Source organism: Medicago truncatula, chromosome 4 (genome assembly GCF_003473485.1).
Source record: "Medicago truncatula cultivar Jemalong A17 chromosome 4, MtrunA17r5.0-ANR, whole genome shotgun sequence".
In the NCBI taxonomy this organism is placed as follows: Eukaryota; Viridiplantae; Streptophyta; class Magnoliopsida; order Fabales; family Fabaceae; genus Medicago; species Medicago truncatula.
In genome coordinates, this window is record NC_053045.1 from 25,808,769 (window position 1) to 25,952,947 (window position 144,179).

The following is a 144,179-nucleotide window of genomic DNA, read 5'->3' on the forward strand; positions in this document are numbered from 1 at the left end:
GTATTTCAATATTTGAAAATAATGATATGCATATTATTGTCATTTACTCCCCCGTTTCAAAATACATGTCCAAGTCAACTACTTCACATATGTCAATGCACAATTTTGACCGTTAATATCTTTAATTATATAAAGTAAAAAATTATAAAAATTTAATATTTTAAAAATATTTGTCGAGACAAATCAAACAACATCTTACATGTTAATATTTGTATTTATACATTAGTTAAAATGTATGGTCAAAGTTAGTCAAATGAATAGTGCACATTGTAAAAATTGGACATATATTTTAAAATGGAGGGAATACAGTTTATCAACTGATGCGTTTATTTAGATGATTCCTAGTGAAGCATTTTTTGTATTTTCTGTTGTTACCAAGTACGAAGTTTTCAAGACCGTTTTCTTCAAAAAAAAAAAAGTTTTCAAGACCGTTTGATAGAAAAATTTACGGGACACATGAATCAGGTTCTTCCTTCTCAATATAATTTTTATTTCAATTCCTATATGTTTTGTGTTGTATTTTAATTTTACTAATTTTTTGATTTGGTCAAGTAGCCTAGTGGCTAGAACTCACACAATTTAATTGTGAAGAAATGGAGTGTCCAGAGTTCGAACCCCAACTCCTGCATATAAAGTGTGATATCCCTACCAACCGAGCTAAGCTCACGAGGATTATTTTACTAATTTATTTATTTCATATTGTTATTTTGTAGCCAAAAAAAATTCTTTTGACATGTTTCTTTTATTGCTACTTGCTCAATCAAAAACTTTTTTGTTTTTCTGAGAGGGCTTCGATATGTGACAAAAACTTGTTGCCATTTCATTATTTAATTTAACGCCGAGTCAAATCCTAACTAGTAGGATTTATAGTCTTAAACGTTGAAACAAAAAGTCTACAATTGATTGTGTATATACAAATCTACTATTAATATTAGACAAACCCATTTAATAAAATTAATGTCCACCATTTTTACTAATACTTCCTCAATTAATCTCATTAATTTAAAGGATAACATGGTCATTTTGTAAATCTTCTCAACTCTTATATTTGAGAGGAATAGTTAGAGCAATTTTAAGCAAATTCTTAACAAACACAAACTGTTGGTTGTCTAAAATCTATATTGTTCGTTGACACCAAATATTAACCGTTGATCTCTTTTAATCTAAGGGTTTATATTTGTTCATTTAAAATACCACGTGAACTACTCTCACAGGATTATCCTTCCGTATTTCCATTCTACCCATTCTTTCTCTATTAATCAGGAACAATACCATCCCACCAGAAGTTCACGATTCAGATTAATGTAATTTGTTTTTGAAGGAAGATTAATGTAATTTAAATTCATACGAATTAGGAATTAGCAGTCAATTAGGTTCAAGAATTTGGCTTTAAATTAGGTCAAATTGCTTCTCATGCTATTAATTATTTTAAAAATGTTTTTTGTACTAACACTGTTTAGCAGGATCATGCTTTGATGGATGAATCTATTCCTGAACTTCTGGATGATAATGTGAATAACCTTCTAACTATGACTCCAACTTCTGAAGAAATAAAAAATGCAGTCTTTGCTCTTAACATTGACAGTGCACCAGGGCCAGATGGTTTTGGAGCTAGTTTATACCAGACTTATTGGGAGATGTCAAAATAGATGTCATCAATGCAGTGTTGCAGTTCTTCAATACTGGCTGGATTTTACCAAATTACAATGCAAATACCATGGTGCTTATTCCAAAAATTTCTAGTGCTGACACAATGGATCAGTTTAGACCAATTGCTATGGAAAATTTCAAATTTAAAATCATTTCAAAGATAATAGCTAACAGATTAGCTCAGGTTGTGCCAAACATCATCTCTGAGGAGCAAAGAGGGTTCTTAAAGGGTAGAAATCTTAAGGGTTGTGTTTGTTTAGCTTCAAAAGCAGTCAATATAATGGATAACAGGGCTTATGGTGGTAATCTAGCATTAAAAGTTTACATTAACAGGGCTTATAGAGTTCTCAAGAAATTTGGATTTAATGATACATTCTGCAGTTGGATTGAGGCCATCCTTTATTCTGCTACTATCTCAATTAACATCAATGGCAACCAACAAGGCTACTTTAAATGCAACATGAGGGGTGAGGCAAGGTGACCCTTTGTCTCCTCTCTTATTCTGCATAGCAGAATATGTTCTTAGTAGGTTTGTCCAAACTTGTAGAGCAAGGCAACCTGGATCAGATGGCTGGAACAAGAAACACTAAGGTACCTTGCCACATTTTGTATGCTGATGATATAATGATTTTCTGTAAAGGAAAGATACATTGTGTGGAAGCTTTAATTGATTTGTTCACTAAGTATGCTGAAGAATCAAGTCAGAAGGTGAATCACAACAAATCCACAATTTTTGCTGGTTCAATTTCATCCACAAGATTGAATCAACTCATTGAGATTATTGGATTTAACCTTGACACTTTTTAATGATGCGGTATCAATCTCACTTGTATGGTCTATCCTAACTTAATGTGGTGTTCCAACCCAACGTAGTCTTCATCAGAACTCCAAAGACTATGATTAACTATTTTGTTAGTTTTTGAATGTTATTTATTTCATTTTTATATTAAATGTAAGTTTTTGGATGTTGTGTGCTTTCATACACTATTTTTTTTAATCAATCTCTATTATTTCAAGTCCTTCACTTTCGATCTTTGGTTGGATTTAACTATAGAAAAATGATCATTAGATTGTTGAGTTAACATAATTTGTGTTTATTAAAAAGATTTAAATTGTGTGGTGTTTTTTAATGAGTATAAATTTTTGGTAAATTAATTACCCAAAAATCTTCAACTTTTTCAACACACATATATAAACAACTCACTCCATTCCTTATGACGTCGTCGACAGACACACAATTCTTTTTTTACCTTTATCATTTATCTAAATCTTAAAAAAAAAAAAAAATCATCTTCTTTCTTTTTCAATTTACTTTGTCTGTTTTAGTGAAAGAAAGAAATATGTATCTCCCTCTATTAAATTACCACCATCACGCCTTTTTTACTATGTTGTGCCTTCATTTGATCTTATTTGGCTATGTCAAGACAATATATATTTTTATTCAACATCTATTATTTGAAATTGCTTCACTTTTGGTCTTTGATGGAATCGGAAAAGGGAAAATTGTAGATGCATTATGCTAAGTTGACAAAATACACGTTAATTAGACATTTTAAATTGACGTGGAATATTTTAATGAGTTTAATATTTTGGTAGCATAATTACCCAATTATATATGTCCATTTTCTTCAACAAACCCATAAAATTACCAATAATTCACTATGTTTCCTTACCTTTTCTCTCATGATCAAATTCCCTTTTCATCTGATTTCTTTTTCTAATTTATTTTCTCTTTTCTCATTAAATAAATAAGTGAAACCACCCGTCTATGAAATGCCGCCAACCCACATTTTCCTTACCACTTTGTGCCTATGGCCTTATTTGGTTATTTCACCATATCATAGATACAAAGAGTTTCACGTTTAAAGAATATATGTTAATGTGTCATGTGTGAGTTAAACTTCTACACATTAGATGCAAGAATAGATATTGAGTACTAGGTAAGTAAGATGACCAATATACATAATGTCTTAAACTTGTTTACGAATATGTGGTGTCAATCTGATTTATGGAGTATCTCTTAATCAAGTACGATGATCCAATCCATTGTAGCTCCCTCAGAACTACAAACGATATGATGAAGTATTTTGTTAATTTTTTAATATCATTTGCTTATTTTTTTTATATTAAATATAATTTTTTTTGTTATTTCAAATTCCTTCTTTTTTGTTCTTTGGAAGAATCTAACAATGGAAAAACATGACAATATTATGATTAATAAATTAGGGAAATAATTTTATGAGTTACATATGTATGCAAAAAAAAAAAAAAAAAAAAAAGCACCAATTTTTGTCCATGGTAGATGAAATACTTGAGAATACAAACAAATGAAATAATGGTTAAGGTTTCAATTATTCTATTTTGGGTGTTTAAGTGGGTCCCACATGTACACATCATTCATTTTATAATTTTTTAATGTCAATATCAAATAACCACTCAATTCCTCCAACCCAGCACTACAATAAAATTTATTAATAGGTTCCACTAATAACTCTATATTATTACATTTTTAAAACACTCATTTATTTCATTAAAAAATATTAATTCAAATTCACACATAAAATGAAGAGAGAGAAGGTGCTTATATAGGGACCCTTCTCTATAAGCACCAATAAATATCACTCCACAATAGGGATGCCTATTTAGCCCGATGCTGAATAGGTGAAGCACCCACCATTGCGTATGGTCTAACTTTCTAAATCTGACCCAGATCTATTGAGATCTGCATGATCCAAAGATTATGGGTTTGCTTCCATTGTGTCAGAGTAATCAATAATGGTCTTAAAGTTATCTCAATTCCTTCATGATTGAATTCAGTAGATTGGTTACTGTTTTCAAGGTCCAGTTTCGAGGTGGGTTACGGTTTATGTCACGACGTCGTGTTCTAAGAAATCTGTTTCAGATTGTTTGGCTCGAAAGGGGCAATTATAGCTTGCTGTTGTTTTGCAGAGGGTTGATGGATCATTAATGAATGAGAGAATCGAGGACAACAAATGTACTCATTGCTCTTTAGAGTTTATATTATTAACGAAGCTATTAAAAGTTACAAAACATGTATGCATGAATTATTTTCTAAATAATAAAAACATGAACTTTTCCTTAAAAAATCTTGAATTTTTTTTTTCTTTCTATTAACATTTTTGCATTAAACTACCTTGTAATTGTTTTCGTCGTTTTCGTCAAATAAAATATATGTCTGGCTAAAAGAAGGTAACACTTTCGTCAAATAAACATTACTATCCCTCTTTTTACTGATCAAAACAATAGAGAGGAAAAAAAGGAAGAAAGAGAATAAAAATATAATGTAACTATGAGAGAGAGAGAGAGAGAGAGAGAGAGAGAGAGAATAAAATATAAACAAAAAAGATAAACTTTTCTTCTCCTAAGGTCCCTATCTCTCTTGTTTGTCCTTTGTGAGATTTTGTTGCCGATTGATTATCCTTAATCTAATCGCTTGGTGGATCTTTTGTTTCCCTTCGCCAGCATTCAATTCACCCAGATCTGGTTACGAGATTTGCGATTTTGCTTTGATTATGATTAACCCTATCTTCGATTGTACCAGTATGTTCCTGATTTGGCTTTCAAGGCAGAATCCAGCGAATCACTCATGGGATTCATTGCTCCTCTTCTTAGCTTTTTCGGAAAAATCTTGTCCAAAGTCAATGGTCTCAATATGTTTGTATCTGGGTCTTTATGGCTCTCAATCAACTCTATTTATACCAGAGTTATTGAGTAAGATTTGTTTCTACGTAGTATTTGTTTTCAGAATGTCCTATAAGTCTGTCACACTAAAGCCTTCCATCGCTCATTACCTTTTTCTCTTGATTCAATACTCTATGAGATACAACCTTATTATTTTCACATATATCACACTCCTAATCCTTAACCCAATTATCCAAATGGAAAACATCAACCTTAACAGTGACAGCAGCGCTGCAACTAAGAGACCAATCTCACCCAAGCTGAACTGCTTGATCTTTGTCCGGTTGGCCGAGTAATGGTGAACAAACCTATCCATCTTTCCACGCTCGAGGCACGGCTTGCTCCTATATGGGAACCAAAGTATCAGATGACGCTAATTCTGATGGAGGGTAACAAATTCATGGTCCAGCTCTACTCAAAGGCGGATCTCGCCAGAATCCTTGATAGAAGCCCGTGGTTACTCAACAATAACATGCTAATCCTGAAAAAAGTTGCTATTAGGGAAGATCATTTGACGTTAGCTATGGACACCACAGAGATATGGGCACAAATACATCAACTGCCGTTTGGGTTCATGGACGAGAAGGTCGGTGCGCTTGTTGGAAGCCATATTGGTAAGATGATTAAGTTCGATGAGGAAAACAATTATGGGCCATGGCGTAAGTACATGAGGGTCCGTGTTGAAATTGCGGTGGATGCTCCGCTGCAACAAGAGCTGATCATCGAGCGGGAGGAAGGAGATAATATTAAACTTGTCTTTAAGTTTAAGAAACTAGGTAAGTTTTGTTTTGTCTGTGGTGTCATAGGCCATTTTGAAAATTTTTGCAGCGACAAATTTGAGTCAAGCATGACAAACAACGAGAAGAAGTGGGGTGCCTACCTTCGAGCTGAGAACAATTCCGTGGGGAATGGAAGCAAAGAAGTCATCAAATGGATTATCGGTGGTCGGAGCAAGACTTCCGGCAATCGGAATGAAAATGGCGCAGCTATCAATGACATTAATTGTCATTCAAAAGTAATTACTAGTTACGGCGTTTCAAACCACATAGTCTATGGCCGCATTAAGGTTGGCATAAATGCGGAGACAAGATCCTTAACTTTCTTTAAGTACACAGAGTGTGAACGGTCAGACGGAACCGGGTTAGTGCGATGGTGGACCTACTGAAGTTAACAATGGTGGGATTAATCAAAAGGAAGTCAGAACTAATACAAAATTATTTGCTCCGAACCTTACCAAATCAGATCAAGTTAATAAAGTATTAGCGGAGGGGATGACGGAAAAGGATGAATTTCTGTATGCTAATGGTGGGGGTGCAGAAGCACTTTGGAAATTAATTGATTTGGAAGCCCAACAAAGGACCAGCCCACAATTGTCAAGGACTGGAGAGGAAGGAGCGCGTGCAGGCGCTGGTGGTAAGTTCCTAGCCGACAGCTGGGTCCCACAAGGGGACGGTCAACAGGCAAAACAGGGTCAACAACAACAAGTTGTCCCCTTTAAGGCTATTCAACAGCAAGGGGTCCCATGGATCAGTTAACCGACCCAGCCATCATTGCAGCAATCATTACCAATAAAGAAAATGTCTGCACAAGTTTATAGGCAACTTTTTGCAAAGGAGACAGCACCAATTAATGTCTCTTTTAACACTAATAATGTTGTTTTTCAGGTCCAAAAAGTGGATAAAGTTCATCATTTAATGACTGCAGGTCAATCATCAGTGTTGGTCCCCACTCTCAACACCACTGATTACCGTGCTGAATTTGCCTCTACAAGAGACAAGACAAGCCAGCCGAGCCAGAAGAGCCGAGCCCAAGCCGCCAGGAATGGTAAAGGACCGGCTGCCATTCAAAATCATGGGAAGCCAGCCATTGCACGCAACCCGGTGCAGCCAGATTCCTTCATGGCTTCTGCACGTGGGGCCAACAGAGCTGGTGGGCCTCAAGAAGATTCTGGGCCTAAAAAAAGGTCTAGAACAGATATTACTGAAGAGGGTGATCGTGGAAAAGAGGTGCGGAAAGAAATGTCTGTTGTTAACAACCCAGTGTACGAAAAAAATGAAACGGCAGGCCTGCCGAGACCGATGAGTATTATAGCATGGAATTGCCGAGGCCTGGGAAACCTGCGAGTAATTCCTAAAATCAAATTCCTTGTCCGGTATTATAAACCGGATATCCTTTTTCTTTGTGAAACAATGATTGAAATTAATAAAATAGAGGAATTTCGTTATCTTTTGGATTATGATTTTTGCTTTGCACCTACTAGAAATAATGGAGGCGGAGGTGTTGCTTTATTTTGGCAGAATACGGTTAATTGTAGCATTGTTAATTACTTGGCTAACCATATTAGCGCTAAAATTGAAGAAGGTAGTCACAGGGCGTGGATCTTTACAGGCTTTTACGGTTACCCAGAAATTGCCAGAAGAAGAGACTCTTGGAATTTTATTCGGAGTATTGCTAATTAAATTAATCTACCTTGGTGTCTAATGGGAGATTTTAATGATATCCTTCACTCCGATGAGAAGAAAGGAAGAGCCACTAGACCAAATTGGCTTATCAGGGGATTCCGTCAAGCTATACAAGATGTAGGGCTCATTGATGTTCATATGGAAGGTTATCCTTTCACTTGGCTTAAAAGTCTGGGTACTACACGTGCGGTGGAAGTAAAGTTAGACGGCCTTTAGCAACCAACTCCTGGATGCAGCTTTTTCCTAATGCAAAACTAGAAAATCTGGTTGCTCCATCATCAGATCATTTCCCTATCTTGCTAGATAGAACTCCAAAGACAAGAAGTCATAGAGTTGAAAGGTCGTTCAAATTTGAAAATGCATGGAGAATTGAGGAAGGAGTAAATGATGTTGTTCAAGGTAGTTGGCTTGGTAGTACAGGAAGTAATGTTATTAACAAATTAGCAAATTGTGCAGAAGACCTCACACATTGGAATAAAACTCATTGCAACAAACTTCAAACAAATATTGAACATTGCAGAAAGCAACTCAGCAGATGTCGTACTATCCACGGTATCCAGGATGAGGCTTACTTTGATAATCTCAGGCAGAAACTTAATCATTTGCTGCTTCAAGAGGATATGTTTTGGCGACAAAGAGCTAAAAATCATTGGTACCGAGACGGAGACCTGAATACAAAGTTCTTCCATGCTGCAGCAACCTCCAGGAAAAAAGTAAACAAAATTCTTTCTATTGAAAACAATGAAGGAATCTGCACCACTGATGAAGGTGGAATGCGTTCTATTGCGAAAGACTATTTCGAAGAGCTATTTGAAAGTCATGAAAGTATTCGTTCTCCTATCATCAATATGTTGAATCAAGTAATTGATAATGAGGACAATGTGCAATTAAGATCCCCGTTTTGCAGAGAAGAATTCAAAGAAGCAATGTTCTCTATGCAGCCTGATAAATGCCCATGTCCTGATGGCTTTAATCCAGGTTTTTATCAACACTTCTGGTCTATCTGCAGTGATGACATCTTCAATGAGTGCTGTCAGTGGATGAATGAAGGGAATTTCCCGCCATCTCTAAATTCCACAAACATAGCATTGATACCAAAAGGAGCAGAACAAAAAACCATGAAGGATTGGCGGCCTATAGCTCTCTGTAATGTATTATACAAACTCTTGTCGAAGGTCATGGCAAATCATTTGAAGAAAATTCTACACAAATGCATTGCTGATTCACAGTCTGCTTTTGTTCCTGATAGATCCATCTTGGACAATGCTTTAGTTGCCATCGAACTAGTTCATTATATGAAGACTAAAACGAAAGGCAAAGAGAAAAGTGTGGCGTTAAAGTTGGACATAAGCAAAGCATATGATAGAATTGATTGGGCATATCTCAGAGATGTTATGAGCAAGATGGGTTTTTCAGAAAAGTGGATCCAGTGGATCATGATGTGTGTGGAAACAGTTGATTATTCTGTCATCTTAAATAAAGAGAAGGTTGGTCCTATCATTCCAGGTCATGGATTACGACAAGGTGATCCGTTGTCACCTTACTTATTCATTCTTTGCGCCGAAGGACTCTCGGCGTTAATCAGAAATGCCGAAAGTAGGGAAGATCTTGAAGGCGTTCGAGTTTGTCGTATCGCACCAAGAGTATCCCATCTCTTGTTCGCTGATGACTGTTTCTTATTCTTCCAAGCGGATGTGAATAAGGCGACTGTCATGAAGCAGATATTGATGCAGTATGAGGAAGCTTCAGGTCAAGCTATCAGCCTTCCTAAGTCTGAGATTTTCTACAGCAGGAATGTGGAGGTCCCAATAAACATTCCATCACCAACATTCTGGGAGTTCGAGCGGTTTTAGGGACTGGTAAATACCTTGGGTTTACCTTCCATGGTAGGACGTAGCAAAAAAGCAACTTTCAGTTTCATCAAGGATAAGGTTTGGCAAAAAATAAGTAGCTGGAGTAGTAAATGTTTATCCAAAGCAGGTAGAGAGGTTATGATCAAGTCTGTTTTTCAAGCTATCCCATCTTATGTTATGAGTATTTTCAGGCTACCTAATACTCTCCTGGATGAAATATAGAAGATGATGAATGCCTTTTGGTGGGGACATGGTGGTTCAAGCAATAGAGGCTTGAATTGGCTTTCTTGGGAAAAACTTTCTGTTCATAAAAATGATGGAGGTATGGGCTTCAAGGATTTAGCAGCCTTTAATGTAGCTATGCTTGGTAAACAAGGGTGGCAATTACAAACTAACTTCGATAGCCTTGTTTCAAAGATCTTCAAAGCTAGATACTACCCAAATAGTAGTTATCTAGATGCTAAATTGGGACATAATCCCAGTTTTGTTTGGAGAAGCATCCTCAGCGCCAAGGTGGTGGTTAGTGATGTAGTATTTTTGCATCAAACAATTGTAAGTATTTATATCGTCTCCTCAGGGACTAGTGCGATATCGCGGACCGTTCGACACCAAATACCATTCCAAGTTGAAAAGATAATTGGTTGTTTGTTTTAGTAACTCATTTGCAAACGACAAAATTGAGATTAATAGGGCGTGAAACTTGTTAGGATTAGAGTTCCTTGATCAAGCGTCGCACGTAACCTAATGATCATACATGGATTCTAGCTTTTCTTTGATATTATCACGTATCCCTCGACAACACTATTCATGTCCAAACAATATTGTGAAATCAATTGTATCATTCAATCGTCGATGTCTCAAACTATTGAATGATTCAAGAGTCGATCTTATCGTCCAATCGATGATTTCTCGATCTATTGAATGCTAAGAAAGCTTTAGGTTTGGATACACAAAGTGATTATCAAAACATCGATTCCATGTCTAGAACCTATGTTTTGATAGATGATTATTCTAAACCTAGATTCAAAAGTATTTCTCAATCACAATTAAATCAAAGATAAAGATTAAAGTGCAAGAATAACATCAATATCAAATCAAATGCTAGAACCATATATTTATAGATCAAAAGATTACATGTTAAGCTAAGATCAAGTACCTCTAATCCCAACAAAGGAGATTTAGCTACTCATTGTCATGGAAGCCTTGCAAGAATGAATTGAAGGAGAAAGATTCATTTACAACTTGTGATTTCTCAACAAAGAATGAAGAATCCACTCTCTATCACTCTCACTCTATGAAGAACAAGCCCTATCTCTCTCTCTAGAAATATTCCAAGTGAAAAACTCAGAGAAAAACTAAGTAAAAAACTATATTTCAATGAAATGGTTGAGTGGGCTATTTATACAATTCTGACTCTGCATCAACTCGCCTCGCGAGCTCATTCATTCGCCATGGCGAGTTGAGGTTCCTTCGCCATTGGGTTTGTGCCACGTCAGCTGTGAGAGGCTAAACCGCCCTACTCGCCTCGCGAGTCATTCCACTCGCCATGGCGAGTGTTCTCGCCTTCCACTCGCCATTGCGAGTTGGTGGCGAAAGATCTTTGATGCTTACTGGAATTGCTCGCCTTTGATGCTTGCCATGGCGAGTTGGAGGCGAAGGATCTTTGATGCTTTCTGGAATTGCTCGCCTTTAATGCTTGCCATGGCGAGTTGGAGGCGAGTGATCTCATTTTTCTACCTTTTTGTACTCTTCTCCATTTTCTTCTCTTTGCTTGATGTCTTGAGTTCGAATCCTGCACAAATGGGTGAAGTAAGATAGATAAAGCGTAAAAGGGCAATAATCACTTATTTCTCGGCTTTTCCCTCAATAACTTGCAAAACAAGTAACAAAAGTGCCTAAAATATATCACTTAAAATACAACTTTCTAGCACTTATCAGTTAGACAAGGAGCTCATTGGAAAATTGGTGTGGGATTCGATGTCCCTATTATTAATGAACCATGGATTGGATCAGGATCTAGCATCCCACCCGTTGGTGATGACATGTTGGCTCTCCAACCTTATTCAGTTGGAAATCTAATTGACCAAGAGCGAAAAATCTAGAATGAACCGTTGATCTGTCAGCTTTTTGCAACAGAAACAGTACAGAATATCCTGAATACTCCTCTTCATCATCAGATCCAGAGGGATAAACTGCTCTGGAAGGCGGAGAAAAATGGCCACTATTCAGTTAGAAGTGCCTACCGGATCTGCAGAGAGGAAGTCATCAATAATGATCATTTGCGCAAACCAGGGTATTGGAGTGGTATCTGGAGACTAAAAGTTCCCCCCAAAGTAAAGAATTTGGTATGGAGAATATGCAGAGATTGTTTCCCGACTCGTATGAAGCTACGAAGCAAGGGCATCAACTGTCCTCCAGAGTGTGTCAGGTGTGAAGATCCCCATGAAGATAGCTACCATATCTTGTTTCATTGTCCGATAGCAATTGATGCTTGGCAGTCTGCAAATCTGTGGCACTTGATCTCCCCTTCTATAAACCAGTTTGATAATGCCCCCGATATTATTTTTAACTTACTACAAAGCTTGTCTATTGTCCATATCGAGAATATTGTTACCATAATGTGGAGTATATGGAAAGCGAGGAATTTGAAACTATGGCAACAAGTGTCAGACTCAACCTTCACAATTCTGGAAAGAGCAAAACATTTGCTACAAGGTTGGAGAAGTGCCAATTACAAGAAAACTCTTTTAAGGCATGACAATTCATCTTCCAATCCGAGTTCTTCTCACCAAAATAGGGATACGCCCGTCCGATGGAGTAAACCGAGTGTTGGAAGATATAAGTGTAATGTTGATGCATCCTTTCCAAATAATTCAAACAAAGTAGGGCTTGGAATGTGTATCCGAGACCCAGATGGGAATCATGTACGCTCTAAAATTATGAGTTTCTCTCCAGTTTGTTTGGTAGATGTAGGAGAGGCTTTGGGTTTATACCATGCACTTCGGTGGATACAAGAACTTCAATTAACAAATGTTGATTTCGAGGTTGACTCTAAAAGAGTAGTTGATTATTTCAACAAAGGTCATGGAGATATCACCGAATTTGGTTCTATTATGGATAGTAATATCCACTTTTGTAACACTTACTTAACAAACTCTCATGTCGAGTTTATTAGGAGGCAAGCGAATGAGGTTGCACATGTTCTAGCAAAGGCAGCCACATCTAGTACTAGCTTCCGGGTCTTTGATGATATTCCTACGTGTATTAGTACTCGTGATCTTTAATGAAATGATATAATTTTTTCTCTCTAAAAATAAAATAAAAATAAATAAATATTACTAATTATTTAGCATTTTAAGTAATGTCGTCTGATCAGACTATCCATAATTCATAAGGGCTATTCCTAAAAGATATCAGACTATATATATTGGGTCAGGATAAAAAGTGCTAAAAAAGTTGGGTTTCAATTTTAAGGTCTCAACCCCACATTTTATTCGGTTTGGTAGAACGACCCATATAGACTGAATTATTTTGATGACTTTAATTGATTTGGATCAATGAATTCTTATTAGGATTGATTTTTTTTTTTTTTCATTCTAAATTTATTTCAATTAAGAGACTGTGAAAATGGATCTGACCTATTTTCATGATTTAATAGATAAGAATATTTTAAATTTTAAATAATTAAATATATAGTTTTCGATATAGTATTTATAATTTTTTATTTCGTGATGTATTTTCTTTAGAAAAAAGTTTCTTAAATATTCTTTGATGATTTGAGCAAATATGATTGAACTTTCTTCCTTCCAATTGAGTAATATTTATTAATTAAGTTTTTTATGGGAGATTTATTATTTAGTTGCTTAATATAGATTTCCATAATTTGTGCATATTTGAGTAGCCTATAGTGATTCAAGATATGGACTGGTCCAAAGGTGGACCTTAATCATTAGTATTTTTTAAAATATTTTCAATTATTATTATTATCAATATAAAAATTAAATTAAAATTTTTGATAAAGCTATCTTAGACCATTTATTTAGAGATTTATCGATCACCTATACGAATTAAAAAAAATAAAAAAAAAAAAAAAACAAAGAGGATAACGATGTAACAAAAATATCAACACATGAAAACTTGCAAAACATGGTCCGAAAAACTTACTATATAATAACAAAAGTTATATTTGACTTTATCTTGACATTGTGGTCAACTTACTTACCTATGGTTTTGATTTAAAATTGTAATAACAACAACGATAATCGATTCCCTAAAAAAATTAATGAGAATTGATTTTTTTTAATTAACTTTTTATATGTTAATATGACAATTAATGTTTTTATATGCTATATCAATCACATTTATCGTGTTACCAACTTTTTGTATATGTTAATAGCGCGACAATTAATGTTTTATATGCTATCAATCACATTTATCGTGTTATCAAATATAACAGAGTTTTCCCTAAAAAAACGTATCAGAGTTTATTGTAATTTATGTTAACTATTTGGCCTCATAAATAGAATTTAGATACCTTTGTTGACAGAAAACAAAAGTTCATGTTTACAATTTTGAGCTAGAGATTTATAAATAAAATAATATTATATAGTTTAATTATTAATTCTTGTGAATCTTGCAACAATAAAAAGTTTATTTGCACATTAATATTAACCTAAAAAACAATATGATCATAATAATATTTCATAACAAAATAAATCGAATTTTCTTATATATAGGTTAACAATACATTTTTTGAAGGAAGGTTAATGAATACAAAAAATGGCACAATATAATTTATAAAAAAAAACCCACAATTCATAGATAGATAAATCCATAAAAAAAAATATCATTCTCCAATAATGATGTATATAAATAAAAATAACACAAAATAATTTTTTTTTTATAGAATGAGTGAAAACGGTAATCAAATTCGGAGACATTGCAAAATCTTTAACAAAAATCCAAAGAGGAATGAGCAAAAATCTAAAGAAAAAACTCTAATAGAATATATAATTGGTCGTTACAATCAGTTTAGATGAAAAGAAACGCCTACAGTAGACTTATCAAATACACATTATCAATTTTTTTTCTTGGTACATAAATCTTCTTCAAGTTACGTGATTAGATCTAGTGATAAGTCGTTAGAAAAAACGCCTACAATAGACTTATCAAATACACATTATCAATTTTTTCTTGGTACATTAACATTCTTCAAGTTACGTGATTAGATCTATGTGATAAGTCGTTAGAACATGAGTTTCTTAGGATAAACTTGTGTATTTGAACAACATACATGAAGATATACAATATATAGTAGATTAATATGAGAAATTGAATCAATTTTCAAAATTTGGAGCCACATGTTCTCCAAGGGAACCCTAAAAAGGTAGACTTAGCAATAAGTTACGAATAAAATAAAAAAAAATCAACCCCATAATTTACAATCATGCAATTTTCAAAATTTGGAGCCACATGTTCTTCAAAGGAACCTTAAAAGAGTAGACTTAGCAATAAGTTACAAATAAAAAAATAAAAAAATCAACCACATAATCTACAATCATGCAAATAAAAACACACTGAACCTTTTTTATGGGAGAAAGATGAAAATGATGAAAAATGAATTGTTGATATAAAGGGAAAAAACATGTATTAATTTACAAATGACTCGTTGATCCATTTTGATTGGTTCATAAAACACAAATGAGTCATAATCTTCTTTTATTGGTTGATATAAAATAAATGTATCATAATCCATTTTGATTGGTTGATAAAAAAACACTAAATGAGATATAAAATAATAGAGTGACACCTATACTTCAAAATTTTAACAACCCAAATATTTATAACAAAGATAAAGATTCTGTCTCTCATTTCACTTGGTGGGATAGCATGCCAAATTCTATTAAGGATTATTTTCATCGTAATAAATTAGTTTTACTTTTGTATAGATTTGTTGTTGTTGATTTCTGCTATTATATAATATGTATTCTTTTTTTTTTTTTTTTTTCCATTATCAAGGTTTTACCCGTGGAATTTTTTTTTGGTAAAGTTTTTAATGATGTAGAATGTTTTTAACACCTTATGTTTCTTTGATATTGGTCTCGTCCCCAGAGTTGTACTGTTTAATTTTGTTTATTAATAAAAAAATTAAAGTAAGGATGGAATGAGAGAGTAAGTTTAGGGTCTCAACCTAGTAGAGTTGTCATAACATTCACTTTGATGTTTTTGCACACTAAATTTAATGGAAAAAGATACATTGACACCCTTTAAAGGATATACCTTCCATACACACGCTGACATGGCAAAAAAAAAACTATTATTAAAAACTAATAAAACAAAAGAAAAAGGAAAAGATCCGGAAGAAGAAGAAGGTCGGAGTTCCAATCTCTCTTCCTCCAACCACTTTCTCATCCAAATCCTCTGACCGCTGCCGCCGCCTACCGTTCTCACCTCAGATTTTCTCTGCAACACGCCGGCGACCTCATCTTTCCCATCGCATATATGCGCCCACCGTCCACCACCCCACCGTCGTAGCAAAAAAAATCATGTTGTCTGCTAGCTCACGTCGTCGATGAGAACATAATTTATATCTGCACTGCCCCACCGCCGTCGCTTTAAAAGAATGGTAAGAGCCCCACCGCCGTCGCTTAAAAAGAGTGGTAAGAGCCCCACCGCTGTCGCCTAAATGAGTGGTGCGAGAAAGACAGAAACGGTGGTGAGAGAAGGAAAGAGAGAAGAGTGGTGTTGAGGACGGCGGAGAGAAGGAGGAGGGAGCGGCGGAAGGTGACGGTGGAGGAGGGAGGGGACGCTGAGGGGAGAAGAAGAGAAAACGTTCTGATTTTTTTCAATTTCTTTTTACACAGTTGTTATGAGTTTTGACAAAATTGCCCTCAATTAAGTATTGAAATATCAAAATTACCATGCCACCTAGGGGGTGTATAAGGATGGTTGGCAGCTATGTATGTCTACCTATGAGGACTCAAATTTAATAGATTCTAAAGTGTTACCCATGCTTTTTGTTAAAAAAATATTTTTTATCTTAAAAATAAGTCTACATGAATCTATAACCCAATCATAAAAACTATTTATATCCCTTTTTTATTTACGCCAAAATTTAACCACAAAATTAATTTCAAAGCTTTTTTTTTTTTGTGTGTGGAATCACGTTTGCAATAAAAACACAACTTCGGATTTCTGACTGTGTATCCAAACAACACAAAGTAGATTCCATTGTAGGTGTACTATATTGATAAATTACATATACAGTTTACCTATTTTACCTTTTAGTCGTGGAATTCCTCTATTCAAACGATCGAATCTTACAAGAAATGCAATGAAATGTGGTTACATACACCTACAGCTCAACCCATTACTCTAAATGGAAATTAATGTACTCTAGTTGGCCCTATGGTCTTGATTGTACATAATTCACTTATTTGAGAAAGTAACTCATATCTCTTGTGCATGCATCTGAATACTTTTTGCAAGAAAGAGATGTGTGCATGATGATGGAATGTAAGTGGATGTTACATTTGTTTGTGGGGGCAAGAATAAGTGTATGATAGGAACTTCATTAATTACCTCTATTAGACTTCTTGATCTACTTAATAAATGCTTGTTTATTTTTTTATAAGCTCATTTTCCATTTTGACATGTACTAAAAGAAGTTTATAGTGACTAGCAATGGTTGAGTTTAGCATAATGACTTAGTGCGTGTTTGATATTATGGTTAATGTGTTAGAATCACGGTGATCCAACGTGATTTTTCAAAAACTTCACTTCTTAGCTTCTGCAAATTCACGTTGGGTGTACTTAGACTCCCATAACGTATCAAAATTGGCTCCTCGATTGAAAGAGATACTTACATTTTAATTCCAAGTTCTATGTGTTAATTATTTACACTGTATAACCTTGATTAATATTGATAGGTTTGATGTTTAAGTCTCTTCAAAGACTAAGTTTTTCATGAGTTTTGAAAATCGTTGTGGAGAATTGTTAGTTCTTGGATATTCTGAGTTTGTTAATTAGTTAGGTATAGTCAGTTGTTTTTAGCATTTTAATTTAATAAGATTTTGTAATTTTAGTTGTATTTTTTGAGCTACTTTACTACAAAAATATATGATTTTCATCTCAGGTTGAAAAGCAAGATGGTTTGGTGGAAGCTTAGGCAAGAAAAGATCAAGAATCAAGGATGAAAAGGAGCAAAACAAGAGGAAAAACCAAACCGTGCGTTTTAGCATGCTGCATGACCAATCCGTGCGTATCAAAAACGCACGTTCCAGAAAAAAGAGCACATGACCGTGCGTTTTAGCACATGACTATGCGTTTTGGCGTGCTGCTGGGAAAGGGAACGTGCGTGCCCTGTAATGTGAAGCTGAAAAGTACACGATCTAGACTTCAGACCATGCGTTTTTGCTATCAGCTGAAACTGTTACAAAACTCTTAGTTTTCCTTGATTTTAAAGGTTGTAAATTCGTGGTTAATGCCTTGTCTTGAGACTTTAGACCATAAATAAGTCCTCTATCAGACTTGTAAACCATCTTGGATCATTGGAAACTTGCTTTTTATTGAAATACAAAGTTACTTTTGTTCTAAGTTCTTGTTATTCTAATTTTCTGCAATTTTACATTCTTACTATTTATTTTTCTGTTCTTTACATTCAGTCATTTACAATTATGCAATTTATTTTCTATTTTAATCTTATGTCTACTGTGATAATGAGTGAGTAGACCGTCTTGGGATTGTTGGAATAGTCTAATGACTTAATCTTATTCAAACCAAGTCTAAATATCTATTTGTTTAACTTCTATTTTCTAATCTAATTTCATCGTTTTCAAACTCAATAACAAGTATTTAACGAAGTACCAAAAGGTGAAGTTTAATAGTTGTTATTTCATCATCTCAAATATCAAATGAAGGATTGAAAGATGAAGTTTGATATTGGAATAAATGAAATTAGACAAGACGACACAAAACTTGATGGGAACACCCCAAATGAATAGTTTTGTGAAGTATTGAGGCAACAAGAGTCGCACTTAAAGGGTCTCAATCATAATCAACCATGAGAATATATTTTCTCCTTATTGAGATACATTTATGTATTCTGAAAGGAAACATAAAATACCTAAGTGATTCTTGCTTTTAGAAAAGAATTTAACCTAAAGATAGAGGAATAGACTTGGAATGTTTAGGAATTAACATTTAGATGAAACCAACGATGCCATGACACTTTTTAATCTGAAATTAAACTAAGAACATTGAAATCTTAATCCTTAATCTTTTCAGCTAATCATCACTGAAAACAAGATCGGTAATTACTTTAACTCTCTGTGAACGATAATCTTTTTACTACTCGATAGAACCGTATCCGTACCTTTGCGAATTCGTGTCAATTAGGTTATTAGGAAATATGTGCCCATTATTATATTAGCATCTCCTAACCATATGTTTCCATCCTAACCATCCATAAAATTCAAACTTGAAACCTTGGTCAAAGAATCTGAATCCCTTTCGGTCAAACCAATGTAATATTGATGCAGATATATGCAGTAGAAAATGTAAAGCATTATTGGATTGCAGCTTTAGAGGAAGTGAATCTCTCATGTGTATGTCTTGAATTATTTAAACATTATTGGATCACATCTTTCTCTTGCTGGCTGATCGATCTGGTAGGTGACCACAAGACAAACGTTTGGTTCTGTAGTTTTCAGACTCAGTTTTTTCAAAGGAGGAACATAGAAGCAATATTATATGCATGTTTCAAATCTGGATTTAGAAAATAATGATAAACCAGAATATTATTTGAGATGTTGAAAACTTATGTTTGTTGTCAAAATTCCAACTTAAATCTTAAAATTTAGGATTTTGCGATTTTCTTCATCTTTAAGGACTCAAATCCATAATAGAATCCTAAAATAAGCAAAATCCATCGATTTAGATTGCGATTTTACGATTTCTAATAAACTAAGTCATTTATGACTATATACCATTTATAACATATATTTAATATTATTTTTTTGTTGTAAAATCCATCGATTTTGATTGCAATTTTACAATTTCTTATATCGATTCCACAAAAGTAGTTGAGTATAATCTTTCAATTTTGTTTGCAATTTTACGATTGTCGATTTTGCTCAGCTCTTTCGACTTGAAGCAAAATGCCAGTTTTGACAACCTTATACCAAGTAAGAGGAACACACGGAAACATTTAAAAGTATTATTATTTTTATAAAAAAAAAATTGGTACAAAAGTATTATTTTATTATTATTATTATTAATTAAAATAGTACACTTCAAGAACGTGTATAGTTGTAAAAAGCAAATACAAACAATCAAAAGACCAAAGTCACCTAACAATTCTACTGTCTCATGCTTGAACCCTCCAAGAAACAGAAGGTCGCAAAAGACACCAGAGGTGGGCCAGTCTGCTAAATTCGATTTTCCCCCAAAAAAGGATTTAATAAATTAATTTGTCTAGATCAGAAGAAAAATGTGACTTTGATCTAATATTGAAAAATAAATTTGTCAATGGTTCATGGAAATTGAAGCATATAGTTTGACTTAAATGTTTAGTAAGATTTAAAAATAAAAAAGAATAGATGGAAGCCCGACCCCGGGTGAAAGTAACATACAAAATGAGTTTATTTATATATTAAATGTCTTAATTTTTAGTGAAATTATATTGTCGATACAACATTATATCTCTTAATCTAATGTAATGATCCACTAGTATTTCAATTTTCAAGCCCTTCTTGTCGACTATCATGTATTACGTTAATTTTTTGTTTCAAATTATGCATTAAATCAGGTTTCAAGTGTTTGCGTCCAAAAGGTGAGGCATCCAAGATGGTGCGCAAGGCACCCTAGGCAGCGGTGAAAGCTTGTTCTAGAAGACTGTTAGACATGAGGCGCCGGTTGCATGAGCCACTCTTTTTCGAACGGATCTGATATAAAATTGTTGTCTTTTGGAAGATTTTGACGAGCACACAGGCGCATGGCACAGCCTTGGGGCTGTCCAAAGAAAAAAGAAAATTTAGAAATAATGTGGAGTTTCTCTCATTTAAAAAACTAGGACGGACCACACTAGTTTTATTTCGTATCGCATTCTAAGTTATTTGAGCTTTTTTTTATCAAGCTAATAAAAATTTGGTAAATTAATTATATTATTGATATTTTTAAAATGGAACAATTATTTATTATACAAGTGAAGCAGCCGCGTATTCTTCGTAGTTTTTAATACAATACAATTTTATTTTTTTTGGTAGTGTTTTCATACAATACAATTATTATAAGTGGCAGGTCCTAAAGTACGTGAAAATAGTTGGCTTTTTTATTTTTTTAGAGGTAGAAAATAGTTAGCTTATATTATTTCGAAAATCCAATTTTAATATATGAAACACACACATTTATGGTATTAGGATCGTCCCTATGTTTGATATGCTTTGGTGTTTGACATTCGTAGGATACATAGCAGACAACATAGACATATCTTAGACACTCATTAAACACATCAATGTGAGATGATCATGTAGATACATGATCAATGACATGATTAAAAACATTAAAGTTGATTACATCATTTATACATGGATAATTGGTAATAGATAGATGAATATGGAAAATAGTATCATATACTATATCCGTCTCTAATTATAAGATCTTTTTGAAAAGAAAAAAAATTGTCCCTTTTTATAAGATCCCTTTGGTATTTTCAAGTACATTAATTATTTCTTTACCAACATACCCTTATTTATTTTGAATCTTTTTTTCAATTAACAATAAATATTATGTTGAAAACATAAATTAACTCTCTCTTAAGGATAAAATTGTAAAAACAATAGTAATTATATATAAATTTAATACTACAACCAACTTTCTTAATCTCCGTAATTTTTGAAAAATGCTCCTATATTTAGGGACGGAGGTAGTATTGTTTTAGATTCTTTTATGAAACAAATTGTTTGATTAGATGAACATATATATTTTGATTCTACATTTAAATATTTTATAATTAATGTTCATATTTTATTTAAATATATTATATCTATATTTTTAACAATAACATTATCAATATGTCTTTATTTTGAAAACTTATCTATGGGTGGTCGGTTGATTTTGCTTAAGTTCGTTCTGTCGTCCATTCCGGATTATTTTCTTTCCTTTTTCAAGGCACCCTCAGGTATCATTTCTACTCTTGACTCTTTATTTATTAATTTTTTTTGGGGTGGTAGTGAGGATGTGAGGAAATTGTTTTGGATCAAATGGGATACTGTTTGTTTGAAAAGGGAGAATGGAGGTTTGGGGGTGAAACGGTTGAAGGAATTTAATATTTCTTTATTGGGAAAATGGGTGTGGAGAGTGATGGAGGAAGGGGAGAGTATGTGGAAGGTGGTGTTAAGTGCGAAGTATGGAGAGGTTGGAGGGAGGGTGCGGTTTTGTGAGGGGGTGGGATCGATTTGGTGGCGCCACATAAACCAAATTCGATCCGATGTGGGGTTGATGGATACTAGGTGGTTGTTGGACAATATTGTGCGGAAGGTGGGAGATGGGTGTCACACTCTTTTTTGGGAGGATCCGTGGTTGGATGATGTTCTGTTAGCTGTGTCTTTCCCTAGGCTTTTTGAGTTGTCTAATTTTAAATTATCTACGGTGAGGGAGATGTTTATGTTAGGTTGGGGGCTGAAGGGGGTGCGTGGCGGTGGAGGCGTAGATTATTTGCGTGGGAGGAAGGTTTGGTGGGGGAGTGCGTGGGGCGTTTGGCTAACTTTGCTTTGCAGGTTGATGTTTCTGATAGGTGGGTGTGGAAACTCCACTCGACAAAATGCTATTCGGTGCAATCGGCTTATTCGTTGACGGAGGTGGATTCTAACATTGCTGAAGACTTCAATCATTTTTTATGGTTGAAAGCGGTTCCGTTGAAGGTTAACATTTTTGTTTGGCATCTCTTTCTGAATAGACTTGCTACAAAAGATAACTTGCGCAAAAGAAATGTAATTGATCCCACTCTTACGGCTTGCGCGACTTTGTTTGGTAAGGAAGAGGAAAGGGATCATTTGTTTTTTAATTGTGATCATTATGGGCGACTTTGGCTTTTATTTTCTCAGTGGCTTGGTATTGTTACAACTCTGAATGGTAATTTATACTCTCATGCTACTCAATTTTGTGCTCTTGGAGGTTTCTCAAAAAAGTCTAGGACAGGTTTTATAGTTATTTGAATTTCAGCTTTATTCGTCATTTGGAAAGATAGAAACAGGAGAATTTTTCAGAATCACTTTGATCATCTTGAAGCTCTTCTTGAAAGGATTAAACTTCAAACATTTTGGTGGCTGAAAGCGAATTACATTATGTTCGATTTTGACTACCCATTTTGGAGGAACAATCCTTTACTTTGTATTCAGACTGTGATGTAATGTCTGTTTCTGTTTCTGTTTCTGTTTCTTTGGCTGTTTATCGCCTGTCTCTTTTGTAATTAACATTTTTCAGCTTTCTTAAGCATACCTTGTGCTTGAGGGGCTGGTTGTTTCTATAATATATTTTGCTTAGCTTCTTCAAAAAAAAAAACATTATCAATATGTCCATGTCTTTGTAGGTTTGTGCTTCATACATTTTAACTAATCACCTATAAGAAGAATATAAGGAATTTTTATGCTTAGTTTAAAACCCTTTATATACCGAAAATTACACATGAGTGGAAGGTGCGGACAACAAACTGTACCGCTAAACCTTTTTAAAGGGAAAAATCAATTCTCGTACATCGAATATTCAAGACCCATTAAATAAATCACTATGTTCACACAAACTGCTCTATAAATCTACTTGCACTGCACCTTGTATAGCATCTTTGAAATGGGTGACATTGAAAAACAACCACAACAACACCACATAGTACTACCAATCGATCATCATAATCTTCCATTGACCAAAACTCAATCCAATTTCAACTCTAAAATCAATAACCAATCTTCATTATCTATCATCCTAACAAAAATCCATGCAGGATATTTTAGAATTAGTTTATCCCTCTCAGTTCAAGCCTTATTATGGAAAATCCTAATTGAACCAATCAAAGATGCACATATTCTAAGACACATATTTACAATGATACCCTCAACAGCTTTTACTCTCTTATGGTCCCTAGCCTTATTCACACTACTCACACTCTCTTTTCTCTATCTTCTAAAATGTTTACTTCACTTTGATAAAGTTAAAGAAGAATTCTTCAACCAAATTGGTGTAAACTACATGTTTGCTCCATGGATTTCTTGGTTACTTTTGTTACAATCATCGCCAATTGTACCACCTGCAGCACTTCATTACAAAATCCTCTGGTTATTGTTTGTTGTTCCTGTGGTTATTCTTGATGTGAAAATTTATGGTCAGTGGTTTACTAAAGGGAAGATGTTTTTGTCGATGGTTGCGAATCCGACGAGTCAAATGTCTGTCATTGGTAACTTGGTTGCTGCACTAGCTGCTGCACAAATGGGTTGGAAAGAGAGTGCAATATGCTTTTTTTCTCTTGGTATTGCACATTATTTGGTACTTTTTGTTACATTATATCAAAGATTGCCGGGGAATAATAAGATTCCGGCGATGTTGCGACCGGTGTTCTTCTTGTTCTTTGCTGCTCCTAGTATGGCTAGTTTGGCTTGGCAATCTGTTTGTGGTTACTTTGATACTGCTTCTAAGATGCTGTTCTTTCTCTCCCTCTTCCTTTTCTTGTCCCTGGTAATTTTCTTTTCAAAAATATTTGATGGACATTCACTTTTTCATACATCTGCGACACCTAGTTAATCATATGAAAAAATATTATTAATTTAGTTAAGCAAATGATTAATTCAATTCACGTTAAAATTGTGGTTAATTCATTTAGTTGAATTAACCACTATTATGACCTTGAATTAACCATATTTATTAATGTGATTCATTAAGAGTCGCACGGTGATTAAGAGTTGGTGTTCAATTGGTATGTTGTTTTCATGTAAAAGTAATTTTAAAATTTTTTTAATAGTAATTAGTGCCGTTTGGTTTGATGAATACTTTTTTAGTAGTTATTTTTTTAAAAATTAATAGTTATGTTTGCTATGATAAGCATTTTTTTATTTCACTACCTCTTTTTCTTAAAATTTGAAAACTAACTTTATTAATTCTATAAAACCAGCTTGTAATAAGGTGAGATATGTCTCCCACCTTATGATAAATAGAGTTTTTAAATTATATTTAATTTGACGTGAGACTCTCAACACACTACTTATCATGCCTAAGATTCGATAAGCAGCTCAATAGATTTCGAATAGCCTAAAATTTGAGATGGACTTTTCCCTACAAAATCATTCTTTGTTTGCAATTCCTAAGGAAAATTGATGTTGTCAAATTCCTTACGTTCCATTCTATTGACAAGCTTGATTTGTTTTGTTCATCTTTTGGAGGTATCTAAGTAGAAACTAGGAAGCTGGTCCTTTATGTTGACTATGACCTTTGTTGCAATATAAGTGGATAATTAACTTGGACATTTTCATGTGATTTTGTTTATGAGAAAATGCTATGTAGGAATTTTAATTTGGTGGTCCCTCCTCTTGTGTTGATGCCAACCCAATAGTTTTGTATGGTTGGCAATTCATAGTTCACATGAGGCAATTAGAAATCTAGGATAGATAAGTACTCATGTATTATTTATTAGAGAAGTTGACTTAAAAAAAGTTGATGTATTTAGACTGAATTTTAAATTAGATACATAAGCTTTTATCGATTCAATTTTCTTTTATAAATAGAACGGAAGTAGTATTAAACTGGCATCATGTACAACATCTCTGGTTGAAAGTGTGTCTCATGTCCGATAAATATAACATGAAACCAACATATTTGATTACATTTAATTACATTTATTTTCTCAAATTATTATGAGTTGTGTTTGATATTCAATGTTTGTCATGCTTCATAGATTTTGAATAATAAATAATAGTTTTAGTACTTAACTTTGTTTTGTATTTTTGAACAATAATCAGGTTTCAAGGCCTTTGCTATTTAAGAAATCCATGAGGAAATTTAGTGTGGCATGGTGGGCTTATTCATTTCCTCTAACAGCTTTGGCAATAGCTTCAGCACAATATGCACATGAAGTTAAGGGGATCATGGCTCATGTTATTATGTTATTCTTATCATTGATCTCAGTTTTAGTGTGTATCATGTTAATGATTGTCACTGCTCTCAACATTAGGATGCCTCAAATGTAAAAATAACCATGTGTAATTGTACTAACAAGAGAATTTGGGTTATCTAGATATTGTAATTAAATATTTTGAAATATAATTGATAAAGAAGGAATTTTTTTTTGTAAGGAATTGATAAAGAAGAAATTGTTATTAATAAAGGTAATATTATGACCATTTTACGAGTGGCCTATATGAGATAATTTGATCTACTGAGGTTATAAAGTCAAACTCTTACCATTAAGTTGACATCTTTCGTACTACAATTAAATATTAAACATATATCCATATACAAGAATTTTACCTACTTAATTCAAGAAATATTAATTTGTTGAACTAAGTAGGTGAAGTTGTTGTATATGTGTATATGTTTAATATTTAATTGCAGTACTATATTATAATTCTTAATTTGTATTGGAAAAATTCAAATTCGATGTTAAATAGAGAAAAAGTCTCAAATGAGGTGTAAAATTGAACAATCACTTTACAAGTCGATTTGTAAATATTATGTGATATCAAAGTCTATCGATCGTAAGTACCATTCACAACGAGTTACGCCGAATATAAAAATAGTTGGTGGCAAAGACCATATCATTTCATCTTGGTCTAGCTAGTAACATGGTTTGCTTTTATTTTGTTTTAGGCTACATAAGAGAAGGTTCCAACCTACTTCCTCTTCTGTTAGTATGCTAGCTATCATTGACTCATACCAAGAGGTGCCACGGATATTGATTGATACAACTTGATTAGGTATTAGATAAAACTTAAGGACTCAATATGTCAAAAAAATTCCCCACAAAAAATCAAAGTAGAGTCAATAAAAGATGGTTAAGCTAGTGAGTTTTGGTTACCTTGTGTTTATTTTAGATGGTTATCAGTGTCACCAGCAAAAAAACACATATTTAGGAAGTACTTTTTTAAAGACATAAATTTGTTGCTTTCCTAAAACACCATTTGAGATGAGTCATTAAACATGTCATTTGATATTTCACTTAAAATGTGACTTGGATTCAATTCAATGCCTATCGCTAACAATCATTCTTGGTAGTACTAACGAGCTTTTTGTAGATCCACAAAAATTGTCTACAATTAGAAACTTAATTATGCTAATCTTGAAATGGAAAAACTTCTCTTTATTCCTATACTTTTCACCAAAAATATAAACCACAAAATTAAAAAATTTCATCTATATTTTATTTAAAATAAAAACAACAACATATAATATATCATTCAGAGTGAGCCTGAAGATGACGGCCATGTTGAAACAAAATTGGTTTGTACAAATCTTCTAAAGTTTTGATGATAATAAAAGTATTAAAGAAAAATTAAATATGTTAATATATGTTCAAGTGTGCAGGAACATAAATTAAAATTTAACAAGGTCTGAACATGTATAAGAGTATCAGAAGCACAAGAGAAACTCAAAGACTATGGTAGAAGATTTGAAGAAAGGTCAACCAAAAGTCAACACCTTGGATAAGAAGTAAGGATGCTACTCAGAAATTGAAGATCTACATCAGACTCTGAAGACTACCAGACTCTAAAGACCTCCTGACTCTAGAGTACAGAAAATCTTGAGAGACTCGGACACCACATCAGATTTGTCATCTTCTGTAGTTGTCTCTATCAAAGTCTGATAGTACAGTTTGTCCTCTTCTAACCACGGTAGAAACAAACAAGAAATTTCAAGGACGAAGAAAATGAACAAATAATTTCAGTTTCAACAAAGGAATTTTGAATATCTAATCAATGACATTATCCCTATCCGGCAAAGATCCAACGTCCCTGATTTGAAGCTTTTCAACAAATCTTAATGCGCTGACACTCTTCTTCAACGTCTCTCAAATCCTTGCCTATATAAGAAGCTAAAGACTTGAAGAATAAAACAAGACTCTGCTATTTTAACTGTGCCCTTACTCTGTAAAATCAAAAAGCACAAAGAACACTTACAAATTTCTTATCAAAGTTTGTATCTTGGAAATTCTAAGTCTTAGAGTTTGTTCTACATTGTATCCAAAAGTCTCTTGCTTGTGTGCTTGAGCGTTGGAAGTCTCTTTCAGTTGTGATTGAGCATTGGAAGTCTTTTGTTTGTGTACTTGAGTATTGGAAGTCTTTTGTTTGTCTACTTCAGTATTGGAAGTCTCTTTCAGTTGCTATTGATCATTGGAAGTCTCTTGCTTGTGTACTTGAGTATTTAGAAGTCTCTTGAGAGTGTCCTTGAGCAATTGTAATATTGTGTGATTATAGTGAAATCCTTTGGAATTGTAAGGGGCTAGACTACTCATGTATTGTAGGAGGAACCAATATAAATTGTGGTGTTTGTTTTCTCTCTTTCTCTCTCTTAGTCCTACTGTTTGATATATCCGCTACAATCAAACTCTAACCTTCCCCTTTATGTTTTTCTCACCTTCGTACCGAAGTTGTTTTGATGCGGTGAAAGATATCAACTGCTCCGTGGAAGCGGCAACATGACTGCAAGATTATAGTTCCTTATTAATCATTATTTTGAGAGTCATTTTCATTAAATTTTAGTTTATTGACAGACAAAATTCGTCATTAGAAATCAATTTTTATATACATGATGAATGCCCATGTCAAATAGTATAGTAAAATTAATTTTTAGAAAAGAATTTTGTCTTTCGGTAGAAGACTATTTTTTTTTTCTTCAAATTTCTTTTACGGAATCTTTCAAAAACAAAACTTTGGATGTGAATATTTATAACGATTGAAAGTGGAAGTGGATTCAAACATGTTTTTCGTAGAGCATGATTATCGATTATATTTTGTGGTATCTTAACTGACAACAAAGACATCGTGTCAGAAAAGTATTGATATTTGTCTTTGTAAAGTGATTTTAAAAGAGAAATGATATTTGAACATTCATTTGGTGATAACTTTTTTGACAACTTTCTCTCTCATACTCACATTATTTTTTGGCTTAAATGCTCTTTTGGTCCCTTAACTATTTAATTGGTATCGCTTTGGTCCCTTAACTAAAAAAAAGATTGTTTGAGGATTTTAAGTTTTTTTTTAGTCTCGTTTTGGTCCCTTCTGTTAGGTTTCCGTTAGTTTTAATAAAAAACGTTAAGTGTGGACACGTGTCACCTTGTCATTGGCTCTAAGTTTTTTTTTTTTTTAAAAAAAAAATTAAATATATATTTTATTTTTTGTAAAAAATTCCAGAACCAATGACAAGGTGACACGTGTTAACTCTGGGACACGTGTCACTTTGTCATTGGCTTTGGGATTTTTTTTTTAAAAATAATAATTTTTTTTTGTAAAAAAAAAAAACTCAGAGCCAATGACAAGGTGACACGTGTCCAGGAGTTAACTTTTTTTTAAAACCCTAACGGAAACCTAACAGAAGGGACCAAAACGAGACTAAAAAAAAACTTAAAATCCTCAAACAATCTTTTTTTTAGTTAAGGGACCAAAGCGATACCAATTAAATAGTTAAGGGACCAAAAGAGCATTTAAGCCTTATTTTTTTACTTTATCTCTCTATTGCTATGGTTTCCGTGTCAATACTACTTTTTCTTTGTAAATTATGATTGTCAAATAAGTTGTCACCAAATTGATTGTTCAAATAACACTCCTCATTTTAAAATGGCTACCGTAGCAATCTACTACCACCGTGTCTTAAGCTTGTGTTGGAATAAAATAATATATAAACTAAAAAGAACACATATTTTTTTGGGTTGTGATTGATTATTGTAAAATTAGTGGGATCCATTTTAAAATTTTGGATGAGTGGTATGGATATTTAGAAAATGTAGTTGAGTTGTCTAAATAATTGGAAAATGTGAAGAAATATAATATATCAAGTGGGGTCCATTTATACCACCAAATTGAGTGGTATGGATGTGGGTACTCTTAGGTTCTTATATCAATTACAGGGTTATGTGTCGAATCAACACAATATGCACTATGATACCAACAGGTGACAAATACGAGAAGGGGGATTTGAATTCTGTTTTCTTTTTCTGAAAAATCTTTTTCTAAGTAGTTAAACAAAACAGCTATGATAATCAGAGAGAGTTAGAGAAATGGAGAAAGACACTGCAAGCAATTATTTACGTTCACTCCACAATTTGAGGTTAGCTCTTTCTCATTGCAGGTCAAAAGTATTTTCATTATAATCACACAAGATTACAACTGTTTAAACACAAGTTTGAGACTTCTTTACCTCAGACAAGAGGACTTCTACAATTAGTTTGATTGATACTTTGTACACAGAAAGTGATAAACGAAAATGAAAGTTCAAGTAACTTCTGACACTAAGAAATTTTAAGATATAAAGTTTGTATGATTTTTTTTAGTGTTTGTGCATTTTTGAATTTGACAGAGTTTTGACACTTCTAAAATATTTGAAGTCTATTTATTGAGTTCTTCAAAATGATCAAGTCCTTATATATGAAAGAATAAGAGAGTCGTTGTTTGAAGAGTGTCAACGCATTAAAAACGTTCTTGAGAAGTTTTGATCAAATGTGAAAACTTTTTCTATAATAGATAATGCCGTTGAATAGTACTAGAGGAGTCCCTTATATTAATATACATTAGCACTTTTGATATGTATTCTAACGATATATCAAATTATTTTATAAACAAATCAATGTTTGTGTTGTTTTCGATGTATTTTATCAATTTGAACGAATATATCTTCTTAATTAAAAAAAAAAAAAATCACTCGAAATGGTTTATTTTTTCACCAAGTAAAAGTGAAAACAAGAAACAAGAAAAATATAACGAAATATGCTGCAGCCTAAAGCATCAACACTGGTAATTTAAGCAAGAAAAATATCCCAAATAGGTCTTCACAACGGAAAATAACAGATATATACAATAATTTGAAAATCTTACAAGCATAACAGCTATATATATACAACTTTACACAATTACATCTATGTCTTAACAAAGGAAAATAAACTACCAAGGTTTTGATGATAGCGTGTTATACATTGCGGCGCAAGTCTAGTCCGTAATTAAACAGAATCCAAATTGTCAAATCTAGCTCTTTTAATGGTCGAACTCTTTCGCCAGGATTCAATCACACGTGCGAACGAGTTAGCATCCTTATGAAACTGCAGCAATGCAAGCATAATAATTCATTTATTTGTCATTCACTATCACAATAAGTAATGCAAAAACAATCCCTCAACTGACATTCTACATGGCAGTCTGGAGAACAAGGTTCGATCTGACATGAGAAACAGTAAAAAAAACGGTAAAATCTATGGGAAAGTTGCAGCTTGCAACTAACATAGAGCAACTTTGAATTTCAGTTTTAATTTTCATTTTCCTCACATGAGGTATGGCTGCAATATGAAGTTTTGAAGTGAAGCATGATATTCGATCACACAGGCTTCCATAAGAAGATAAATAGCCACGTACCTCTTCGACTAACTCGGTCCCTTTACTATCTAACTGATCCAATTTAGCTGTTGCAGATTCTTTTTCTGAGGTAATTCTACTATTTGCGGCATCCACCTGTCGATTATATAGCATTGAAGATTTCTCATATAAATCGTAAAATAACATATGTTCTACTTCGGAGAGCAAATAGATTTTCTTTTAGACAATGTATAACAATAATAAAAAGAAGAAAAATAATAATGATAATACATTACTCGAGCATACACGGCATTCGTTTGGAAATGGAGTACCAACATTGCTTGCTTGCACAAGAACCTACCTTTACTTTGCGTTTCAACCTATTTGGCCTCAAGTGACTTCTCCGGTACGTCTTCATCACCAACCTTAGCTTTTAATGCTCTGTGATCCTTTTCAATTGATTTAGCAGAATTGGCCTATAGGAAGAGCCAAATAAATCAAACAAGAGCCTTTGCACAATAACTATCTTTGAAGTAATAAAAAGCACCCAAACCATAGTTAACCATCTCACATCTCTAAGACATACAAAAATAATATTTTTTTCCTTCTCCGATATACCGAGAAATAACCAGAAGACAGGGAATACCTGTTCTTGCATAGCCTGCACTTGTTTGTTGTGCTTTGACATTTTTTTGTATACCTGAAAAGGAATTGATAAACTGATATATATTACCTAGGACAAAAATTCTAAAAACACCATATTTTGAAATGGAGGGAGTACCATCCTGTGATCAAATACCTTGGAAAATACTTCAACGAGGGCAGTCTTCTCGTGGAAATTGTGCATGGCTAATCTTTCAGAATTTCTTGCCACGTCTCGAGCTAATTTCTTTTCCTCTAAAGCCCTCTTTATGCAAGACAAGGAAAGCCACAGCACGAACATCTAAAACAAGCATGCAGTTTTTGTTCATCTTAACATTGATAAAATATGTATGGTTAAAATAAATTTGTCTCTCTAGCATCTACTTGCTTTCAATTTATTATCTTTTCAATTCACAATTGCAAAAAAGGATCATCAATTGAGTGCACGCTGATTAGGAAAAGAGCGATTATTTCAAAGTACCAATGTTTTGGATAGGCTTTTATTTTTTTGAAACAAATAGAATTGGCTAATAACCAACATGAATGTTTTTTATCATAAGCTTATTCTAATTATTGAAGAATCAAATGAAAATACATGTACTTTATCAGGTGATTGAGCAATTTTCGAACGTAAATTTGCATTCTCTTGAACATTTTGGATCAGTCTATATTCAGCATCAGAAATCTGGGGCATCGAGAAGAAAATAAAAGTTAGAACCGTCGACGAGTAAAATAATCTATAACCAAGTACCAGCACATGAATTAGTATAATTATGACCTAATCAAATTAAGCTTTTATTGCTGATTGTTACAAAACAAAAATGAACAATGTATCAGACAAAAAGCTCACCTTTTCATCCATTTCCACATTCTCCTCCTTCAACTTCTTTAAATTAGTCGTCAACGACATCTGTTTGTTGTTCAGGTTTGGAATAGTTTGACGCAGCTCTTTAACTTTTGCATCCACCTCCTGAACAAATGGCATCTCCCTTTCTCTCGCTTCAAAGGATTCAGCAATCGCCAGTTTCAACTATAACCGAATGAAAATCAATCAATGAAACATGCAATTAAAAATTGGAAGAAAAAACATTCAATGTTATAAACCTGCGTAATCTTATTCTCCTTAATCTCCACTATCTTCTGTTCCAAGGCGTTGAATTCATCTACATATTTTTCTATGGAATTCATTCTCCCAGCTCTGATATTTAAAAGAATTTGATGTAAACAGTAAATCATGTGCTTGACTTTAAAATACAGACCAGAAAAGCCTTCTGTCATGTTTGACATTCACACAGTCGACACTTACATGGTTCTTGGATCACAATTGGACCGTTTAGATTACGAGCTCGGTAATTTTCTACTTAAGAATAATACTTAGTAACTACAATGAAATATAGGCTATGTGACTCCGATCTCGATCCAACGACCACAAATGTGTTGAATGCGGCAAATCCTTGACCACAAGCAATCTGATTTCTTAAAATACCTGGTAGGTATGATTGATCAACAATAGAAATAGTTTAACAGCACCGCCATCCAATAAGAATCTATCATATTCCCATTTAAGCATGAATTGTAAACATTTTTAAAATTAACGCGTCGAATTCTCAATTCTTATTGGACATAGTGTAAACTAGTGAGTGTCCCCTTCGTAAGGGGCTCTCAAATAGTTCCCTCAGACTATAAATATTTCCGACTCTATATAACCGTCAAATTGATCTCTATATTAACCACTTACTATCAATCAAATCCTTATAATTTAGCAACTCACTATCAATTCGGTATTTATATTTAACCACTTACTATCAGTTTAGTCTCTAACATATTCTCGTACTAATACGAGTAAAATTCGACAGTTTCATAGACCTTTGTGAAACATTCATAATAACGAACCTGTCCAGACAGAAATTGAGAAGAGCACCGAGAAAGAACTCGGTACGATGAGGATCAGGCTTAACAAGATCAGCCAAGTTAAACGTGTATTTCTTAGGACATTCAAGAGTATTAAGCATTTCCTTGATCTTATTATACACCTTGATAACAGGAACCGATCCAACGTGAAGATCAGGATTTTCGAGATGCTCAACTGCATTGAAATCAAGTTGATGATTGTCTTCATCAAGTAGAAAATCAAGGTGGTTGAGGATGCGGTTGTAGAGATGTAGAATGAAGTTGGGTCTAGGGTTGGAGATTTGGTGATCGGCGACGGTTTCGATTTCGAATTGGGAGAGGGTTAGGATTATTTCTGATCGACCAAGACGTGGGTATTCGTAGTTCGACATCGCAGTCTTCTTCTTCTTCAAAGGGTAATTGAAATATACTACTATATATACTCTGTCCCGCCCAAATTTTGAGCCTTTGATGATGGGTAGGAAGGGGAAGAGGGTGTGAGTGTGTGACAAGCTCTACGGACTGAGAATTTCTTTTTAGACCCCTCGATATTTTTTAGGCCCTCCAAAATTTCATTTTTTTCTCTATTATATATGTCTGAGAGAATCCACAAGTTCTAGCTCAACTGACAAAAATGCCAAAATTGTTAGGCCGAATGCCATGATCAGGGTTCGAACCCCGGTACTTCCACTTATGTATGTGAGTTTATAATGGCTTTGTCATTTCGTCTATCTATTAAAAAAAAAATATATGTCTGAGAGAAACCTTCAAGATGGTTAGAGTGTTATCTTTTGAAGGGTTATAGAGTTATCTTTCAGATGATTGTTTTCTATGACAAACTGTGAGCAAAAATGCCAATTACGTTGTTTTCGTGCTTCAAATTAAGTTTCCAAATCACTTTCTTTGCTCTCTAAACCTACTTTCGGGAAACGGGTTTGGGACGGAACTCCAGGAAGAAGAAAAAAAAGATTTCAATCCAATGTCCGGGAGATACTAACCGAAATGTTCAGGACGTATCTCTCGAATGTGTAGAAAATTTGAGCACTGCAAATGTTCTCTGTGTATCAGAACCTGTGATATGTGAATGTCAACAATATACACTTCAACAACCAAAAAAAAAAAATTAAACGAACAAATTATGTAAACAAAGCATGCACAAATGTTTGTCATAAATTACTTAAACCAAATACATAGGTTCATAACCAAACAAATTACATATCTTAATATCAAGAATGGGGTAAAAAGTAGGTTTGGAGAGCAAATTGTCATAGAAACTTTAAAACATCAAAATAACGTAACTGACAGTTTTGCTCACTGTTTTGTCATATAAAATAGTCTTCTGGAAGATATATAACTCCCTAACCCTCGGGTACGTATCTATTAGATGTAGATATTATAGGTAAAAACAGAATTTTGAAGTGTATAAGAACTCCGCCAACTGTCAAATTGTTTTGTAGAACACATGGGTTCAATTCATGGGTGAAACAATTCTCGCCTAAACTTTATTTACCTCTTAGTTGAACTCCAGATTACCGGAGTTTCTTTCCGTTGAGAATCAGAGGGTTAACTCAAACATAAAAGATATAAATGAATATTGAGTTTTATATACCTAAGAGGACTCTTATACCCCGATATCTTAAAATTTTAAGTAATAATGTGGTATACAAACTACTTAGTTGCTCTTTAACTCAACTAGACGATCCACTGTGCTCCCTTTAACCCATTAGTGTTTGACTAAAGGTTGTGTCTACTCCTTGTAAAATAAAGAGACTCTAAACTTTGGAACAAGTTTTTGTCTCTAACACAAATTATTTAAAAACATTAAAATACCATATTATTTTCTATTCAAAAGATAATTTCTCTCCCACACACACACATATATATGAGTGTAAATAATCAAGTAAGTGTAGGTTGCTAACTTGCACCTTAATAATTTTAGGTGGGTATAGCTTGCTAACGTGCACCTTAGTGTTTTTAGGTAGGTGTAAGTTAGCAGCCCGCTATATATATATAGATATTCAGCTCAAGTGGTTGATGAACTCTATCAAACGATAAATTATTTAAATCAATTTTTTATCATATTTTGTTTACTTTTCGACCGAACTCTCGATTACCAGAACCATTTTTACCGAAAATCAAAAAGTTGGCTAAGAGAAAATTTGATTTTGAGCTTTATATAAATAAGAGGATTCATATGACTAATATTTTAAGATTATAAATAAAGATACGGTGTTAAAATCACTTATGTGTTGCTCATCTTAACTCAATGGGACAGTCCACTGTACTCCCCTCTAATCCATTAGGGTTTGACTAAAGGTTGTCTACTCCTTGTAAAGTAAAGAAGAAAATTGCTCTTCTGACTTCAAAAACGTCATATTGACACAAGAAATTTACGTAAAAGCCCCCAGCGGTAGTTAACTACCGTTAGGCTAACCGGTAGCAGTTAACTGCCGCTAGTAACATTGGTAGTTAACTGTCATTGCTTTTTCCCCCCAAAACCAGAAAACCCTTAGGTCCTATTCACTCATCACCTTACCTCACCATACCATTCCACAAAAAATCTCCATTTCAAAAATCTTTTGTCAAAATCTTGGTTCCAAATCATTTTTGATCAATTGCTAGCACATTTCTACACACAATATGCATCAAAAAACAGGTATTGCAAGTTTTAACTCGTTTACATTTGATTGATTTTGCTGTTTTTTTTTTGTACTGACACGAATTCCAATGGCAGTCAACTACCGCTGGGTGTCAGCGGCTGTTAACTGCCGCCCAACACTTAAATTTTTTTTCAAATTTTCATTTGGCAGTGCTACAACCATTTTTTGTTTTTTTGTTTTTGTTTGTTTATGTTATTATATGATATTAGATACATGTTTATTAATTATTTTAGCAATTATATGTTGTTTATTTATAGATATGGTTGAGAATGCGGGTGATGATCCGGGTGATCGAAAACCTAGTGTTATCGATTCCATTAAGGTTGAAGCTCCCATTAAGGTCGAAGCTTCCGTGAAGGTTGAAGCTTCCGTTAAAGTTGAGGTTTCAAGAGTCAATTCCGATGTGTGAAAACTTCGTGACAACAAAGTGGACACGGCTCATTTCTTTTCTACCCGAGATACATTGAAAGATAAAGATGAATTGCTCGGTAAGGTTCGTCGACAAGCAAATATAGCCAGATTTACGGTTATCATTAGAAGATCTTGTGAAGGTAGAAATGCTATGTTGGAGTTGGTTTGTGAATGGAGTGGCGACCACAAAGTACCGAAGAGAAAAGTGAAGCATGAAGCAACGAGATCAAGAAAATGTGGGTGTTTGTTCAAAGTGCGTGGATATCTCGTCTGGGAAGACAAGGCTTGGAAATTGGCTATTCTTAATGGCATTCACAACCATGCGATGGTGCCGTATCTAGCTGATGGGATAAAACCGTAAGTGTACGGTCTTACCGAAGTAGTAAAATAAGAGTATCGTTCCGACAGGGAGTTGTTAAATTTAATTAACCTTAGTTGATGATTAGAAGAGAATCAAGTTGCAAAGTTGGGGTTTTCAAACGATTGAAAAGATAATAATATATAAGAGCCTTGGGATCATTGATTCATCTTAATGACAAGTCCTTCTCAACCCAAACTGTTAAACCTAAAACGTTATGTTAGACCTAATTTCTAATGACAATTTCTCTTTTGTTCCTCTAGCAACCAAGCCTATTTCGCTGACTTGATTATTATTAGTTCCCTTGAAGATCGAAACTATATGTCTCAAAGATTGCAAAGACTATTTCGCTGCCTTTGCAACCCTTGTCTAAATTCAATTGTTCGAATATCAAAGCTCCATTTTCGTTTTATGAATTGATATTTGGGATGATGGATCAACAATTATCAAACCCTCCACTTTCGTTTCCACAGTTTGATAATGGTTAATTCATGTTAAAACGGTGAATTTAGAATAGAGATTAGGGTTACATAAGATTAGGGTCAATAGCTTGGTTTGATTAGGATTATGTCATTAAGACTTATCCAACAATCCCAAGACAAGAGAAGTCTACTCACTCATGTTCATCGTAAACATGGAGAAGAAGGAGAAAAGCATAAAAGTAAATAACAAGAAAGTAAAGGAAAAGAAAAGAACTTTTATTAGAAAGACAATTGTCACTTATTGAATTCAAGAAATGATGAATATTTGTGATGGCTAGCTACTCTATTTATAGTTTACATTCGACTTAGAATCTAAGCAATTACATCACTAGAATGTTCCACAAGCAAAGGGCTTTTCGGTAAAACTAAAATAGAGTAGCTTAAAATCTAAGCAAAAGCAGCAAAAGGTTGTATGGGAGGTGGCACGACCGTGCCAAGCTTCTGACTTAGGGGAGACATATTTTTGTCTCCGAATCTTCGTATTTTTGCTCCAAATCAACTCCAAACCTCTTTCTTTTGCTCCAAGACTCAATCCATCAAATATTCGTTCCTGAAATATAATAATATGCAATTGAAGTAAAATAGTTCAAAAAGGAAATAATATTAAAATAAAATAAACTTAAATCTAATTAAAACGAGACTAAATATTATATTAAAATAGATAATTATTGACTCATCAAACTCCCCCACACTTGAATCTTTGCTTGTCCTCAAGCAAAAGGCATAAATATGGTAGCATAAAACAAGATTATCACATGACAATTTAATTAAAACTTATGTCTCCTCAGGGGCTTTTATTTCAAGCGTACACTAATCACAAACTCAAGCATTTCTTATAATCCTTATTCAACCCAACAATCAAGTTTCAAGTGAGTGTGTGTGTAGTCCAACCCTTTTCTTGCTCCTGTATAAGATAGATATTATGAGGAAACAGGTTCTAACCTTAAGCCTAAACCAACCGAGAAAAATCCTTTCTTCATTTCATATAAGAGAGATGGGAATTTTTGTGATCATTTGATCTTTGCCATTCATATGTATGGATTTTCAGCATACTTTATTTAAGGAAACAACACCTTCACGTAGGAAGTCGGAGGGCCTACCCCCTTCCCCAATCTAGATTCAATGATGTCCCTTAAAACATCATCTTCACGTAGAAAGTCGGAGGGCCTACCCCCTTCCCCAATCTAGATTAAATGATGCTTTTTAAAGTTTCTTAAGATAACATCACCTTCACGTAGGAAGTCGGAGGGCCTACCCCCTTCCCTAATCTAGATTCAATGATGCAACCTTGAAATTATTTTGGCTTTATAAACTCCCTTACACTAACTTATACTACTTTTACTCTGAGAATTTTTTAGGGTTAATATATCTTCAGAGTCAGAACGTGTTCCTTAAAATACTTATTCATACAATTACTCAAGGGATGCAACTCGTGCTTTTCTCATTGGAAAATTTATTCACAATAAAACATGATGTGGGTATATCAAGAAAACTTAAAACACAAGAGTTCACTTTTCATGTACAAGAAACAACTAATTTAGAGGAGACAACAAAAATTTATGTCATAATTTTTCAATAAAAACAAGCTATTTAATCATGCCTTTCACAATAAAACAAAAGAATAAAGTTCAAGATAGTTTGGAAACACTACGACTCAAGACACTTTATTAAGCCCCCCCCACACTTGGGAGAAGCATTGTCCTCAATGATTTAAAATAAGAAAAATGAAAGAGAAGAAGAAACAAGAAAAGAGGGAGAAAGGATGCAGAAAGCTCACAATTTGCCAAAAGAAGTGAAAAAGTGAACTCTGGAGGCCTGTCAGCTTGGCACGACCGTGCCAATATAGGCACGGGTCGTGCCATATCCCTGCCTTATTTGGATTTTTTTGTGTGTTGGATGCTGGCCTGGCACGGCCGTGCCAGCTTAAGCACGGGCTGTGCCACCTTTCTGGTTCTTGTATCTTCAATTTTTCTTGCATTTTCTCATCATACTCGGACATTTACCTACAAAACAAAGGGAAATAACAGGAAACAAATAAAGCAATTAAATTTGTGAGTTGCCTCCCACGAAGCGCTCTTTTATTGTCACTAGCTTGACAAAAACAAGGATGTAGATCCTCAAGGTGGGTCACTTAGTGTAAAATCAGCTACCACTTCATTTACTTCTCCATTATTATAAACCTTTAGCCTTTGCCCATTAACCTTAAATGATCCGGTTTCTTAAGAAAAAATCTCAATTGCCCCATAAGGATAGACCGTGCGGACTTGAAATGGACCGGACCATCGTGACCTTAATTTACCTAGAAAGAGCTTCAGCCTAGAGTTAAAGAGCAGCACAAGGTCACCACTTTTGAAGTGTTTTTTGAGGATTTTCTTGTCATGCCATTTCTTTGTTCTTTCCTTGTAAATGCGAGCATTCTCATAGGCATCTATCTTAAGTTCTTCTAGCTCACTTAATTGAAGTTTTCTTTTCTCACCAGCTAAATTGTGGTCTAAGTTGAGGCTTCTAATTGCCCAATAAGCCTTGTGCTCAAGCTCAACCGGAAGGTGACAAGATTTCCCATAGATTAGTTTAAAAGGAGTCATTCCAATGGGAGTTTTGTAAGCCATCCGATAGGCCCAAAGAGCATCATCAAGCTTACTTGACCAGTCTTTCCTAGAAGTTGAAACAGTTTTTTCAAGAATAGCCTTGATTTGTCTATTTGAGACCTCAACTTGTCCACTAGTTTGCGGGTGATAGGATGTTGCGATTTTGTGCCTCACTCCAAGCTTTTGTAAAAGTTTTCCAAAATGTTTAGAAATGAAGTGAGACCCTCCATCGCTTATCACAACCCTTGGCACTCCAAACCTTGGAAAAATAATTTTTTTAAACAATTTTATCACAACTTGTGCATCATTAGTGGGGGAAGCAATGGCCTCAACCCATTTGGACACATAGTCAACTGCTACCAATATGTATTGGTTTACAAAAGAGGAAGGAAATGGTCCCATAAAGTCAACACCCCATAAATCAAATACCATCTTCGTATGATAGAAACGAATAAGAAAAAATAAATTTTAGCTAATGTAATGAAGAGATAAATTATAGTTCCAAATACTCCATATGTTTTATTTATTTCAAAAACTCAGATATGTACGGAATAAAGACATTCATCATAAGCTTTATTCTATCACGTTAAAAAATTAAGCTGGGAAGTTGTGATTTAGAGTCACTACTGAGTAATTTGTTTAAGACGTCGCCAAAGCTAAGTATCCCGATGTTTCTCCTCACGGAAGGTGAGCATCAGAGTAGTAGGCATAGGAGTATAAGCCCTACAAGAACCTCTAGTGCACAATCTCCACCGTTTAATAATTTGACTTTTGTCCATGGGTCAGGAACAGTATTGTCTACTCCTGGTGGTGCTTTTAGTGTATCGCATACCTATTCTCCTTTTGTCCATGTGTCAAGATTAGTATGTTCTACTCCTGATGGTGCTGCTACTTTTCCGTATACAGGTTATACCAGTTATCCTTTTTTCCAGATGCCAGGATCAATGTTTGCCACTCCTCCTGTTGCTCCTCTTGCTATTGATCGCCAGGTTTGTTCCGAAATTTTGAAGAAAACAAAAGCAATAAGTAATCAATCCGTCTCTGCCATTGCTAACTATATTACTCCTGAAGATATGCATCAATCGGTATTTGGTACTGCAAAAGGCAGGAAGGAATTTGCGAAACAATTGGAAGGTATTGTTTTTTTTTTGTAGAAAGTATTGTTTCATATAATTCTAAATATGATTTTTAAGGGTATTTTTTCTACTTTGTTCTGTTTTGTGTTTTTTGCTTTTTGTTGATGACTATAGCTAAGTATGTCTATAGTCAGACTTAGAGCTGCAGATGAAGGTGTGGAGGTTGTTGGAATATGCAATTTAGTTTTAAGTTGTGATTTTGTTTTAAATTTAGAAAAGACATTTTATGTTCCAAGTTATGATTTTGTTTTAAATTTTAAATACAAAGATACAAGTTTTGAAACAAAAATTAAATTTTTAAAAAAACTTGGAACATAAAATGTCTTTTGTAAATTTAAAACAAAATCACAACTTAAAACTAAATTGCACATTCCAACAGCCTCCACACCTTCATCTGCAGCTTTAAGTCCGACCATAGACATACTTAGCTATAGTCATCAACAAAAAGCAAAAAATACAAAACAGAACTAATTAGAAAAAATACCCTTAAAAATCATATTTAGAATTATAAGAAACAATACCTTCTCTAAAAAAAAAAAAAAACCTTCCAATTGTTTCGCAAATTCCTTCCAGCGTTTTGCAGTACCAAACACCAATTGATGCATGTCTTCAGGAGTAATATAGTTAGCAATGGCAGAGACAAATTGATTACTTATTGCTTTTGCTTCCTTCAAAATTTCGGAACAAAATTGGCGATCAACAGCAAGAGGAGCAACATGAGGAGTGGCAAACATTGATCCTGGCATCTGGAAAAAAGGATAACCGGTATAAACTATATACGGAAAAGTAGCAGCACCATCAGGATTAGAACATACTGATCTTGACACATTGACAAAAGGAGAATAGGTATACGATACACTAGAAGCACCACCAGGAGTAGACAATATTGATCCTGACCCATGGACAAAAGTCAAATTATTAAACGGTGGAGATTGCGCACTAGAGGTTCTTGTAGGGCTTATACTCCTATGCCTACTACTCTGATGCCCACCTTCCGTGAGGAGAAACACCGGGATACTCAGCTTTGGCGACGTCTTAAACAAATTACTCAGTAGTGGCTCCAAATCCCAACTGCCCAGCTTAATTTTTTAACGTGATAGAATAAAACTTATAATGAATGTCTTTATTCCGTACATATGTGTTTTTGAAATAAATAAAACATATGGAGTATTTGGAACTACAATTTATCTCTTCATGACACGGTGTGGTTCTGGTGAAATTTGTTGTTTCATGACACGGTGTGATTCATTTTGTTGCCTCCATCTTTGGGGGAAGATTTTGCTAGGGTTAGGAATGGGTTATTTACTTCTGTCCCTAGTTTTCTGTATATATTTATGTTTCTTTCGAGGGTATTGGCATAGTCCCCCCTCTTTGTAATTATTTTTTTTCCTTTTTTTAATAAAATTTACGTATTGAAAAGGAGGTAGAGGATGGGGGAATTTGTTGGGTGTCAACCTAGTTGGGATGCTTCTGATTCTCCCGGATACCCAACCTTTCTCTTGGCCTTATCGAAAAAAAAAATCTCTTCATTACATTAGCTAAAATTTATTTTTTCTTATTCGTTTCTATCATACCAAGATGGTATTTGCCTAGACTAAGAATGGATCAATTATTAAATTTATCTCTTCATTACATTAGCTAAAACTTATTTTTTCTTATTCGTTTCTATCATACCAAGATGGTATTTGCCTGGACTAAGAATGGATCAATTATTAAATCTTGGATGGAAATTTATTTTACCTATTTCTCTCAGTAATCTATTATTAACAACTTCGTCTCAATTATTTTCACCGTAAAAGATTGATCTTCTAGATTCATTACTTGTCTCAAATAAGAAAAACAGTGCAAGAACTTAATGCTAAATTCGAGAAATCAGGGTTGTGTCATGTCATGAAGATAAAGGAAAGAAACATAAAAAAGAACCTTACCTTTTCATAATTTTCTTTCAAAAGATCAAGTATACGGCACACATCTTTAGCCGTTTTCAACTCTTCCACATGCACATCAAAGGGATTAATGCCTTTGTTAAAGAGCTCTGCCAGTTTTTGCCACCCATCATTGCAATTCAATGGTTTCAAACCGAAGTTCAAGAACTTTCCTTTTCCAGTATGGGCGTCCACGGTCAACTTTAGAAGTACTATGTCCTGATCAATATTCCATCCCTCTTGTGCCACAGAGATCATAAAATCCTGCACGGCCTATATGATCATGAAATAACCTAGTTTGTATTCTCATCAATATAAAGAAATTTCCAAAAACAATATATTATTTTAACTCTAAGTTATTGGAAAGTCATAAAAGCAGTTGTGCAAAGGTACGAAGATACAAAGATATAGGGGTGGTAAACCATCTCAATAACCTTTTTAATCCGAACCAAACCATCTCAAATTTTTATTTTTATTTTTGAATCTAGAACCATTTCTAGTTCATTCCAGCTAGAATGTAGAACACACTTTCAGTTTTCATCCACCAACATAAGCTATTAGAATTGATTTCACATTTTGATATAAAGATTGTGGTAAACTGATTTTTTCAATTAATGTTTGTATCACAATTTTATGGAAATGATATTACTCAAATACCTTTTCAATTCTTTTAAGTGTTTGGTCACAAACTTTAGACACACATACATAATTGAGAAAAAGATAGAGAGAAAATAATTAAATAATACTTATTTTTCAAATAATTAAATAAAATGTATTTTGTGTGTGAGTGCATAAGTGATGTGTCCAAGCTAGACTTTCTCACCAACTGGGTAGTGTTTGATAGTGAGAAGGGTCTCCTCACAATTCGTTTATATCCTAACAGCTTTTCTAACATCACTGTCTGCAAGAAAATGCTAATATACTACACTGCTTTGTCAGCTCATCAAAACAGTGATACTAACAAAATAGAAAGGGGTCATGAATATCAAATCGCCAAATCTGCTGACCAAATTGATAAAAACTTAGTAAAGGACACCATATAAAAAGCATAACCAATTTCCCGTATACTATATGCTACTATTATTGGTTACAATCTGGACTGTCGTAAAATACTCACTACACCTCGGGTTAGGCCCAAAGAACCTTGACCGAGTTATAACACCTCAAAGATACTTAGCCCATGATCAATACACTCAGTTGGGTGCGAGTTGGGAGAAGAGCATAATTCCACTCGGAATGAACGATATAAAGGAAAAGGAGGCCTAGAAGAAAACCTAAGCCCTTCATTCCACCTAAACCTTAAACACCCCGACCTTTGAGCGCAGATGTCATAAAAGTTTCTACCCTAGAACGCAATATATAGAACAATTCAACACAATATCATAATGTTCAACAACATTTCACTCACCACAATTACCCTATTCTTCTCTAAAAAAAAAATAAAAAAATTACCCTATTCTTAAAAAACTCAAGATAAATTAATGTGCAACTAAGGCTCTGTTTGGCATGACATAGTTTTCATCTTATAAGCTCGTATGAACAAAAAACACCTGTTTATTAAAAGTCATTTTCTCACAGCTTATAGCTTATTTTTCCTAACTTGTAGTAGTGTTTTTTGATAAACTAATTTAAGTAGCTTAAAGCTTATCAAACCAATAATGTGCTGCTATGAACGAATTACATACCAATTCATCACGTTTTTGTGCTTTCTCTGAACGAGCCATTGCAGGAGTACAACACGAAGAGGAAGAGGAAATACTGTGAAATTTGCGCTTCCTCAGAATAAAAAAACAAAAACAAATCAAAATACAACTATATCAAATGAAATCAATTAACCATAAATCAATTACCTTTTTGGAAAATAGAAATAGCAAAACGAAATCAAACTAAGTACCTTTCTGATGGTAGACACAGCTCTCTCCGTCCTTTCGCCAAATCTGTCCATGGAATACAACTACTCAAATCACTTATTTATATAATCACTTAACAATCAAAACAGCTTAAATAATTTGTACAAAAAAAACATCTTAAATAATCAAATCACTTATTTATATAATCACTTAACAATCAAATCACTTATTTATATAATCACTTAATAATTCAAATCACTAGATTCTAGAAACTGAAACATAAAATAGAGTTTGCTTACCTCAAATCAAATATCCATAATACCCAGGAATGTAATTTCTTACCACATTATGCTATATTCAAAATACTTCAAGAACAAACTACTGCAAGGTATCAAATAATAACTCACTTCCTCTATATGCTACACCGCATTATGCTAACAGGAAAATCAATACTATAGCTCTTATTATTTGATACCTTGCAGCAAACTACTACTGCAAAGTATCAAATAATAACTCACCAGTAAAACAAAAAGGTAACTCAGTTACTGAAATCCACAAATGCTATCTGATAACACTTGAAATTGACATCCCTTTACCTTTTCTATACACAATTACTAAAATCTAATTATCCAAAGAGAAATACATAAGTCCAAAATCAGATTCAAATTGAAGATGTATTATTCTATATCTTAGACATTGGATTGAAGTTACGCGAGAAAACCACAAACAAACAAAAAAACACAAACTTTTAGTTTCAAAACTCACCAGTAAAACAAAAAGCATAGTATCAACATTGAATCTTGTTTCCTCCTCTACACTCAAGATTCGTTTCTAATTGAACTAAAAAAAACAATAAATAGATCCAGACAATCGAGGTAGGGTTGAACGGAACTCACCGGAGAGATCTGAACGGAGTTGGGATGAAGTAAATGATACTCCCTCCGTCCCTTAATACTTGACCCATTTGGAATATTTTTAATTTTGACCTAACTGACTTTGACCGTATTTTTCAACTAATATACAAAGATAAATAACATCATAAGATGTTGTTAGATTCGTCTCGATGAGTATTTTCAAAATATCAAATTTTCATAATTTTTTCTAATATATTATTCAAGATATTTAAGCTCAAAGTTATGCATTGATATGTGTAATAAGGTTAACTGTGTCAAGTATTAAGAGACGGAGGGAGTAGTTATCTCCCGGGTAAAGATCCTCTCCATTTATAACTTTTTCCATTTGTTGCAATTTGGAGAGAGATAGACACATAGAAAATAATGATGGTGGAATCCACTTAGTGATAGGACCCACCACTTATTTTTTTGTGTCTATCTCTCTCCAAATTGCAACAAATAGAAAAAGTTATAAATGGAAAGGATGTTGACCCTTATCTCCCATCTAATCTGCCTTGATGATTATTTTCCTTCCCTATGTTACTATGACAGTTCGCTGCCTTGATGAATATTTTCCTTCCCTATGCTACTCTGCCAGTTCGCGAATGAATGTTTGAAGAGACTAGAGAGAGAGTGCAGCATCTAGGAAAATGAATCTTTGTTGAAAATAAGTATTGTGTACAGCTAAGCTAATACTGATAAGGCCATGTTAGGATTGACTTATTTTGAATTTATATGAACATATCTACTCCTATAAGCATTTTTAAGGGCGTTTGAGTAAATCAATAAAAATATCTTATTCTAATTTTATAAGCTGCTTATACCATGTTTTAATAAGCTCAAATTTTGAGCTTAACAATATGCTTATTAATGAGCTTATACAAATAGTAACCTGCTTCGATTCTTGGCTCCAATTTTTTCCAAGCGTATATTTTTATTATTATACTAGTTATCTTTTCCTATGAAGATAGCCATATACTTTTTTTTTTTTTTTTGTCAAAGATAGCCATATACTTATCCTTTTAGAATAATAACACATGTAACTTATCTTTTTAGAGTAACACATGTAAAATCATTAAAATAACAAACGTAACTTGTTTCTTTAGAATAATAACATATGTAACTTACTCCCTCCGTCCCTGAATAAGTGACCTATTTGTAAAAAATATTTGTCTCACAATACTTGATCTTCTCAGATTTCTAAGCAAAATTTGACAGATTTACCCCTTATAAAAACTTTTTGTGGTCCCCATGTTAAAGTTTGTAGTGGAACAAAGAAAATAATTATTACTTAAAAGTGAAAAAGTTTCAAAATAATGACAAGGGCAACTCAATAAAAGTATCACTCTCTTTCTTTCATCTTTACACTTTTCTTAATCTGTGTGAAATGGTCAAATAGGTCACTTATTAAGGGACGGAGGGAGTATCTTTTTAGAGTAACACATGTAACAATCATTATTAACAATGAAAATAACAACCGTAACTTGTTTTTTTGGTTTAATATATCTCCTGATCCATTAATTTATTTTAATTTCTCATTTTGGTCCCTTAACTATTAAGTGTTTTAATTTGGTCTCTTATGTCTTATGCCGTTTACTATATTGGTTATCTCCGTTACTTTTTAACCTTAAATGTCTAACGTGAAACAACGTTAAAAGTAGTCCACCATAGACCTTATTAATTTTATGAATTTTAACCATTTAATATTTTTTTTTAGGGTTAATGATGATTTACCCCCTGTAATATAGGTCATTTCCAGGTTTAGCCCCTGTAAATTTTTTTTTTTTTATTTACCCCCTGTAAAAGTTTTTTTTCCAGAATACCCCCTTAGTAGGCCATACAAAAACCAAAATTTTTGTATGGCCTATTAGGGGGTATTCTGAAAAAAAATATTTTACGGGGGGTAAATACAAAAAAAAAAATTACAGGGGGTAAACCCAGAAATGACCTATATTACAGGGGTTAAAACACTATTAACCATTTTTTTTTAAAAAGAGGACCGTTAAATCATTTAGATCTATTGTATGTTACGGTGAACTATCACCACTTAATTTTGTTTCTTTTTCTTCATCTTCATTCATCATCTCTTCATCATCTTCAACGACAATGTTTAGACTATTTATTTACACATCTAATGTTAATTTTGTCTTATACGAATATTGATAATATTTTTTGGGTTAATAGTGCTTTTCACCTCAGTAATATATGTCATTTCCGGTTTTCGGCCTTATAAATTTTCAGTTTGATTTGCATCCTCGTAATTTTTTTTTTCCAGAATACCCCCCTCCCCCATCCAACTCAGCAAATTCGCTTACGTGGCGCTGATTTGGCTTTTTTTTTTTCATTTTTTAATTGGCCACGTGTAAAAAAAAATTCACATCAGGTTTTATCCAAAATAGAAAAGAACAGGAAAATAGTCGGATTTTTTCCAAATCAGAAAATATAATCATATTTTTTTCAAAATTAAAAAGATTTTACAAAATTCTGGAATTTAAAACAGGAAAAAAAAATTAAAAATTAAAAAAACGTCAGAATTTTTCAAAAATATTATGGAATTTTTTTAAATAGGGTCAGATTTTCTAAATTTGTATACAGATTTTTAAAATAAAATTTTTTCCATAATTATTTTTTAATTTTGAAAATTTTCTTTTTTGTATTTGCAAAATTGAATTCCATAATTTTTAAAATCTTTTTAATTTTGAAAAAGAAATCTGATTGTATTTTCTAATTTTTTAAATTAATTAAAAATCTTATAATTTTTTCCTGACTTTTTAAATTTTTGAAAGAATAACTTTTTTTCTTTTGATTTTTAAACTTTTTGTAAAAATCTGACTATTTTTCTGTTTTTTTATATTTCTGAAATTTTTTTAATATTTTTCCTGAATTTTTAAAATAAAAATTTGATTTTTAAAATTTATGTAAATAAAACTGAATATTTTTAAAATTAATTTTCAAATATTTTTTTTAAAAAATCTGATGTGGATTTTTTTTTTACACATGGCCAATTAAAAAAAATGCCAAATCAGCGCCACATCAACGTATTTGCTGAGTTTGATTGGGGAGGGGGGTATTCTGGAAAAAAAAATACCGATGATGCAAATCAAACTAAAAATTTTATAGGGGCGAAAACCGGAAATAACATATATTACAGGGGTGAAAAGCAACATAAACAACCCAAAAAAAAAAATTTGGCAAGAGCACTGCCAAATGAAAATTTCTAAGTGTTGGGCGCCAGTTAAGAGCCGCTGACATCCAGCGGCAGTTGACTGCCGTTGAAACTCGTGTCAGTACGGAAAAAAAAAAAGAACAGCAAAACCAATAAAATGTAAACGAGTTAAAACTTGCAATACCTGTTTTTTTATGGATATTGTGTGTAGAAATGTCCTAGCAATCGATCAACAATTATTTGGAACCAAGATTTTGACAAAAGATTTTTGAAATGGAGATTTTTTGTGGAATGGTATGGTGAGGTAAGGTGATGAGTGAATAGGGCATAGGGGTTTTCTGATTTTGGGAGGAAAAAAAGCAACGACAGCCAAATTTGTCCATGGAATACAACTACTCAAATCACTTATTTATATAATCACTAACAATCAAAACAACTTAAATAATTTGTACAAAAAAAAAAAAACTTAAATAATCAAATCACTTATTTATATAATCACTTAACAATCAATTCACTTACTTATATAATCACTTAACAATTCAAATCACTAGATTCTAGAAACAGAAACATAAAATAGAGTTTGCTTACCTGAAATCAAATATCCATAATACCCAGGAATGTAATTTATTACCACATTATGCTATATTCAAAATACTTCAAGAATAAACTATTGCAAGGTATCAAATAATAACTCACTTGCTCTATATGCTACAGCACATTATGCTAACAGGATAATCAATATTATAGCTCTTATTATTTGATACCTTGCAGCAAATTACTGCTGCAAGGTATCAAATAATAACTCACCAGTAAAACAAAAAGGTAACTCAGTTACTAAAATCCACAAATGCTACAACACTTGAAATTGACATCCCTTTACCTTTTCTATACACAATTACTGAAATCTAATTATCCAAAGAGAAATACATAAGTCCAAAATCAGATTTAAATTGAAGATGTATTATTCTATCTCTTAGACATTGGATTGAAGTGAGGCGAGAAAACCACAAACAAACAGAAAATTTTAGTTTCAAAACTCACCAGTAAAACAAAAAGCACGGTATCAACATTGAATCTTGTTTCCTCCTCTACACTCACCAATTTTCCGACTATTTTGATAATGGATTCCACGTACAAAACCAATTTGTATAAGATGTCATTGTTTGAAATAGTTGGAGTCACCTCAACCTATTAGACATATTCGGTTGGTTTTGCATTTATGACATCAGAGAAGGATGATAACTTTACCTGGGCTTTGCAAATGTTGCTTAAACTTCTTGAAACAAATGGTGATATGCCTAAGGTGGTAGTGGCCGACAGGGACACGAGTATGATGAATGTCGTAGCAAATGTTCTCCCCGATAGTAGTGCAATACTTTGTTATTTCAATGTTGGCAAAAATGTTAGATAAAAAATCATCACCGATTGCAAAGTTAAACAAAATGTTGTGGTAGTGGATGAGCAAAAGAAGATTGTCGACGAGGCGAAGAATAGTAAGTTAGTTGATACCATATTTGATGCATGGGAAAAATTGGTTGAATCTCCTACTCAAGAGTTATATGCGGGTAATCTATTGGAATTCCAAGATGCTTGTAATGATTATTCAAAGTTTCTTCACTATATTGAAACTACTATTTTGAAGCCTTTTAAGGACGAATTAGTGAGGGCATGGACATACCTTGTGTTACATCTTGGGTGCAGGACCACGAACAGAGTTGAAGGAGCTCATGCTGTGGTGAAGGAATATTTGTCCACCTCCAAGGGTGATTTGGGTACTTGTTGGGAAAAAATAGATGAGATGTTGGCAAACCAATTTGGGGAGATACAATCATCGTTTGGTAGGAGTGTTATGGTCTGGGAACATCGATACAAAGATGTCACTTTGTACTATGGGTTGGGGGGTCACATGTCTAGACAAGCCATGCACTATATTTTTGTGGAAGAAGAGTGTGCAAGGAAAACGTTGTGCATCGAGAAGAAAACTTGCGGTTGGGTTCAAAGGACGTCGTATGGCCTACCTTGTGCATGCTTCATTGCTATGAAAATCCATCACAACAAGCCCATTCAAATGGATGAGATACACCAGCATTGGCATAAGTTGTATATGGGTGAAGAAGAAAATAATGAAAATTTGTTTTCGGTCGCGAAGGAGTGAAGTTGTATTCAAGAACGTCTCTAAAGAGTTTCGTTCCAAATTAAACTAGAAATCAAAGAGGGTTTGTGGTTGTTAGAGTTTCTGGAGACCACAATGTTGTCACCACCTCCAAGAAAGGTGCCAACCAAAAGAGCAAAGAAAAAATCAAATCTACACCAAAAAAGACATGTAGGATCCCATCTTCGTGGGAGACTATTGATTCTCAACAACCGGAAAGTCAATATTCACCACCAAAAAAATCTTCACAACGTAAAACAAAAGGTGTTCGCATTGGCATTTCTCCGGTTCCGGTTCCTAAGCCTAGCTTGATTTCAAGAAATTATGATCCTTCGAGTCCTATGTATCACATGCCAAAATTCATGAGACCATATATTGAGAGAATTGTGGATGTTATTGGCGATGGACATTGTGGGTTTAGGGCTATACCCGAATCCGTGGGTTTGACGGAAGAAAGTCATGTTATGTTGCGGAGAGCACTTATTAAAGAGTTGAAAGAGCATTGGAACAAATACATCGAGATATATGCGAGCGAGCGTCGTTACAACTACATCTTGGATGGATTGTATCCTCCCAAAAATGCTAGTAGTTTTGCACCTCTCGTAAAATGGTTGACATTGCCGGATATGGGACACATCGTTGCGTCTTGTTACAAGGCTGGTGGTAGAGATGACTACCCTTGATATTGTAGTCTCAGAGACTTTTTTTTTCAACTTAGAGATCGGCCTCCGGTTAACCCGAAAAGCAACATGATTTGCCTTGGTTTAATCCCAAATCATTTTGTCCTTCTTTCGTTGAAAGATGGTTGCCCACTACCTCCATCATCCACGGAGTTGAAAAATCAAAGGAGCAATGAGGCGACAACATGGGAGGATGAATTCTTAGATCATCACGATCGTTTTCGTACACTCATGGAGATTGAGCTAAAAGAGAGACCGGTTTCACCAAAAAACCAACAAATCAAGACAATTCTATTATGTTTGATGACACTGCGGTTAAAGCAAACAAAGAATTTGAAGATGTTCTGGAACATTTAAATAATTTATTTTTATTAGATGAAATATGACACTTTTTGGTCGGTGTTAATCCGTTTTTTTGTCGATATACACCGACGTAATTTTTTTGGATATATAATATAATGGCCATTTTTTGTGGCAAAGATGTAACTAACCTTTAATGAATTTTATATATATATATATATATTTGACTTTCGCATTTATTATAAATTAATGGATTTGTAATGTATTGCATAATGTGGAAAATTTGAGGAAGCTTTTGAAGTCAGAAAAGCAATTTTCATTAAAGAGTCTTTCGCTGAGATTTCAGAGAAACAACTTTGCTCATGGTCTAGAAGATTAAGCTTCATATATATTTTGGTTGACTTAGTTTTTGCCTCCAAATATTCTATTCATAGTGGGGGTTGACCAAATACTTCGATTCCAATGCCTTTCAACTTGTCCTGTTGTTTGCGCTGTATTCTAATAATTATGTAGTAGATTGGCAGAAAACCCACCAAACGTAATATCTGCTGCATATTCGTTATATGCTTTAACCGGGGCCCTTTAATTAATCTTTGGTACAATTTAATGAGTTGATGATTTACGTTCTAACCAACATCAACATGTGGGTTTGTGAAATTTATTCATATAAACCTACCAATACAAGACAAATCAAAATCACTAATACTCTCTCCGTTTTAAAATGAGTGTCGTTTTAGTCAATTGCACACAGATTAATGAATGAAATAAAATAGTCAAATGTCATAACAATTTTACTAAAATAACATTACTTTATAAGAAAAAGACAAACTTAAAGTTGCATTGAAAATTGTATGAGAGAGAAAAGTTTGAGTATTTATTGAGGGTAAAGTTGGAAGAAAAAAATTAAAATTGCATTGGAAATGTAAAGCGACATTCATTTTGAAACAATTTTTTTTTTGCTAAATCGACACTCATTTTAAAACGGAGGGAGTAGAAGATAGGGAGAGACATTGCTATGAAAGATGGCCACTTTGGTTCCCTTTGGTTCAAGTCCATTGGAATCAACTAGTCTATATAATAGGTTAGGGGTTGAGGATTTAGTGTTGATGCAACCAATTGGGACCAACCATGCCCACTTTGTTATGTTTCCTTTGTTTTTATCTTATTTGAATTTACTTTTTGACTAAAGAAATTTTATTGATTCTTAAATAATAATGACTACCCCTATAGATGGATTGAAAGGTTGCTTGTGTTTTTTATTGGTGGGTGAATAATTGAGGGATATTGCACTTCTATGATGTGGTTAATGAAAATGAGTACATGATATTCTATGTGTATAGTTTAAGAAGGATTATCTATTAAACTACTTATTAACAACCACTAAGATTTAGTTAATGGCACTAAGATGTACTTAATGGTTGGTTCTAAGTAGTTAGAAAAATTAATCCTTCATGATTTCTATGTGTAGAATATCATAAATTACCCAACAACTAATTAGTTTGTGTATCTTCGACACCAAATATCATTTGTTGATTAACATTTATCAATTTGCATCAAATTTTTCATATGAGAATTTGATGCTTAAGGTCGATCACAAAAGTGTAATGATACATGAATACGAATTTCAATATTTACAAAATAGCCATACCACATAGTAAAATAAAAGAGCTGAAAAATAGAATTTTGAATATTTAATATTGAATTATAAAACATCTAATGTTGATGGAAGTAGCATCTTGACAATGTCTGGCTGAAAATTAACATTACTACCTACAAAACTAGAAACCCTACAAATATGAGTGTGATCATTACAAAAATGCCCACTAATCCTATCTTTCACACTACTTTTTACCAACTCATCACTAGTTGAACCTATCTCTGACCCACAATTGCAAAAACCATCAACTTCCTTCCCTCTAATTGTGATCCAATTTTCATCATCATGATCATCATGCCACCATGCCAAACATGGTTCCCCTGCTAACCTTTTGATCCTATCATCAACCAAAGAATTCTCAAAACTTGTTGTGTGAATCAAACTACAAAAGCTAAGGCTTTGTGATTCTTCCATAGAACTCCAAAAGCATTGATCAAGAATACTAGTTGGTGAAATTGAATTAGATTCCAAAACTTGCTTATCATTAGAACATAATAATTCCCCAAGAAATGGATGCTTCAAAAGTTGACTAGCTGAAAATCTCTCTTTTGGATTCCTCCTTAAACATTTCCCTAAAAAGTCTTTTGCTTGATTTGATAGAAAACATGGAATTTGAGGAACATCATTGGAATATGCTATATGATAAAGTGTTGAAATAGGGTCATCTACATTAGGCCATGGTGAAGAACCAGTTGCCATTTCAATTATAGTGCAACCAAGTGACCAAATATCACTAGAAAACTCTTGTTCTTCTCCACGTGCCACTTCTGGTGCCATGAACACCGGTGTTCCGCGGATTGGCGCCGCGGCTTCATTTACACTTTTAGCACATCCAAAGTCTCCAATTTTAGCCCCATCTTCACCAATCATGATATTGGCACCCTTGATGTCACAATGCACCAACCCTTTTGAATGCAAATGCTCTAACCCCTTTACAACTTGCCTTGTATAGCACATGATGGCTTGCTCGTCGAGCATGCCACCGTGTTGGCTAAGCGTGCCAAACGGCATGTACTCCATGAAGAGATTGTACATGAACTTCTCATTATCCTTGGTAATGTCACACCCTTTATATGAAACCACATGAGGATTCGGATAACATAGAGAAGATAGAATTTTCTCCTCTCTTTGTAGAGGCTCTGATCTCGATAGCTCGGATGACTTGACGGCAAAGATTTCGCCGCTAACGGTGGCTAGGCTGACGGTTGATGTTGAGCCATGGCCTATAGCGTGGCCTCTGTTCCACTTCATATTTAAAATGAGGAACAAACTTTATGTTATTGAATGTTGAGTTTGAGTTGGTTATTGTAGCCTTTTTATACATGTAATATTTTTTGGTGTTAGTTAGGTGATATTTTTATACGTGTATTTGATGAGAAATTGAATGATGGAGACAAAATTGAGTTTGATGAGGCTTTGAAGGATGGTTTTATGAAAAGTGTCCTTTTTATTGGGTTGGCTACTTAATTTGGTTGGCGTTCACTCTCTATCTATTCTTCTCTCTCTTTATAGTTGTCAATGATTTCAACAAGAGTCTTATAGTCAATGATGTGTCCAAATTTGGGTGGTTCAAATTATTCGTCGGCAATGGCTTGGTAGTTAACACGTGGGAATGGTTTTATTAAGAGGGTGTCAAATGCAATCAAACAAGAATTTGGGTGGTTCAAACACAAATTTTGTACAACCCTTTTGAAACGATTTTTGGGACAATATTGTTTTTCTCGCTTCTTATTTGTTAAAATAAATAAATAAATAAAATGTTAATTAATGCTCTGGACATTAGTTAAGGATACAGTGTAAGTATGAGCGAAAAAATTGTTCAAAAGTTATACCAAAATGGTTGTACCTATGAATTACGGACACTCTTCGTATTAGGCTTGAATTATGGATACATTAAATTATATGATTTTTTCTCAAATTATTAACTGCATCGACGTGTTAATGTATGTATCGTGTCCGTATTCGTACTTCATAGATTTGTACAAATATCATTTCACGTAAATTTTGGGTGTGCAAATAAAGAAGAAAAGGGGTTAGAGTATGGATGAGGTAGATGAGATGGCAATCAAGAGTTAGATTCCTTTGTATTGTATTTTAATTAGTTATAGTTAGTTAAAGTTTGAAAAATTAATAGTGGGGGGTGGATGGGTTAAGATGAATTGGGTAGATTAAAGTGTTGAACCACCAAAACGGTTGGACTTTAGTATATCATATATATTTTGATTTGAAGTTAGTATTTTTGGTAGGGAGTTGAATTGTATAATTGTAGAGTGTGAAAATGTATAGCCTTTGACAAATTACAAGTCGTATATGGGACATTAAGGTGAAGAATAGTACAGGTCAACTGGTGCAGGTGCTTTTGGCAGATAAAACCAGAGAGAAAAAAAAAATTCTCTGTTTTGCTATTTCTATGATATTTACGAGTACCTTCAGTATTCCGTCAAAGAAAAAAAGGAGTACTTTCTGTACAAAGATTCTAGAAAATGTTCTGTTAAAAAAAGAAAACATTCTAGAAAATGGTTCACAAATGTATTTGAAGTTAACTTGGTATAACAGTTTAATTAATTTTTAATATAACAATGAGAAGCTTCTGACAGGTATACCGAATCCATATTAGAATGAGAGGGATTATGGGATCATGTAAAGGTTTTACAACTTGAGAGTTTACCTCAACTCATTTTGCTTAGGTAAACTCGACTCGAGAACTCGTATGAGTTTACCTAAAATTAAAATTAAATAAAATTTATTATTTATAGACATTTGTAAACTAATATGATATTGTAAAATATGACTAAATTATAAAGGTTTTCAACCACCATAATAAAGTATTATGTTCAACTAAGCATCAAAATACAAAATAAACTTGCAAAATCGGCGTTGCAACAAACACCACCACCGCAACCCTAACCGGCTTCGCAATCGGAATAGTTTTCCTTCCACCGTAACCCTAATTGGTATGTGCTCCCATGTTCATGGTTTGAGAACTAAAAGAATAATTGTTGAGTACTACTATTTGTCTATATGACATTACGGGAAGGATGCTAGAGGGACTGCATAGCGTTTTCAATTTCAAAATGTTTTACGAAAGTGTGAGTTAAAATAGTTTATGACTATTGAACGCAATCAAAGATTCAAATATGAATTGATAGGTTTAATGTTGAATCATATACAATTCAACAATCAATACACAAATTCAGAGTGCAAAACTAAACTAACACAAATAAAACATATTAACAATAAATCACACTAACAACTAATGAATACAAATATATGAATCAAATGTTTGAACCTTACTTTCAACTTTGATTATGAGAGAACTGAATTGAAAGAATCTCACTTGATGTATTTGAGATTAGGTAATGTAAAATAGTAAACACACAATTAAATTAAGGCTTAATTATACTGTTGGTCCTCGCATTTTGACCATCTCACGAAAATGGTCCTGCCTCTTTCAAATGGAACATAACCGTCCTAAACTATCATGTTTTTTGCAGTTTTAGTCCTACCTCCTATTTTCAACTCCAGAAACGTAGAGAAATGACAGTTTTAGACCTACCCCCTATGCTCAACCATGAAATAAACAAGGAATAAAACATGTGGGTACAAGGAATCTACTCTATTCAGCACACTAACCAAAAAACCTTCATTTGAAACATATCTTAGAAATTAGGGTTTTTTGGTTATGTGTTGAATAAAGTGGATTCCTTGTACCCACATGCTTTATTCCTTGTTTATTTCATGGTTGAGCATAGGGGGTAGGTCTAAAACTGTCATTTCTCTGCGTTTCTAGAGTTGAAAAATAGGAGGTAGTACTAAAATTGCAAAAAACATATAGTTTAAGGACGGTTTTGTTCGATTTAAAAGAGATAGGACCATTTTCGTGAGCTGTTCAAAATGAGAGTATCGAAATCGTAGTTAAACCTTAAATTAATATAACTTCACACAATATATTCATATATAATTATAATGCGGAACTCTAAACGGATAGGGAAGATATAAGAACACCAATATTTATAATATTTATAGAGGGTCACTTTTTTTGTTCTCATTAGAGGTATGTCATCTCTTCATGATAGAAAACGTCTCTATCACGGTCTTCCACTATAATTAGAAAAATGTTTACACATGTATGATAACAGATTCCTTCAATTTTCCAATCTTATATGCTAAACAATAACACAAGTTCAATCTTTAAGACCCCTTAAAATTAGACACCCACGAGTTCTTTGAATTTCAAGCTACTATGCAATCCCTTTAAGATGAATTGGGTGGATTGAAGTGTTGAATTACCAAAACGGTTGGACTTTAGTATCATATATTTTGATTTGAAGTTAGTATTTTTGGTAGGGAGTTGAATTATCTAATTATAGAGTGTGAACAATTAGCCCTTGACAAATTACAAGTTGTATATGGGACATTAAGGTGAGTAATAGTACAAGTCAACTGGTGCAGGTGCTTTTGGCAAATAAAACCGGAGAAAAAAAATTCATTGTTTTTCTATTTCTATGATATTTAGGTGTACCTTCAGTATTCCGTCAGAGAAAAAAAGGAGTACTTTCTGTACAAAGATTCTAGAAAGTGTTCTGTTAAAACAAGAAAACATTCTAGAAAATGGTTCACAAATGTATTTGAAGTTAACTTGGTTGGTATAGCAGTTTAATTAATTGAATAAATGTACGATCAAAATTAAGGTTAATTTAACTAAATGATTAATCAAAAATTTTAGGTGGTCTAAATTTATCATATACTTAATTATAATAATCACAATTTTACATGTAGGTGTAATATTAATCACAATTTTACATGTAGGTGTAAAATCACAATATAGGTGTAATATGTATTGTGAAAATTGTTACATTAGGTAGCATTATCTTATAGTTTTGAGATGACCGCAGTGTGACAACTCAGTCACATGTTATTCCACTATTATTTTTCCCAAATTTTGTAGTTAGTCTTTGTTTCACACGGACATAATTAATAATACTTCACATCGTTATTCAAAAATGTTGAATATGGTTTAGACAGGAAATGAGAATGGATATCTTTTGCAGCTTTCAACGGCGAATCCTATGGAATGCATTGAAAGGTAAAAGTGCTTGAAGAATCTCTATTGGTCCATTTGTTGCAAAGGAATAAGGAGAATTTCGTCCTTCTAATTTAATTTTAAATACACTTATATTGGTATTTTTTTATCAAGTTGTCTAATGACTAAAAAGTCATCTCTTAAGTGAATAAGTGGAGTGTCCGGGTTCGAACCTTGACCTGTGTACTGCCCGAGGCTAATGAGGGCAAGAGTGGTCGCCGGTGCCCAACAATGAGCGGCTCTTGACACCTTCTAGACGAACCAAACCACATCAAAATAAGATAGATCATGAGATCATGCACGTATGAGACTGTATGGTTAAATGAAGTCTTATAAAAATTGTTTAGTACAGTCTATACGGATAAGATGTATCTTCTTTCAGCCAGCCATTCCCTAAACAACACCACAATTAAGCGTGTTTGACGTGAATCAATTTTGGGATGGGTGAAATTTTGAGAAGTTTTTCGAAAAGCGTGCGAGGACAAAACACATTGAAAAGAATATTGTTGTTTTGTAGGGCCAGTCGACAATGTTTAATGACGTATGCAGTGTTATAAGTGGTATTAGAGTAGACCTCTCCCAATACGATGTTGTTCGAGGATGAACATAGTGAAATCCGGTGGACATGTAAACGTCTGAGGTTGACGAGGACGCAGGCTAGTTGTTAGTGCACAAGGCATGACTATGACCGGTTTCTGTTAGCTTCTAGACGAACTAAATCTACATCAGAATGAGAGGGATCATGAGGTCATGCATGTATGAGAGTGCATGATTAAAAGAAGACTTATAAGAATTGTATAGTACTACCTATATCAACATATCCATATTTTTTTTTTGTAGCTATTCCATAAGGAACTCCACCGTGGAGCGTGTTTGACTTGGAACAAATTTAAGATAGATGACCTTCTAAAATGTTTCTAAAAAAGTGTGCAAGTAAAAATAAAACACGCTAAAAAAACATGTGTTGGTTTGTAAAATCAATCGACAATACTTATGTGTAAATGGAGGGGTTACCAAAGAGACTGTGTATAAAATTAAATTGTATGAAAATTATTTCAGTAATTTTCTCCATTGTAAGAAACTCAAAACATTCCTCAGAAAAATATGCATAAAGCGATAAAAATGGTAGTATACTGGTGGTACATAGTTCATGTTGGTTCAATACCTCAACATTGGCCACACAAGAGAAAAGCACGTGCCAATTATCTTTATCATTACTCTCGCAACAATGTACATGATGATAGCGCAGCAATAATAACTTTTAAAAGATATCTGTTTTTAAAGAGAGAATTGAGAAATTGAGAGAGAAGAAGAGAATATAATTAACTATTGATTGTAAACTTGTTATTATCATTATCAATGAAAGTGTGTTTACATCATACTTATATACAAGCTTATGTATATTACTTGCTGATCAAGTAAATGATCAAAAGCTAACGATCTTTGTTTAAAAGTAGCTAACAACCATAACAAACCATCTAACTACTTTCTATCTTAACTAACTCTAAGTTTATCTCAACTAACTTGAATTATAAACTAACATTCTCTCTTAATTCAAGTTTTTTAGCTTCACCATTCCAATCATGCTTCTTATTTTGACAAATATGTCAATCTTCACAGCTTCTGTTAACAAATCCATTAGTTGTTCCTCTATTGAACAATGTATGACCTTAAACATTTCTTTGTTCACTTGTTCTCTAATAAAGTGAAATTTTGCCTTAATGTGTTTGCTTCTTTCATGAAAACACTTGATTCTTTGCTAAATCTATAGCAAATTTATTGTTAATGAGGAATGCAATAGGCTTGCAAACTTCTATCTTCAGTTCCTTCAACACGGAATCCAGCAATATTGCTTGACATGCTGCTAAACAACCTGCTATATATTCTGATTCTCATGTTGAGAAGGCTACCATAAGTTGTTTCTTTGTACACCATGATATTGGATAATTCATAAACATAAACAAGTATCCTAAAGTACTTTTTCTATCTTGCTTTTCTGAGTAAGCAATTAGATTCATATTTTCTTCATTGACATTTGTAGGAAAGAGTATACCATAGTATAAAGTTCCCTTGATGTATCTCATAACCCTTTTAGCTTCAAGTATATGAGAGATTATAGGTACACTCATAAACCTACTGATTATATCAAAGACATAAACTATATATGGCCTGCTATTACACGTATATCTCAATGATCGTACAATTTGTTTGAACAATGTAGGATCAACTAACTCCTCATCTTCATTCTTTACAAGCTTCAGATTCACTTCAGCTAGTGTAGATTCAAGATTGCAGCTCATCAGGTTGAATCTCTTCGAAATATCAATATATTATTTCTTCTAATGCATTGCTAAACCTTTCAAAGTCTTAGTGAATTCCATTCTCTTTAGAGAGGGTTTCCTTCTTCTCCTCTCTTCTTTTCTCTGGTTTCTACGTTCAGCAAAAAAAATTCTTCTAACTTTCAAAGGATAATTTGGTCAAAGGATAATTTGTGTAACAGGTTGCCGACAAAGGATAATTTGGTCAGATGCTACATTATTTCTCAAGAAGCTCATCATTGCGTGAGTGTGTGCGATAAAGTTGAATCAACTCATTACTTATTCCTTCACTGTGCATTATTCAGTTCTCTCTGCAGCTAGTTCAGTCTTGGAGAACATTTATTCAATCGACCCACACCATATTATGGATCATTTTATTCAGTTTTCTCATTCCACAGGAGGTTATCATGCCCATCGTTATTTCTTATAGTTCATTTGGCTCGCTTCGGTGTGAGTTTTATGGACAGAAAGAAATAACATGCTATTTAAATTCAAAGAAAAGTCTATTATGCAACTGTTAGATAAAGTTAAATTGCTCTCTTTTTGGTGGCCGAAGCTAAATATGCTAACTTTCTTTTTAGCTATCATATGTGGTGGCAAAGCCTTTTTCCTAGTTTGGGTATCGGTGGATTTTGCTAATTGTTATTGCTCCTATTATTGTAAACTTTTAGTGGTCTGTCTGGTACACCTTATGCTAGAGAAATTATTATTTTTGGATGGATTACTGTTGTTGTTTATTGGTTGAAAAGCTTAATCCGAAATGCTAGCAACATGCATTTTAACACACATTTTTCAACACACTCTTTTTGATTTATTAAAATTACATGAATTTCACCAAATTTACATGGATTCTACCTGATTTGGTGGGACTCATGTGATATTTAATCAATCAAAAAGAAAATGGTGAAAAATATGTGTTAAAATGTGTGTCATTATCATTCTTCTCATCTTAATGGCGTGTCAGAACCAAGTTTGTATTATAAAAATATATGAAAGAAGCTTTTCAACACACGCATGTCACGTGATCCTCTTTTCTTCCTTGTATATTGTGGAATTTTTTTTTTTTCTGACCCTATTTGCCAAAAAAAATCCAGCTATGACCCCCTTTGAAATTTTTTTACCGAAATGACCCACTTTTTTTTTTTTTTTTGTCTTTTTCCTCGTTCCCGCCATCTGAAATGGCGGGACTGAGCCGCCGGTACACGTGGCGCATCCTGACTGGCCACTTTTTTTTTTTTTTTTCTTTCATTACCGCCATTTGAAATGGCGGGACCCCGGCAGATTTTGACACGTGTCAGCCGTTATTTTTTTTTTGTCCTGTAGTGTATTCAGAAAATTGAGAAAAAATTTCAATTTTGTTCCCAGAGGGAATCTAACCAGGCACGCGTGAGACATTGCCAGGCTGCATTACCACCAAGCCAATGAAGATTTAATGTTAATGTTTGCATCCAATAATATATATATCATTTTTAAAACCAGATTCACACACCATGAGGCATGAACCATCCAATTTTTCATTTTTGTTTTTTTATTGGATAATTTAGGATCTCCGACGAAATATATTTTGATAAAATATCCGACGAATATATATATATATTATTATCCGACAAAATATATATTTTTCACCGATAAATTATCCGACGAAATGATTTATATATTATTTCAAGATAAAATCTAGAATCCAATTAAAATTATAAAATCTCCTATATTTATTTTTTTTATTGGATAATTGAGGTGCCCGTGGCCGGGGTGAATTTTTTTTTTTATAAAATCGCCTAGTGGCTAGAAAAATTCACCTTAAAGATGAATAAGTGAGGCGAATTCACCTTAAAACAATAAAAAAATTTAATGTGAATTCACCTAAAAAATAAATATAGGAGATTTTATAATTTTAATTGGATTTTAGATTTTATCTTGAAATAATATATAAATCATTTCGTCGGATAATTTATCGGTGAAAAATATATATTTTGTCGGATAATAATATATATATATATTCGTCGGATATTTTATCAAAATATATTTCGTCGGAGATCCTAAATTATCCAATAAAAAAACAAAAATGAAAAATTGGATGGTTCATGCCTCATGGTGTGTGAATCTGGTTTTAAAAATGGTATATATATTATTGGATGCAAACATTAACATCAAATCTTCATTGGCTTGGTGGTAACGCAGCCTAGCAATGTCTCACGTGTGCCTGGTTCGATTCCCTCTGGGAACAAAATTGAAATTTTTTCTCAATTTTCTAAATATACTACAGGACAAAAAAAAAAAAAAACGGCTGACACGTGTCAAAATCTGCCGGGGTCCCGCCATTTCAAATGGCGGTAATGAAAGAAAAAAAAAAAAAAAGTGGCCATTCAGGATGCGCCACGTGTACCAGCGGCTCAGTCCCGCCATTTCAGATGGCGGGAACGAGGAAAAAGACAAAAAAAAAAAAAAAAAAAAAAAGTGGGTCATTTCTGTAAAAAAATTTCAAAGGGGGTCATAGCTGGATTTTTTTTGGCAAATAGGGTCAGAAAAAAAAAAAATTTCTATATTGTGTGAGAAAAAGAGTTTTTGCGAAATTTTTTTTTTTGTAACCCTTTTTGCCAAAAAAAATCCACATATGACCCCCTATGAAAAAAAAATACCGAAATGACCCACTTTTGAATTTTTTTTTTTTTTTTTTTGTCTTCTAGCGCGTTCCCGCCATCTGAAATGGCGGGACTGGCCGCCGGTCAGACTGCAGTCACGTCAGCCGTCGCGTCATGACGGCAGTTGTTTTTTTTTTAATTTTTTTTTCCGTTCCCGCCGTTTGATCTGGCGGGACTGATTATTTTAATTTTTTTTTCGTTTTTTTTTTTACATTAAATAATGAGGATAATAATAATGATAAATAATAATAATGATAAATATTTAATAAAAAAACTACTTTCTCCGCGGAAACCAATTACGCCAATGCAAACTATGACCTCCCGTAGCACATAATTTATCTTTTTTTCTTTTTATTTTTTTGGCAGCATTGTTTTACATTTTTTTTTTGAACAAATAGCATTTTTTTACATAAAATAAAACACAACAAATAATAATGATAGATAAAAATATATTAATTTATTTGAACACATAATACATAACGTTATTAACTACCGATTATTTAAACTCGGACAATTTCTCCTAATATGACCGGTATGCCGACACAACCCACACCGTCTCGGCGTTGGAGTCCTCTCCACCACCTCCTCGTCCATTTCAGTCCTTATGCGGGTACTATTGGGTCGACCTTTCTTTAGTCTTCGCATGTTTGGATTATGGCAAAGCACGGGACCGTCGTATGGAAGCCAATAACTCTTGTCGTGGACTACTTTGAAGGCTGTGTTGTAGATGGAGTAAACACTCTCGTTTTTGAACACAGGTGGAATAAGGGTTGTGTAGTCATGGCGAAATGAAGAACACGCGGCTATGACATGAGAACATGGCAAATGTAAAGCTTGAAATTTCCCACAATCACACCACCCCGCTCGTAGGTCCACCTTGAAAGTTCCCATTGGCCTTCCTTCCCTGTAGTTGACGGTCTCACGGACTGAGAAGGTATACCTTTCTCGGTCAAACTGTTCGACATGATGGGTGTTGGACTTAACAATGTCATCCTGAATCGCATTTTGGCAATATTCACTGAACAAATCTCCGGAACCTACCCTTGCAAACGCTTTTTGAGCCCTATCAGCAAAGAGACATGCCAGCCTATAGTAGGTTGATTGAACTATAGGTGTAACAGGTAGGTTGCGTGTTCCCTTAAACACAGAGTTCCACGACTCAACGATGTTGCTTGTCATTTGGCCCCATCGTCGACCCTCATCATATGCTTGAGTCCACTTTTCTTTCGGAATATTGTCCACCCAATCTAATGCACGCTGATTTGCCTCCTGGATTACACCACGATAGTAATTGAACAAGGGTACGTTTAGGGCATATCCTGCATGTTAAGAAAAAACAATTAGTTAGATAGTGAACCTATTTAATAATAACACGATATAAAAAAAAACTGTAACATAATATTGTTACCCATATTATTGACAACATCCTTAAGATCTCCATCCTTGATTGTCCTCATGAAATTCTGCTTAATGTGTCGAATGCAGTACACATGAGCTGAACCAGTTGCTTGCCAACCATTCCTTGGGTCATTGAATGCGCTTTTAATTGATTCATGTCTGTCGGAGACCATGCAGACAGATATTCCCTTTGTGACGTGCCTTCTTAGATTTTTCAAAAAAAAACTCCAGCCCTCCTTTGTCTCACCTTCGACAAGCGCAAAGGCGATTGGAATCGTTTTGTTGTTTCCATCTTGTGCTACCGCAAGCAACAATGTTCCTTTGTACTTGCCATACAACCACGTCCCGTCGACATGGACAACTGGTTTGCAATACTTAAACCCATTGATGCATGGATAGAAGGCCCAAAATAGACGATGAAATTGTGTCTCTCCATTCTCGCCAATCTGCGTTTTTAAATCGAAGACGGTCCCTGGCATCGTCTCCTTCATCACATTTAACCATTGCGGAAGATCATTATATGATTCCTCCCATTTCCCGTAAATAGATTCGATGGCAGTGTTCTTTGCTAACCACGCCTTTCGATACGTGGTTGTGTAGTTAAACTTTTCTTTAATGTGCGCAATGATCAATTTTGGCGTTACCGAGGCATCCGCATGCACAAGTGTCTTGATGCTTTGGCTTATAAGCTTGTAGTTGAGCTTGCGATGATCCTGCGACATTAAAGTCGATGTGCAATTGTGTGGACCCATCATGGTCCCAATCTTCCATTTGCCAGTCTTTTTTCTAAAGGAAGCTCTCAACTTAAATTGACAAGTCTCGAGTGTACATTGAATGACATATCTTGTTGGATCTGAGTGTATAACATCGTAATCCAGCGATTGTCGAATGTGGAAAGACTTGATTGCATGCAAACAATCTTCTTTGTTGTGAAATGTCATTCCTTCCTGAATAGCCCCATCGACAGGAACATTCGTATTCCAGTGATCGTCGGTAGTCAGAGCATCATAAGCATCAACGTCAACGTTACGCATATGCAACGGGGGACAGTAAGCGGCTCTGATCGGCACTGCCTGTAGCGGTGGTTGTGGTTGTGTGCCAGCCATAATGCTCCTCCAAATATTTTCTTCTTCATTTCTGTTTTCATGTTCGTCTTCTTGATCCGCATCATGCTCAAGTGCCTCGTCTTCTTCACTTTCACTTTCATTACTAGTTTCTTCTTCTTGATCTTGAATGGTGTCTGGGATGTCTTCAAACTGACGAGTGAAAAGATCTTCTAGGCGGGTTTGTGTTTGTGGTTGCGTTTGCGGTGGTGGTTGTGAAGATGATGGTTCAAATTCACATTGTGTTTGTGAAAACGGTTGGGTGTACGGTAATTGTTGTGATGAAGAAGGGGGGTCAAACTCATATTGTGTTTGTGAGAGTAGCTCGGTGTATGGTAATTGTTGTGATGAAGATGGGTGTTCAAACTCATATTGTGTTTGTGAAAACAATTGAGGTGTTTGACGCGGTTGTGGTGTTTGACGCGGTTGTGAAATCTCCCGGTTTTCAATAATAACCGATAACTCAATGGAACCAACCGCATTAAAATATTTGTGAGTGGCAAACATATCTGCAATGTCATCGTTGTCGTATATTTCGGTGTCATTATACTGGATATGACCTTGAACGAAGGCTTGTGGTGCTCGATATATAATTTTAGATATCACCTGAGATTCAGTGAGATGTAGTTTCTGCTCAATTCTTTTTTTCAAATGATCAATGTTGCTTTTGATGCTAACATAAAAACATTTTCTTTGCTCACTTTCAAAAAATGAACCAAATTGATTTCTTGAAACTTTTCCATTGTAGTGGACAATGAAAAATACATTCTCTGGTGTGGGTGCCATTGTTGCTATCTTTCTTGAATAATTTTGCTTGTTTCTAAGTGTTAAGAAGAGCCCATAATATAGAGGAATAACTGATAAATGCCATGCCACGTGTCAATTTTTTACTGGGCCAAGCCATTCCCGCCATTTGGACTGGCGGGACCAAGGGAAAAGCCTGCACGCGCTACAGGAAAAATCAGCTTTGCAGGCGCGTGTACAGTGTTGCCAGACGCGTGAACAGTCCTTGCCAGGCGCGTGTACAGGCTTTTCAGGCGCGTGAACAGTCCTTCCCTGAACCAGAGGACACGTGTTGAGTTTTCATTGGACCGGACGGTCATTCCCGCCGTTTGGAGTGGCGGTAACGGAAGGCAAATTCTGCAAACGTGAACAGGCATACAAATTCAAGATTCTTGGTACAATTGATGCATGCATTGGTTGAAAAGACCAAACTTAATAATTGAAAGTAGTAGTAGTTGTAGACATTAATTCAAGACTTCAATTTTTCTTCTATAAAATCAGTGTTCTAGTTTCACACTACTACACACCAGTTTTAAAATTCCTCTCAATCTAACATTTCTTTCCTTGTCAAAAGAAGCATACCGTAAAGCTTTTCTTACCTTCTAATATTAAGATGGGAGACATCCTTTATTTAGGCAACAAACATAGATCTCGTCATATTGCAGAAACTATTAATGTAAGTTTATATTATTTTATTTTAATTGAAAGTTAATTATATTAAAATTATTTTTGTTTAATTATTTATGTCTATCAATTCTATTAAGATTATGTTCTGTATGTATAATTAATAAGACTTAATTATTAACAATATTAATATTTTGTAGAACGAAGACCAACATTACCTTCGAGTTCGATGTCATCGTAAGATTTCCCCGGCGCCCCCAACCATTGAAGATAGCTTAAGGTCAGCCGGATTGTGGGACTTTGCTAATTTAAACAAATATAATGTTGATAATCGTTTAATTGTCGCATTATGTGAAAGATGGAGGCCGGAAACCCACACATTTCTTTTTCCATCGGGCGAGTGTACAATAACGTTGGAAGACGTTCATATGCTCCTTGGTTTAAAGGTTAACGGTGAACCGATTACCGGTAAAACAGAAGTTGGGTGGGAGATTGTTGAACCTATATTAGGAAGTAAGCCATTAAACTCTCGCCATGACGGGAAGAGTATAAGATTATCATGGCTTCAAGAATATATCAACGGTGTTGGTATGACAGGTCCACCCACGACTCTACATATGTTTAGAGCCTATGTCTTATACTTGATAGGCTCTCGAATAATGCCTAATAATACTGGTAATCTTGTACATTTATCGTTTTTGCAATTGTTGGATAAATCACCTGAGGAGGTTGGACAGTATAGTTGGGGTTCAGCTTGCTTGGCCACGCTATATAGATCCTTGTGTGACGGTGCAATATATGGCAATATCGAAATGCCTGGGTGCACAATTCTCTTGCAAGCATGGGCGTGGTCAAGAATGTCATGCTTAGCTCCCGTGCCAAGGATACCACCACAAGCTCATGCACAACTTCCGTTGGCAAATATGTAAGTAAAATAAATGTTATTTTTTTATTAATTTTTACATAAATTTATACAGACTTTACTAATTATAACATTTTCAAAATTAACTAGATGGCTAGAACATGGTAATAAATTCGTGGAAAATCCTCGGAATAATCTCGTATGTACGCGTTTAAAAATCGACACCATGACATATGATCAGGTATTACACTTTCTTTTAGTCATTGCTTTTTAGTCAACAATTGAAGACTAATATTCATTCTTTTTAAACAGTTCTCCTGGAGGCCTTATGTCAACTTCAATTACAACAACGAAGAAGAAAGCCAGATATGGTCTGCAAACACATATCTCATCTGTTTTCAGATTGTCGAGAGACATCAGACAGACAGAGTAAGGCTTCAATTTGGCTTACCGCAACACCCACCTTCCTTACCAGAAAATTTGAAAGATTTCCACAAAATTAATTTGTCAAAAGATAGAATTAAAGGCTCGTGGGGAGATAAGCATCATCGTCAAGTCCAAAACTGGAACCAACGTCATCAATTAGCACTTCACGGCGTTCGGTATAACCATGAGGTTTATCCAAATCGTCAATATTTTGCATGGTATTGGGAATTTTTCGGAGATTATTTGTGGCTTTCTAGACAAGTATTATTGTCAAACCCAAGGCAAGCATGTGCATCAATTTTACCAGGATTGCCGCGTGACTATCCTGCAGTCCCACAAACTTATACGGTGCCAGATGAAAATATGTGGTCAAATACACCTCCACCCTATAACCAATTCATGACACCTCCACCCACTAACTTTGACCAAACCTTTAACCCATCCACCAACCACAACTACAACCAAACTTACCAATCACCGCCACATCCCACAAACCAAATCTTACATAACACCCCAATCCCATATCCAAGCTATTCTCAACAAAGTCATCATGGAGAAAGCTCTCGAACATCAAACTATTCATTTGATGACTACAATCCAACTCAATACACCACACAAACCGGTTATCCAGACCAATCACAATACTCCTCGTTCAACCTACCAACCCCTCCACACTTTGTCAACTATCCCCAAACAAGCTATGCACCTCAATGGCCAAATTCACAAACAAATACCATAGAAAATCTGGCAGCAGGGTTTAATGACGATGACTTCGTCAATGATATCTGGGCCAATTCAGCTTCCCAAATGCAAAATGAAGTCGCTATGGAAACTAACGATGATGCTGAAATTCTTGACGAGGATGTGGAAGAGGAAGAGGAAGAGGAAGAGGAAGCGGAAGAGCAACACCAACGACCCGTACGGAACAAAAAAGATAAATTATGTGCTACGGGAGGTCATAGTTTACATTGGCGTAATTGGTTTCCGCGGAGAAAGTAGTTTTTTTATTAAATATTTATCATTATCATTATTATTATTATTTATTATTATTATTATTATTTATCATCATTATTTAATTGAAAAATAGAAAAAACGAAAAAAATAATAAAATAATCAGTCCCGCCAGATGAAACGGCGGGAACGAAAAAAAAATAAAAAAAAAAAGCTGCGCCAGCCTGACGCGACGGATGTCAACTCCGGCGGCCAATCCCGCCATTTCAGGTGGCGGGAACGCCACTAAAAGACAAAAAAAAAAAAAAAAACCAAAAGTGGGTCATTTCGGTATTTTTTTTTCATAGGGGGTCATATGTGGATTTTTTTTGGCAAAAAGGGTTAGAAAAAAAAAAATTTCAGTTTTTGCGTAATTATGGAAGAAAACTTGAATTTCTTTTTTAATAATAGTGGAAGAAAAATGAATTTAGGTCCAATCTAACAAGAAAGAGAAAACACGTGTGAATTGTAAAACAACACGTGTTATATACATGTGAACATAAAGGTGCTACGTGTATATGGTAGGAAACAATTCAAATATTGCATACAAGTTTTTTTCTTTTTGAGGAAACATACTGGTTATTTATATCAGCTTATGTAAGGAAAAAAATTAAATACAATTTCTTACATTTAGTATATACTCCTCCCTATGTTAAATTATACTATGTGCGTTTTGTTATTTTGGTACATATTAAAAAATATAGTTAATTTTGTATATATATAATGGGTGGAAAGGGATGAAAGTTTCTCAGAGGTGTCGACTTAGTCGGAATGTTTGCGCCTTCCTTTAATGTTGTTCTCACTTTTGGTTCATCGAAAATATCATCTTATACAATCAAGTGAGGTTTAGCCTGAGAATGGACGGTTATTTCCCACCATGGGAAAGTTTTTTTAACCATTGAATTAAGCATCATGGTCTGTCAGTCAGTGGCGGAGCCAGGAAATTTATGGAGCACGGGCAAAAAATTAATCGTAAATTCACATGTGACATAATATATAAACAGTCATAAATCAATTTTTTTTCCTAAAAATAACCGAAATAAAAGAGGTTTATCATTTTGTCAACAAAAGTACAATTTAAAATAAGGTTATTAATTGAAATTGACCACGTAATATACGTGAAGTCTGAAAATTGACCCTGTAATTAAATAATATGTATTCTGACCATGTAATTCGAGATTTTTATTATTTATAACCTGTAATATACGCGAAGTTCAAAAAAGCTGAATTTTTTCATGATTTCCTAGAGGCGAGTTAAGAACGTTAAAATATGGTTTTAACAAAAAAATTATAAATTTTCGACAAACGACAAATTAATTATGAATTTTTAAAGTGTCAAAAGCTCAAAAAAACAAAACAACAGAAATCTCGATCTATAAATCGAATTTTAAGCTCATTATTTGCAGAGACATCTATAAAAATATATAAAAAGGATCTGTAAAGTTTCATAGCATTTCGAAGTCGTTTCAATTTATTTTGATTTTTGAACTGAAACGTGCAAAATTGAAATTTTGTTCCGCGTAAGCGTATACTCACAAGTCAAATTTAGTTCCCTAATTTTGTAGGTATGACTAGAACAAACATGATAAGAACCTTCACAATGAAATTTTATAATTTTTAAACGAGATACAAATTAATTATAAATTGTTTAAGAAATTCATAATTATGAGGGAATAAAAATTCATAATTAATTTATCCCTGGTTGAAGAAATTTAATTTTGTGTAAAGCTATATTTTAACGTGCTAAACATGTATGAAAAAAATAGTGAAAAAATTCAACCTGTAGGTCACATTTTTAGACTATATGTATATTATAGGGTGATCAAAATTAAATAAGAAGAAATTCAAGTTACAATGCTAGAATATATGTTTTGTATTTTATTTGGTCATTTTTCAAACATAAAGTATATTACAGGGTCAATTTGAACAATTAACCCGTTAAAATAAGAGAGATGAACCGATCAATAATGTGCTAAATAAAATTTCCAAGACCTATTTGCGTGTAACAATTTTCAAATTGCCCAAATTTTTCTTTTTGTAAATGTGTTAATGGGCTTTTGGGTTGAGTCTAATGTGCAAAAATTATCGATCGAGTCTGGGCGACCGCCAGGGTCGCCATACGGTAGAACCGCCCCTGCTGTCAGTACCAGATCTAACTACTCATCCTCCATTATCATCTTCCTCCTAACCTCACCACCTTATCGGACCTTCCACTACGACCTTCCGCCACCGTCTCTTCCTCTGATACTACAGTTGCACACACTTTGTTAATATTTTACACCACGCTTCATATCCCGACACTAAGATAATGGTTTTGTTGAAGAGATACAAGCTGGTGAATTGCCTAACCACCATATCAGTCCTTTCCTAGCAAATCTTGCATTTTAAGAAAACCAATAAAGCAAAATAAATTTTATTATTTAATTTCTTTTTTTTTTTTGAAAACCCATCGGTTGGATTTTAAAGGTGCCCACCTTCTGCTAAATAATTTTTTGTGTTGTTGATTTGATTTTTCAGTATAATAATGGTTTTATTCAATTGAAGGGTGTTAGTTTTTTTGGTAATCAAGTCAAACTTGAGTTTGCAGACTCGTTCATCACGGTGATGGTGATTCTGGTTTGGTGGTGCCATAATCCATCTAGGTAGGATGAGGGGAGGTCGAAGAGGTTGTGAGTGGACGACGATGAGGAGAGCGTAACAAGTGGAAATCGACGGCAGGGACGAGAAATGAGACGTTGGAAGGGAGAATGGAGAAGGCGGTGAAGATCGTTGGTGGAGTGTTAAACTCTTCCTCCACTGTAGATGTGTAAAATTTCAGATCTGAAGGTCGAAGAAATGTGAAAGAAAAACAGAAAAAAAAAATATAGTGCACATAGACCATGATAAAATCAATACACCTCTTTAATCTAATGACTAAAATTTACTTTCCCATGATGGGAAACAACTATCCATTCTCATGCTAAACCCCACCATACAATCAACACCAACTTTGAACCTAATTCGATTCTTCTAAATTATTCCCTCCGTCTCATTTCAATAATCATTTTTGAGTTTGCGCGGTTCTTATAAAAATGATTAGTTGAGTTGATTTTAAAGGTAAAATTAATATAATTTACTAAAATACCATTATTAATTGTAGTTTGTCGAATAATTAAGTAGAGTTGAATTCAATAATATAAGTGCATATTAGTGGAAAAAAATAATAAATATTACATTCATATTTTAAAATGACAATTATTTTAAGATAAAGAAAATATTAAAGTGACAATTAAAATAAGACAGAGAGTACTTTGAAACTTTTTCTTTAAATAATTCATTCAATATGTTGTGATCTTGACAATAAGTCTCACAAGATTGGTCACAAATATTATGTGAAGATTTTGTTACAACCACATAGCTTCCAATTTCATGGATGTCGCCTAGATTTTCAAATGTAGTTTTTCGCGTTTGTTTCAGTTAGTTATTGTTTTTTTTTAATTGTTTATCATAAACTCTCAATTGAATTCAATTCATTTAAGATTAGGGCTTCAAATTCATAAATTCTACGATTAGTTGTACCTTTGTCATTGAGTCTCAATTGATTTTAACTTATTGAAGCCAAGGGATTCAATCTCATTGAACATTAGTTTTGTACCATTGCCATTGAATTAGGCGTTAGTGGATTAAGGATAAGGCCATTTTGATGCATAAGATTTATGATTTACAAAATAAAATAATAATAAAAATGTTTAATTTTGATTTAATTATAGACTCAATTACAATAAATAAAGATATAATGACACACATTATATGCAGATGTGCAACACACTATATAATCTGACGCGACATGAATTAAATACACAATGCTTAATAATTAGTCATAGGATTAACTTCACCGGAAAAGTTACTAATAATGCAAATGCTAAACTTCTCATGTTAATTTTTTTTTCATAGCTTAATGAAAGATCTCTTTCTCATGTTAATTTTTTTTTACACCAATTCATGCTAAACACGTATGCAATTGTGATTTTTTTTCTCACGCCATTTGTTCGTAGTATATAATAGCAATACATTGATAGAATAATGAAGTGCATTAAATTAATACACAAGATATGGCCATGAAAAATGTGCCTCCTTCTACTAAAAAGAGAAGAAAAAAAAAGTGCCTCCTTCACATGCATAGCCTCCTACAGATGGTTTGAATAAGATTGATAAACTAATAGTAATTGCTAATATTTTATAGAGCTTATAGGACTTGATCATTGATGTAACTATATGATCTTTTCTTTGTTTGATAACGAAGAATCTTTCTCCATAATAAATCAAGAGAAAAACGAAGTAGTTAGAAGAAGAAATATATCATGAGACTTTACTACCGGACATGAGAATATTATAAAGGATACAAATCATCAAAGAAATTTTACGGTTAACTCTACTTTTTTTTTTTGAAAGGAGAGTTAACTTTACAAATACTATAAGATATAGTCTCATAAATTTTATTGCAACTAAATATCATATAAATGTAAAATATTCACCTAAATTATCAAGAGCAAACCTAATTTGATTCTCCTCCCAACACCAAGACTATGGAAGACCTTAAAGAGAGCACCCGCCCATCCTATCTACCTAGTGACACCATACCATACCTGTGAGGCAAAAGGACAAGTGACAAACAAGTGCAGACGCCTACACATTGACCTCACAAAACACACATATATCCCCTCCCGAATCCACACACAAGAGGTTCTAGCAAGTAGGAACCCAAAGGAGCAGACAAAAAATAAGTTTACTTTAAATGGAGCAAATATTGTCATTTAAAAAAACAAATTAAGTCAGAAAATTAGACTAATACATAAGCAATTGAAAAAAATCGCACTTTATACTAGATTTTTTCTAGTCACACCTCAAAAATATTCGATTACTCCTAAATTTAATTCAAATTATATGTAAATACTGAAATTTCCCATGTTCATGTAAAGATTTTTTTTTTTTTTTTTTTAAAATAAACTTTTTCATGCTTTACTCAAAATCTTCACATATCTCCCATATACATCCATGGGTAGAAATTGCCCTCTTTTTATTTGAAGTGTGACTAGACAAAATCTTCATATATATAATTAGAGAAATAACATACTCCAACATGAAAATACACAACAAAAAATAGAAAAAATAATCTGACTAAATAAAAATATTTTGTTGTTTTGGCACAAAATTTCATAATACCTTTGAGGGATCATATAACCACCAACATCAAATATTCCTCCCAAAAAGAAAAAGTATCTATGAAAAATATGAGTACTTCCTGAATCCAAAGTAAAATAACAGATGAATAAAGATAAAAATTGAAACAAAATCAACTAAATCTTTGAGCCATAAAATTGAAGTTTAGGTCTTGTAATTGATATTCCTGATTTTATTCCTTCCCATCATTGTTGGTGCTACCTGTGGTATTTCCATTGTTATTACCTTTGTGACATTGTTCCCATTATTATTATCAGCTGCAACAACGGTGTTGTTTGGCTGAGTATCACCAATCTTGGAAGTAAGAGTAGCTGACAAAGTTGCAGGAAAATTTGGATTAGCAGCAATGGCAGCATTAACTGCCTGAGCAATATGTGGTACTGCCAATAGTTTTGAAGGGACAGCTGCAACTTTTGACATTGGTAGTCCAGAAAATTTTGATTGGTTCTGATTAGGTGTTTGAGAGACCAGAGAAGATGAGGAATTTGAAAAATTTTGACAAGTTAAAGGAGTTTGAAATTGATTTGGGTTCCTTTGTGGAGTATTCGAAGATTGAGTATAATCAAGTGTAATGGTTGGAAATGGTGCAGAAGCTGAGATAGTTGCAATACTTGAAGAACAAGGAAGGGGCGTTCTTTTGAGTAAATTGGCATTCAGTTGTCCATCATTGCTTGATGTTGATGTTGAAAGAAGCATCTTTGCAGCTGCTGAAGTTGTTTTTGCCATTTCTTTGGCTGTTGCAGGTAAAGGGTGGTTGTGATTTCCTTCATATGTTGTGATGACAACTGTTCTATCAAGATCACACCTTTGTACCTGTTAAGTTTGAATTATAGTGAATAATATTGTCATTACAGTACATAACACTTCATAAGTATTTTAACTAACCTAGTTAGGGAGCTACCATTTTGGATTTGAGTTTGTTGAACTCAGCAAATTCATGCATTCACATAGTAAGTACGTCGATGGTCGTTGTATCGAAGATAGCATGATCCAAACTTCAATGCATACTTTGATTTTTAATGGCCATCGATGTGCTGGCTGTGTAAATGCATGGATTGCGAAATGGAGGAAATCCAAATCCATTTTCTAGCATAGAAACATGAACTTTAAAAGTGGAAACACAGTTCAATTAAATTCTATTGTTATTCAACCTTGTGCAATGCATATCAAATTAATCATTACTAACAATTTTTATATATGTTAAGTTATTTTGTAAGTAGTTGAAAACATACATAAAGATAATGATTAAATACCAAGGTTTTAAAATATGCATGTTTGTGACTCCGATGAAGGCAACAATCGAAGAGTTTAATATCATTGCGACTTTAATGCAAGTGACTTTGCATAAATTCTCTATAATATTGAATGTAATAATGCGAATGCAATCATTAAGGTGTGACAGAAATTTAAAACCTTAATAAATACATGTATTTTAGATAGTTACAGAAGAAGTTACCTGTTTTCGAACTGGGCAACCACAAGCCATGCTGCAACGATAATACGCTTTAGGACATGGGTTTCTTTTCGTCAGTTTCTGTCCATACTTTCTCCAGTGACATCCATCAGTGATCTAACAGAATAAAAATAATTTCTTTTAGCGAAAAAGGACAACAATTTGTTATATAAAAACTTGCAAAGTTGAAAGTTAATATACACTTTAACATACTTACCATGGTTTCTTGTGATCTAGCTCTAATAGTAACTCTTGCTTTTGTCGATGTAGCCTCGGCATTATCAACATTAACATCCTCATTCTTACTTAGGACTAACTCCTTCGAAGCCTCCTCGATGCTTTTTAACGTCGATCCTAACTGATCCTTACTTCTAGGTTTTCTCATTGATGAGGAAGAAGCTTCATGATCCATCGCAGTCTCAACATTATTAATCAACACAAGATCCCTACATTGCCTTTGCACCAACTCTCCACCATTTTCAATTCTCGTTTTCTTTTCAAATTTACCATTAAACACTTCTTTAACCTTATTAGTAGCCAACCCAGCATCAACAAATTTCCTTTTCACTAATTCTCCACCATTCTTCATTCTCTTTTTCTCACCAAATTTTCCATCAGAAACATCTTGTCCTTTAACTTCCTTAACCTTATTAGTAGTCGATCCAAGATCCATAAATTTCCTTGGCTCCAATAGTCCACCATTCTCAATTCTTTTTTTCTCTTTAAATTTTCCATCAATGGCTTCTTTTCCTTTAACTTCCTTTACCTTACGGTCTTGCATCACTTTCTTGTTATGCATCCGCATGTTATTGTAATCTGTTTTAAGCTGATCATACATCAATTTTAATCTACAGTTCTCCATTTTTGTTTGTTTAAGCTCGCCTTGAAGAATAGCCAACTGAAAATAGTTCAATGAATTCAAACATCATTAGATAAAAAAAAACGGATTTGGATCATCTCACGTTCGAATAAAACATGTTGGGGTTATCATAATCATTTCACCATTAAATTGCATTCGATTATCCATAAAAAGACAAAATGCATTGGACCCCATCATGTTAATAGTGTTCTAAGAGTGCAATGCATTTTAATAGTGAGATCAGTAACATAACTGACATTTTTTTTTCACAAATAAGAGGATCCAAATCTTATTTTTATAAACACTAGACAAAACAATAAAGTTGACACATCAACAGCCAATATTAATTTCAGAAAATAAAACATTAAAATGTAATTGTTTATGTCCGTATCATATATGTGCAATGTTGGGCCTGAAAAATTTGAGTAGTGAGGGCAGTATTTAAAATATTGAATAAATAAATTCAATTTAGGTTTAAAATATTAAACAAAGTATGTTTTAAAAAATGAAACCAAATAAAAGAAATATGAAAGAAATTATTTAGTGTATTTTGTTGGTGTACAATCATTTTACACATTCATCAAATGATGTGTTGCTACATCAATTAATAAATATGAAAACATATAAGTTGTGATATTCATTAATTACCGTGATAACATATCAATGGATACATGTATAAAATAATTGTACATTGACAACACATGCTAGTTAAACTCAATATGAAAACATAATTATTATCCATGGTTAAAATAAAAGGGGAGAAATGGATGACACTAATGGTTGCATATATTATTATATTGTATTATACTTATAAATATAGTTGATCCAATCAAATGGAAGGAAAAAAAATTCTTCATTAGATAAAACTTCATTAAATTCAGCTAGGTGTCAATAACATTACCTCCCTCTTAGTTCTCTTGTCTTCTGAATTAGGTGACATGCCATCATCCATCATAGATTGATCACTACTAGTATTGGTAGTAACAGGATTGGGACCAAGCTGTTGCAGAAAAAAAAATTGTATTCGACAAATTAACAAGATGATCATAAAAAATAAATGATTGTTTGCGATTACAAATTCAAAAGCTATGAAATTTAAAAACAATATATTTAATATATTAAGTAAAAAAACAATAATAAAATATTGAATTATGATCACTCACACTCAGCTTGAGTTCCAACAAAGATGATGTATCAGTATGAATATGATCATTGTCAGGGACAGAGGCAGAGACAACTTGATGATGGTCATTGTTGTTGTCCTTAAAGAAATCAAACTCTATTTTTGTTTCATGAGATGAGATTGGAGAGTTTTGATTTTCATTGGAGGACCTTACATTGACTAGGAAAGGGATAGTACTATTAAGTGGATTTGAATCCATGGAGAGGCTACTCTCTCTAACAATGAAATTCTAAAGAGTGCTAGATAAGTGTTTGATGTTTTGGATATTTGAGATGGTCACGAAAATTGTGTACTTGTGATATATAAATTAAAAAAAAGGTATCTTTTCTTTATGCTTTGAATGTTGTTATATTATATTTTAATTTTTCGTTGACTCATTAAAACATATATACTTTAGAAAAGAAATTCAGTTGTCATATGGTCAATATCTTCTATAATAATAAAGGGGTAATGAATATTCATTTTTTTTTCTTCTTAAATAGACGAAATGACAAAGTTATTATAAACTCACACACATAAATGGAGGTACCAGGGTTTGAACCCCGATCATGGCATCCGGCGTAACAATTTTGGCATTTTACCAGTTGAGCTAAGACTTCTGGATTGAATATTCATTCTATTACCATAAAAAATTTATTAAACAAATAATACTTAGTATACCTTTCTCTTTTTTTTTCTTCTTCAAGAGAATATTTTACTAATTTATTTACGTTAAAGAGTATTTTATTAATTTAATAGAAAAATTAGTATACCTTTTGTATCTTTAAAAAAAAAAAAACTTAGTATACCTTACATTTTTTTTATTTGCTTCACTTTTCACAAATTAAATTTCGTAACGTGCAATTACACCATTAAGGTTTTTTTTCTAGATTACCCTCTCTTGTTTAGACGGTATTTACCCTCTCATGATACCAGTCAATCAAAATGTAATATACATCGACAACATTAAATGTCACAAATGAGTGAATTTTTTCTAAAAAAAAAAAATCAATTATAATCTTTTTTTTTTGAAGGAGAATCAATTATAATCATAAGAAATTTTTTAATACTTTTAATTTTTATTTAATTATAGACATAATTACATTAGAGATTTTTTATCTTATTTATTTGTAACACTTTGGTCCTTTATCTTTATATTTTTTTTGTTTAGGTCTTTTATCTCTTATAAAAGCACATATACATCATTTTTCTCATTTTTTTTTTTAAAAATACATAATTTTATTTTTTAAAATATTTTTATTAAAAATGAAAAAATCCAGAAATATGATGAAGATGTTCATCTTCTTCCTTTGAATCTTCATTGAATAAAAAAAATATTCACCTCAAATCTTCTTTTAAACACAAAAATCAAAACCCTGTAGAGAAAGAGATTTAGTTTCATCGCAAAAAAAAAAAAAAAAAAAAGATTGTGACACCGTATATTATTATTATTATTTTCTAACTCAATATTCAAACCCGACATAAAAATAACCTCAAAATTGAAAGCAACTTTGCACATCAATTTTGTTGTTTCCAGAACAATCTTAACTTTCGTAAAGCCTAACCCTTCCGCCAGTGACTAAGCCTCCCCATTCGCCTTGCAACATTTGTGAAATTAAGGTTTTGATTTTTGTGTTTAAAAGAAGATTTGAGGTAAATATAACATTAATTCACGATATTTGGAGATATATTTTATTAGATTTTTTATTTATTTAAAGAAGATGATGAAGATTCAAAGGAAGAAGATGAAGATGATGAACATCTTCATCATATTTCTGGATATTTTTTCATTTTTATTAAAAAATGAGAAAAAAGATGTATATGTGCTTCTAAGAGAGATAAAGGACCTAAACGGAAAAAAAATAAAGATAAAGACTAAAGTGTTACAAATAAATAAGATAAAGGACCTCTAATGTAATAATGTCTATAATTAAATAAAAACTAAAAGTATTAAAAGTTACCTTATGATTAAGATTAACTCTCCTTAAAAAAAATGATTAAGATTAACTCTTTTTATTTTTAGAAAAAATTTACTCATTTATTTAACATTTAATTTTACTTATATATATATATATATATATATATATATATATATATATATATATATATATATTACATTTTGATTGATTGATATCATGAGAGGATAATTACCCTCTAAACAAGAGAGGGTAACGTAGACCTCACCCACTATTAATTACTTGATTTAAGTCAAATTAACATTTACACATTTTGAGAATACATTCTAGTAAAAATACAATTAGACCCAGTCTCGATCAATTATACTGATGACCAATTTTTTTTCTTCCGAAAAATCTAGCTAACCTTCTCAAATGAAGTTCACTTTCGACCATATTTTCTCCATTCATTAAATTTGAACATGAGACTTTACTTATAATAATAATATTTGAGATTAGCCTCTCAGATAAACATATAATTTTAATCTTTAGTTCTCTCGGTTATTGGTTTTTCTCCTCGGGATTTGGCTTCTATTGGGCATGAGAATATTATAAAGAATACATATCATCAATGAAACTATAGAGTTTTTTTTAAGAGGCTAAAATGATATATTATATTACCATAGCAGAAAAGTCATCCAGCACAAGGCGTGCTAAAGAAGACTTAAAGGATCCAAATTACAAATTTGAAAAAGAGAAACAAAATAAAAACAAGGACCAAAAAGGAGTTAAGTCAGAGAAGTTAGACAAAACATAAGATTTTGCCTCCAAAAATTGTAGTCAAAATCGAATAAAACAGACTTCGATTTAAACCACCAAAACACTAGAATCTTAACCTGTCCGTACATGGAAAAAATATGCTCCTCCTTATGTTGGAAAATAGGCTTATTTCTCTCTTTCCAGGTAATGGAAACAACCACTAACCATAACATCTTGAACACTAAGCACATATTTTTAGAGAAACCTCCCAAGCCGCAAAACTGATTTAGATGCGCAATTAAATTCTGAGAAAATGCTAAATAAATCCCTAACCAACTTCAAATCACATACCAAATGTTGCTGAAAAAATCACAAGAAATAAACAAATGATCTCTATCCACATTTTTCCCACATCCTCTTGTACAAAGCTGCTCATCAATGGGCAACACGCCTTCTCAGTAAATTATTTTTGGTAGGAAGTCGATTAAGTAACAGACACCAAACAAACAAATACACCTTTAACATAACCGTCTTTAACCACACTATATGAATAAAATTACTATGATGAGTAACAATTGTGTCATGATCAAAAGCATCAATCAAATACTCGTATGCATTGCTCCCTGTGTATTATGAGAAGAATGAGCCCTCCAACTTCACATATCCAGCATCCAACACTTCACCCTTCAATACAACAGAAGATAACAAATCCACACACTCCTTCACCAAATCCTCCTCCCATGCAAACAACATACGCCGCCACTTCCACGCTTTCCCATACTCACCCCAACCTAGAGAAAACATATCAGCTACCGTAACCAATTTATTCGCAGGCAACTCAAACAATTTGTTAAAATTAGACGAGAGTGAAATTCCACCTAGCCAAGGGTCCTTCCAAAAAAGAGTGGTAGCCCCATCACCGACCTCTCAAACAAGCCGACCCCCTCAATGGCATTATTCAACTGTTGCCACCAAACCGCAATCTACCCCCTTCTTCCTCATACCTAGCACATAACATCCTATACCACAAACTTCCCCGTACCCTATAGAGTTAACTTTACAAATACTATAAGATATCCTTTAATAAATTTTATTGCAACTAACTATCATATAAATGTAGGTTATTCACCAAAGTTATCAAGAGCAAACCATATATTTTCTTATAAAAATAAAAATAAGGCTTAATTGAACACCCGATCCCTTAACTGAATTCTCTTTTTCAAAACTGTGTCATAACTATTAAATTTTTCAAGTTGGTCCTTTATATGTGTTTCCATCAGTCAATTTGGTCCTATTTCGTCAATTTTAATCCCCTAAAAAAGAAGACCATTGGATAAACAAGGTCTATGAGATCTAACAGTGTATCACCAACACTTAATTTATTATACTTTTCTTCATCATCTTCATCTTCATACAACATTCATCAACAAGGAATTGAAGACCGGCTTTGCAGCTTCTTGAGGTTTCCTTCTTGGCAGCACCAGAACTTAGGGTTTTGCCTCTACCAGCCATTGACGATGAAATTGAAAACGAAAAAACAGAGATTTGAAGAACGATGATGTTTTTGAATCGTTGAGAGAAGAATGAAGGTCGAAGGTGAGAAAAATGGGTGTTAGTTTTGAATTGAGTTTGTGGTTGAAGATGAACTAGATTTATGGTTAAAGGTGAAAGATTTGATAAATGTATGTTAGTTTTGATTGCTAATCTAGTTTTAAGGGTTTGCTTGATTATGTGTTTTTGTTGAAGTTGAAATGATGAATTTTTGAAATAAAAAAAATGGGTTTTTTTTATGAAGATGATGAAGGTTGTATGAAAATGAAAATGAAAATGAGAGGAAGAAAAATAAAATAAATTAGGTGTCGGTGATACACTCTTAGATCTTATAGACCTCCTTTTTCCAACGGTCTCCTGTTTTAGGAGGTTAAAATTGATGAAATAGGACCAATGTAACCGACAGAAACACATATATAGTCACAACTTGAAAATTTTAATAGTTATTTGACCAATTTAAAAAAAAGAATTAAGTTAAGGAATAAGGTGTTCAATTAAATTCTAAAAATAAAAGAACAAACTGGTTATGATTATAGTTCATAGTAAACACAGATTTAACAAATGAAAGATGGAATAGTTTACAAGAGTTTAACTCATATATCTCTAAAGAACATGGTTCGAGTCTTGCTGCCGAGGAGTACATCGTTAGTCATAAATTAATCATTAAGTATGTCTTTAAGCAGTTTTCAACCTTTAATTTCCCTGATTCTAGTGAGTTTGAAAATTTATTTTTGATAAACAATCAACAATCTCATGACAACGTGAAAACTTAAAAGAGGGAAGAGTTCTTAGCTTTTATAACAGGTAACTAGCTTTTATAACAGGTAACAAACACTTGATAGTGCAACAACTTTTCTTCAATCGATTCATGAATTTCTCTCAGTGGTAGATAATTCTCTCTTTTGATGAAAAGAAGAAATCTATACGGTATCATTATTTAACGGATATCATGGCTAATAGCTTATTAATTAAAACCTACATAGAATTTTGTTTTAAATCAAATCTATCTATTCATATTTGAATCACAAAAATAACTTAGTTTGAATGCAAAAGGATATAATATATGAACAACGAGAAAAGGTCGAGATTCAATCACACAACACAAACCAGAAGTGCTATGTACTCACAAGTCACAACAAGGGAAAAAGAAAAGAAGAAATACAACTAAATTTAGAAGAGAAAAAAACGAAATTAGACAAACAACAGAAAGCCCCATAAAAACCAAATTTGGGGGTCTAAATCCCTCAGTAATGTAATTTTGATTTGGTTAGTAATTTGAGGAATTCTTGTAGTGAAATACTCAAACCAAACAAATTAATCACCTTAAATATGGAAGAGGAAGGGACATCACCAAAGGGAGCTACCATACAATGTGCATTAGTGGCCAAATGCCTTATCAAAAAACCTTTTCCTAGAGACAAATTTTGATCTTATTCACCTGTTGGTCCACAAATGATACCCTTTCAGAGAAGATAAAATCATTCTTAAATTTTTAGATGGACCACACAACAAAATATCAAACCAACAACAAACCTAACTTGACCCTCCTCCCAACACCAAGACTTTGGAAGACCTCGAAGAGACCAACCTCCCGTCCTAACTACCCAGTGACACCATACCACACCTATGAGAAAAAAGAACAAGTGTGCAGACACCTCGATATTGACATCACAAAACACACACGTATCCCCTCCTAAATCCACTAGAACCCTCCGCGTCAAGAAGTTCTAGAAAGTAGGAACTATCTTAAAGGAGTAGACGAAAAAGAAGTGTATTTAAGTAGAGCCCAACAATGTCATTTAAAAAAACAAATCAAGTCAGGAAATCAGACTAATACACGAGCAATTGAAAAAATTTGCACTTTATTTTAGATTTTTTTTCTACCCACACCCAAAAATTATTCAGTTATACCCAAATTTATTTAAAATCATACAATATAATAGAGCAAACATAGTTCTTTTTAGTTTTCAAGTTGGTTACAAATTAATAATATTACTAAATCTACAATTACCATAAGAAAAGGCTTAATTGCATGTTTGATCCCTTATGTTTATTTTAGTTTTCAAGTTGGTCCCTTATGTTTTAAAAGTTTCAAGTTGATCTCTTATGTTTTAAAAGTTTCAAATTGATCCAAAACGTTACTCACATTGGAATAAGTTAGTCCATTATGCGACATGATATTGAGTTTAATAAATCAAAAAAATTAGAAAAAATGTTTCAACACTGATTTTCTAAATGAGTAAGTTTCATCACCCATATTGTCAGCCCGAATCTTTAAATGTTAAGTGACTGAAGGGACTAACTTATTCCAACGTAAGTAACGTTTTGGTCCAACTTAAAACTTTTAAAACATAAGGGATCAACTTGAAACTTTTAAAAAATAAAGTACCAACTTGAAAACTAAAATAAACGTAAGAGATCAAACATGCAATTAAGCCTAAAAAAGACACCTAAATTTAAGAGGACTCGTGAGAAGCTATCCAACCTCTAGTTGATAAATCGGTGGAACATTTTCTCTTGTGTCGTATAATATGAAACGAAAAATTAATTAACATGAATTTCCAGCACAACCAACGGTTTAAAATAACTCAATTAAAAAATGCAAATGAAAATTGTTGAATCACTTACTAGCCTCTCAAACATTTTGGCACAGTCACATATATCTTCTTCAATTACATTCAAAAACTCTTCGACACGATCAAACTCATAATCATTTGACGTATCTCTCACATTGCTCCTCAAATCAGCGGACTCAATTTCTTCTTCCCCGTGCGTTGTCCAACATGTATAGATTTCATCAATAAAAGTAAATTGTGGTATCTCTCACATTGTGGTAGTGTTGTTTAAAAACTGATTATAGGAACTCAACATAAATTTCTATGGTCACATTAATTTATATTAATAATTTGGAAAACTTGATTTTAAATAAATTAAAGTAAATTGCTATCACCTATTTCCTACAAATTGTCTTTCTATCAATGTTATTAGCTCAAATTTTATCCAAAAATTAGTAACATTTTTGTTTGCTAGAAATTGGCTACAAATTAGCTACTAAAACGGTTAATTTTTTTAATGTTGCTGATAAGACTCTCAAGGATTACTAAAATAATTTAGTAACACGGAGTTTATCTAACATTTATCCAATGTTACAAGATCTAAATAGTAACATTTGTTTTTGATTTAGTTATTGTTGGAAAATATACAGTAAAGAGAGGGTGTGGTGGAGTGTTTAATAAAATGGGACAAGAGGACACATGTTATGAATTAGCTCATTGTAGGAGGAGAGAATATGATATGGTGAAGCCTTCAATATTATTGACACATTGCATCTCAAAGGCTTGAATACAATTTCACACATATAAGTCTATTTATAAGCGCTTGTAGATGTTTCTAGAACTAGAATAATCTAGGCCTTTGTTTGCCTTATCTACACAAGATTATTATAGATGTTTCTAGGCTTTAACTTAACCTAGACATTAATAGAATAATCAAGAAACATGTAGCAACTTTATGTTAATCTAGCTTTCTCTAATGTATTCTAGAAATATTTAGAAATGTGCATCATATTTCAACACTCCTCCTTGATGCATATTTCGAAAACTTCAAATGTAGTACGTAGTTGCTCAAACATAGATTTTCGCTATCATCTCCTCTTGCATTGATACTCTTCATAGTTGATCAATTTGACAGGTGTTACCATGATAGGAAATTTGTGCCACCTCTTGCCATAATATTTGTTATTGGTCTCCTTGTGATCTTGTTGAAGACTTCTGCATGGACCATTCTTGCTCCTTAGGTACTCTAGTAATTTTTCTTGTTGGTCTTGTTAAAGACATCTAACAAGGATCACTTATGCTGCTTAATTGCATGTGAATCTCCTTATCGACATTGTTGAAGATTTCTGACAGGGAGTATGTTGGAACAAAATGTATTTATCAATGACTCTTTGAGTTTTGATGATAATGAGGTATTAAAAGTTCAATTGGATATGCTAATATGTGTTCAAGTGTGCAAGACCATATACTAAAATTTATAAGTCTAAAACATAGTATTGGTTCTGGAAGAACAAATGAGAGCAAATTTTTTTACAAGAGAAGCTTAGTTGCAAGTCAGAGTCTGAAGACATCAGAGTTTGAAGGCCATCAGAAGCTGATTGTCAGAGTCTGAAGTGAAGAACCTGAAGTTAGTTATTCTTTAAGACACAAATATGCAGAAGGAATAGAAGACTGATGGAACAAATATTTTTGAAGAATTAGAAGGCATTGGATGCTTATCCATATAGAAAGGACAATAGTACAATTGCACAACCCCTACTCCAACATTTCATTCGCATAGTACAAGCTACATTGGTGTTTCTGCTGGTTAATTCTCCATACAAGGAATGGTTTTCAAATTATACCCTCCTAGGACATTAACCATATCAAGCAACAAATCAATGTTGATTGATCAAGCTTCTACGACGACTCTTTGATGAGTTGGTACCTCTACAACGTCTCTTTCATACCTCTATATAAAGGAATGAAGACTTGAATATTAGTAGAGACTCTACAACATTCAAAATGTGCCAAAACTCTGCTGAAATTATTGTGCATCAAACACTTAGAATTTTTTGACAACTTTGATATCTTAGAAATTCTAGAGTCTTAGAGTCTGAATTGTTTTGTATTATGAACACCACTGATTGTATATCAAGTGTTCAAACCAAACTGAATTCTTTGTAATTTGTTTGTTTAGAAGTCTTTTGCTTTTGTGCTTGAGAATACGAAATATCTAGTTTGTGTGCTTGAGTATTTGAAGTCTCTTGCTTGTATGCTTGAGCATTTGTAATCAGAATGGATTATAGTGAAAATCTCCTTGGAAGTGCAAGGGGGGCTGGACTACTTTCCGATCATGGAAGGAACCAGAATAATTGCTTTGTGTCTTTATCCTCTTTCTCTCTCTCTTTCTCTCTCTCTCTCTCTCTCTCTCTCTCTCATCTTTTATATCCGCTGCATTAGACTCTGAACATTGTTTCAAACTCTGAACTCTATCAGACTCTGATCTCATAACTTAGTTTAAAAAGAAGAAAAAGCTAACACAATTCAACCCGCCTTCTTTTGTTTTTCTCACCTTCAGTTGGTATCAGAGCCTGGTTATGTTGTTTTAGCACTTAACGGTGTAACAAAAAAGATCTCAAAAAAACATGTCTTCTGGTGAAACTAGAACTCTAATACCGATGTTCCTTATGATTACAGTACTGATGATAAGTCATCTGGTTCCACAAACCCCCTATGGTCAATGGAGATCGTAATACATTTTCTTGGTGGAAACCAAAATGTATAGTCATATCATGGGCATAGATGAAGAACAATGGGATATTCTTGAAGATGGTGTTGATGATCTGGTTTTGGATGAAGAATGTGCAGCTGCTTACAGAAAGAAACACACTGCTGCTCATAAAAGCTTTACAAGAAATATCACAAGATCAGAGGCATTCTTGTTGCTGCTTTACCTCACAAAGAATACTTGAAGATGTGTGTTAAGTTTACTGCTAAAGCTATGTTTGCATATTTGTGTTCAAACTAAGAAGGTAACAAGAAAGTCAAAGAAGCTAAAGATACTATGCTTATTCAACAATATAAAATGTTCAGGATAAAAGTGGATGAAGACATTGAGGCTATGTACTCAAGGTTTCAGACTATAGTATCTGGACTTCAAATTTTGAAGAAAATCTATATAGTTGATGATCATGTGATGAAGATTCTAAGGAGCTTACCTGCTAGATGGAGACCTAAGTTGACAACTATTGAGGAAGCAAAATATCTAACTACACTCAGTCTTGAAGATCTCTTAAGTTCTCTCAAACTTCATGAGATCGGGCTCAATGAACAATAACATGTTAGAAACTACAAATCTATATCACTAAAGTCTAAGGGAAAGTCTTCAAAATCTCTCAAAGCTAATGAATCTGAAGATGAATCTCCTTGGTTGAGGTTCTGAAGTGGTTACAAAGGATCAGGTTCAAGGAAATAAGATCAGAAGAGATGATTCAATTTCAAGGAACCTGGCCACTTCATTGTTGTGTGTCCTGATTTGCAAAAGGAGAAATCAAAGGAGAAACCTAAGAAAGCAAGCTTCAAATCCAACAATTTCAGAAGGCAAATCAAGAAGAGTTTGATGGCTACTTGGGAAGATCTAGACAATGAATCAGAATCTAAAAAAGATGAAGCTTAATATGAAGCTAATGTGGCTGTGGGATTAGTAGCTGTGGGATTTGGAGGAAACCAGACTGGCAAAATCATTGGTATGTGAACTGTTGGTAACTCTTATATCTCTATTAATAATGTGTGGTTTATTGATGGACATAGATATAAACTACTTAGCATTAGTCAATTTTGTGGTAGTGGTTATGATGTGATGTTTTATACGAACAACTGCACAGAGAATGCCAAATTCACAATGTTCAAAGGAAAAAGAAAGAACAATGTTTATAAAATTAAATTTTCATATTTGACTGATCAGAAGGTGGTTTGTCTTCTATCAGTGAGTGATAAGAAATGGGTGTAGCACATAAGGTTACGACATGCTAACTAGAGATTAATCTCTAAGCTAGGTAAGGTACAACTAGTTAGAGGCTTACTAGATAATGACTATCACTCACATGCACCTTGTGATGCGTATCAGAAAGGAAAAATTGTGAAATCATCTTTTAAATCTAAAGACATTGTTTCTAATTATAGACCCTTATAACTAATTCATATTGATTTGGACTGGTAAGTACTGCATCAATTAATGAAAGCAAATATGGATTATTTATTGTTGATGATTATAACAAATGGACTTGGTTAAAATTCATTAGAACAAAATATAATGCATATAATGTGTTTAATAACTTCTGCACTCAAGCACAATCTGAAAAGGATATGAAAATTTTAAAATTTAGAAGTGATGATGGTGGTGAGTTTGAAAATGAACCATTTAAATGTTTTTGTGAAAAACATGGAATTATCCATAAGTTCTCTTCTCCTAGAACTCCACAACAAAATATGATTGCAGAGAGAAAGAGATGATCTTTCCAAGAAATGGCTATAAGTTATAAATATCGTTATTATTTTATGGATATTGAAATTCTCACTTTACGAAAACATTCACACTTTATATTATACTTTTTCTAACCACACCACAAAAATATTAGTTTACACACAAATTTAATTAAAATTATATGTGAATACATAAATGGCCCTTGTTCATGTAAAGAAAAAAACTTTTTTTATAATTTACTTAAAATCATCACATCTCTCCCACATACATCCATGGGTGGAAATTGTCCGTTTTTATATGAAGTGTGATTAGAAAAAATCTTCATATATATTATTAGTGAAATAAAATATTCCAACATCAAAATATACAACATAAAATGGAGAAATAATCTGAGTAAATAAAAATACTATGTTGTTTTGGCACAAAATTTCATATACCTCTGGGGGATCATATAACCACTAACATCAAATCACCATCCAAAAAAAAAGTATCAATGAAAAATATGAGTACTTCCTGAATCCAAAGTAAAATAACAGATGAACAAACAAAAAAATGGCAACAAAATCAACTAAATCTTTGAGCCAAAAAATTGTAGTTTAGGTCTTGTAATTGGTATTCCTGATTTTATTCCTTCCCATCATTGTTGTTTCCAAATGTGATGTTTCTGTTGCACTTGGCTTCTGTGACATTATTGTTGCTACCATTGCTATTTCCTTCGTTGACATTGTTGCAATTATTATTATCAGCAACAACAATGTTGTTGTTTGGCTGAGTATCACCAATAATGGAAGTAACAGCAGCAATGGCAGCATTAACTGTCTGAGCAGTAATATTTGGTATTGCCAAGAGTTGTGAAGGGTCAGCTGCATCTTTCGACATATGTAGTCTAGAAAATTTTGATTGGTTTTGATTAGGTATTTGGCAGATCAGAGAAGCTGAGGAATTTGCAGAACTCTGAGGGATTAAAGGAGTTTGAAACTGATCTGGGTTCCTCTGTGGAGTATTTGGAGATTGAGTATAATCAATTGTAATAGTTGAATATGGAGCAGAAGCTGAGATAGTTGCAATCCTTGAAGAACAAGGAAGGAGTGTTCTTGTGAGTAAATTTGCATTCAATTGTCCATCATTGCTTGATGTTGATGCTGAAAGAAGCATCTTTGCAGCTGCTGAAGTTGTTTTTGCCATTTCTTTGGCTGCTGCAGGTAAAGGGTGGTTGTGATTTCCTTCATATGTTGTCATGACAACTGTTTTGTCAAGAGCACACCTTTGTACCTGTTAAGTTTTAATTGTATTAAATATGTTATTCCAATACATACCACTTCATAAGTAGTTTAATTAACCTAGCTAAGTAGCTACCACTTTTTATTTGAGTTTATTGCATTCAGTAACTCCAGGCATTCATGCAATAAGCACTTGATGGTTGTTGTATCGAAGATTGGATGATCCAAACTTCAATGCATATTTTGATTTTCAATGGCCATCGATGTGTTGGGTGCATAAATACATAGATTATGGAATGGAGCAAATAGAAATCCATTTTCTAGCATAGAAACATAAGCTTTGAAAGTGGAAACACAGTTCAATTAAATTATATTGTTATCCAACCATGTGCAAAGCGTATCAAATCAATCGATTACTAAAAATGTTTGTGCATGTAGAGTAAATTTCTAATTATTGAAAACATACATAAAATAATGATTAAAAACCAAGGTTTTAAAATATGCATGTTTGTGACTGCGATCTAGGCAACAATCAAAGAGTTTAATGGCGTTGCGACTTTAATGCTATTGACGTTGCATTAATCATATTTGATTATAATTCTCTATAATACTATTGAATATAATCATGTGAAAGCAATCAATAGGGCGACATAAATTTAAAACCTTAATAAATACATGTAATTTCAATATTTACAGAAGAAACTTACATGCTTTCGGACTGGGCATCCATGGGCTGTGCTGCAGCGATAATAAGCTTTAGGACACGAGTTTCCTTTCGGTAGTTTTTGCCCATACTTTCTCCATTGACTTCCATCAGTGATCTAACTCAATAAAAATAAATTATTTCAGTGAAAAGGACAATAAATTATCTGCAAAGTTGAAAGTTAATATACACTTTTACATACTTACCATGGTTTCTTCTGATCTAGCTTTAATACAAACTCTTGCTTTTGTCAATGAATCCTCAACATTATCAACATTAGCATCCTCATTCTTACTTAGTACTATCTCATTTGAAGCAAAATCGATGCTTTTTATCGCCTGACTTCTAGGTTTTCTCATTGACGAGGAAGAAGCTTCGTGATCCATCGCAGTCTCAACATTAGTAATCAACACAAGATCCTTACATTTCCTTGGAACCAACTCTCCACCATTCTCAAGTCTCTTTTTCTTTTCACATTTTCCATTAAACACTTCTTTTCCTTTAACTTCCTTAACCTTATTAGTAGCCAATCCAGCATCATCAAATTTCCTTTTCATTAATTCTCCACCATTCTTAATTCTCATATTCTCTCCAAATTGTCGATCAAAAACTTCTTGTACTTTAACTTCCTTAACCTTATTAGTAGTCGATCCAAGATCCATAAATTTCCTTGGCCCCAGCACTCCACCATTCTCAGTTCTCGTTTTCTCTTTAAATTTTCCATCAAAGACTTCTTTTCCTTTAAGTTTCTTACCCCTATGGTCTTGCATCATTCTCTCGAAACGCCCTCGCATGTAATTGTAATCTGTTCTAAGCAGATCATACATCAATTTTAATCTACAATTCTCCATTTTTGCTTCTTCAAGCTCTCCTTGAAGAATAGCCATCTGAAAACAATTCAATGAATTCAAATATCATATAAAAAAGCGGATTTGGATCCTCTCACGTTCGAATAAAACATGTTAGGATTATAATAATCATTTCACCATTAAATTGAATTCGATTATCCAACAAAAACAAAATGCATTGGACCCGATCATGTTAATAGTGTTCTAAGAGTGTCATGCATTGTAATAGTGAGATCGTTAACATAACTTACTCTTTTTTTTTTCACAAATAAGAGGATCCAAATCACAAAAATATTCTATAAACACTGACATACACATAAAATCGGACAAAACATTAAAACTGATATGTCAACAACCAATAATAATTTGAGAAAATAAAACAACAAAATGTAATGGTATATGTTAGGATCATATTGGTGCAATGACGGACCCTGAAATATAGGTCATATATTATTATATTGTATTATACTTATAAATATAGGTCATATAAGAGTAAGAGACAAACATTAACAAGCCAAACCAACCAAGAATCATATATATATATATATATAAATAAATATTTCCTTTCCGCAAAAAAATAACATAGATATAGTAGAAAAAATTAAAAAGAAAGTGAGGACCTTGGCCCATATTTTTGTCTATGTGGGTCCGTCCCCGTATGGGTGTCACATATTGACGGATCCAGACACCTTTAAATCTAAAGAGTGTCGATGCTATATATAAAATCACTCGGTTTGGACTCAATAAAATTAAAGGAAAAAAATGTTCATCATAGATAATTTCATTAAATTATGTTAGGCGTTAATAACATTACCTCCGTACTCTTAGTTCTCTTCTCTTTTGAATTGGGTGACATGCCATCATCCATCATAGATTGATCACTACTAGTATTGGTAGTAATAGGATTGGGACCAAGCTGTCGAAGAAAAAAAATACACATTCATCAGATTAACAAGATGATCATAAAAAATAAATGATTGTTTGCAATTACAAATTCAAAAGCTATGAAATTTAAAAAAAAATATATATATATATATATATAATATAATAAGTAAAAATAAATAAATAATAATAAAATATTGAATTATGGTCACTCACACTCAACTTGAGTTCCAACAAAGATGATGTATCAGTATGAATATGATCATTGTCAGTGACAGAGGCAGAGACAACTTGATGGTCATTGTTGTTGTCCTTAAAGAAATCAAACTCTATTTTTGTTTCATGAGATGAGATTGGAGAGTTTTGATTTTCATTGGAGGACCTTATGTTGACTAGGAAAGGGATAGTACTATGTGTAGCATCCATGTTTTTGTTGGGACTAAGTTTCAACTCAAGGTTGTTAGTATCTTCAGGGAAAGAGTTGTTATTAACTGGAACTGAAGCCATGGATACTCTCTCTAACAATGAAATTCAAAGAGAGTGCAATTGAGATATATAAATAAATAAATAAGTGTTTTTTCTTTATGCTTTGAATGTTGTTGTATTACATTTGAATTTTTCGTTGACTCATTGAAACAAATATACTTAGGAAAAAAAATTCAGCTCATATGGTCAATATCTTTTATAAATGATAAACGTGTAATGAATTAATTCTATTGCCATAAATTATTATTAAATAAATAATACTTAGTATACCTTACTCTCTTTTTTGAAAAGAATACTTAGCATACATTGCATCTTTAAAAAAAACATAGTATACCTTGCTCTTTTTATTTGCTTTATTTTCACAAATTAAATTTCTTGTCGTGCAATTTTTACGATACTAATTACTTTTTTTTTTTTTTGACAAAACGATAATAATTACTTGATTCAAGTGCTCTCCACCAAGAGTTTTATCATTTACACATTTTATGAATGCATTATAGTTATTCATCAAAATAATGTTGAGAGAAAAATTTGCTTTAAGAATACACCTAGATCACCTTAATACTTTAAATAAAACACGTAAAAAATGTTTATAAAAAGTTGAATATGAAAAATAAAAAGAAATGTTTATATTAATACTGGTCTTTTATTTTACTTTTAAAATATAATTCTCATAAATTCAGTCAAAAAAGAGAATTACCTTTATGATTATAATAATAGAGAATATTATTGAATATAGGTTTGACAATAGTTTTAATATTATTTTCAAAATATAACTATATATGGGAGGTTTTATTTTTTTTACAATATATGGGAAGTTGTTCATTCTTAATATTTGTCCTTTTTATTTAATTGAGGGTTAATTAATTTTTTAGTCCCTACAAAATAAAATCACACTTTTTAGTCCCTGTGACATTTTCTTTAAGCATTATAGGGACCAAAAATGTTGATGGAAATTTTTTACAGGAACTAAAAATGTTGATGGAAATATTTTATAGGGACTAAAAATGCTGATGGAAAATTTTATAGGGACTAAAAAATGTGATTTTATTTTTGTAGGGAACAAAAACAAAATTCTGAATATTTATAGGGACCATTTACTTAATTAAACTCTTTAATTAATTTATGTGTTTTTTCGTTTCCAGTAAGTAATTTACAAATATTATAAAATTTTCTTATAGAGAAATTTTATATATTAAACCTCACGACGAAAACATTAATTAATTAGTTGCCCAAGTCATATGAAGGTAAAACTTGTTTTTGCACAAACCAAAATGATATATATTAATAACCATGATGATACAACTTGCACAAGGCGTGCTAAAAGTGAATCACCGAGCAAAATGTACAAAGGTCAGGTGTCTAATAAAGGGAGGCACCACCCAAAACAAACAAAAATAAATTTCTGATGAACACTCATACAATGGAGCGGGTGTGTCCACCAATCATAATAACAATAACTAAAAGTTGGTTGCATTGATTTCACCCACAAAAACGAGTTCAGATTATCGATGAACACCCATACAATGGAGCGGGCGTGTCCACCAATCATAATAACAATAACTAAAAGTTGGTTGCATTGCTTTCACCCACAAAAACGGGTTCAACTTGACTTTATCAAAGAGGATATATGGATGTAAGGCCGCATTTTTAAAGATACGGTTATTCCTGTCCTTCCATATGATCCAAACACAAGCAAACCATATAACCTTCAAAAATGAATGAGTACTCCGCGATAATTCCGCCATACAAGAAAACTGAATATAATGACCATGAAGCTCACCAGGAATCACTGAAGATTAGCCTAGCCAATTCCAAACCTTATACCATAAAGTAGAGATTGTTTCACATTCCAAAAATAGGTGGTGGCCAGTTTCCCGTGCCTCACAGCCAGCTGCACACAAGGATTCCGTAGCAAAGAGTATGTTCCTCTTTAATAAATTAGCCCGCGTCGGAAGTCTATTGCGAAGAACGAGCCACACAAACAAAGATACCTTCGTCGATATATGCATATGCCAAACATCGTTAATGACACTCCTATCCACCTTCTCTCCTGAGTTGGTAATAAAACGATATGCCTCCCAAATCGAAAAACCATGTGAAGGGTCTAGAAGCCAACTTCACTTATCAATAACATTAACCTCCAAAACAATGTTATGTAATAATATTGAGCACTCCCTCACACTTTCCTCATCCCACGCTAACAACATTTGTCTCCACACCCACGTCCTTCCCCCATCCCCCCACCCCGCTCTTTCCATCTCCTCCACTGTGCACTCCTTATTTACCGCCAAATCAAAGAGTCGAGGAAACTTGAAACGCAAAGGCGTATCCCCAACCCAATGATCGATCCAAAACAAGGTATTACAACCATCACCTACCAACCTACAAATATTACCTTCAAACCAATTACCCCCTTCCTCACCATAACGTGCTTTTAATACACGATACAACAACCCCTCCTTGTCAACCAACACCATTTTACTAACAAAGATAGATTAAACTATCCCAACCTCCAAAACCCCAACCCTCCATCCTCCTTTGGAACACAACTAGAGTCCCATTTAATCCAAGCTATTTTCCTACTATCCTCACTCTACCCCCCAAAAAAATTCTTTTAAAAATAGATTCAATAGAAAAAATTATACCTACGGGAGCCTTGAAAAAGGAAAGAAAGTAAACCGGAAGAGATGGCATGACATATTTCAATAGTGTTAGACGACCACCAAACGACAAAAACTTGTTATTCCACGAAGAGGCGATCAACTATGCGATTAACAACGGGTTTCCAAAAACCCAATTTCCTAGAATCTCCACCAATAGGCAGTCTCAAATACACAAACGGAATAGTCCCCCTTCTACAATTCATTACCATGGCCGCCTCCACCAGCCAAGGTTCAGTGATATTCACACCAGTCAGTATACTTTTATGAAAATTCACTCTTAAACCCGAGATGTCCTCAAACAAAAGCAATACTGCACGCATGGAACGTACATTCTGCCAAGTCTTTTCACCTACAATGATAGTGTCATCAACGAACTGAAGGTGGGTAAGTCGAACCTCCCCACCTCGGACAACTCCATAGCCCCTGTAGATTTGCGCCTCTACCATTGCTTTCATCAATGTATTAAAGCCCTCGGCTGCCAGCAAAAATAAGAACGGCGACAGAGGATCCCTTTAACGAAGGCCCCTCTTGATCTTAAACTCATCCGTGGGGCATTCATTGACAAGAACCGAAGCTGTTTCTGTACCTACGCATTCATAAATCCACTTCCTCCACAACGTTGGAAAGTTCATGTTTAACATCACAGAATCAAGATAACTTAAATCCACTGAATCATATGCTTTTTCAAAATCCACTTTGAACATTAGAAGTTCCTTGTTCAAACATCTTGCTTCATCGACAACTTCATTTGCAATGAGGATGCCATCTAAAATTTGCTTTCCTTTAATAAAAGCGGATTGAGAGTCGGATATCACACTACCAAGAACACCACCAAGAACACCACGGAGTCTATTGGCCAAAACCTTCGCAAGCACCTTGTACATGCAGCCAACTAGAGAGATAGGCCAAAAATCATTAAGTTGTTGAGGGCTTGTCACTTTCGGAATCAAAACTATAAAAGTAGAATTAACTCCTTTCGTCAATCTCTCATTCCGGAGAAATTCCACAATGTATCTCATAAAATCTTTCAACATATCCCAAAATTCTTTTATAAATCCAAAGCTAATATCTTCCGGTCACGGGTTCTTAAAACTATCACAATCCCAAACCGCTTGCTTCACCTCTTCAATCGAAAAAGGTTTTGTTAAATTTCCGGATTCGCCATATGATAATTTTCGAAAAGAAAGTGTTTCCACACCTGGCCGAGCAGCTGCACTATTTTTGAAGTGAGTAGAAAAGATGTTGAAGACTGTTGTTCTAATGTTTTGAACCCCTTCCACACTGACACCATCGACATTCACCATTGAGATATTATTACGGTGACGACGGTTAGACATAATGTTGTGTAATTATTTTGAATTCTCATCTCCCTCATGTAACCATTTCAACCTCGACTTCTGCCAATTAATATTCTTTTGAACCCGAGACATGGAGTGCAAATTTATAGACAAGTCATGTAACTCCTTCACTTCCTCTTCTAGTAGCACGTTAACCTCTCCTTTAGAGTCAAGAAAATATATTCTATTTTTTTACCTCTGCATTCTTACTCTCCATATTCTGAGAATGTTGTTGATGCCACTCTTTCAAACTTGCTTTCATCATTTTAAGCTTTTGTTTCAGCACATATCCTCCCCACCGCTGAACATTGAAGGAATCCCATTTATTTCTCACAAAATCAGCATAACCAGGATACTCAGACCAACATTTGAGCATCTGCAAAGGAAGAGGTTCCCAATTAACATCGTCAACATGTAAAACCAAAGGAATGTGATCAGATAGACCTCGTTGATAAGCTACTTGAATACAATTAGGCCACGCCTCACACCACTTTTCAGACACAAAAAACGATACAATCTACTCGTGGAAATACCATCACCGCGACACCAGGTATATAAACGACCACTAATAGGCAAATCAATCAATAAAGTATCGTCAATAAATTTATTAAACATGTCTGCTTCCATCTGTCCGAAAACCGTGCCCCTCCCCTTTCGTTCCTCCATGTTACGAACCGAATTAAAATCTCCACAAAGACAAACAAATAAATCATTCTTATCAATAATAAGTTTTTACTCCATTTAATCGTGGTTGACCGTTTCCATTATATGCTTTTATGAAAGAATATTTTCAGTTTTTTATCTAAGAATTCTTCAAAAGGAAACGTTGTATATTTGCTTCATACCGAGTCAAATGCAATATATGAAGTTCCTATTTATTAGCTAATTTTAAGGCATTATTTTGCTGAACTCAACGGTTATAGGTTGCCTACAAAACAATTTTTTATTGACATACTAAATGGAAGTTGCAGGTTTTGACTTGTTTTTGTGCAGCATAAATAGAAAAAACAATTCTCTCCTTTAAGGTTCTAATTGTTTAGTGGTTCAACATTTTTCTTTTTCATAGAAAAAACCCCTCATATTCATGCTTAGAGATATAAGCAATTTTAATGAGTTTATAACACAACGTTGGGTTATAATCATTCTGAAAATATACTCTTGCTAGTTCCGAATCCTTGATTTATTAGCGTATAATTACGCGGAAAATGCTTAAGCACAGTGCGATCAGCACGTCTCAGACTATTTTCACTGTTTGTTCATCTTTTTGGCTAATTCTACAATGAGGTTGATTCAAGTTGTCCCAAGACGGTGATCTAATTCTACAACAAAATCAAGACATATAAGTTTCCTTGAAACCTCTCGATTATTCTCATTAACATAAATTGATTCTTATATTTATATATTGATTATTATTTGTAGAGATAATTTATGTCTAAATTTACAACAATATCTGATTACAACTGCTCACGAGATTTCAAACTACTCAAGCGCAACTACAAGAGATTTTCTATGCTCAAGAACTAAATCAAGAAACTTTCTATCCTCAAGCACAACTGCAAGAGACTTCTATTCAAACTACTGAAGTCACTGATCAGAAGCAGATAGAGTTCAGCTTCTAAAGTGATAATCAAAATCTAAATGCAGCGGGTAAAAACAAAGAGAGAAGAAAGACACTAAAAAAAATATAATATCTGTTGTAATTATTGGATATTTCAAAAGTATTTTATTATCAATTTGAAGTATTTTGGTTCAAGAGTTATTGGTATCAATAATAAGTTTTTACTCCATTTTATCGTGGTTGACCGTTTCCATTATATGCTTTTATGAAATAATATTTTCAGTTTTTTATCTAAGAATTCTTCAAAAGGAAACGTTGTATATTTGCTTCATACTGAGTCAAATGCAATATATAAAGTTCCTATTTATTAGCTAATTTTAAGGCATTATTTTGCTGAACTCAACGGTTATAGGTTGTCTACAAAACAATTTTTTATTGTCATACTAAATGGAAGTTGCAGGTTTTGACTTGTTTTTGTGCAGCATAAATAGAAAAAACAATTATCTCCTTTAAGGTTCTAATTGTTTAGTGGTTCAACGTTTTTCTTTTTCATAGAAAAAACCCCTCATATTCATGCTTAGAGATATAAGCAATTTTAATGAGTTTATAACACAACGTTGTGTTATCATCATTCTGAAAATATACTCTTGCTAGTTCTGAATCCTTGATTTATTAGCGTATAATTACGCGGAAAATGCTTAAGCACAGTGCGATCAGCACGTCTTAGACTACTTTCACTGTTTGTTCATCTTTTTGGCTAATTCTACAATGAGGGGTATTCAAGTTGTCCCAAGATGGTGATTTAATTCTACAACAAAATCAAGACTGATAAGTTTCCTTGAAACCTCTCTTGATTATTATCATTAACATAAATTGATTCTTATATTTATATATTGATTATTATTTGTAGAGATAATTTATGTCTAAATTTACAACAATATCTGATTACAACTGCTCACTGCTAAAACTAGCAAGAGACTTCAAACTACTCAAGCGCAACTACAAGAGATTTCCTATGCTCAAGAACTAAATCAAGAAACTTTCTATCATCAAGCACAACTGCAAGAGACTTCTATTCAAACAAAATTACAAAGAAATATGTTTGAGGTTGAACACTTGATATATAATCAGTGATGTTCACAATACAAATCAGATACAGACTCTTAAGACTCTAGAATTTCTAAGATATGAAAGTTGTTAAGAAATTCTAAGTGAACTTTTGATGCAGAACAATTTCAGCAGAGTTTTGGCACTTGTAAATTGTTGTATGAGTCTTGTCATTCTCTAAGTCTTCACTCCTTTATATAAAGGTGTGAAAGAGACGTTGAATTGTCAGCACATCAAAAAGAGTCGTTTGAAACTTGATCAAATCACCAATGATCTTATGCCTGATTTGGTTATTATCCTATGAAGGATCAATTTCAAATCCATTCCAAGTATGGAGGAACACTGGTGCAGGCATAGTTGTTGTTCTTGTCCTATTGCAGACACAAAACAGAGTAGTGGAGATAATGGTTGTACACTTCGTACAATTGTCCTTTTTCAACGTTCTCCAAAGAATAAGTATCCAATGCCTTCAAATCTATTTGAATTAGTTGTTGCTTCATTCTTTCAGTCTTTTGCAATGATAGGCGAGATTAAATCATTTGAACAGCCTGAAGCTTCAATTCTTTCAACTTCTGATGATCTTCAGCTCCTAATGATCTTCAGAATGTTTAATGAAGACAGCTTCTGGTGATCTTGCTTCTGATGAGGTGCTTCTGATGACGTCAGCTTCTGATGTACTCCACAACCACTTGTCTTCAGAACCTCTTTTCTTCAGATGCTTCAAGCTTCCTTCTTGTTGATTCCATTGCTCTCATTTGTTCTTCCAGAACCTATGCTTGAAAGAGACACTAAATTTTTGTCTACGGTCCTGCACACTTGAACAAATAATAGCATATCTAATTGACAACTTTTAATACCTTGTTAACATCAAAACTCAAAGGGTAATGTTAAACACATTTTGTTCCAACAAAACTCATAGAGGACCAGACATTAATAATAGAACTATTCCACACTGTTAAAATACCACCAAAAGCTTCCACTAACGGTTGAAATGAATACCCATAAGGAGCATCTCCCCAAATCGCTTTAATCACAACATCATCAACATAGCTCAATTTTGATTCCTGAATACACAAAACATATAGATTTTTTTCTTATACCATAAACGACGTACCTCCACCGCTTCTCACCTCCTCCTAACCCCCTCACGTTGTATGATAGTACCTGCGTTATAACCACCCTCCTTCCCCATCCCGACCAACACAACTACTGTCAACACCCTACATCCTCTCCCCTACCCCCACAGCTCTCCACCTGCTTTAATCACCTGCTTTTTTTTTTTTTCTTCCTACCAAACAGAACCATAGAGGACATATCTAGTGACAATGCTATTCTTATATGAGAATGATGAGAAGAGTTAACAGCCTTTAGATTAAAATAGACGGTTCAGATTAAAATTTTATTTTAAATAACACGTGTGATTTTCCACACTCAGCCTAATACTATGAACTTTTACCCTTCTCCAATCCAGCGTCATCTGCATTTTATTTTATTTTTGCAAGAGTTTCAAACCTCTCTTAATCGGTGACTTTTAAGGTGCATAAATGATTAAATTTGTGTACCAATACACAAATGCTCATTGTACCATTGATTCAAGAGTTCAAAATTCAATGGCTTAGATTTAAAAAAGACAACTCACTAGTGAGTAGTGAACCTTCAAGAAAATGAAAATTGCTTTTATATATTCATAAAAAGTATAATGAAATAAAATAATTAGCTGATATTTGATTGGTGTTTGTGTTAAACTCTATTTTATTACATATTAATAATTCAATACCTTTCGGAAAATAATTTAATTAAAAACATAATTTTATAAAAAAATATAATTAATAGATATAACTTAATTAAAAATATTATTTTATAAAAAATAACTAAATTAGTATATATAAAAAACTTATTTATGCACGCATTCAATATTCTTTTTACGAATGTTTAATTAATTTTTTCTTCTTAATCAGTGGTACATCTTCATCGTAAAGTTTGCTCTAAGAAAAAAGAAAGTAAACATAAAGTTTGCTCTAAGAAAAAAGAAAGTAAACAAAACGTAACCAAAAATATAACTTGGGAAAATTACCACCAAAATGAAAATTTAGTGTAAAAGATTTTCTTTAGTTTTAGCATTTGTATGGTACTTGAAGTCGTATACATACTTTATAATTTATTCTGTCCTGTCAGTCACGCACGACCGTGCGTGTTTTAGCACGGATCGTGCGTACCATTCGCACTTGGTCCGCACGACCGTACATAATGGAGGCACGATCGTGCCAACCTTGCAGGTGTCTGGAATCTTGATTTTTTCGCATTTTTAAGGATCCAAATGCATCCCTATGAGTCTCAATCACCTACCCCAACCTAATTGCAGTGTAATTGAACTTTTATGGGTGGTTTAACCTGACTTTGCTTTGAAAATGAATTGGTTTTGAAACATGGTGAAAAATAGACGAACTTGAGAAATTTTGAGAAATAAACGAACCTTGTGAAACCAAAATGCTATGATTGATTACCGAAGATGTTATTTGATATGTAGGGATGTTTTAATGACATGTAAGAACATGGAATCATACTTTTATTGAGAAAATTTGGAAATAGACGATTTTACGAAAATAGACGAACTTGCTCAAAATAAAGTTTTATGATCGGATAACTTGCAAATGGCTTTGTGAATATGATAACTTAATGAAATATGAATGAACCAATGTTTGTTGGATGTTTAATAGGTTGGTTATCATGATGTGGTCGATGGTCCGTCTATTACGTGATTATGCTATAAGAAGTGAGGTAGTTTCTTTGTGCTGATGATTACTTGACAAATGTTTCTGATTATTGATTATGAATATGTTGAGATGATTGCTTGATGATGAATATGTAGAGATGATTATTTGATGAATGCTTGATGTGTGGATGTATTGTTTGATAATGCAATGTGGAGAAAATGTGGAGAATAAGTAGAATAAATTGGTGTTGTGCATTATCGAGTCAATACTTGTCATCCATGCATTCATAAGTCCTATATGTGGAGTATATGTAGAGATATGAAGAGATAGTAGAGGGATCAATCGGTAAAATTACCTCCGACATCCAATGGTACCACATGTATGTAGAGTCGAGTCTAGAACATCACATGCACTAGAAATGTGTGAAATGTGTCATATTTGATTACTTGACTTGGTGAAATATGTGAACTATGTGATTTGATGAATGTCGGAATATGTAGAGTTGTGAATTTGTATATGTTGTATTGATATGCTTGAGGAATAACGTCGATACGATAATTCATTTGGAATTTTGATTAATATTTATTTGATTATGTTTATTATGTGGAATATTATCTACCCCCAATGGTCGTTTGGTAGACCGCTTACCAAATTGTATGAATAGGTAGACGGCTTGCAAGATTGAGTTTCATTTGCTAGTGAGTTTCTTGAGGATAGCGTGGAGCAACCTCCTTTCTCTTTTGCTCGAGTCTAGTTAGGCTCTGATTAGGGTGTCGGGTATTTATGTTTATTGTTATCTCTCCGTTGTTGGATTTTATTTGAGGAAATTATAATTATGTATTTGAAAATGGAGATTTGGTGTTGAGATTTATTACTTATGTATTTGAGGATTGTTGCATGTTGATGAGATATTATATATGATATTATCTTCGGTTGCAAGTTTTTATGAAAACCAGATTATGCATGTTTTAAAAAAATGTAGACATATCATCTAAACTAGAGCTGTCAAAATGGGCCGGGCCGTAAGGGCCGGCCCGAAAGCCCGAATAAAATGTAGGGCTTGGGCCGAATAATTGGAGCCCGAAATTTGAAGAGGGCTTTTTAGCCCGGCCCGTAAAAGCCCTTGGCCCATTAGGGCTAGCCCGTCCGGGCTCCGGGCTGCCCGGAAGCCCGCAAAAAATACAACTTTTTTTTTTTTTTTTAATGTTACTATGGATAATTGTTATTATCTTGGATCAATCTTAATTTATCTTTTGTTCACTATTAACCTATTTGTGTATATTTAAGTTATTATGTTCAATCCTTAAAGAAAGGAAAGGAAAAAAAAAAAAAACTGATACGGGCCCGGGCTGGCCCGTTAGCCCGGCATATTTATGTATGTTTCGTACTTAAAAGAATGGAAAAGGGAAGAAAAAAATACGGGCCAGGGCTGGCCCGTTAGCCCGGGAGCCCGTATAGGGCCGGGCTCGGGCTCATTTTTTGCAGCCCATATTCAAACCGGGCTTTTTAGCCCGGCCCTTAAAAGCCCTTGGCCCGGCCGGGCCGGGCCTAAACGGGCCGGGCCGCCCGTTTTGACAGCTCTAATCTAAACTCTTTGATTTTATTCGATTAATTGCATGATTATTGCACATGAGATTTAGGGTGTTACACGAACTAAAGACCATGTCAACAGATCATGTCAAGGAGAGAAGGCTAAAACCAAACGGGGGGCACCATGGTCCCAATAGCAAGGAAGTTAACCTGCACAACTCGTGAAAGTAGTTAAGCAAATGTTCAACACTCTAGATCATGTCGTATGGCTAATAGGCCTAGCTTTTGCTATATATATATAAACAATCAAACTAGTTTTTTCTCTCTGTATTTTTATCGCTTTACATTTTTACCTTTATATTTATGTTAGTCAGGAAACCCAATGTTGAGAGAAAGAGTTCCTCCCTCAACGTCAATCACTTGAAGCAAAGGAAACTAGAAATGAGGAAACTCAACCAACCTCGTCTAATTTCAGCTTCTATCAACAATTATTTAAATTATTGATTTAAAAAGTTAAATCCAACTAAACTAAGATTAAGGTAACGTTTGGCCAGACTTTTTTTTCGGTCTAAAAGCTACTTTAAAACAAAGTTAAAATAAAGCTTTTTAAGAAAAAGGTTAAAGTTGTTTGGTTTCTTTATTTTTTTTTAGTTCTAAAGTTATTTTTGAGTTAAAAGTTGTTTGGCAAAATATTGTACAAAACTTTGAATTTATTATTTTTTGGTGGTGTGTAGGGTTCGAACCCGAGACCTTGCATATATTTATGCATTGTCTATAAATAAAAAAACTTTGAATTCATTATGAATTAACATAATAAATAAAAAAATGTCTAAAATATTTTTTGAAGGGAAAAAATGTTTAACATATAAAAGATATATTTTTACCAATACTATATTTACTCAATGACGTTTATTTTGTGTAACATGAATACAAATTTGTATCATCATATAAACGACTTGTTAAATATTTGAATAGGAGAAATAATTTAAGGAGGCTCAAATAATAACATAAATAATATCAAAGTAGTTTGGAAAATTAAAAACAATAATCTTTTTTTTTTTAAAAAAAAGACATAAATCATCACAAACTCAAACATTTCTACTCTCCATCAACGCAACTCATATTTGATTTCTAACTTTATTCATGTAGCCTCCATCTTGCACTCTTCCTGGATTATATGAACTGATTTCTTCATTTATATTGCTTTCTTCGTCACGCTCAATCATATATTCAGAGATAACATCACATTTATTAAATTCTTCATCTTCAACTCCACACATTCGAATAAAGTTGTGGAGTGTTGTTGTTGAAACTATGATCTTTTGTTGTTTGATTAGTGAAAATGGTCGCATATCACATAAGATATGCTACCTTTTTTTTCCAAACTCCAATTGTTCTTTCAATGACAATTCTCAATGAAGAATGTGCATGGTTGAACACTTCATGGATACCTTCTGCTTGACTACCATCTCTAAAATCAGGAATGTGATATCTTTCACCTTTGTATGGTGAAAGGTACCCTTTCATGTTTGGATATCCAGCATCAACCAAATAATATTTTCCTAAAAAATATAAAATTTATTGTTAGTTTATGTGTAAACTTAAATTTAAAGATACACGTGTTTTGAAATTTATTATAAAATGAAATTATGCGTACCTTCAGAAGGATGTGGGAACACACTTTTCATTTCTTCAATCACAGATGAAAGAATACGAGTGTCATGTGCAGTACCGGGCCAACCAACAACAACAAAAGTGAATAACATGTCTAAGTTGCACACTAACATGACATTTTGTGTTGGAAATCCTTTTCTACCAATATAACGAATTTGATCTTTAGTAGGAACAATGGTTGGAATATGTGTTCCATCTATTGCACCAATGCACCCTTCAAAATGAGGTCAATACCTACGATCATTTTTTATCTTAGAAGGAGTTTTTTGCGAAGTTAAAATCCGGAGGCCTTACAATTTCCTTTGCTAATAAACATAAACTTTCCAAAACTTCCCCAAACTTTCTACTCACAGTCTCTCCTGATTTTCCGAATTTATTCTGAACATTTCGATTAGTTTCACTATGTGCGCAAGTCCAAAGGAACATAACAAGTGCCTCCAATGATGTCATTTCTTTAGATGGATGTAACCATCTTTTACTCACCAATAAATTTTCAAGTTTCAATATGGCATGAGATTCCATCCTAAACATGTTATAACTTTCACCCCTAGTGTTAAGAGTTTCTCGAACCCAAGTCTATCCACGAGAATAAGAAATCTATTACATTGCTTTATTAAGTACTTCATGTGATAATCATAAGCGATTGCTGCTGCAACATAGCATATCTTATAAAACCCGCATTTTCCTTTTTTTACTTTTCTCGAATGCTTATTGATTTGATTAGAAGGCATCTGTAAGATAATTTTATAACAAGAAAACACATGTGAATATGTAATCATTGAATTAGTTCAAATGCATAAACATAAATCTCAATGCAAAATTCTCAGCCAAATGCTCAATAGCAAATACCAAATAAGAAAGGATAATATAGAATATAGAATTTAATTGAATCTTAACTAAAAGCAAATAGAAAATAAAAAGTTGAATCTAAACTTAAAATTAGATAGTTTTTATTGTCACTCATATTTGTCTCATTGATACTTGTATAGAATCCAGTCTACCAAAGCATCCATAGAATCTTTTAAGGACATCAGTAAGATTCTATTATCTTCATCTTTAAGCATCTCCAAAGCATAACTAAATTGTCGATTATTCAAATGTCCTTCCTCCTTCGAACTTTTCAATATTGTAACACAATCAGGAATTGAATATTGTCCAAGAACATTAGATGTTGCTGCAATTTCGGCCTTCTCAATTTCATTATGACCTTCTGCTGCTTGAACTAATCGCTCAAATGTGTTTCTCATAGTTGTTGCAGTCCCAACCTTGGTCTTACCCTTTGTAACTTTCTCACCCATATCTGGTGAAACCTTTCTTTTCTTTCTTGATTTGTTACTTTCCATAGGGATAATATCATCCTCTTCTGATTCAATAATTTCTAGTGGCACATCATCAATAGCATTTTTGCCACTAGATTCATGTGGCACCCTAAAGCTGGTGTCCATTGGCATTGACTTGTTGTCACAATCTCTCCAAATATAAATTTCAATTCCTCACGAAATTTCAATCCTTGACTTTGAAATTTTGCATATTTCACATTCTCCTGCATTGCCAATAAAGGAGATTTAGACAAACCCTTCTTTTACTCAATGTTCACCAAGTAAAATTAAAATATTCATAATACTCACCTTAATTTTAGCCTCCCACCAAGCAGGATCAACATCAATATTTCCTATTTCGGTATTCCATCCTAGCCCTGTTTCTTTACCAATTAATTGTTTCCAGGTAGTCCAATCCGTTCTCAAATTATCCATTCTATTTTTCAATTGTTTTTTAGTATAGTTTTTACTAGCATTTTTATTGAATTCGTCACGTATTTCTTCCCATTTCTTATTCTTAAAAGCAACTCCCGGTTTCCCATATTTTCGAATCTCATCCATACAAATGTCAAGTAATACTTTGGTATAAAATGGGTTGTTCCACTTTGCTTTTTCTAAATTTTCAGATTTAGAAGAAATATTTTCTTTGGTAGTCATAGCTGCATTTATATATAGATAATAGAGTAAGCGGATTAAAAATTAAAACATGCATGGAACAATCTAATTATTATACAATACAATAATATACATCTAATAGGTATCAACTATGTTATAAAATAAATAGTTAAATTAACAAAACAATGAAAAGAAAGAACCTGATTGATTTTGACAAGAGGGTATTCGCAAGGTGCCTCAGTGAAAAGAATTGTGGAGCTGCAGAATATATCTATAATATGTATATGTGTGTATATATAATGAGAATAATTGATTTTTTCTTTTCCAATTATACTCTATAACAAATTTTGTTATAAGAATACCATATTTTTAGTGTTGGTCAAAAAGATAAGAATTTATATTATATAATATTATATTTGTTACATTGCTGGTGTCATTGAAAAAGATATGTTTAGTTTTTTTAATAAGAAAAAGATATGCATAGTTTGTTACAATACAAATGCGTAAATTATATATAAGTATAATTTTTTTAGGCAACTACACTTGTACTTTTAATTAAAATCAAAATTTTATAAAAATAATTATACGCATTACACAACACTAACAAAAATTATACGCATTAGCATAACAAAAAAAAAACAGAAAGAGGAACATAAAGTATTACTCTAAACGCTAACGTGTGTGTGTATTTCCATGGTTGAAGAAAGAGAATAAAAATATTCGATGTCATTCATTGACAGCGTGAATACAAATATTTGCGAGGTTGTGATGATCAAAAGATATTGAAATTAATATATAAGTGATAAAAAGATAATAAAATTCCTTAAAAAAATAGGTAATAAACTTAAATGGAACCTCATTAAAAAAGTAAATGGACCGGTTAAAAAAAATAAAATAAAATAAAATGGAAGAAAAAAGCATATTGAAAGAATAAAACAAAAGGTTGCCAGCAGGAGTTGAAGAGAGGTGCTTGTGAAATAAATTGGAGAGAAATAGTTTTTTGAAGTAGCATTCAACAACTTTTGGTTAAAGCTCATTCCATTTAATTTTATGTATTCTAAAAAAAGTACTTTTTTTCGAAGGTACTTTATTGATATTGTGTTTGGCCTAGCTTCTCCTTAAAAACGTAGAAAAGCTGGAAAAAAAGCCAGGCCAAACGGTCCCTAGCCTTTATTGGAGTAACTTGAATTACACCAAATGACGAAACGGATCATTTCAAATAATCAAATGTTGAACAATTATTGGACAAACTTTACTTACCTTCCGACCAAACTTACGACTATCAAAACCCCCTTCCTTGAAAAGGTTAACACAAAAAAATATTCTCATGCCATGAAGAAATTAATTGCTTAGAACTCACAAAATGCAGAATGTACACATCCTCAGGTATCATGACAAAGCAACCACAAACTCCCAATAATCCCAAAGTACATCACAAACTGCCAGCTACCATCACAATTCAGACAACCATCCATTTTTCTTCATGAAGTGAAAGAACAAGAAGAACCTTCAATGGGTTATTAATTTGTAAGGCTCAACTTGCTATTTAGATGAGGGAGGAATTTTCCTCACCTCCAATCCCTAAAGTCACTTAGGAAATACAAATCAAGGGAAAGCAATTTGTGTTGTCCGGATGAGTATCTCCGAACAACACAGTTGTTTTCCTAACGGAAGTACAACTCCAAAATCATGTGACTTTTTAGAAATGCAGGAGGTGAGTAAAGTTGATCTCTTTAGATGATATATGTGAGACCTGATTCATCCCAACCATCAAGTTAAATATAAACATATCGAATGGTAAATGCTGTAGGTTCAAGTTAAGACACTTATATTGCGGGTTCACTAGAGTTTCAACCCAATATTTATTTATTTATTCAATCAACACTCCATGTTGAAGCATTAATTAGAACACATACATCGTTAGATGAAACCATTACAACAGTACTTCCTAAGATAGAACATGGCATTACACAATATCTCAGCTAGTAATAAATTACCTAGCTGGACAAGTACTGTGTCATCCACGATTGGAAGCGAGACCACGCGAGCTGAACTGAAGCTTCATCTTCATCAGGCAATCCCATGTTCTTCCTCCTATTGATTCCTTCAGTTGACCGGTTCATGAATGCATGACTGTTGCCAGGGTATATGTGTACCTCATGTGGAATTCCAGATGCCTTCAACTTCTCCTCCAAAGCCTTGGCAGCCTGCATGAGACATCAATCAATCTCAAAACATCATTTTTCTTGAATCATCAAAGAGTTTACTTAGGATGCAAGAGAACAGAAAACCAAACACGGTTAGAGGATTTATTATTTATAAAGCAACTGAATTAAATTCAGGGTCATGTTAACTTGTGCCTAAGAAGAGCACAAGATATGAAACTAAATGCAGAAATGTAATCTTGGAAATTGTGCACTTATTTATATTAAGAGCTTAAAAACTTATCTTTCAATGGAACATATATTTTTTAATTCCAGTTTTAGATCAATGGAAAATAGGATTATAGGAATGATAGAAAGGTTAAAGCTTATTGAGGTTTTGCTTATTTGAGTGGTAAAACTCTAGGCGCACAAGGTGGGGAATTCTCTCAACCCTCCCCGAATGTGTGAACGTTCCCTTTTAAGAGACAGCTCATGTCGGGAAACTGGAATTGTCTTAGGGTATGTTTTGCTTGGTAAGGAGGGTGAATTATAAGATGAAAGAATAAAAATGATGGAAGAAAGAAAGGAATGAATGTAAATTGTTGAAGCTTGAAAGAAGAGATGAATATGCATGAATGTTGGTCTAGTTGCAAGTAAGATAGAATTTCGAAAGATCAATGCAAACATTCTCATACCGTAACATCTGAAAAGCCAACAAAATTGTCCAGCTCTCCAAAGTGAGCCTGAACAGGAGCCTTGGCTTGAGCAGGGTCTGCAAGTTCTGAAGAAGGAACTCCATAGAAAGCTACAACAGCATCAACATGCGGAACCAAGACAGAGCTTGCAATTGCAAGAGCACCCCCCATACAGAATCCAGTTACACCAGCCTGTCAAAATGAAAGACAAGTTCACATTTATTTTAACCAATGTTTACCTCTAATTTAAACAAAATTAAGTTTTTTAAATTTAGACAACTAACCAAACATAAACCAATAATTGAATAAATAGATTGAGTGCACATTAATCTATGAGGACTTGAGGATCTTAACAATCGAATTAGTATTCACCCGTGCTCTCTACCCACAATAATTACCTCAAGTCAGTAAACTCTATTACTTTCAAACCACATTTATAAACATTGCTGTAAATGTATTGCAGGTCTACTGTCATACTCAAATCAGTTTGAGTAAGTCTTTACATTGTTAGTGATTTGAATAATCTACATCTTCTAGAAATTAAATATTGGCCTCCTAGTTCATTTTCACATTAGTAGGTTTGAAAGATGTGGGCTGAAACTTTTCTATTATTCCTGTAAGGCTATAGCCACATAAGTTAATAAAAAAGGTCAAGTTTTTATTCTTTCACTATTTTGAGTACCTACTAGCTTCAGTATTAGAGATCAATGACTCTAAGCAAAGTAATCAAGGCTTCAAATTCATTAGGTAGGCCATTGAGTATAGCTTCAAGATGATCGCAAAAGGAGACTGGATCTCCACCGGAGAACAAGATATTGATGATAACTTTTATTCGTTGTAGATAATTAGACATGGTCTGTAAACCCTTGGAGAGGCTTTGTGCATCCATGAAAGTATTTAATCGAATCTAAGAGGGATGAGAGAAGTCACACAAACAATGGGAGGTCCTGTATTGTCACTCAAAGTATGTTGAATATACGCGACTAAGATCACAATCCTCTTCAGAAAGGAAATGTGGCGTGTTTGAAGATTTAACCACAAAATTTTGGAGTTATTGTTCTCAAATCACATCCTCAATCTACATTTTCCATGGATTTCCACGGAAATAGGTTTTCTCAACCAATTTGATGTTGTTTTAGTGGAAAAAAGTGAATGAAATAAATAACGGGGATCAATTTTCAGAGATAGGATTGTTGAAGGTTTTCAATGTAACAGGTCCTAGAAGGCTCTTATACCATATTAGAGAAAGTCTGAGACAGTGAAATTCTGAATTTGCTATTGTATTTTCATTGCATTGATCTGAATAGTTCGTGAGGCTATTTATACTAGTATATGAAACTCTCAATTTGCAGTTGCTATGCCTATAACTGTAATACAGTTAGAATTACAGCAATAATCTCACAACTGTCTGTAGCAAACTGCAATGCAACCACGAGAAAGATCTAGAATGCAAACTGCTAAATACATAAACATTGGCTATGCACAAACACGCATAGAACGATTACAAAGCTTGTGTTAAGTAAAAAACAACAGTAAGATATATTTAAGATATCATAAGATATTTTTTATATCTTCCTACATACTCTCAAATTAAAATTTACAAAGTTTTAAGCTTATTGCTCATATACCGTTTAAAAATAAAAAAAATAAAAACCCATATTTCCTCTGAAGAATAAATCAATAGAGACAAACCTTCTTTGAACCATTTGCTTTAAGCCAGTCAACTGAAGCATGAATGTCCTTCACAGCACCTGGCCAATCAAGACCATCAAACAAATGCTGTGCTTCTGCAACATCCAGACCAACCTTTCCTCTATACAGGCTGCGGAAAATGACAAAACCAATCAAACATCATCCAAATACAGCATATATCACTGCAGAACAAAGATTAAATATTTCTAGGTAGCACCATTTTCTTACTCTGGGATAAGAGCTTTAAATCCACGGCCAAGTTGAGAAATCATGGCAGCGTGATTTTTAATTTCAAAATCCACACCCCACCACTCCTGGAGAACAACAATTCCAGGAGCATCGTGTTTGCCAATGACGTAAGCATCAAATGTCTAATCATCAAAAACAACAATGTTATAATAGAAAATCAGCAATGAAGTTCCACTGCAGGTAGAAAACATGGAAACCATGCCTGATCACTCCACATGTTTCTGATTTTTCATTTTTACTTCAACTAATAAATATAAGAGAAAACCAATCCAATATTTCTCACAACATTTTCTTTTACAAAATTTGAAAACATATTTAGCACTCGAAAATTTGAAAATGTCAAAACATTGTTTTCATTGTTTCTGAAAATGCATTCTCACTAACTAGTCTTCCATCTACTCTCTATCACAATCATTGTTGTCGATGACGGAATATGCCAAAGACCAAAGAATCTCCATATAAACACACCAGTGGCAATGACGCCGTCATGGTGGGCATCCTTTGCAAATTGGCTACAGAGGTTGTCAAAAAATCTGCCACGCCATGACCATCATTTAACAACACTGATCACAATTATAGACTACATTTGTCTTCCATCTACGTGTTTAAAATTAAAAAAATTAAAACATATTTTAGTAATCAAAATCAAAAAATTAAAACTTCATCTCCTACTTATGACTCAGAAATTTGTATTGAATACATCTTATCAATCTAAATCAAAACTTTATGCTGCAATGTAAAATCCACATCTAAGCTGCATGCAAATTCAACAATGATCCTAGATCACTATCAAAAATCAACCAGAGTGAAATAACCTAAGTTCAAACTCAAATTCATTGCAATCCAATTACAAAAACAATATTAAAAAAAGTCAAACATGATTTTCCTGATGATTATACATTATCATAGCACATTTATAATAAAAAAATCAAAACTTTTCTCACTACAAAAGCTCATAACAACCATCCCGAATCAAAGTCAAAACCCCATTTCCCAAAACTAAAAAAATTCCCTTTAAATTGAAAGGGGCAGAGACTCACTGTGTTATCATCCCTTTGAATCTGGATTTTGCTGAAAGGAGCAGCAGAGTCAGCCATGGAACGAACTGATAAGCGAGATGAAAAGGGTGAAATGATGTGAAAAGGTTTTGTGGGGAAGAATTTGGGCGCAGATGATGATGTTATAAATCTCAGCATTCCTTTTACTCACAACAGTGTTATAAATCTCCGGACGAAATTTTGATCTCTAATTTTAGCACATTAGAGTTATCTATCAATCGCCGTTATGTTTGAGCTCTAACCACTAAACTATTTGAAAAAAAAAAGGTTTAATTGCACTTTTGGACCCCTATCTTTCCAAAAGTTGCGGTTATGGACCTCTAACTAATTTAAATACAAAACAGCCACCTATGTTTTGATTCTTTTGCAATTTTGGACCCCCAGTTCATTGTTGACTCGGTCAACGCTGACGTGGCACCCTAAGTGAGGTGCCACGTGTCAATTTTTTTATTTATTTTTTGCCTTGGGGGTCCAAAACTGCCAAAGAATCAAAACATAGGGGGCTGTTTTGTATTTAAATTAGTTAGGGGTCCATAATCGCAACTTTTGAAAAGATAGGGGTCCAAAAGTGCAATTAAGCCCAAAAAAAAAAAAAAAAAGAGCTATCTTCCATGCTCAGTAGACCGAATAAATAATCTATGGACACACTTAACATGAAGAGATTATCTTTAAAATATTTAATTATTTTTTATCAATTTTCTATTTATGAAGAAGCGGTGCTAATTTTCTTTAAATATGAAGAAGTGGGGTGTCTGGAGTTCGAACCCGACACTGCATAAATTATGCAATATCCTTACCAACTGAGTTATGCTCACGGGGACAAAAAAAATCTAGTTAATATAGAGCTAGTTAGTTATAGTTTTTTTAAGAAAAAAAACTTTATCCAAAAATATAGCATCCGTTTATTACAGAATTTTTTAAAACACCATAATCGAAAAAATATAAAAATAAGCTTCTCTTCAAGTAAAAATCTCTTAAGAGTAGCTTCTTAAAAAAATTTAGATGAGAGAGAAAATAAAGATCAAAATATTTAACTAATTTTGTAGCAAAAAATCATATTTATATAGTTGTATCTAAACAAACTAAATTATTTATAAAAGAGGTTAATGATAATTTTATAAAATCTTTAAAAATAATCTTTAAATTATTCAATATCAAAATCACTTTTATTTTAATATGTAACAAATCGACTCACGCAGGGGGCGGTTTCACCGTCCGACGACCCCGGGTGGTCGCCCGGGCTCGATCGATAATCAGTGGCGGATCTACCTTGGGACCCATGGTACCCCAATGTTTCTATATATATTATATCAGGCATAACATTTACATGTTTTCTAGGAGGCGCAGTGGAAAAGTAGTTGCTTTATCTTTCAGATGTCGCAAGTTCAATTCTTCCTTTTTCTCCCTTTTTGGATTCGAACACACGCCTCTGCGCCAAATTCATTTAAATTAAACCACTACAGCAATTAACATTTTTGATTAATCTTTCAAACCGCTGAATATATATTTCATAGAATTTTGGTACCCCCGAGAAAATAACTCAAGATCCGCCAGTGTCGATAAATCCTTCAAACAACTTAATATGACGATCCTTTTTTATTTTTATATATGACTATTTATATATATATATATATATTTTTTTTTTTTTTTGTGAAGGAAGGAATTTATATATCACATGTGAATTTGCGATAAATTTTTCGCTCAGGCTCTATGTAATTTCTGGCTCCGCCACTGGACTCACGACACCACCAAAATCCGCATTTTATTTTATTTATCATAACAAAAAAAAAGATCTTCAGCTTTTTGTAGGCCGAAAAACTTGGGTACAAAATTTCAGTTTGGTTGGTGGGTAAATTACCCACCATTCTTCAAAGGTAATCTAGAAAAAACCTCGTATCAAATATTTGAAGTTGCTTTATTTTTAAGCCAACTCCCGCTATATATTATCAGAGGAGGAACATAGAACAAATCTCCATGTACCACATTGCCGGCTAATGGCCCAAGACCGTACATTCTACCCTTTCTTTCTTTTCCTCCATCCGGTCTTCCTTCTTCTGCAGCCTTCGCCCATAATTGAAGTTTAATGGGGAAGGGAATTTCCGGATACGATGGAATCTCAAGATTCTCCTTCAAAAACTCAGCTGCATTCGTGCGATAAGCTGCCTATAAAGTAAAGTAATCAATAATAAAGTCAAAACCGAAAAGAAAAAAAAAACAAATACACAGCAGCAGCAAGCTATCAACACCAAAACAGAAAAGCCACATACAGAAAATGGATCACCTAAAAAACTCACTCCCTAACCACTGTCAGTAACAAAACAGCATGCCATTGGTGTTGTGTTCGTCTTTCGGCTAGTACACGTAATAATAGTCATTTCCTTTTTTCATAAACCATTGATATCAGCATGAAATGCAATAATATTTTGATAACTAACATACTTATTAGGCTCTTAGCAGGTAGGTACTTTGGCATCGTTAGCATGATACTATATATGTAACAGAAGCTGTAGAAGACCTTTTGATGTATAAACTAAAGATCCAGCTAGTACAATTCAATTCACTAAAGATCAAGCTATAAACCATATGACTGACACACGACCCACATCCTTTGAACACAGCAGAGAACATAAAATTATTAAGAATTTACCTGGGTATTGCTAGCTCGAGCATCAACATACCGACCAAGATTCTGACTGAAACGAGTTACATCATGGATCTCTTCCGGATAAGGAACTCTACCCAATCTATTTCGCTAATTGTACACACAAATATTAACCAATTAGAACATTTGGCAAATTGAATATATACATATATATAGAAATATAAATAGTTAAATATTTTTTTTTACCAAATCTCTAGCATAGGTAGCGGTACTGACAGAACCTTGTGCGTGCAACTGCCCTCCTACAATAGATGCCCTATTCACCTTGTTAGCTTTGGACCGATTCTTAAAATGTGGATCTTCATTCCAATACTTCAGCAATAACTCCCAGCTTTTCTCTCCGATCCATTGTGTACGATAATTGCCCTTACGTTTTTTCAATTCCTGCCGTTCATCATATAACAAATCTGATAAACGTCTTGCAGCTACCCTATGAAAGTTTCTCTCTACAAGAGTGTGATGATGAGGTTCCCATCTACAAAAATCCTACAATAAAAAAAATTATTAGACATTCAGTAATGTAAAAAATAAACCATATTTTAAAGTAAATACAATTATTTAATATTCAATAAAATGTGTTTACCGAAAAGTATTTAAAAATGTCGTTCCTGTCATCGGTAGTAAGATCTGAATATACGGCCCAACGTCTATCTTTAGGGTAAAACGTCTGGATCGCCATTCTAATATGTTCTGATACTCCGTGGGATGGCTCTAACCTACAAATTTGAATTGTTAATTAAATTATGCATTTAAAAAACTGATAAGAATTAAGTCAAACATAGGTAACAAATTAAATTTTTATTACTTACGTTTCAGGTGTTGGTGTAACCACAACAAGGTTATCCACATACTCCCAGTCTTCAGTGATTTGACGTCGTTGTCGTCGTCTTTGATCAGCCCCAGACGGTACCTCTTCATTTTGGTTGCTTTGTTGTTGTTGTTGCTGTTGTTGTGGAGGTCGTTGATCAGCAAGTAAGGCTAGGAAATTTCCAGTTTGCATAAGATCTTGCATCAGTTCCGTTGATGATTGTGATGGAACGGATGTGTTAAAGCCTTGTCGGACATTAGATCGGGTGGTGTTGTAATTTGGCGAGTGTGTCGATGGCGGAGTAAATCCAGGCATGGCAAAACCAGGACTAGAATATATGGGGGGCTGGCTAGTAGTAGCATGACTAGTAGTAGCTGCTGGAAATGATGCGGGAAGAATATGTGAGAATGGTGCGGAAGGGGGCTGGCTAGTAGTAGCTGCTGGAAATGATGCGGGAAGAATAGGCGGGAATGGTGCGGGAGGAATAGTCGGGAATGGAGTGGGGTAAGGAGGTGGAGTAGTAGCAGTAGGAATAGGAGTACCAGTAGGAATAGGAGTACCAGTCCGTTCATCAATGTTACGGAAGGTAATCCCCGTCGGCCGAACCCACTGTCTGGTAGGGTCTGAGGAAACATCTATTCTTCCATTCTTCTTTTTCTTTGGCTTCCCATGATCTACAACATGAGCCTTACCCTTATCCTTGTCTCGTCCAGACATCCCTGTTTGCTTGCCTAAACAGTCGGGAACATAAATAAAAAGAGTTGATTAATGCTCTAAAATACGCACAGGTTTAACATCAAGAAAAAATGCAATGATACATTCAATTCAACTACACTGTATCAGTAATTCAGAAAGATGGATGGGTAGTACGCATGGTATTCAAAAAGGTAAACACATGTTAACTCTCAACCCACAATTCATAGCTCTTACCTAACCACGACGGCGACACCTAATGACGAAACTTAAATGCACACTAACAGATTTGAATCAGCATAAAGTTACTTTTATACTATTATGTTATGGTAATAATGTCATAGATTAAGAAATGTAGAAGTATGATCAATTGAGTAAGTGAAAAAAAGAAAAAAGAGGAATAGATTGAAATTTTGACTTTTGCAGCAAATTGGTAAAACTGCTAACATGTTTCTGTACCTGTACACGTTCATTAGTAAAACTGTACAAATTGGATATTTAAACACCAAAAGTAAAATTATATTTATATTCTTGACATTCTAAGCTTTCCAGGGAATGTTCGTTTACTCAATTCGGACACCGTTTGATATTTTAATTAAATAGAGGAAGTTTAAGTCTGTTTACGAACAAAACTGAACTTTTGGATTGGTTTTGTAGAATTACACTGAAAACCCTATGAAGCACGGACTCGAACACGGACACGGGACACGGCTAATCTAAAAAAACTTAGGACACCGACACGGCTATATCATGGTGGAAAAGGGAGCAGCGAAAACACTACCTCAAGAATTTAGTGAAATTCAACTTGGAGATAAACAAAAGTCAGAATCTTCAACCAAAAATTGTGTTATAAGCTTATACTACAACTAGATCGTCTACCCGTGCTGCCGCACGGGTCATATATAGCCAAAAAGATAATATGAAATTCATTCTACTATATCAAATGAAATTAATGCAACTTATGTGACAAACCGATGCATGTTAACAATTCTTATTTTAATTGAAAAAACAACTTCATTATCCATAACTTTATATACACAGCCATCAATGTGCAACATACACTACTGCACATTCAATCTAATAGCACTTTTCCAAAAAATTTGAGTTACAAAACGTGTCTTTTAACATGGGTATTGACCGCAACAATGGCTAACATCATGAACAAATCACCTGCCAACATACATTTAAAAACAGATACAACATGTATATATATCAATTTGCAAGTAATGTTTCAATTAAAAGTCAGCCGGTTTCACATTTAAACATACCAACAAAGGTTTGTACACTTCAAAGCATAAACCAAGTGTGCCAGCAACCTTACACAACGATGTTAGCTTGCTGAAGATGAAGCTAGTGTTGTCTAGACAAATCAAATAAGAAAAAGACCTTAAAATAAACTCATGCTCAAGCACCCAAACACATAATTGAATCAAAGATTCACAACACGATGCATATCATAAAAAGAAGTTAAAGAGTTAACACCATTTAGAGTGTGAATGTAGATGAAGGAAAGTAAATAGCTCCACGATGCATGTCATCAATTCAGGTAGCTGGCTAGACAGTTATTGTAGTAGATGTGTGGCTTTAATCACTGATTGATTTCTAAATCATGAAAAACTATGCAGTTAAAACATCATTGACTTAAAGTATAAACGCAGATAAAAATGCAGAATTGAAATATCAAATATGCAGAAATTTCATAGCCAGAAAGTGATATTGTGCAGTAAATCAATCTGACTACAAAATGCAATTGAAACCGCAACAATTAAGAGTAGCACAGGAGTATTTGTAACAATTATTTGTCCAAAAATTTGACTTATGTACTTTATATATATATAGCTAAATTATGAGTCACAGTTCACTGCTTTAGAAACCTGCGCTGAGCATGCTAATGGAACAGGCTATATGACTTTTTCAATTTTCAATTTTTTGTTGAATCAGGATAGATATAAAAGAGATGCACACTTTCAAAACTTTTAGGGGTTGCATATCTTTAATAACAAAGAGCAAGAACTTTTGTTGAATCCTAACACATTAGTAACAAACCTGATGAACGGCGGCAGCGGTATACAGTGAAGGAAGGAAGGAAGGACGGCGACAGTGGTTTCTTGAGCGATTGAGAACACGGCGGACACGGCTTCTAGAAGAAGAATAAAAAACGACCACACAGGCTGCAATTATCATAGCATAGGTAAATGCAATATGAGTCAAATTAGCACAGGTCTTATAAGCAAAAAAAATACATTCACAATGGAATTTGAATAAATGAATTAGAAAACAACTTATAAAAGTTGAATGCATTGTTCAGCTCCATACTTTATAGCATGAATGCAACAGATATCATCACCATAAACACCATTTGATCAACCTTGTAGTTACATAAACCATACATCCAAAGATTTATTTTTCAAACAACATGTTATGAAAACCAAAAGAACATTAGGGAACCCAAATCAAATTTTATATGTATACAAACCAAAAGAACCCAAACGTGTTAACTTATCAAAAGAACCCAGACCAAATCAGAAAACCCTAATATTTTAAATCACAAATTAGTAGCAATAAAATCAATTTAGCAAAGGTGATTCACTAACCTTTTAGAGCAATAAAATCAACGGTGATGGATTGTGGACTGAGTGAGTTGGAAACTGAGCAATTGTAGCACCGATTGGAACTATTGGACCGATTGTGAGAAGCTAGGTTTGGAAGTGAGAAGAATCTGAATCGAGTGTGTAGGCTAGGTTGGGAGTGTGAGAGCGAGAGCGTGTGAAGCCATAACGAGGAAAAGGAAGGAGGAAGGAGTGAGGAGCGACTGAGTTGGTGAACGGCGACTGAGCGACTGAGTTGGTGAATGGCGACTGAGTTGGTGAATGGCGACTGAGCGACGGAGCGAAAATTGAGATTGATGAGTGAGTGAGTTTGAGATTTTAGGGTTTTGGAGGTGTTGGAGGGAGATTGAAATTGGGGAAAAGAGGTGGGAGGGAGATTGAAATTGGAATGGAAAAGTAAGCTACGAGACCCTTTCTTTCATTTTCACAACATTTTATTTTATTTATTTTACAATATCTTATAAATAATTTTTTAATATATGAGTTAGATAATAAATGATATAAAAAATACATTAGATAGATAATTAATACTCCATTCGGTCCTATTTACAATAGACAATTTACTTTTTAGATACATTAAATAATTTATGTATTTGGTTTAGGTTCTTGACTAGATACATACATTATTCAATGTATCTAAAACGTCAATTTTCTCTTGTAAATAAGACTGGAGGGAGTATTAAACATAAATGTTTCATTATTATGATAAAATAATTACATTAAAAACATCATGTGTTTTATGAAGGGTTATTCATCATCGTCACAATAAAAATCATCCACATTGTTGTTGTCAGGGTTATTTGCATCTTCCTCATTGTCTCTAGAGTTACTTGACTCCTCCCCACTATCAGTGTCAATAAGTAACATTTGAGCTAACGTTTCAGCATCAAGTTGTTGACCGTCAACATCTCTGTCAACCAAATTTGTAACAGGATCAACTTCAATCACATCTGGAACTTGTGATATTTCATCATCTTGGTAAGGTATTTCTTTATCTGGAACTTCTGTCTCAAATTTACCTCTTGGTTTACACTTGATAGCAGCACACCATCCATGTTTGCGCCGGTGATGAGAAGGATAGGGTACATAATACACTTGACTAACTTTACTTGCCAAAATGAAAGGGTCAAATGCATTATACATCCTGTTCATTCGTACATCAACAGTTTTATGCTTTGGATCAATTTTCATCCCATTTGCAGGGTCAAACCAGTCACAATAAAACAATACAACTTTGTTAAGTTGATCTACATATAGGTAAGTTACTTCAAATATGTGTTTGATCACACCATAGAAGTCATCTTCACCTCCATCACTGATTCCTTTGACGTAAACACCACTGTTAATTGTTTTTTTGCCCACTGACCGTGATTGAGTATGAAATTTAAACCCATTGACAAAGTAAGTGTCCCATTGTTTGACTTTTCTTCCCGAACCTTCGGCTAATCCCCTCAAATGATATATTTGTGTAGTCGGATGAGAATTTAACAATTGATGCTTAAACCATCCTTGAAAACTTGTATATATGTTGCCGATATTTAATCCTTGAAATATCTCAATGTATGGTCCAACTTCGCTACAATTAATCATCACATGAATTGTCGCTGACTGCAACTCTGCGTCGTTCATCCAGTAATATTTCCTTGGATGACAAGGACGTCATTGGTGACGAAAAACTGATAAGGCAGACTGAAACCCTTCATTTTCAACAATAAATTCATTTCGTGTATTTCTTGGGGTCAACATCAACGGGTTGAAGTAATGAGAGATGAAATAGTTTGTTTCCCGACGCACATAAGCTGCAACTATTGATCCCTCAACCCTTGCTTTATTTCTCACCATTCGCTTTGCATAACCCATGAACCTTTCAAAAGGATACATCCACCTATATTGAACAGGTCCACCGAGCCAAGCTTCGTATGCGAGATGCACAGGAAGATGTTCCATAGAATCAAAGAAACCCGGGGGAAAAACTTGCTCTAGTTTACAAAGAGTGATAGGCATATTTTGATCCATTTTAACAAGTTCATCCATCCTCAAGGTTGAAGCGCACAAGTCTTTAAAAAAAAGGCTAATTTCAGTCAAGGGGTTTAAGACATTGTTTGGCAATGAGCTAAACGCAATTGGAAGTAAGCGTTCCAAGAAAACGTGGGAATCATGACTTTTCATTCTATGCAGTCTTCCTGAGTTGACGTCGGCACACCTCGACAAGTTAGAACAATATCCGTCTGGCATCCTCAACTCTTTCAACCATTGACAAACAGATTTTGCTTCATCAGCAGTAAGACTATAAACAGCCTTGGGTTTTAGATGTTTTCCATTTTGAAGAAGTTGTAGCTCCATTTCTGGTCTCTTACAATGCAATGGCAAGTCCATTCTAGCCTTCTCATTATCTTTTGTTTTACCAGAGACATTCATCACTGTGTGAATTATATTGTCACAAAAGTTCTTTTCAATGTGCATAACATCAAGATTATGTCTCAGTAAATTATCTTTCCAGTAAGGGAGATCCCAGAAGATACTTCTTTTGGTCCTATGGTGCTCGTTACCGTATTGTGGGTGTCTGACTCTTTTGCCAACATCTGTGAATTTCAAAAGTCCTAGTTCATTGACTCTACGGTATACTTCCTCTGATGTCGTCCTAGGAGGCGGGCCATCTTTTTCTGTTTTTCCTTTAGTAAACAAATTCTTCTTCTTACGAAATTCATGTGTCGCGGGTAAAAACGGACGATGACAGTCAAACCACGAATGCTTTCTTCCGTGATGCAACCATATGGCCTTTGTTTGTTCCATGCAATGTGGACAAGCCAATCTTCCATGAGTCGACCATCCAGACAACATTCCATATGCAGGAAAGTCATTAATAGTCCACATCAGAGCTGCCCTCATTCTAAAATTTTTCTTCCTTGCAATATCATATGTCGATACACCGTTCCACAATCTATTCAAATCATCAATTAAGGGTTGTAGATACACATCTATACCATCTAATGGGCTCGTAGGTCCTGGTACAATACAACTCAAAAACAAATAAGGCTTTGACATGCACATCTCAGGAGGAAGATTATACGGGGTAAGAAGAATTGGCCAACAAGAATAAGGCGTTGCTGATGCTTGGATATATGGAATAAATCCATCAGAGCATAATCCAAGCCTCACATTACGTGGATCTTCTGCAAAATCACGATGTACTTGATCAAAGTGCTTCCATGCCACCCCGTCACAAGGATGTCGCATCACACCTGAATTAGTTTTATTGTAATAATGCTAGGTCATTTTATCAGCCGTGTGAGTTGATGCAAACAATCTCTGTAATCTTGGTATTATTGGCAGATAAAATATTGACTTGATTGAGACTCGTTTCTTCTTCTGAGAACCGACATCATCACATACTTCATACCTCGGTGCATTGCAAAATTTACACGCCACCAACGCCCCATCATTTTTACCAAATTCGTTGTCGTAAAACAACATGCACCCATTAACGCAACAATCAATAATTTTAACTTCCAATCCCAACTTCTCCACCAACTTTTGAGCCTCATAAAAACTCAAGGGCAAATTGTCCTTTACAGGAGTTGCGTCCCTCATGATATCTGTATAACACTCTGAGCCTTCTTCCGCTACACTCCAATCTGACGCGGCAGCTAAAAGCCTCACACTCATTGATAACTTAGAATCAGACGACCCTTCAAACAACGGCTTGTTTACTTCTTGCATCATCTTGTAAAACTTCAACGCTTTCTCATTCGGGATTGTTTCCTCTTCACCACCCTCGTTGTAAGACAGGTTCACCCCAAGTGCATCACCGACCATATCTTCCATCACGCCAAAGTTTTCACACTCCATACACGCCTCGCTGCTTGAAGCGTGCATATTAACATCAGACTCGGTATTATTTGTAGGCTCTTGTTCATCGTGATAAATCCACACATAATAATTCTCCATAAAACCAATGTCCTTTAAATGGTTTAGAACATCTTTTGGGCTCCGAATCAACCTACACGTACATTTAACACACAGACATCTTATCCCTCCCTCCAATTGAAAGGCATCTTGCGCCATGGCGTAAGCAACAAAATCACGAACTCCATCCACAAAAGCCGCCTTAAGTTTCCTTTTCCCCGGATATTTTCTATCGTACATCCAACTACGATGGAAAATATGTTGATCCATTTTTCGCGTCGCTGCAGTTGACTCAAATTAGTACCATATATTTTTATACGTAAATATTTTTTTAATATAAATAACAATTTTTTTCTAATCACCTAAATATTTAAAAATTTGTACAAAACAAACATGCTATCGCATAAAAATTATATAAGATTTTATATTTTATGACTAAAATATATAACATTTTCTAATCTATATCAAATTTTCTAAAATTTGTATGAAATAAACATTGCATGCATATACAAATTGCGAACCACAAATAAATGTTAAGCGCGGACGCCAGAATTGGTTCCCACAAAATAATTCACATATGTCATATTAATTAACTTCATAATTTTTTTGCTACTTTACATTATTTTTCTAACAAACTTAATTATACATATTTCTTTACTAACTTAACTTTTTTTTAAAGAACTACGGTAACATTTTTACTAGCTACATTTATTTTACGTAAAACAAATTTGATCTAAATAACATATTTACTACAATTTAATTTTACTAACTATGTTTCTAATATCTAATATTTTTAATACTAATCCATTGAATAAATTTTAAATAAATAAAAGATAATAACCTCAAATAACAAGCCAATGAACAAGTGGATCCAAAAAAAAAAAAAGCAACAACCAGCTAGCAGCAACACCAACTTTAAAATGGATCGAAAACAAGGAAACTACGAAAAATAATGCAACATATTTTAATAACTAAATTAACAATATATATAAATACACACATTTTTAAAAGTAAACATTTTTAACTAAACTACAAGTTTTTCTACAAGCTAACACTTTTTTCATTATACTCTCTCTAACACTAATAAGTTGAAATTTAATTTAATCCCACTAAATATTTTTTTAAAGAAGTTAATCCAACTAACATTTTTTTTTAGAAAAATCCCGCTAACGTTTTAATTAATTACAATATAATAATTTTAGTAACTATTTTTCTAATAATTAATATTTAGTACTAATACCATTGTAGCAATAGTTAGAAATGTACCAACCTCAAATAATAAGTCGACGAACTAAGCGGAGGCAGCAAAATCAACGGCAACGAACAACAACACCAACCTCAAAATGGATCAGAACCAACATAACTATAAAAAAAATGTAACTTATTTTAAAATATAACAATATTAAATATTTATAAATTCAAACACATGTAAAATTGAAATCAATTATAAGAAAATATCAATAATTACCTTTGTTAGAAACTTCAACAATGATAATAATATTATGGAGAATAAAATTTGAGTGATATTAAAAAAAAAAATTGAGTGAGAATAGAGTGAAAATTGTAAGGAAGAAAATAGAGTGAAGAGTTGTATATTTATAATGCTGCAACGGTAACAAACGGCTAGTTAGAATGTGGGTCCCGTGTTTTCCTACGAAATTTTCGTAGGTAATTTCCACCAATCACAACCAGCCACACACCTATATCCAACGGCTTTCTTCATGTGGGGCCGCAGCTTTCCTAGGAAAATATTCGTCGGTAATGCAGGCCAATCACATACTCCCACGCGCCCTTTTTCTGCATGTGGGGCCGCTGCTTTCCTAGGAAAGTATTCCTCGGTAAAAGCAGCCAATCACAAGCTGGCACGCCCCACTTTTCTGATCCTTTTTTACTGACATGTGCTTTCCTACGAAAGTTTCGTAGCTAATTCGTAGGAAACCCTTTCCTAGGAAATTTCGTCGGAAATCTTTGTAGGAAAATTCAATATTTCTTGTAGTGTCGAAGCTGATCAAATGTTTGCCAAGGTAAATTTTATATTGGGTATTATTGGAGATATAGTTAGATATCTTTTTATATAGTTCTTTCGGATTGAATCGGGTATCCTCTGCGCTCGTAGAGACTAAATCTTCAAGCTAGTAATTACTTCCAAGTAAATATATAGGACATACTAGGTCCAGGGAATGGTTTTGATTTACTGAATTTGTCATGCATTGGTTTGGTTGCTAAATATGATGGTTTCTTAATTTACTTAATAATTGTGAAACTTTATTGTTGCAGGATGATGGATTCAGAGATGATTCCCTGAGGATAATAGAGAAAACACAAAAGTTCAATTCAAACTGTCAGGTTTGTTGATTCTCTTGCTTAGTGCACTTGCAAATATTGAATCTTTTTCGGCTTGATGCTGTTGTATTACACTGATTATTATTTGTGCATGGAGTGGATTGGATAAGTTGTCTATCGAGAAGGGCTGTCGTAATATTGCTAGACTAAAAGGCCGCCCACTTATGGAATGCTGAAAATTATATGAAGATACAAGCATATGAAAAGATAAGCGGAGTTGAAGGTCGGAGAGATTGAAGGTGACTAAGGATTGGCTTGTGTTTTTGCAGGTTCTCTTTTTTTCGGCTACATTAAACGACATTGTCAAGAATTTCGTTACAAGGATTGTTGCGAAGGAGCATAATGAAATTTTTGTGAAGAAAGAGGAGCTACCTTTAAAAGCAGTGAAGCAGTACAAAGTGCATTGTCCCGATGAACTCGCTAAGATTGAAGTGATTAAAGATTATATATTCAAAACAGGAGAGAATGTGGGGAAAACTATTATCTTTGTGCGCACTACAAATAGTGCAAAAATGTTGCTAAAGCTCTTGTTGATTTAAGCTATAAGGTCAATTCCATACTAGATGCTCTTGAACATGAAGAGAGGGACAAGATGGTCAAGGAGTTCAAAGATGGCTCGACTGGTGTTCTTATATCAAACGATGTTCTTGCCCGTGGCTTTGATCAGGATCAGGTGCTCATTTGGTTTCTCTATCTATGCATTACCATTATTTGTCCATGTATCAAATTGTTTTTTATGCATCTTCCATCTTGTTGTTTAGGTTAATTTGGTTATCAACTATGATCTTCCACTGAATTACACTGCTGAGATCACCTGTGGCGGTAAACCTGAGCTTGATTGTGAGGTGTATTTTCACAGGGTTGGTAGGGCCGGGCGATTTGGACGCAAGGGTAAGTTTTCAAAACTGTCTGCTTAGTTGAAATTTAGCATGTTTATGCCGAATATTATTCTCACATAGTAGTATTTTAGCCATGCTCTTTCCAACATTGATGATATTTTGCTCAATGTCGTCAATGAAGTTCTTTGATGCACATCAGCCTTCAGTCTCTATCGGGGTCTCTCCTTCAGCATGTTTTGTTTCATAGTATTCCAACAATTTTATCTTACATTTGTTTCATTTGATTTGAACAGGTGCCGTATTTAATCTGATATGCGACGAAAGGGATGAGAAGCTAATGTCAAAGATTGAAAACCATTTCGGTAACCATGTCACAGAGGTATATGCTACTTGACAATGTACTTGGATTATGATTATGATGATCCTTGCAGCATGATGTAGAACATTAAAGATTAAACCTTCAAAATTTGCAAACTTTGAACACTTTATATGCATGTGCAAAGGGTTATGACTTATGACCATATAAATCTTACATAAATCATTGTTAATTTCACTGTGGATGTAGGTGCGACAAAAATGTGTTGAAGACTATAAAGATGCTTTTAAGAAAGCTGGTTTACTTTACCGATGTTGATACTGCTTTGGACTCCTGAAGATTCTTTATTTTACTAACATGGATACACATCTTCGGTTATTTGTTTATGATACCTTAATGGTTAAAATGATGTAATTATATATATACAATAAAGTTTTATTTGTTTGTGATGGATTTTCTTACTCGTTGTCCCTAATCTTGCTTCTTTGAATTAATTTAGAAATAGGATGTCTAGTCCCCTAAGTTTTTGTTTCTCTTTTTCATAATATATTTTTGTGTTGTTTTGAATAGGGTTATGGACCATAAACATGGTTTGGATGTCCGATATCGCAAATGATGCATAGATAATCAATAAATAAAGAATCTTGTTTTTTTTTTTGAAAGGACTCCAAAAAGAATAATAAATTATTCCATAAAAAAGTCAAATATTACAATTAACAATGCATTGATTACAAAAAATTTCAAAAAAATTTTACCATTTAAAAGTCTTAAAGAGTGCTCCAGAAACACTAGTTAACATTTCCCATAAATAAATATTCCCCGCACGTAAGGATCACCAGGCGATCAGCAGGTGCAACTTGATGAACCAACTAGGTTAGAACGTCCTAACGGCCTCATCATTTGTACAGTCTACTAAAGATAACTAAACGCGACCTGAATGTTATTTAATTCCAACAAAATAAATAGGGAGGATTCGAAGAGTCTTAACCGTTGTTTACTTTTCTACAACAAACCATGTAACTTGCTATGTTGCAAATAAATAAAAATTGCAATCTCTAACCCTTAACTCTTTTATTATTATATTGTCAAAACAAAATAAGTAACACGAATTGTTTGGACGAAACGACAATTCATGTGGATACGATACTCAACTTATTTAGTAAACGATTTGGTACACTTGCCTAATCCGATCATCAAGTTTTTGGCACCGTTACCGGAGATTGTTGTTATTTTTGACTAAGAAAATCAAATTACTTATTTATATCTATTATTTTTCTGTCATTTATTTTTTTGCATTTTCTTTTTCTATTTTAAAAAAAATCAAAAAAAATCAAAAAATTTAAAAATACCAAAACTATTTAGTCCTAGTTGCGTCATTTTATTTTTAAAGTCTAATTTTATCATATAGTTTATCGTTACTGACATAATTTACTTTTCTGTTTGCATTTAGTTTATTTTTATCCATCTTAGTACTAAATATTTTCTTTTCTTTTCTCATTTAAGAACTAACCCATTTTATTTTCTTTTTATTTCTTAGAGTCATAGTTTAGTTTATAATTAGTTGCATTCCATTTTAGAGAGTCATAGTATAAATAACAGTTGTTATAATATCTATAGTCATTAGATCGAGTCTACTTAAATTTAGGTCGTTTAATCATAAGGGTCAGTCTATTTAATTTGCATTTAGGATTAGGATTAGCATGTAGTCATAATAGTCATAGAGTCATGATTAGAAGTAGGTAATAATATAAATAGTTAAATTAGATCGAGCCTACATTGCATTTAGACAATAAATAGTCAGATAACCACATAGGAGTTAACACCAACCGATAGATATTTTAGCAAGTGTACTAAATACTATTGAAGTAATAAAAATATCGTTCTCACGAGGACTGTGTTAATCTCAATTTAGTAATAAGGTAAATAATTAAGATGTATAAATTTCTTTTAGTTGCCCTAGGCAGTAGTTTTGGTTTGCATAAAATTAAATAAACAGAATGTAAAGATAGAGTTGGAAAGAATGAGAGAGAGATGAGATCAGGTCTTTCGAATCATCTATGTTCCCTAATTGGTATACTGCACCTATTCTTATGAATGATTTTCTAGTTCCACGATAGTTAACAAAATAGTCCTAATCAATCCCTTGAGTTAGGACCCTCTTCTCAAACTACAGCCCCTAATTCCTTAGGTGGTCTAATAATCTTTGAAGGTTTTAAGAACATTAACCTAATATCACTAACAAACGATTATCCATTCCTAGACTAACCCTGTTTATTAGAACAATTCAATTCTGTCTAAGTAGAAAGCTATGGTCAGTAGTCATTCATTCTCACTAAATCATGTTTATATTTGATCAGGATATAAAAAGCATTAAGAACAGTTGAATTGAATAAAAACTAGATTTTCATTCACAATAAATAGAGTTTCACAGCAACATGGTTCAATTAGGGTTACAAAGAATCATCCCAGACCTAATCTCTAAGAGATTTAGCTACTCATAATTGAGTTTACAAATAGCATAATCAATAGTGGAATCAAAACATACATGAACTGATAGAAGGTTGAAGAAATCGCCCTCCTAGCCGTCTTTAGGTCTCAAAATCGCACTTTGCTCTCTCCAAATCGTAACCCTTGTCTTTGGAATAGACTTCAGCTTAAATAGGCACATAATTCCGCCTAAAATCGTGCCACGATTTAAGTAAATCGTGACACGATTCTCCTTGAATCGCAAATCACTGAATTAAGGTTTCCTCAGATCCTGCCACGATTATGCTATCGTGACACGATTTCTTCAATGTCGAAGCTTGATTTTGATCTTCTAAAATCGTGTCACGTTTTTACCAAATCGTGAACTCCAATTTCTAAAATCTTTGTATTTTCTTCAGTTTCCTACTCTTTTGCTGCATAAGTTGCCTTGTGAACTCCAATTTGTGATCAAACTACATATAAAAAGACTCTAAAAATAGCGAATGACGGACTATCATCACCAACCTAAATATTTTTCAAGCACAACCTTAATTTTGTTAGGAAATTTTCTCGAACTTGCAACTATGGTGTGAAATATGTTAGCATGGAATCAACCAAAAAGGCACAAGCAATGACTACTAAAGAGGAGATGGAAGAACAAAATTGGGAGCACTTGATCTCCTCATTCAAGAAGGTTAAGGTGACGACTTCTTTTGTGGAGAAGCTGGAAAAAGAGTCGGGATACCTCGAATTTTAGCAAGAAGTAGATATAAAGCGATAAGAGTTGTTGAAGTCAACACAAGCTCGAAAAGATGAGCAGATCAACTCGATAGAAGTGGTTGAAGATAAACCTTAGACGGAAGATGAACAAGAGGACAATGAAGTGTTGTATTTTTATTTAAAATGTTTCAAAAGTTAATGCAATTAACTACCACATTTAACTTGTTTTCAATAGTTACGTTTTCATTCCCAACGTCCAAAATTTGGTTGCTATTATTGTGGCATTATTTTTGCATGACTGAGTCAATTTTGTTGCTGTAATCCCTCCGTCCTAAATTATATGTCACTTTAGAAAAAATATTTGTCCCAAATTGTATGTCACTTTAGAATACCAATGAAACATTAATGTTACTTTTCCTATTATATCCTTAACTATTTATTACTCTTTCTTTTTTCAATTCTTTCATTTATCTTTCCCATATCATTTATTAAGGATAATTTTGTAAAACAACTTATAATATCTCTTTCCCACACAATATTAATTATATTTCTTAATATGTGTGAAATGCCTAAAACGTCATACAATTTGGGACGGAGGGAGTATAAAATACATTTCTGACGTGAACAAAAACATAAAAAGAAAAGCTCTATTCTTCTTTCTCATACTTGATCAGTAGCAACAAAATAAAATCACACACATAACTCAACTTTGTTTTCTTCTCCTCCAATTTTTCTAATTCCTGAGTTAAACATCTACCTGATCAAATTATCATTCGTGTTGTTCTGTAACCTCCATAATTAGGAGAATGACATGTTGAATCCTGAGGAGTTAGCGCACATTGAGGCGGATAAATTCCAATGACAGTCTTCGTGACGCCTCAGGTTAATGCTATCCATTTAATTTTGCAGGTTTAATTTCTAGTTTGTTTTGCAGAATCTAGTTCGTTGTTATTTGAAGTTGCGGTTGCCGGTTATTATTTGAAGTTGCGGTTGCTGTTTACACATTAGGTACAACAATCTTGGAATTTATCCTTTATAACTGTGACCGCAAGTTAAGGTTTGGGTGATTGGAAAATTAGTGCAGACCTTCTACGAGGTACACAGCTTTCATTCAATAATTAATTGACAAAATATTGCCGTGAACTTCTATCTGTTATATATTTGTGTTTTGAATTAGAATCATTATTGTTCATCTAACAATTGATTTCCAAAATAAAGTGCCGCAACTTATATTGTTATTTATTTGCCTTTTGAAATAGAAACATTGCTATTCATTCACTTGGTCTCATACGTGATTGCAATTATAATTATTATTATTATTATGGAATCTGCTTTGTTGAAAAGCCCTTACAATAAAATTGTTAAATCAAAAATTGGACACCATATTCCTTAATATAGTTACAAAGATGAAAACAACCAAGCTATCGATGTTAAATTAATTTACAAGTTTTGACAGATGATATACATGTGAATGTTGTTTCTCATACAATACTTTCAATGAAGGAAAAAACATGGGTGGTAGACTCAGGCTCTACCTCACATATTTCTTTTAATTGTGAAAAAAAAGGCATTATACATGAAATAACTCCTCCTTATTCTCCTAAATCTAATGGCGTAGCTGAAAGGAAAAATAGGACTTTAAAAGAAATGATGAATTCTATGCTAGTTAGTTCTCATACTCCTAATAATCTTTGGGGTGAAGCTTTATTGTCTGCATGTTTTTTATTAAATAGAATACCTCATAGAACTACCGGTAAGACAGCATATGAACTTTGGAGAGGTTATCAACTTAACTTGAAATATTTAAAAGTGTGGGCGTGTCTTGCTAAAGTCATGTTACCTGAACCTAAGAAAAGAAAGTTAGGATCTAAAACATCTTATTGTATGTTTATAGAATATGCTCAAAATAGTGCTGCCTATAGGTTTTTTGTTTTGAAAAGTGATGTTTTAGATTGGGCTCAGTCTAGGGTGGGAGAGTTTGATAGGTCTCCCACCGTGAGCAAGTTTAATGTATGGTTAGATTGTGAGGTTCCACAAATATTATGATGCACCACCATCAATTTATACATTCCCTTTCTCTCTCCCCTAGCTTTCTCTCTTCTTGCTACTGAGTTCCTTTCCTGTTTCCTGTGTTTTCTTCTACCATTCCCCAACTACTTTTCCAAATTTATCCCATTCTCGCTTTCTTTGATTTATCTTTCAACCTTCTCAGTTTCTTCTTAAAATCCATTCCCCAATCTCAACTTTTCATTCCTCTCTTTCATCAATTTTAAGAACTCTAATCCCAATTTCAAGTTCAATTTTCTCTTCCCATAGACTTAAATCACTCATTTTGGAAATTTTCTCTTTATAACCCATCTGGGTTTTGTAATTCACTTCAAAAGTTTTTAAATTGAAGGGAAAAAAAATCAATATTTTTTAATTCAATTTTCTAATTTTCACAATTGGGTTTCTGAGCATTTTGTTGAAAAAAGGGTAATGTTATGAAGTTGTTTTGATTCTCTAAAAATTTATTCTTTAATATCAAGGTTTTTCAACTTTGAATATAAGTGTCACTCAAGTCCACTCAATAGAAAATTCAAGCTTAGAAAAATAGCTTAATTTGTTTTAGAAAATGTAACTGACACGTTCAATGAATTATGTTATGTATTAAATGATGATTTTTTTTTTTGAAGGATAAATGATTATTTGTTATCTCTTAACATCTAGATACACTCCTTTGTTGCCAAGAGGAATTCTGAATGATTCTTCATAGTCTATAAATTAGTTTCAAGCTTTTAGGTTTCACCGTATGATATAAAATTAGAGAGAATAGATTTTTATTTTTGGGATTTAAGTCCACATAAACAAAAAAACTCTTTTCAAGAGCAATCTAAAATTCTGGATTTTACTAAGTTCATATAAGTAATGGGTGGTGGTGGAGTAGTTGTAGAAGAACGCAGGAAAGAAACAACAGGGAGGAGAGGAGAGAGATAAAAAAAGGATGTGTAAGATGTGTGTGGTGCATCATAACATTTGTGGAACATCATAATCTAACCGTACATCAAACTCACCTACGGTGGGAGACCTATCAGGCTCACCCATCCTAGACAGCGCCTTTAGATTGCAATACAATTATGGAAACTAAGAATGCTGAATTTTTTAAAAGTATTTTTCCTTTGAAATCTAAATCTGAAGGTAGCTCTAAGCAACCTTTAGAAATTAATTTTGAAGGTCCTAATGAGGAATTAAGGAGAAGTACACGACAAAGAAAAGAGACATCTTTCGGAAATGATTTTTATATTTATCTTGTTGATAATGAGCCTATAAAATTTCATGAAGCTATTTCTTCTTCTAATTCAAAATTTTGGAAAGAAGCTATTGAAACCGAAATTGATTCTATTACCAAAAACAAAACTTGTATTTTAGTCGATTTACCTCCAGGATCAAAAACTATTGGTTGCAAATGGATTTTTAAAATAAAATATAATTCTGATGGGTCAATCGATAAATACAAAGCTCGTTTAGTTGCAAAAGGTTTTTCTTAAAAAGAAAACATTGATTATTTTGATACTTTTGCTCTAGTAACGAGAATTTCTTCAATACGGATTTTAATAGCTTTAGCTTTCTATTTATAAACTTGTTATACATCAAATGGTGTTGATGTTATAGAATAGTGTTGAGGGAGGATCGAACATGTTCCCTGTTATGGAGGTGGTGTTGGTGTTCTTCCCTGGCTCGGTGTCCTTCGGTGTACTCCACTGTTGGCGTACACGGACACGACTTCAAAATTCGACTTTTGAACGGTCTGGGTGTCCTTGGGCGTACTCCAATGTTGGAAAACACAAGCACAGCTTCGAAATTCAACTTTTGGGCGGCCTTGGTGTCCTTGGGCGTACCCCACTGTTGGCATACATGAACAATATAACACCCTTGAACCCCACAAGCAATATTTGATGCAAATAAATCAATTAATGAAAGACTTCAAGAAGTTACGTCGTCATTTTCCCAAAACATGCATAATTCGGTTGTCATAAAGATCGCAGCGGCATAAAAACATCTCAAATATCTCGGATACATCCAAAACATCAAAGTGCATGAATCATAATATCTCAACAACATATCTCAAGTATCATAATACATAAACCATATGGCCTCGACATAAATCTCAAAATAAATAACATATAATTATGACAATCTTACTAGAAGCTTATACAAGACTCCATGCAATAAAGAAAAACGAGGAATGCACCATGCAAACTCGGGTACTCACGTCTCCACGAACAATCTCAAGCTGGACGTCTACACCGTTTTTAGAAATGGTGAGGCGGTCAACCAAACGACCACTCGGGGGTTGGATAACATTCACATAAAAAATATATAAACATAAATATAGCATTCTAGGATTCAAGTAAATCATGAATATATACAAATTCATCATTCCTAGAATACTAGCTTCACATGAATATCATCTTCAATAAATCATAACCTCATCAACAAGTCATCACATTATCCACAATTCCATAACATCATCTTAAGTGTACAGATATCATCAATCAATTATATAGAGTACACAACATCACATCATACACATAATTCACCAAAGTCACATAATCAAGTATTAGACATTTCACATAAGTTATATGCATGTAATGTCCTAAACACACCTCTACATGCATGTGATACCATTTGGATATCATATATAATTTTACCGAGAGATCTGCCATCGTTAATAACCATCAACAACAACCATCGACAATAGGACTTGATCGTCAATGCATGAACATATGAGTCGACATTGAATATATCCATACACTATAACACAAGTCATCAACAATCATCAACAATTTCCATCGACAATATTCATCACCAATAATCATCAACAATGTCCATTAACATTTCCATCAACAATATTCTTCAACGATATTCATCACCATTATATACATATATACATCACCAAGTCATACATATGCATATACACACCATCATGAATTTATTATCATCAATAAATAATCTTCACCAAATTTATCATCAATTCAATCATTAAATATCACTTAAACAATAGGTAACCATCATTTACAAGTTAACCAGCATAAATCATCATTTAACAAAGTCCGTCTATTTTTCTCCAAAGTTCGTCTATTTTTCACTTTCACACAATTCATCATATCTCATGCATATTAGTCATCAAATCAATCATAATCCAACATATTATCATGAGCAAAAAGTTAATTTCAAGCTAACAAGTCATATTTCAACATTTCACCAAAGTTCGTCTATAAATTCCAAAGTTCGTCTATTTTGACATTTTTCATCAAAACCAAGTTACATGCCCTTATAGTTCTTCATCAATCCTACATGCTTCACCTAAGTTCATCATTACAGAAAACCAATCATAAAATCATCATTTCACTTAAGAAAAATTATCATTCGAATATTTCAAGTTCATGTTCATTTCTCATTCAAAGTTCGGCTCAAATTAATAAAACCAATTCAAATCCAAGTAGTTCAAACGACTATATTAGTCAAAATACATCAAGAGGAACACTTGGGGATGTCCAGAAACAACTACAAAGGCCCGAAATGTGCAGAATAGCATGTGATGTTCAACACATCTCGCCACGGTGAAAACTAATTCGCTGGGCGAGCTATACAGGACAAGGAACCCAGAAAATGGGTTTCCTATTGGAAACTCACTCCAAAAACACCCCAAAATCCCAATTTTTATCCCAACTGACCTAAAATCGTTGTACAAACATCATCAACAGATAACACAAGTATAAGGAACGATTAAAATACTTAAAACATGGATTCATATCATCACTTAATCAAGTTTTCATAATCACACTCATTTTTCACAAAACACTCCAGAACTTCACAACTCAAACCAAACTTCACAACCAACACCAACAATTCATAACCCATCAATATTCAAACATACCCAATGATTCAACAAGTGATTTAAAACATCTTTGAGCAATAATCATCAACAAAATTCAGGGTTTTCACACAATTAATCAAAATTCTCAAAAACAACTTATTCTACATCTTCAACCACAACTTAAGCATATAAACAACTTAATTCTACAAAGTTCATGATACCCATAATTAATACTTAATTATAAGCACGAATTTCATCTCACATAATCATCAATTTCACAAGTTAATCAAAACAAACATGACCCAAAAGATAAAAATATGATTATAGCTTATTATGAGAACAAACCTATCTATCCCCCTTAGCTCAATCTCCTAAAGCTCAAGCTAGGGCTTTGATATCCTCTTTAAGCTATGTTCTCCTCTTATAAGAACTTCTTCTTCTTTCTTCTTCTCTCTATCTCTCTATTTTCTCTCTCTAGCTACCTTTTGGTAAAACTTATGAAATGAATGTGTAACCCTTATTTCTTACTAAAGTTATCCTTATATAGTCTCACTATTAGGTTAGACTTTCTACTCTCTTAATGGGCTTAGTAACTTCTCATCTCATTAAAATGTTACTACAAAATTACTTTATTAAAACCTCCCATTAACTACTCATACACCACCATCTTAATTAATTATCTCAAGTTACTACTAACTCTAATAAAATAACTCATCACACGAAAATAATAAAATATCCTCCAATTTTAAGATTACTAAAATACCCTCACTCATCAAATGACCAAAATCCCCTTAGCCATGAAATGACTAAAATACCATTCTCATATAAAAATCCACTAATCTCAAATCAAACACACAAACAAGCAATTAAACACTTATATTAAATAAATAAATAATTCTAGCGAAAAATGAGCTGTTATAAACACGACCTCAAATTTTGACTTTTGGGCGGCCTCTCTAGACAGCTACCCATCCACAAGCGCGAAACATCTCAATTTGTTTGTCGGATACAGGAGCGGACTCGTCTATAACTGTTGCCACACATGAGAACGGATTCACTTTGAATCGTTACTGACATGAGCACGGATTCCTTCACACTGTTATCAGAGGCTTGATCACGAATTCGCCTTGAACTGTTGCCGGCACAAACCTCCGAAACAAAAACAACTTTTGGACGGTTTGGAATGGTGTGTCCCTGTCTTCAAGTCAATCTCACCCTGGGAACATGAAATTTTGCGTCCATGGAGCCTTGATTATGCAGCTTAATTAAGCCGCCAACAGTGAAGGTGGTGTTTCCTTCGTGGTTTTGTAACCATCAACACCGAACGTTGATGCAGTTACGCTGCAATTATTTTGATGATTATATTCTCATATTGACGAAGTAGATTTTCCTCCTAACGAACTAGAATTCCATTTCACCTTCTTTCGTAGCGAGATGGAGGGATTAGAGTGTAACTGTTTTCGGATTCGAACGCGTAACTGTAACCGTTTCAAGATTCATAGGTGAATGATTTAGTTTCAATTTTTTTCTATTCCCTCCCGATTCATTAAATTGCAATGGATGTTCATATATGTAAACAAAGCCTTCGGTCCCCATGGATGAAGCCTTCTCATCCTTTGTGTGATGACGATTCGTGTCCCAATTTTGGATTTTAAAGTGTACCTCTCTTTGATGATGAAGAATGATGCAGATTCAGAATGAATCCTATTGAAGCAGTGTCCCTGAACTTCACTACTTCACTCCTTTTCGAATCGTAACGATTTCGATGTCGCATAATTGTTTCCCCCATTGACAAGTCTCGATGAAGCTTCAAGATAATACCTTGATTATTAAATTTTACTAGGATCTTAATGAGATCCAAAGAATTTTTGGCCGAATCCTTTGAATATTGTTAAATCTTGTTGAATTTTTCAAGATCAGTCGTGATATGTAACACCCCGTTTTCCCAACATAAAAATTTCATAAACATTTATCAGAGTAAACAACATATAACAGGATATCACACTTCTTAAAATCTCAAATAGATAAATAATAATTTATCCTTCATCAACAAAATAGCAGCGGAGTTAATTCAAACGTAATAAATAGTCTTGGCACGCAGGCCTCATAAAAGTCATCTCATAAATTCAGTTAAGCAACATGAAAACATAGCATATACGCAAAGGAAAGAGAAATAGCCACTAAAGATCCCCTCCCGTTACGTATCAGAGCAACCTAAGACTCGGTGAGGCAAGGCCACTCACGACAGCACAACAGCAACCTACTCTGGATTACCTGCAAGTTACTCAAACGAAGAGCAACATTTCCAAGCAGAAGGGGTGAGATTTCACAAAACAATAATATTAAGCATATAATTCAACAATTATATTTAACAACATAAAACATCTTAATAAACAACATTGATAATAATATATCATAAATTGCTTCATTCTTTAATCACAACTTAGTCTTTATTATCTTCATCGACTCGACATATGCAACTATGCAACTTAGACCTCTTATATGCATATGGTACCAATACAGGGCATCAAGCCCCCATCGCTATTTGAGTATTAATATACTTCCAGGGCATCAAGCCCCCATCGCTAATTTTGAGCTAATGCTCCAACGTGGTGAGTACAAAGCTCCAGGGCATCAAGCCCCCAACAATGAATGCTAATGCATGGACTCGACCTCTTAAAACGACTTAATTCGACAACCTCTTATATTAGTCCAATAATTTGGAACATCATCAACTTCAACAACTTAGACCGACTCATGCAGCTTAGTTAAATAACAACAGCAACATAGGCAGTATACAAAACAACATGACATGATAATATCAATTTCGATTCATCAACATCTTATGTATACAAACATTCTTCAAGTAATGCATAAACATTATATCACATCATAATCAACAACGACATATCTTATACAGCTTCACAGATTATAATTAACCTCATTGTTAAGTCTTAATCCTACCGAAAGGTTCAACTCTCGACAACTCGTGCAACAAAAGTCGCAAAATCTAACAAGTCACTCTGTTTCTGGGTCGCTCGCGAGGCGAGAGCCTCTGCTCGCCGTGGCGAGTTCAGCTCAGAATCTCACAAGTTTAATTCCAGGTTCAATCTCATGCTACATCCTTTCCTAATCATTATTAGACATGTTCAGGCACTCAAAAGCATCTAAGGTTCAACTCAAAAGTCAAAAATACGAAATCTTGCATGCTCTCTGGTCTAGCTCGCTAGGCAAGTTCATCTGTTCGCTATGGCGAGCTGCGACATGCAACTCGCGAGGCAAGGGAAAAATGGTTCGCGAGGCGAGCGATGAATGCAGGCTCGGGCAGAAGTGTAGTTTTCACGAAAATTCATCTTTTCTCAAGGTTTTAAGCCTAACATTGATTCCAGAATTCATCCTACACATTATCTAAGGTCTAGGAACAGTTTCTACATCAATCTAGCAACTTCTCACCGCTTAATCATCACTTCTATCAATTTGACCTAATTTCCGATTCCTCTTAAACTCATCCTAATTCATGTTAAATGTAACCATTGATTCATAGACTTAATAAAATTGCAAAGTTAGTCTCACCCTTACCTTATAGATGAAAATCGCAGCACTCCTAGGTCTTTTCCCTCCTCTTGGCTTTTTCTCCCTTTTTCTCCAAAAACTGATCGTACGTACTATGTTTTTCTAAACTAGGTTTCCCTATTTATATCTCCTCCAATTATCTTATCTTATTTCTCTTTCTCCCCCAAAACTCTCTAAAATCTCAAAACAACCCCTAAACTCAATATTTATTTTATTTTCAAATCTTATTTTATTAAACAATAAAATAAGTCACAACTCCTCATAAAATCATAAAAACCACCTCAATCATATGAATCATATAAATCACACATATATTATATAAATATAATATAAACTCATCTAAGTAACTACTAGACTCAATTAAATAATTAAATAATTCGAAACGGGCGTTACACGATACAAGATTGAGATTCAAGGGATCGAAAAAAAAAGTTGATCCCCTCCTTCTAGCTCCAATGATCTGTCCGGTAAAGATGTTATATGGATCAACATAGATCATCTCATAGTTGACGATGGATTGATGAAGAAGGTGCTTCGTTGTTGAAGATATCACTAGAATCCATGGAAGAAACCGCGTTGGAGGTGAGACGGAAGGGGGTGGTACCTGCACATACGCTTCGACATCCAAGTCAGGTGGGAAACAAGGATCTTGTGAGGTGTTTTTGGGATAGAATGGACTTAACTTGGAGTTTTACTGGAGTCCCCTTTATATAGGCATAAGAGAGTGTTATGGGCTTGGAGCCTTATTGGGTCTTACCATGTAAATGAGCCTTGCTAAGTCGACATGACTATACAATTCTAAATTGTGCCCTTATTATGTTAAATTCAAAAGCGCATTAATGTAACGCCCACTTTCGTTTAATCGTTATTTAATCGAGTTTAGGCAATTATATTATAATTATATAATATATGCGTGATTTTGTTATGTTTTGGTGATTCATGATGAATTTAGTGATTTGATTGATGACGTGATAAGTTATGAGTTTTGGAGGATTTGATTATGATATGAGATTTATTTTATTGTTAAATAGAATAAAGATTTGAAAATAATATAAAATATTTAGTTGAGGGATGTTTTGATATTTTAGATAGTGTTGGGGGAGAAAGTGAGATAAGATAAGTATTTTAAGAGGAGATATAAAAGGTTAGACCTAGTTTAGAAAAACATAACGTACGTACGACTGTTTTTGGAGAAAAGGGAGAAAAAGCCAAGAGAAGAGGAACCTAGAGTGAGGGCTGCGATTTCTTCATACAAGGTAAGGGTGAGACTGATAATTCAATAATGTTATTTGCTGTAATTCTGATGATTAGTTGACAAAGTTAGGATTGATTTAGAGAAGTTTTGGAATTAGGTCAAAACCCTAAAAATTGATGATCAAACGGTAAAACTTGTTAGATTGATGAAAGAACCGTCCTTTAACCTTAGAATATGTTTAGGATGAATTCTGGAATCAAAACCACGCTTTGAACCATGTTGTTTGATGGATTTTTGAGAAAAACCCTAGTCTGCCTGAGCTTCTGTTCATCGCTCGCCTTGGCGAGTGATGATCCTCGCCTCGCGAGTGATGAACTTCATCGCTCGCCACGCGAGCCCTTTCCTTTCGCCTCGCGAGTTGTTTGGTTCAACTCGCCATGGCGAGCAATCCCCTTCGCCTCGCGAGTTGTGTGACGCAGCTCGCCACTGCGAGCCACCTTACTCGCCATAGCGAGCTAAGGCAGAGTGCATGTTAGATTTCGTGTTTCGACCTTTTTAGTTGAATTTTGTATGCCTTTGAGTACCTGAACACATCTAGTATTGATTAGGAATGAATGTAGGATCAGAGGGAACCCAGAACAACCTTGGTTTGGGAGCTGAGTGGTACTCGCCATGGCGAGTAAGTACTCTCGCCTCGCGAGCACAACCAGAATGGAATGGTTTATGTGTTTGTGCGATTTGTGTCGCACTTGATGATCAAGAGTGAACCCCTAACTGGTAATGAGACCTAGTGATGTGGTTTAATGCAGACTCTAGAGTTGTTTAAGTTATATTAATATTAATTGAATATGAACTGTTGTATTGTATATTCATGCAAGATAAGAAGATGTGATAAAGATACAAATTATGTGCTTTGATATAATGATATCATCTTGTTATGTGACCTGTTTATGCTGCTTCCGTTATTTAACTAAGTGCATAAATATATGATGAAGTTTAGCTCCAAATTATTGGATGCATGTTGATAAGTTGATTACGATGTTTTGTGTCCATGCATAGCATATCATTGAGCTTAGTCCTCACCACGAATATTAGGAGCTTTGTCCTCCGCACGATTAAAGTATATTAATACTTATGATGACGATTGGTACCACATGCATATAAGGAGTCTAGGAGCATTGTCACATTGTCATGATTAAGATGCCTTGTTGATAATGAATGAATATGTGATTACGTGATAAGTGTTTGTTGATTATGTTATGTTGTTCATAATGAATTGGATATATGATTACGTGATAACTGTTTAGCATTTATGCAAAGTTAATAATGGAATGATTATGATGTTAATTTATGATTCGCAATTACATTGATTAATGTTATTTTATTATGAAATCTCACCCCTTCTGCTTGAAAATGTTGCCCTTCGTATGGGTAACTTGCAGGTGATCGTGCTTAGTGTAACACCCCGTTTTCCCAATATACAAATTTCTTAAACATTTATCAGAGTAAAAACCATAAACGGGATATCACATAGAAACGTAATCCAAAAACAGT

The 144,179-nt window shown here is 33.7% G+C and overlaps 9 protein-coding genes and 1 pseudogene across 14 annotated transcripts; 2 read left to right on the forward strand and 8 right to left on the reverse strand.

Moving 5' to 3' along the window:
• The first annotated feature begins 23,438 nt into the window (after nt 1-23,438).
• Nucleotides 23,439-26,000, forward strand: LOC11440924 (S-type anion channel SLAH1). Its single transcript, XM_003605913.4, has 2 exons — nt 23,439-24,391; nt 25,669-26,000. The coding sequence occupies exons 1-2, from the start codon at nt 23,513-23,515 to the stop codon at nt 25,894-25,896; spliced, it is 1,107 nt and encodes a 368-aa protein (XP_003605961.1). The 5' UTR covers nt 23,439-23,512; the 3' UTR covers nt 25,897-26,000.
• Nucleotides 26,001-30,854: 4,854 nt separating this feature from the next.
• Nucleotides 30,855-34,127, reverse strand: LOC11440925 (kinetochore protein NUF2 homolog). The gene is made up of 9 exons (XM_024780531.1): nt 33,739-34,127; nt 32,950-33,043; nt 32,696-32,875; nt 32,441-32,530; nt 32,003-32,110; nt 31,850-31,903; nt 31,629-31,679; nt 31,264-31,359; nt 30,855-30,953 (listed from the first exon to the last, which is right to left on the reverse strand). Exons 1-9 carry the CDS (start codon nt 34,125-34,127, stop codon nt 30,855-30,857), a joined length of 1,161 nt encoding a protein of 386 aa, XP_024636299.1.
• A 5,175-nt stretch (nt 34,128-39,302) lies between these two features.
• LOC112421209 (uncharacterized) lies at nt 39,303-45,231 on the reverse strand. Of its 2 annotated transcripts, none has more exons than XM_039832735.1 (3): nt 44,981-45,231; nt 43,299-43,559; nt 39,303-39,649 (listed from the first exon to the last, which is right to left on the reverse strand). In XM_039832735.1, exons 1-3 carry the CDS (start codon nt 45,017-45,019, stop codon nt 39,632-39,634), a joined length of 318 nt encoding a protein of 105 aa, XP_039688669.1. In that variant the 5' UTR covers nt 45,020-45,231; the 3' UTR covers nt 39,303-39,631. The 2 variants fall into 2 exon arrangements, with proteins under 2 accessions (XP_039688669.1, XP_039688668.1); XM_039832734.1 differs by having other exon boundaries at nt 43,299-43,568.
• An 8,760-nt stretch (nt 45,232-53,991) lies between these two features.
• Nucleotides 53,992-55,460, reverse strand: LOC11444048 (mitogen-activated protein kinase kinase kinase 18). The gene has a single exon (XM_003605919.3). The coding sequence runs from the start codon at nt 55,242-55,244 to the stop codon at nt 54,039-54,041; it is 1,206 nt and encodes a 401-aa protein (XP_003605967.1). The 5' UTR covers nt 55,245-55,460; the 3' UTR covers nt 53,992-54,038.
• Nucleotides 55,461-64,479: 9,019 nt separating this feature from the next.
• Nucleotides 64,480-65,917, reverse strand: LOC120580104 (uncharacterized). The gene is made up of 2 exons (XM_039833103.1): nt 65,442-65,917; nt 64,480-65,352 (listed from the first exon to the last, which is right to left on the reverse strand). The coding sequence occupies exons 1-2, from the start codon at nt 65,908-65,910 to the stop codon at nt 64,523-64,525; spliced, it is 1,299 nt and encodes a 432-aa protein (XP_039689037.1). The 5' UTR covers nt 65,911-65,917; the 3' UTR covers nt 64,480-64,522.
• Nucleotides 65,918-75,583: 9,666 nt separating this feature from the next.
• Nucleotides 75,584-79,133, reverse strand: LOC25492151 (WRKY transcription factor 42). The gene is made up of 5 exons (XM_024780532.1): nt 78,915-79,133; nt 78,653-78,751; nt 77,110-77,790; nt 76,896-77,009; nt 75,584-76,252 (listed from the first exon to the last, which is right to left on the reverse strand). Exons 1-5 carry the CDS (start codon nt 79,131-79,133, stop codon nt 75,584-75,586), a joined length of 1,782 nt encoding a protein of 593 aa, XP_024636300.1.
• Nucleotides 79,134-90,762: 11,629 nt separating this feature from the next.
• Nucleotides 90,763-94,298, reverse strand: LOC25492153 (probable WRKY transcription factor 31). The gene is made up of 5 exons (XM_024780533.1): nt 94,008-94,298; nt 93,724-93,825; nt 92,268-92,948; nt 92,066-92,179; nt 90,763-91,410 (listed from the first exon to the last, which is right to left on the reverse strand). The coding sequence occupies exons 1-5, from the start codon at nt 94,296-94,298 to the stop codon at nt 90,763-90,765; spliced, it is 1,836 nt and encodes a 611-aa protein (XP_024636301.1).
• A 16,256-nt stretch (nt 94,299-110,554) lies between these two features.
• LOC25492154 (protein usf) lies at nt 110,555-114,823 on the reverse strand. The gene is made up of 5 exons (XM_013600222.3): nt 114,618-114,823; nt 113,557-113,699; nt 113,329-113,458; nt 111,637-111,828; nt 110,555-111,004 (listed from the first exon to the last, which is right to left on the reverse strand). The coding sequence occupies exons 1-5, from the start codon at nt 114,771-114,773 to the stop codon at nt 110,795-110,797; spliced, it is 831 nt and encodes a 276-aa protein (XP_013455676.1). The 5' UTR covers nt 114,774-114,823; the 3' UTR covers nt 110,555-110,794.
• Nucleotides 114,824-116,372: 1,549 nt separating this feature from the next.
• LOC112421085 (uncharacterized) lies at nt 116,373-121,805 on the reverse strand. Of its 5 annotated transcripts, XM_039833895.1 has the most exons (9): nt 121,393-121,805; nt 120,845-120,969; nt 120,281-120,400; nt 120,067-120,158; nt 118,107-118,836; nt 117,881-118,013; nt 117,484-117,783; nt 117,283-117,387; nt 116,373-116,798 (listed from the first exon to the last, which is right to left on the reverse strand). In XM_039833895.1, exons 5-9 carry the CDS (start codon nt 118,820-118,822, stop codon nt 116,532-116,534), a joined length of 1,521 nt encoding a protein of 506 aa, XP_039689829.1. In that variant the 5' UTR covers nt 118,823-118,836; nt 120,067-120,158; nt 120,281-120,400; nt 120,845-120,969; nt 121,393-121,805; the 3' UTR covers nt 116,373-116,531. The 5 variants fall into 5 exon arrangements, with proteins under 5 accessions (XP_039689829.1, XP_039689830.1, XP_039689831.1 ...); XM_039833896.1 differs by lacking the exon at nt 120,281-120,400; XM_039833897.1 differs by lacking the exon at nt 120,067-120,158.
• A 5,520-nt stretch (nt 121,806-127,325) lies between these two features.
• Nucleotides 127,326-129,129, forward strand: LOC25481055 (DEAD-box ATP-dependent RNA helicase 38-like; annotated as a pseudogene).
• Nucleotides 129,130-144,179: the final 15,050 nt, after the last annotated feature.

Bases quoted from the DNA above. Each gene is read 5' to 3' on its own strand.
- LOC112421209 (XM_039832734.1), bottom strand. From the start codon at position 45,019: ATGGCTCGTTCAGAGAAAGCACAAAAACGTGATGAATTG. The intron at 43,569-44,980 runs GTATGTAATTCG...ATGATCATATAG, and splicing joins CACAAAAACGTGATGAATTG to GCCGTGCAGGATTTTATGAT.
- LOC112421085 (XM_039833894.1), bottom strand. From the start codon at position 118,822: ATGTCTGGACGAGACAAGGATAAGGGTAAGGCTCATGTTGTAGATCAT. The intron at 117,388-117,483 runs GTAAAAAAAAAT...GTGTACAATTAG, and splicing joins CTACCTATGCTAGAGATTTG to CGAAATAGATTGGGTAGAGT. The intron at 116,799-117,282 runs GTAAATTCTTAA...TTTACTTTATAG, and splicing joins CTCGAGCTAGCAATACCCAG to GCAGCTTATCGCACGAATGC.
- LOC11444048 (XM_003605919.3), bottom strand. From the start codon at position 55,244: ATGAAGTGGAACAGAGGCCACGCTATAGGCCATGGCTCAACATCAACC.
- LOC25492153 (XM_024780533.1), bottom strand. From the start codon at position 94,298: ATGGCTTCAGTTCCAGTTAATAACAACTCTTTCCCTGAAGATACTAAC. The intron at 92,949-93,723 runs GTAATGTTATTA...AATTGTTTTCAG, and splicing joins AGAGAACTAAGAGTACGGAG to ATGGCTATTCTTCAAGGAGA. The intron at 91,411-92,065 runs GTAAGTTTCTTC...AAAACTTAACAG, and splicing joins GATGCCCAGTCCGAAAGCAT to GTACAAAGGTGTGCTCTTGA.
- LOC25492151 (XM_024780532.1), bottom strand. From the start codon at position 79,133: ATGGATTCAAATCCACTTAATAGTACTATCCCTTTCCTAGTCAATGTA. The intron at 78,752-78,914 runs GTGAGTGATCAT...TTTCTGCAACAG, and splicing joins TGTTGGAACTCAAGCTGAGT to CTTGGTCCCAATCCTGTTAC. The intron at 76,253-76,895 runs GTAACTTCTTCT...CAAACTTAACAG, and splicing joins GTTGCCCAGTTCGAAAACAG to GTACAAAGGTGTGATCTTGA.
- LOC120580104 (XM_039833103.1), bottom strand. From the start codon at position 65,910: ATGCCAGGGACCGTCTTCGATTTAAAAACGCAGATTGGCGAGAATGGA. The intron at 65,353-65,441 runs GTAACAATATTA...CTTAACATGCAG, and splicing joins GGATGTTGTCAATAATATGG to GATATGCCCTAAACGTACCC.
- LOC11440924 (XM_003605913.4), top strand. From the start codon at position 23,513: ATGGGTGACATTGAAAAACAACCACAACAACACCACATAGTACTACCA. The intron at 24,392-25,668 runs GTAATTTTCTTT...AACAATAATCAG, and splicing joins TCTTCCTTTTCTTGTCCCTG to GTTTCAAGGCCTTTGCTATT.
- LOC11440925 (XM_024780531.1), bottom strand. From the start codon at position 34,127: ATGTCGAACTACGAATACCCACGTCTTGGTCGATCAGAAATAATCCTA. The intron at 32,531-32,695 runs GTGAGCTTTTTG...TCGATGCCCCAG, and splicing joins ATGTGGAAATGGATGAAAAG to ATTTCTGATGCTGAATATAG. The intron at 31,904-32,002 runs GTATTTGATCAC...ATTCCTTTTCAG, and splicing joins TCGTTGAAGTATTTTCCAAG to GTATACAAAAAAATGTCAAA.
- LOC25492154 (XM_013600222.3), bottom strand. From the start codon at position 114,773: ATGCTGAGATTTATAACATCATCATCTGCGCCCAAATTCTTCCCCACA. The intron at 111,829-113,328 runs GTTTGTCTCTAT...TCATTTTGACAG, and splicing joins AAGCAAATGGTTCAAAGAAG to GCTGGTGTAACTGGATTCTG. The intron at 111,005-111,636 runs GTATGAGAATGT...TGTCTCATGCAG, and splicing joins TTGGCTTTTCAGATGTTACG to GCTGCCAAGGCTTTGGAGGA.